The sequence below is a fragment of the Salvia miltiorrhiza genome, chromosome 8 (assembly GCF_028751815.1).
Source record: "Salvia miltiorrhiza cultivar Shanhuang (shh) chromosome 8, IMPLAD_Smil_shh, whole genome shotgun sequence".
Taxonomy (NCBI): Eukaryota; Viridiplantae; Streptophyta; class Magnoliopsida; order Lamiales; family Lamiaceae; genus Salvia; species Salvia miltiorrhiza.
Window position 1 is genome coordinate 2,941,458 of NC_080394.1, and position 135,623 is coordinate 3,077,080.

Genomic DNA, 135,623 nt, shown 5'->3' on the forward strand with positions numbered 1-135,623 from the left:
GATTGGGTCGGCCCAAAACTAAATTTGGTGGAACTGTATAGTTCTCAGCCCAGCCCATTGGGGAATCAGACCAATTTGACCATAATTCCATATTATTACAGTGTCCCATATTAACTCAAATAAAAGTGTCATATAATTTCGTATGTTCAAATTTATTTTTAAATACCAAAATATAATTATGTTCATTCATTTATAAATTCATAACTCCAACCCTGAATAGATTACTCTGTAGTGTTATGAATCCCCATACAAATATGAAGATGTTATTTTGTTTAACACAAACAAATACACCAAAATTCAGACACATATGTAACAAAAAAAAATGTAAAAACTTATGGTCACATATGTTATTGACAATATGGAGAAAATTTCAATTGATAATGCAAAATGAGTTAAAAATTGAGAATTCGTCTAAATAATTGTGAACAAGTCATTTAATTTTGCTGGACATGTCAATATTCTTTATGAACAAGCGTTTTGGTCTGGGGTTCAAATCAAGAAGGTGACGAGATTTTTAAAAAATCAACATCAATTATATTAGTATGTTCGAAGGATTTATTGATTCTGTTCATTATTTTTTTTTTTTACGAAAAAATCAAATTCTCAATAGAACCTAATCATATATATTATTTCTACTAAAAAACTATATATATATATATATATATATATATTCAAAATAAATAATCGAAATCAATAATTATCACAGAGAAAAAAATAAGATATGGTCTTTTTTTTTTTTTGAGAGAGAGAATGGGTTCGAAAGGATACATTCGGTCTTTATTCATTCTATAGTACTTTTCACAATAGTCGTGTAATTATTCATTCTTTTTATTGCTTACGTTTGAGCCACGATAGGCATGCCATCCATCAATAAAATTCAACCAGCAACGAATGTCATATACGTCACCAAAAATAATTAAATATGACAACTAACCAACTTCCAACAACGTACTTCAATTTAGTACAATACTTTTAATGCCACTAATTTTAAAAAAATATTAGATGAATATATTATAAAAAAAGTTATAATTTATTGTGAGTAAAGTGGTGGATTATGAATATTTTTTTTAGTTAATAGTGTTTCACATTCTAAACTTTCAATATTTTCCGTAAACTGTTTTGAAATTTCATTTTTTTTCTAAAGTATTTTAAGTTCCAAACTTTTACTAGTAATATTTTTGTCTTAAAATGTCATGCTATACGAGATATGATGACAGAAAGATGATTCTTCTCAAACTGATTATAGTCAAGTTATAAATCCTACACCATCAAATTGAATAATTGATAATTCAATATTTATTCGGATTGTCACAGAATTTTATGTAGCGGAATATTTTATGAAGCTAGAATATTTAAAGTTTACTGTTTTTAATAGTAAACGAAAATTTGAGACATTTGATGAAAAACGCTAAAAATTTAGGACACAAAATACTATTAACCTATTTTTTGTGAACAAATTGAGAAAATCATATTTAAAAAAATAAGGGATTTATGATAGTTAGTCCAAAAATGAATGTTTTTGTGGAACGAGCATTTATTGCCCTTTTATTGGTAACATAAACTCCTGATTTATTTTTATTTTTTAATTGTATACGGATATTAGTTTGAAAAGTCAGACTACCAATTTGAACAAAAAAAATAAAAGAATATGTAAATAAATTCGAAAACCAAAGGACATAGAGGTATTTGTAGTAATATGATAATATCCACCCCTTCGAAGGAGTAGCTTTTTTTCTCTTTGTTGCTATCTTGAAAGTGATAGGCTGATAGCTTTGGTTTTAGCAGAATATATGTGAAGAAGCAAACATGTATGTATGTTATGAATATTGCATCATAATTTAGATTAATGATTATCATAATAGAGCAAATGTGATATTCGAGTAATTAATCCGATTTGATTCAAAACAAACGAAAAATAGATTGGTAATTTGGTCCAAATATTAACAAAAAAAATACAAATTCGATTGCCACACATTAGTTGTTTTATAATTATAACACCTCAATATTATATTTGTTTCAATATATGAGACCCTTATAGATGGGATACATAATACAAATTTTAATTATATCATTTATAAATATGATAATAGGTTAAGCTAATATAATTTTACCTTTTTACTATATATAAATATATTAAATTATTAAAATTTCACTTTCATACCATAATTTATTTACAAAGTAAATAATTCAATATATCTAACTAAACATAATATTAATATCGCACACAATAAAAAAATATTGCAATAAAACAAATAAAGCCTTATCTCATAATGTTATGTTAAGCAAACGAAATTACGTATAATTTTATCATGAGGTGGTTTTGGGTACAATTGAGTGTTCTGTACAATCGAATTGCACCCATATCTAGATCCTGACTCGCACCTTGATCTAAATTTACATCCTGATCCGAGCTATATAAATAATAGTATTATTATGAGTACGAGTCATTGAGTCAATCCATTTATATGATACACCCAATTATATTCAAACGTACGGAGTGGCTACGAAGTTATTCATCGGACTTACTTCATCGGAGTGGCTACAATTCAATATACTATTATAATTTGTAATCCAAATGATAATGAACAAATACAATAACATGAAAAATCCAAATGTTTTTTTTTTTTTAATGAAAAACCCAAATGTTAGTTTCACATATACTATTTCCATGATTCCATCCATTAGTTCATCAATAAAAAAATATATAAAAAGAAGATACAAGAAAAATTGAAAACGTATGTAATAAAATCTGTGTGCTCATTCCAAATTCTTTTCCCATCCATTATTTGACTCTTTGACCGATCAATAAAATTAATCATCGAGCTAAATACTGGACTTATATCATTTGTCAATGCAAGTGACACCGAAACCGGCTGCATCTACTCAATTAATGATTTTAAAAATGAAATATTACATGAAACATAATATAGTATATCAACTTTATAGAGATTTGTGCATGTAAGTGTGATTGTGGAGATATAATAATAGTAAATAATTTGATCCATAATTCGCCTCCTTAGTTTACATCGTATAAATGACATTAATGCGGCACGAGTGGGGACACCCTTTTCTTTAAAATAAAAATTAAGACCTTCACGATTGGAGCAGTTTCCCAACGGAATCTTCTCGCATTCACACCGTGCTTTGAGATTTTTTAAAACTCAATTGCCTATATTGCCCCTCGTTTTACATCAATGTTTTTTTCGTAGAAATAAAAGTGGGATTAAAAAAAGTAGAAATAAAAGTGGGATTAGAATTTGGAATGGCACAATCACAATTTCCATCTTCCAATTAATTAATAAACAATTGACTCAGTTGGATTTGTGATTCAAAAAAGTTGAGATATGTGTTGTAAAAGTATGGATAGTATTACTCCCCTTGCCTTTTCAAAATAGTCATTGAAAGAAGTAGTAATACGTATTTTATTAAAAATAATTAAGTATATTATGAGTGGATAAATAATTTTATTTTAATAATTATTATTATTTGTATTATGAGTGAAAAATAATTATGGTAAAGTAGTAAATAAATTAATACTCCAAAAATTATTATTTTTATGGAATACTATATAAAAGGTAATATGTACATTGTCCATAAATAGAATAATTAAGTAGACCTTTCTAACTTTTTTTATTACCTTTTTATTTTTGGGTGTCCAAAAATAAATGCACATTTTACCTAATTATTCTGACTATTTTTACATAAATAGAATAAAAATAATTGTACATATTGCCTTTTTATTTTTGGGTGTCCAAAAATAAAAATTAAGACTATTTTTACATAACGAGGGGTGCATATTTTTACAATTTATTACAAATTATGTAGACCTTTCTATTTTTTTTATAAATTAATAGTATTAAATAAAGAAAATTAAAAGCTGCGCCATATGGAACTCGAACCCAAGATCTTTGGTCTTAGACGTTAACTCCTTACCGTTTGACCTTCCTAATTTTAGCACATGTTTAGGGTTGACATTTCGATACTCATCCAAAGTTCAAACATTAAATTGATAAAGGCGTTTCTCATTTGTTCTATTTTCCCTTTCGTATGGTCAAATTTTTCGTTGGATATATATTCGTAATTACAATTTTAAAATTTCATTTTAAATTATCCAATTATCAGATATTCCATGATAAAATTAATAATACATTTCAAACAATATTTTATGTATGTGTGATCAATTAAATTTAAAAATTCTAGAAAAACAAAATCAAATTTGTAATTATATTTTTTCTTTTATAACTTGAATAAGGGGAACAATAAATTTACACACTAAAACCTCCTTTATAAATAAAGAGATCTTCGCCGATTCAATGTCCCACATAAACATTTAAAGGCTATGTTACAATTATCTTAGATTTTTCCAAGGGTTAAGTATCAAATAAGTCCATATCATAGTGACCCTTATCATGTGTAGCTCTTTATAGTCGAAGTTGGGCCAACTAAACCCTCATACTACCTAAAATCGAACAATCGGGCCCTCTGCCCTAACGACGAGATGACGCCGTCCGTTTAATTTTTTTTATTATCATTTTAATCGGTGGGCCCCTACCATAATGAAATAAAATTATGGATACAGCTTGATTTTATCCTCTGCTGCAATCGACTTCTTGCAATGAGCAATCGCCGCTTGATTTTATAGTATTTCATTCGTCCTATTTTATTTGATTTATTGATTTTAGACATGATTATTTAGAAGATTAATTTGAAAAGAAAATTAAGCCAAGTGAAATAAAACAAATTTATTTCCATTAAACTATAATTGCAATTCATTGGATTTGATTTTCCTATATTGTTGGTCTAAGTCAAAATTAAAGGTCATTTGGGTCATTTACTATAAGCGATAATGATTCCAAAAAGTCCGTCTTCATGCCTTCCCGCTTCCACCCCCTGCATCACTCAATTTTACTAATTTTCTCACCTACCATTAAAACATCACCCGTCTATTTAGACCGATCCCAGCCGTCCATTTCAAAACACAACTCAAGCCTCACGATCACCCCGATCCAACGATCACAATTACATCTTCTGGAAACTTCTCTCTCTTCGCAGCCCCCCCTTATATCTTACTAGTATATATCACTCCCACACTCACAATCCTCAGCTCAGTGCTTGTGTTGTCCACGCTCTCTACCCATCGTTAGGGTTTATACAATTTCTCTCTCTACGTTTCAGGTACCTAGATTTCCTATCGCGATCTTCCATTTTTGGCTCCGATTTGTGCCTTTCCTTTTTCCTGCTTTTGACGACGTTGACTTTTCGTTGAGCGATTGCTTTGTGAACGGGATTTTTCCAGATTCATCAGTGTGTTGAAGCTGTGAAGCGATCATAATGTGTTTGCTTTTATTGGTGCGCTGATGATGTGAGATGTTTCTGATTTACAGAATCTGTGAAAATGGTGAAGAACTACCCAGCTGTGAGTGAGGAGTACTTGAAGGCTGTTGACAAATGCAAGAGGAAGCTCAGGGGTCTCATCGCTGAGAAGAATTGCGCTCCTATCATGCTCCGTCTTGCGTAAGTTTTATTTTTTTTATATATGAATTTTTATAGTTTTATTCTGTTTGTTTTTAGTATATGACATTTTGGTATCGCTGCCATTTGATTGCCGTATTTTTCCGATGTGTAAGTTCGGATTACGATTTGTGTTGATTTTGTATTGATTAGGTCTGCCTTAAGTAAATCATTTGTTTAGCTCGCGCGCTCTGCCATACACGATTGGTAAATAGATCTGTGGATAATCATAATTTAGGTTTTAGTGCACTAATTTTAGATATTGATTGTTTATTATCAATAATGCTATTTGAATAAAAAATATTAAAAATTAAAAATTTGCTAAAAAATTACAAGAAAAAAAAATTATAATGCCGAGGAAACAATAAAACCAACTAAATCCTTCTTAAATTTGAACCGAATTTTTTAAATAAATCAATTTTTAAAAGTATTTAATATTTTTTTATCCGAGCAAATTTTGTCCAACTAGCACTACTCTTTTTTTTTTTATACCTCTTTCAGTTATACTTTACTTACGATGACAAATCACCCCCTTACTTTTTTACTATCACTATTTTTCTTCCTTAGCAAATTTTGTTAAGTCCACTAAATATAATAGTATTTAAAGTTTCAATACGACCTAATTAAATGTTATCTTTTCCATACAACAAATATTATATTTTAAATATTATATTGAGTGGACTACTAGTGTAATAGGATTATATTATTATTATTATTATTATTATTATTAATCAAACAAGACAAGTATAACAATTAATCTCGAGTATCTGCTCTGCCAATACAGGATGGAATTTTTTAGTATCTGCTAAAATGTTCATAGAGTCTTTCTTCTGATAATGTAGTTAGCGATAGTGTTGAGTGTTTAGGTGGCACTTGTGGTTGGGAGTTTTTGATAGTTTGTTATATTTAGCTTTATTTTTTAATGATCTGCAATTCTGCATCATACATTCATACTCAGGAGTCCATATTACTATGATCGTTGTGCCTTCCTTTCTTTTGTTATCTATTTTTTTATAGCACTTTTGTGATGGGTATAAACTTGTTGCTCTATGTTGTAGATGGCACTCTGCTGGTACATTTGATCAGTGCTCAAAAACTGGAGGTCCTTTTGGAACCATGAGATTCGAAGAGGAGCTTGCGCATGCTGCCAACAGTGGTCTTGATATTGCTTTGAGGCTCTTGGAGCCCATCAGGAAGCAGTTCCCCACTCTCTCCTTTGCTGACTTCTACCAGGTACCCTTATCCTAAGTATATTTTTAAGTTTAAACGTTGAATCTTTAGAAAGAATTAACAATTGTCTCTCTATCGTACCAGTTGGCTGGAGTTGTGGCTGTTGAAGTTACTGGAGGACCTGATGTTCCATTCCACCCAGGAAGGCCGGTTAGTGAAATCTCCCTCACTTGCTAGACGTTTTCATGCATATTTGCAGTGATATATACCGGTGCTTACATTTTGATGAAACAGTGGGATATTCTCCTATAGGAATTGTTCGACTTAAATATACTTAAATCAATGATTTTTTGGACCTGTTTTTGATATATGGAAACACCATTTTCAATTCTTTAGTTGCATCACTAGTTTTACTGTGCAGTTCTGTTATGTAATTTTTTTAATGTGGTTGATGTTTAAAATCTCAGGACAAGGCTGAGCCACCTGTTGAAGGCCGCTTGCCCGATGCTACCAAGGGTAAGCTGAGCATATTCTCTTATGTACATTTCTCTAGTATTTAGTTTTTACTCAGAATTGTCAGTGTCACAACATTATTTATTGTCAAACTTACCATCTCCATTGTTTCAGGATCTGACCACCTGAGGGATGTCTTTACCAAACAAATGGGTCTGACCGATCAGGATATCGTTGCACTCTCTGGTGGCCACACTCTGGTTTGTATTTGCTACTTTCTTGTTTTACTTCCCCAGACATGGCATTGGCATGGAGAATTGTATTTGATGATTTTCTATTTGATGCTCTCAGGGAAGATGCCACAAGGAGCGATCTGGATTTGAGGGACCATGGACTTTCAACCCCCTCATCTTCGACAACTCTTACTTCACGTATGTCAGCACCACCGTTGAATACACACTAGTTTATCGTATCATAATATGTCGCTAACTTGTAATTTGGTAACAACAGGAAGCTTCTGTCTGGAGAGAAAGAGGGGCTTCTGCAGTTGCCAACAGACAAGACTCTTCTCACCGACCCTTGCTTCCGCCCATTCGTTGAGAAATATGCTGCGGTTTGTGCATTCTAATCCTTACTTCTCTGCATTCATACATTGCGTGTTGGGAAATCAGTTCCCCATCCAAACTTGGTAGAAGCAAGAAATAAGAATAAAAATAGACACAATTTAACAACACAAGAATTTAACGTGGAAACTCCAAATCCGGAGAAAAACCACGACCCACTGAAAAATTACTATATGATAAATTTCTACAATCACACAGTATTTCTCACCCTCTCGACTCACAACCACTACACTCTTACAAGCCTTTGAAAACCTCTCACCCCTCTAAAACAAAGAGCAAGGAATTTCAAACTAGAAGTAATCACAAGACTAAAGGTAGTGATTGGTGCAATTGTATCAAAGACCTTGGAACTCCTTAAATAACCTAAGGGTCTCCACCTACTTTGATAACAAAACCAATGTGGGACAAAAATCCCCACTTTCATTTTTAACACAATTCCAACAATCTCCACCTTGTTAAAAATAAAAGAAAAAACGCCATTGTCTTCACCGACAATTATGATTCTTATCACAAAGAACCATCATCCTCAAAAGAGAATAAACCTACTCCACCAAATGAGTAGAACACTTAGAATAAACCATTCTAAGAATTTTACTTCGGCACATGTCGAAAAAACCTTGCTGAAATTTTGGTGCAACCTTCTAGCTTTTGGCCCTCCTAGAAGTCATCAGCCATCGACATACTTTTCACCACACACCTGCATCCATGCCAAAAAACCATGCACATGTGGTCCAACTAACATCGTCACATCCTCTATCATGGCCATTGGACATGCCATAAGGATATTCATGTCCTCAAAGGACATCATCAAACACGATGTTAGCTGATTGTTCGGAGCTTTCTGCCGAATCCGCTCCACCTTGACGAGCTCCACCTGGACAGTTTCGCTTCGTATGGCCGGGTTTTCCGCACCTCCAACAAACAACGCCCTTGGAGTCTTTCTTTCTCCCTCTGCTAAAGGCCACCATTGCTGAATTTTCCGATGAAGTACGTCCTTCACTCATCAGCCTTCTTTCTTCCAAAAGAAGTTTGCCCGTGACTTCAGCAAAGACCAGAGTTTCCTTCCCATAAACTAATATTGGCTTCATGTGTTCATAGGAACGTGGAAGAGACAAGATGAGTCTCAACGCCTTATCCTCATCTTCAATTTCCGCTCCAATACTCTCCAGTTCAGAGATAATGCCATTGAGAATACTCAAGTGATCTGAAATCTTCACACCTTCATCCATCCGTAAGGTATGAAATTGTTCCTTCAAATACAACCGATTCGAGATGCCTTTTGCTTGGTACAGAGCTTCCAGCTTTTCCCAAAGCTCCTTCGCACTCGAAATCCCATGTACATTTGCAAGTACATTCTTGGCCAAGCAGAGACGAATTGTGCTTGCCGCCTTCAGATCCAGATCCTCCCAATCTTCATCACTCATACCGGACTTGTTGTTTGCGTCATCATCTGCACCGGACTTTTTGACTGCACCCGGACTTCCTTTCAGGGCCTTGTGTAACCCAGATTGTATCAGCACATCCTTGACTTGCACTTGCCACAAGCCAAAATTTATTATTCCATCGAATTTCTCCACGTCGAACTTCATTTGGACTTGAAGTTGACTTGACGTACCGCTTCTCCACCAAAATGAACAGTCGTCTCGCAAGAGACACCCCGCCCGGATCTTTCTCAAGAAATCCTTTCTGATGTGGAAGATCAGACAATGCTGCAACCACAGAGCATACTTGGAATATCAAGAGACCTCAGCCAGACTCTGATACCAATTGTTGGGAAATCAGTTCCCCATCCAAACTTGGTAGAAGCAAGAAATAAGAATAAAAATAGACACAATTTAACAACACAAGAATTTAACGTGGAAACTCCAAATCCGGAGAAAAACCACGACCCACTGAAAAATTACTATATGATATATTTCTACAATCACACAGTATTTCTCACCCTCTCGACTCACAACCACTACACTCTTACAAGCCTTTGAAAACCTCTCACCCCTCTAAAACAAAGAGCAAGGAATTTCAAACTAGAAGTAATCACAAGACTAAAGGTAGTGATTGGTGCAATTGTATCAAAGACCTTGGAACTCCTTAAATAACCTAAGGGTCTCCACCTACTTTGATAACAAAACCAATGTGGGACAAAAATCCCCACTTTCATTTTTAACACAATTCCAACATTGCGCTCTGTGCTGATCGTAGTTTCGTTCTCTCTCCGATGATAGGACGAGGATGCATTTTTTGCGGACTACGCTGAGGCTCACATGAAGCTCTCTGAGCTGGGGTGAAACCCTTTTCCTTGGTTTGGCTTTGTAATTGAGACTAGACTTTGATTTTTAAGGATATTTACCTTTTTCTATTGATTGCTGCAGATTCGCTGATGCCTAAGCTACTCCGTGGAGTGATGACCTATTTTGCTCAGATTTATCTTGTGCTCGAATTTATGTTAATAATTCTGGGAAAAACATGTTGGATCTGTTTTGTGCTTGTTTCAGTGAACGTATTGGTTTTTGTCATGGATAAATGATATACGGTCATCTCCCTCCTTTAGAGAATATTATCATGTGTCAATCCTTCAACATGCCTTTTGTAGTTCGTTTGAATTTATTTCGAGATCATTCACTTTAGTCGTTTTTTAATGTCACAGAAAAATGTGGAATAAAGCATTACACAGCTCACATGATACGTTTCGTATGTGTATGGTATACTTACTAATATAGAAATGAATATTTATTTTATGGACCGATCAGAAAAGAAATATTATGAGTATTTATTTGGTGGAAAAATGAATAAAAAAAGAAATATGAGTATTTATTTGATGGACGAAAGAAATATTAGATTTATTGATAGTCGAAAGTTAAGTATAAAAGATTTAGTTATTTATAATAACCATATCTTTGCGGACCTCTTGAAAGTAGAAATAATCAAATTAGGGTAAAATATAAAATAAAGATCCAAAGTATATATTTAAATTAAAAAATATCTTAAACTATTAATAATAGTATCAATTAAAGGTTAAATAAAAAGTATCCTGTATGGCTGTATGATTCTCCCCCTCGCTCCCGAGATCTTTAAATAAATGTTTCCACTTCGCCCAAAATCTGGTAAGCAAAACAAAAAAAGAGAAATTAATAAATGAAAAAATATTTGGTTAATAATACAGTCGTGGTGTTTATTTTAATTACTAAGCATAAAAATATCATCGAGTTTATTTTATAAATTTCAAAATCCAACTCATCAAATTAAAGAACAATTAACTAATCTAATGAAAATGAGAGCTTACTGCAAGTTATCATCAATTACACAACTGAAGTGGTGTGCGGAAAATGATGATTTAGCTATATTCGCTTTGGATTTAGAAAACCTTTGTAACCCTTTGTATATTAAAGACTTTAATTTTTCTTAAAGACTCATGACTTTGAGTCCCTCCCACCTGAGTTGTATCGGTTGTCTCCCTCTTGATATGCTCAAAAAGATAGTTTGTAATTTATTCGTTTTGATTTTTTTTAATAAATGTATTTTTCATCAAAAAAGAGAGAAAAAGAGTACACAATATGCTTATGAGTATGCGATGAAAAGTGCGTTGAACATAGTTTTTTTTTTTTTTTTTTTTTTTTTTTTGTGAAGAAGTGTTGAGGTCCTTGAGGATAGTTAATAACACATGTAAATATAGAATTTAAAGCACACATAATTTAATGTGATTTGGAAAAACACCTCTCTCACATTCGCGTATTCAATCAGATAAATTCACTTAATTTTAGGATTCCTTATCTTATAGCTGCAAATCAATATTTAGTTTGTAACTTTAATTGAACCATTGTTTTTAGTTGTGACAGAGTTCTAACCTCCACTTTCAAACATCTAGAATTGTAAACAAATTGAGCTAAGCCAAGTGCGGCTCTTAATTAGTACGGATGCATATCCGAACATACCCAAGTGTGGCTCTTAATTATTATTTTTAGGTCACCTAATTCAAATAATTCAGTCGTTATATAGGTCTTAAATCACCTAATTCTTGATATATATATATATATATATATATATATATATATATATATATGCTTCTTTCATCAGACTTTGCTTTTACATATACTGCGTAATGAATTCTTCTATAGTTGGTGATTATTCAAACTTGAAGCATCTACACCTACTTTATTCTACTTGGAAAAGAAGAGGTCCATAGACATGTTACTATATGTTGCCAATTGATCTTTCATGTATAGCATATATAGTGCTTTCTCGCAAAAAAGATTCGATTAAAATTAGTATTTTGAGAATATATAAAACAATTAGTCCTAAAAAAAATGACACGAGTTTCAATAAAAATAGTTGAATGTATTATGAGTGGAAAATGAGATTACAATTAAAAAGTAGTGTTAGTAATGATAATTAATTGTATTGTAAATAGAAAAAGAGGCCACCATGTGATAGAAAATTTTCAAAAATGAAGAGGGATTAATTTTTGTGAACATTGCAAAATGACAAAAGATGACTATTTTTTGTGGACGAAGAGAATATATAACAAGTGAGCCTAAGTAGTTTTTGTATTTACATGTTGAAGAAAAAGTTTTGATACTCATTTGGGCATGCAAAAGACTAACCTTATTGGTTATTGTTGTTCCTAATTCAGTTTATCAATTCTTGTAGTTAATTTGGTAGTATAGTAGTAAAAAGCTACCAATCTCAATCCCCCAACTAATCCATATCACATTCTGTGTTGCACAAATTTCTAGACTAATTAACAAAATATATAAAACAAGTGAGGGAGAAAGGAAACAAAGAAGAAAAATAATTTTGGACTTTAGACTTCTAATTAAAGAATATTGAAATAATCATTTTATTACCAGAAACAGAAACATTTTTTTTTATATAAACCCCTCAAACTGCTTCCCTCAAAAAAAAAAAAAAAAAAAAAACCCTCAAACTGCAGAAAGTTGCCACACACCAAAAATAAAAATAAAAAATTAAGAAAAAGCGGCTTTGCAACTAATATGGCATCTTTGCATGCTAGTGTGAACAACACTTCATCACTCTCCGGTAACAGAGAAGCACCGCCGCACTCCGCCGTCGAGGCGGCTGGATGACCACCCCCTTCATCATAGGTCTGTCGCCCCCCACCCCCCACCCCCCACACACACACACGCTGCAGTAGTAAATATTATTTCCTCCGCTTACGTAAAAGAGACCCGTTTAAAGGTGGACTTTTAATAAAATTGTTAAAGTTGTTGTAACTTGTAAGTAGAATTAGGGCTGGCAAATCGTGCGGGTCGGATCGCTATCGGGTCGACCTGATATCAACCCGACCTGATAAGGCTAAACTCGAACCCGACCTGATAAGGGAATGCTAGAACCCAACCCAAACCCAACCTGATACACCTAAACCCGAACCCAACCCGAACCCGACACGAACCCGATAACAACCCGATTTGAATCGGGTTGACACGACCCGATAGCGACACGATCTGATTACGACCTGATAACAACCCGATTTGAATCGGGTTGACACAACACGATAGCGACACGATCTGATTACGACCTGATAACAACACAAATTTGATTTGATTCATTCACATTAATAATAATATTAAAAAAAATACAAAATTCATCACATATGCTCAACAATCAACATATCCAATAAATCAACAATTCAACATATACCAAACTAAAAATCCAATCAATATAAAGCATTAAACCAATAAGTTTAACAAAATATAATAAGCTCAAATGAAAATAACAATGCATCAACCAAGAGTCGTCAATCCCTAACATAACTACAACATAATCCAAGTGAGCTTAACAAATCAAAACATAACTAGACTAAGTGACAGCCTTCATGCAACAGCAATAGTGGAGACCGAAGAAGATTCGGTTTGAGGTTCATCATCGCCATGTAGAAAGTCTTCGGCTAACTTAGATGTTGGTACTTCGCTTTTGAAGGCTTTGAACGAAAAAAAATATGAATTAATATTAAATATATATCAATAATATAAAATGTTAACATTAATAACACAAAAAACTCATACCTTTTTCTCCAAACAACCAATCTCTAGTGCAAATAATTGATTGAAATTTGAAATGAATGAAACCCTAAGGCCTAAACTAAGAAATCAAAAATTTAAAAATTAAAATAAATATTTAATAAAAATAATAATATCACTATCGGGTTACCTGAATCCGACCCGAACCCAACCCAACCCGACCCGAAATTATCAGGTCCTTATCAGGTCGACCCGATAAGGACCCGAACCTTATCGTGCGTGTTACTAACCCATTAATTTCGTGCGGTTTCGTGTCGTGTTTTCGTGTCGTGTTGAAAATTGCCAGCCCTAAGTAGAATGAATGAACAACTTGTAGTTGTAGGGATAGTGTTAATATAAAAATATAGAATAAAAGGTACATATTGGTAATTAAAAAATGAAATAAAAACATAATTTATAATTAAATATAAAAGAGAATGTATGATGTGATGGTTCAAAAAGTATAATTAGACACTTTTTTCGTGGACAAAAAAAGTTTTGTAAGTAGGAGTCTTTTTCGTCGACAGAAGGAGTAATTATTAATATGCATTTGTACTAAATTGTGGTTGTGATGTCATTTTAAAAATAAAATATAAATTATATGATGGCATTCGGCGAGTCACATAATTTTTTTATTGAAATCTAACAGTTTGGAGTTTTTAAAAATATTTGTTATAGTTCAGAATATTTTTATAAATAAGGTAAAATTTAAGATTTAATATGATATTTACTCTCACTAATTAAAATTATATGACCTTTTATGAAAATTTATTTATATATATTTGAAATATTCGAAAAAAGAATATACATTTATATAATTGGGACGCAGGGAGCATGTAAAACAAGCGAGGGAGAATGGAAAAAGAGGAAAAATATTTTAAGACTTTAGGCTTCTAATCAAAGAATATTAAAATAATCATTTCATCACCCGATGTTGAATCATTAAAAAAATAAAATAATAACCCGACCTTTTCCACCAACTATATAAACAACCCCTCAAACTGCAGAAAGTTGCCACAAAAAAAACAAAAAAAAACAGCTGCTTTGCAACAAACATGGCATCTTTGCATGCTAGTGTCGACAACAACACTTCACTCTCCGGTGACAGAGAAGCACCGCCGCCCACCGCCGCACCCCGCCGTCGAGGCGGCTGGATCACCACCCCCTTCATCATAGGTCTCTCTCTCTCCCCACCCCCTGCTGTAGTAAATTATTAATTTTTTTTTGATAAATTAACAGTATTAAATAAAGAAATTTAAAGGTCACGCTTACTGCTTGGCCAACACACACGTATATTGCTAATATTGTAATGAATTGTGGTTGTGAGCAGCAACCGTGTTCGGGCTGACGGTGGCGGCCGGCGGCTGGTCGGGAAACCTTATAGTCTTCCTGATCAACGAGTTCAACATCAAACGCATCGACGCCGCCCAAATCAGCAACGTCGTCAACGGCTGCGTCAACTTCTTCCCTCTCCTCGCCGCCGTCGCCGCCGATTCCCTCTTCGGCTGCTTCTCCGTCATTTGGATTTCCTCTCTCATCTCTCTACTGGTACACACATTGCTATTTTTGTTTTAAATTCTATTTTTTGACATCATTAATTTTAGAGTTTATCATGGCTTTGAGCGTTTTACACAAAATATTTTCCAACTAATTTCATTTTTTCTTTCAAAATCCCCTAGTTAACTTTTAATGTTTTCTACGAGATGTCCTTAACTTTCATAATTTCTTAAAACATATCCCGTTACACAAAATTTAACAACATAATAACGAGTCATTTCACCAGATTCTTAGATAAAACAATGTTATTATTTTAGCCAGTGAGATGAAAAAAAAAAAAAACATTTCACCCAAAAACTCGGTGAAGCGACTCATCATTCCGTCGCTCGATACTATATAGCAGAATATTTTTTGAAAAAAATGGTAAAAAGTTGAAGGTAATTTAATATAAAATCAAGATTAAAGATATTTTCTAAAATACACTAAATTGTGTATATTTTATAGAAAAATTTGAAAATTGAGTTTTTTTTTATAAAAACAAGTTATACTTTCTGAAAACACTGAAATTGTGAGTATTTTATAGAAAAAGATTAAAAAAAATGAAAGTTTTTAAGGAAAAATGAAAATTAAGGAGTATTTTATAAAAAAAAAACGTTGAAAGTTGAGGACATAAAACATGATTAACGCTTACTAGTAGCATGGGATCAAGATTAAAGATATTCTAAAATACACTAAATTGTGGATATTTTATAGAAAAAGTTGAAAATTGAGCTAGTTTTTTTTAAACAAAAGTTATATTTTCTGAAAACACCGAAATTGTTAGTATTTTATAGAAAAAAAAAGAGAAGGATTTTAAGGAAAAAATGAAAATAAAGGAGTATTTTATAAAAAAACGTTGAAAGTTGAGAACACAAAACATGATTAACGCAGGGGATCTTCCTCCTCCTTCTCACGGTGGCGGCGGACGGGTTGAAGCCGGCTCCTTCGGAGCCGGCGTCGAGAATCCAATACGCAGTGTTGTATTCCGGCATGGCTCTGGCCTCGATCGGCATGGGCGGCACGAGATTCACCTTAGCAACAATGGGAGCCAACCAGATCAAGCACAAGGCCACTTTCTTCAACTGGTATTTCTTCAGCTTGTATAGTGCTTCCTTCATATCAGCCACGGCCATTGTGTATGTGGAAGACAATGTGGGGTGGCGCTGGGGTTTTGGAATCGCCATCGCCGCCAACGCCCTCGCATTAGCCCTCTTCCTCGTCGGGGCTCCTTACTATAGCCGCGACGAGCCACGCGCCAGCCCCTTCACCGCCTTGCTGCGCGTGGCTGTCGCGGCCTTTAGGAAGAGGAAGGCCGTCGCCGGAGTTACTAATGTAGATTATTACTACGGAGATGATGGAGTTAAAGGGGATGCCCCGACAAACTGGTTCAGGTAAATCTCGTAAGCTCCTTCAAAGTGTTTGACAAAATAAATTTCTATAATTTATAAAATATAAAAATAAGTTTCTCGACTCAAACTTATTTTTTCATATATATTATATATATATATACCCATATAATAATAATAATAATAATAATAATAATAATAATAATAATAATAATAATAATAATAATAATAATAATAATAATTACTCCTTCCGTTCCGCGAAGCTTGAGCAATTTCTTTTCGGCATGAGTTTTAAAAAGTTAGTATTTTGTGTTAAGTGTGGTGAGTGAAAATATGAATAAAAAAAAAAAAAAACTTTTGTCATATAAGGAAAGTGCTCAGATTTCACGGGACAACTCGAATAGGAATACTGCTCAAGCTTCATGGGGGACGAAGGAAGTATTTTATAAAATTGATTCAATTGTAATTTATTATTTCTATATATATACATATACATTCAAGAAGTTCATATATATCATTTTGATTTTCTCTCTAACTTATAAGCTCAATTATTTAAATATTATAAAAGTTTATATACTCTTGAAAACTTATAAAAAATTTAAAATAAACTCAGCCAAATACTTCCTTAGACTTGTGTCAAAATCGAAGATGATCATCACATTTCTGCATATACTTTGCTTATACGTAGTGCATAATTTATTACTCTGCTCTGTATCAAAATTAATTGTTTTGACTTCACGCTTCCGACACTGAATTATTTGCACTAAATTATAGTATTACATTATGGAAGAAATCTGGTCCAGCACTAAGGTTTTTTCAACCTTTATTAATTGTATACATTACTTTATATACGATAAAGTTATAAATTGACTATTACTTCAAAATTGTCCATACATGTACATCATGGTTCCATCATTATCCGGAGCCACAACCAATTTTTCTTACACATACATGACATAATATTTAATTTTAGCCTTTCTTTTTTTCCTAGAAAAAACATTATTTATATAGATAAAACTACGAAAATAATAAGTATTTTTAATATTACGTGCTTATACGATATTTTTAATGTAACTAAAATTCATGTGTTATTTATAAATAACAATGGTACTCCACTTTACATGAAATTTTTTGTATGATCGTCAAATTTTTCGTGTAAGGGTATTAAAGTAAAAATGAGTAATATTTCCTTATTTTTATCTATACAACTATAATTTTCTATTTTCTCTGTCCACGAAAAAGTTGACACAATTTTTTTTTCGGTCTGATCATACAAAATTTATCACTTTCAATTCATTTATAGAGTAGAGTCCACACAACTACACAACTATTTTAAATGGGGGCCTTATTCTTTCAACAACTTAACTCATTTTTTAATTAAACTCGCGTCGTTCACAATACGACAATTCGTTTATGAATGGAATAAGTATATAGTTTTTTATGGTTTTTAAAATGGAATTCTAATTTCACAGTTTCAATCACAACTCCACTAACATTTTATTAAAATCCGTATCATCCAATGCAGCCAACTAAACCGTGCAGCGGTGAAGCTCGACGGCGACATCCTACCAAACGGCGTCGTGGCGGCGCCGTGGAGGCTCTGCACAGTCCAACAAGTGGAAGACCTGAAAACCCTAATGCGAATCCTCCCCTTATGGTCTTCCAGCATCTTCCTCGGCACCCCCATCGGCGTCCAGCTCAGCCTCACCGTCCTCCAATCCCTCGCCTCCGACCGCCGCCTCAGCGCCGGCTTCACCTTCCCGGCCGGCTCCATCATCGTCTTCTCCTTCGTCTCCACCGCCGTGGGCGTGATCCTCATCGACCGCTGCTTCAGGCCGAGCTGGAGGAGAATGGTGGGCGGCAAGGAGCTCACGCCCTTGCAGCAAATAGGGATCGGCCACGTGTTCAACGTGGCCAGCATGGCGGTGTCGGCCCTCGTGGAGTCGAGGAGGCGGCGCCGCCTCATGTCGGTGATGTGGCTGGTGCCGCAGATGGTGGTGGTCGGGGTCGGGGAGGCGTTCCATTTTCCGGGGCAGGTGGGGTTGTATTATCAAGAATTTCCGGCGAGCTTGAAGGGGGTGGCGACTGCGATGGTGGCGATGCTTGTTGGTGTGGCTTTCTACTTGAGCACGGCGGTGGTTGATTTTATTAGGAGGGTTACACATTGGTTGCCGGATGATATTGATCATGGGAGGCTTGATTATGTGTATTGGGTGATGGTGGTGATTGGGATTGCTAATTTTGGGTATTTTCTTGTGATTGCATGCTTGTATCACTACAAGAATGAGGAGGTTGTGATCAAGAAGGATGAGAAAGCATAGAGAGTGAGAGTTAGATGAGTTTTTAGGACAATAATTTAGACTGATTTGAAAATTTTCGGATTTGCAAAAGTAGGACATGTACTATTCAATAAGTAATGCACCCGCAGGATAATTTTCTGCCCAATTTTAAGAGTTTCGGACTTTACTTTGAATGTGGTAGGCACAGTCATGTGCTCGGTCCGTGCAAGCAAGCTCGAAACTCTTGAAATTGATCGAGAATTGTCCTGTGGATGCATTAGTTATTAATTAGTGTACTATTTCTGAAATTTCGAATTTTTTTGTCCTAGGTCTAAATTATTGTTTTAATTAAAAAACCCTTCTAACTTTGGGTGGAGAGAATGTTTTGTGTGTGTTGTTTGTAGGGCTTATTTATGAACTAAGTTTGATCTCTAGCTTCTTAATGTGAGTTTAGCTTGTGTTTGAGATATATGTCCATGTTTGTAATTAATTAATGTGTTGAGTGGAGAAATGGATCCACTATTTTTAGGTGTGATGTTAAGGGATAAAATTGTAAAGAGATGTGTGGGGTCATATCCCAAAACAAATGTGATGATATATGTTTAAGGGACATATGAAAATGAAAAAAATGATACACTTTTCAACGACGAAGGGAATATTATTTAGAATTTTCACACCAATATTTTCACTTTTTTTTAACTAATACTATGGAATTATTACTTATTAGATAAAGTAAAATTTACATAACACATGAAAATCATGGTCATTCATTTATTCATTTCTTTGAAGTTAAGGTGGGGGGGGGGGGGGATAAATTGATTTATATAATATGTGAATTAATTTGATGATCTCAACAATAATTTATTAAGAAATAAACTAAAAAATAAGTATATAGAATAGAACATGCTTATGTGAGAATCACGTGTACCAAGATCATCCAAAGTGAGAAAATATATACAAGTGATCATATCAAATCAACAATTAAATGATTGATTTAAATCAATCATCAATTTAATTGAGTCACAATTGGATTTGATAATTATTGCAGCAAAAAATTTAATTATTAGCATGCAATCAATATATGCATGATATGGTGTCGCTGCAGTGGGTAAACTTTAGGATATGATTACAAAAGGTAGTAGTTGAAGGAGGGTCATGTATATAGTGAGAGAAGCACTAGAATATAGATGTGTCGTCCACATCATTCTTGATCACTACAAATTCTTTCAACCCACCTTTTCATTGAAATATAAATCAAGAAAATTAGTTTAAATGATTGAAATAATCAAGATTATTACGACATTTCAAAGTTCTAATCTATCTAAGCAAACAAGAAATTAATTTTATTATTTTTATATATCAAGATTAATGCTCATAAGTAAACGGATCCTTATAATATTAAGTACTTATTTTATAATTATACCCAACACACACTTGAGTTTTTGCATCTCTTATCCCATTTGGGATCATCTATATAACCTTTTGGTGTTCCAATATTTGTGTATCTGTTTTTTTTAGTTTTATTCTCCATTCTTATCTTCAATTTCAATTGGTTGTGTTTTAATTTAATTTTATAGTTATCTAGTAATTATTCTTTAGCATTTACTTTTATGTTTTGTAAAAACTGATTATTCAGACTGATTATTACATAATTAGAGTATATAATTTTTAAGGTTCAATTTTAAATATTAATTAGAGTTCAATTTATTATAATAGTTTTTTTAATAAAATAATGAATTTCATAGTCGGTCATTAATTAATACTGGAACAATTTATCCAAACTGATTCAGTAGTAATTTCTTGATTCCCTTTGCAAATTATTGGTTGGTGGTAGTTTCTTTGACAGTCGCATCGTTTTCTTTCTCTAGTTATTTTATACATGGAATAAAATTTAATTCTCTTTTAATTTCTCTTTACTTTTTCTGGCTGGTGCTTGTTAAAAAGTACAATTCTTCGAGCTTGGTTGACATCAATCATTTTTTTACCATCGAATAATTCTCTTTTCTCTTTTATTTTTTTGGTTGGTGCTCGTTCGAAACTCGTGATATTAATTGCATTGTTGAGATCAATCAATTTTAGGATGGAACAAAAGCTGTTGTTGTTGTTGTTGTAATAAAGTACTAGATTATAGATAAATAGGAAAGAGATCAATAGAGAATGTTAAATGTAGAGAGAAAGAGAAATGCGATCTGAATAAATCAATAAATTTACTAAATACGCTAAAAAATTTATTGAACATAATGAATTTACTGAAGCCCGCCCGTGGTTCAAATCCTGAAGGTGGCGTTTTTATGAATAAATGTATATTCATGCAGTCTCTTGATATATTCGGTAGAGTTATTGATAGAATTCTTCATCGATCCTAATCTTAGATAAATAAATAAAATTATAAAAGTAATATTATCCAAATCATGTGTGAGATAGTGCACAAAAATATATTAACGCACTTATGAGGTGATGTTGAGAAGTCTATTAAGAATATTCACACATGCATGTCGGATCCACTTTCTTTGAAGTGGTAATAGTCGCATGCATTAATTGTTACTATTAGTAAGCATATCAACTGCTCCCACTCCATTAACTTGTGAGAGCTTGATTTTCACATTTTATATGTTCTGTCAGTTCTTCTTCTTCTTTTATAAAGTCAAAAATAAATAATGCAAACATTGCACTGAAGAAATTTAGAAGATTTCTTCTTATACTAAAAGTTTACAATTATGAAAAGTTCAAAAGTTGAGATACAAATTATATTTATACTATTTATTAATATTCAATCAAGTTCCTTTTGCCTTTTTGTTGAAATCATTCAATCAAGTTCTCTAAAATCACGCTTATGACTGCTAAAAGTGATATATTTTTAGGGCTCATTTGGTAGATTTGAAACAAGTTCAAATCTACCGTGATGCAGTCTTTAAGTTTAATGTTGATTTACAAAAAAGGAGAAGCATCAATGGAAAATAAAACATAATTACTTAGATTTTACTCCCTCACGGTTATTTAAGAGAGTTAATTAAATTATTAAATAGTATGGTGTAGATCTAAAAAGGAAATGTGAACCCTAAAGATTTTCACTTTTGAGCTTAATTTTTTCTAAAAAAAGAAACAAGACACTTAAAATGAGACAACTCAAAACGGAAAACAAGACAATTGAAGTGATACGGAAGGAGTATATCGTAAGATCAACATTATCCATATGAGTTGAATCCCTATTCACCAAAAGATTCAGCCTTGTTGCTCAAATATTTTTCTAATATTAAGAGCATCACATAGCATTCTCTATTATAGTAGTATTTCATCTCATATTATTCATGATTTCATGTACATTATAAAACAACATTAATATACACCATATACATATACTTTTATAACCTAGCTAATTGAGAAAAATCATAATTCAACTAGTTAGAGTGTTTGGAAATGTCAATTCTTAAAGGAAATAAGATATATTATGTCAGTTGTTGATGATGGCAATCTCTTTAACAGCTCTAAGCTCCACAATGTTGTATCATTCTCTGGAAAGTAAAATTCTGCATCATATTATATATAATTCATTCAAATTGAAAATTGGAAATAATTCAACATAGGCAGTATAGTCAGGATCAAGATCACATGACAACCGAAATTACCTAACCTTTCAATATGGGAGTTGAATAAAACATTGCTACAAAGCAAACAGAAATTGTTTTGTTAGATAACGTGTAACATCACGCTCATATAAGCGATTTATTTCTTCGTGAAGAAAGAAATTTTGGTAATCAACTGGCCTACAATGTTTCTAGATCAGCAACTAGACTAGCAATCACAAATTTGAATTCCTGGCTAACCTTATCATTTAGTTAAGTCGGATGCTGCAGTGAATTTCTTCGTGCAGTCAAATGGTCCAATCTGATTGTTTTTCTTTTTTACCTGAAAAGTTATCATACATGATTCAGGAGTGGTGAAAAACAGAAACCAAAGAAAACAAGATCATATGTCAAGTAATTTTGTGCTATGTTAATTTCATCTCTGGCAGAAGCAGCTTGTTGATGGTTAAACGATTCATTTTCACGATGGAAATAACTAGACATAACAGATTGAGAGTGGACTGAAGAAGGATACTTCATAAAGCTGTTATCTTTAAGAAAGAAAACCCTGATTTTAACTCGTTAATCAAACACGACACACTAGAAATCTTGGCCTCAACAGACCACATTTATCTCTCATGTTCTTGATTTTCCTACCATTTTGAAAATATGTGCATGTTCAGAATATTGACATATATCATTAGCTATATAAGATCGCATAACATCCAGAGAGGAGATAAAAATCAATGAAATACCGGTGACCATGGGCTTGGCTCAGGTAGAGATTTGTCAGGAGGTGAATTTTGAACAGCCCCACTCTTCATTGTGAGAATATCCTGTCAATGGTTCCATAATTGAAATTTTTAAATACAAGAGGTATGTAATTGATAGAACTAACGACAGAAACTCCATTAACAAACATCAAGAAAATGAATTTAAGCAACGGCAGGTAGAATTATCAAACCAACTAACCAACTATCTGAGCATCCACAATCTTTAAGTTACCAATATTCATCTTGTTTCTTTCAGCAAATACTACACCCCGTACAAACCGTTTGTCTAGATTGGAAGATTATGTTCACAATTATGGAATATCTAATGCACTTTTCTTCTTTACAAGAGAAAAAACAGGTTCCATTCATAATCTTTCTGGGTGCCATTGCACTGATGAAGCATGAACTTACCTCTCCCGCTGCTTCCATGGCAGCCAACCATTCATCAGAAAATGGGATAGCATTTGGAGGAATAACAAGCAAGAGGCTTTTCTTTTCTTCAAGACCATCCTCATGCTTATTGCTGTCAAGCAGATAAACACACATATTTGGATCCAGGACGATTTGGTATGGAAGATATAAAACTAAGCAAGACTAAAAGAAGTGATAACACTTACTTTGGCAGCAATGTGGTTTCAACCTTGTCATGGTTCAACTTAGGATGAAGAGAACCGAGAGAATTACTAGTGTCTTCAGAAACTTCAACCTTAATGGTGTCAGAGAAAGGTTCAACTTCTGAAGGATCCGTTGTTGCATCTGCAGTACTACCACCCCCTGTTTCATATTCATCATTACAAGTTTCAAGTTTTAAAGGCGATTCCTTTGCAGGAGTGGAGCTTCTTGAAATGCTTTTCAATATTTCATTTTGACTTGTAATAGAATCTTTCACACCCCCTACAGCATTAACTGCAGAGCAATCATCAGTATGCACAAGATTCCCCGCAACAAATTCATCAACGGCTAATGCCAAGCATTCTGATTGTTGAAAGCAGCGGTTATCCAGCATATTGCTTTCTGACGACTGCCTCAGCAGAGCCCATGTGTCCTTTGTACCACTATGGCTATCGATTTCAGATTCACTACTCGTTAGTGACATTGTTGTGGTCAGCTCATTGTTCGCATAACTAACTTGTAAACATGGGACTTCCTCTGTCTTTTTATCAGTATCCTCTGGAGACAATTGGTGTGTTGTACTTCGAGGAAGTGGACTGTCATGACTTCCTTTGTTCGGAGTGTCCTGATGAAGACTGATTGGACTTTTGCAGCTTTCGGATGAAAAGGAAATATCAAAATAATCACACTCCACCATTCTGAGAGGTTGTGCTATAGCTGTCTCTTCACCTAGGTTGCTTTTTTGTCTATTATCCAGAGATAAAGACAACAGAATCTCGGTGCCATCTTTTCTGTCTGAGACTACAGGCAGAAGTTCATCAACATTTTCTTCTTGCTTTGAGTTCTGAAGAGACAGTTGTCTCTCAGTCAACAACCTGTCTCTTATATTCAACTTGCCAATTTGTTTCGACTCCGTTTCAGTTTGATGAAAATCTTGAACCTCTGAACTTTCATTGGGTTGGCTGAAGTCATTACCAATCTCGGACATTAAATTGGTATCATTCTTACAGCCCTCAACAGTCAAAAGACTCAAAACTAATACAGAATTCTGCATATGGGGTTCTGCTGCAGGTAAATTATCCGGCAATACCTTAATAGCATTTAGCGGCTTGGACACAAAATATGGACTTTCAGCGATGGTCTCCCCCTGTTCCAAAGGTATCATGCTTTCACTGCAGTAAATTCCCTGCTGGGACACATCCATTTGCTCACTCACTCTTTCCTTTTCATTAGAAATGTTCTTACCAGTTCTTTCATTCTCTCCAAGAGAATATTTAAGTGGATCAGTTTTCTCCAAGTGAGCTTCATGACAATCTTGCTTGCTGCTATTTCTCCAATCACTATGCATAGCCGGAATATTTTGCACTCTGTCATCAAATCCATCTGTGCATTGTGTAGAATCATGATCCAAGACTAAAAGGTTGCATTTATTTTTTGTTCCATATTGTTCATCAATTGCACTTGACGTCTGAGATTCCAAAATAGCACAATTCTGTTTAGATCCTAGCTCTGCATTTCTGCATTCACTTCCACATGTTTCACTTTTTACTGGGCAATCACCTATAGCATTCTTTAGAAAATTATCCATTGCTTGTTCACAACTTCTATTTTGTGAAGGAACTTCAATGCCGATCTTCTGCAATTCAGCATCCTCATGAGGCACCCTCACAGTCATTTTTTTCTTGTGAGGACCTTGAATCTGTCCAAAAACATTAATGCTGTCTTAAAAAATCTTATCACCAATGGGATGAGAATTAAAAACATCAGAAATGACATTCAATCCCACCTCATACATGAGATTCTGTTCCAAGTTTAGCTTCACTAAATCAGAGCCACTGACATGAGATGCTGCAGTAGACTCTGATCGGGAGCATATGGCCTTACTGTTGCTGATTATGCTATCTGGGATCTTATCATACGACTTAGTTGTTCTGCTCAAGCTGTCTTGCAACCTCAAACTTCCAGGGTTTCGGGACCCATTGAAATATGAGTCTGTATCTCGCAATGGCAAATTCCGGAATATAGAAGGTTTTGGCTGCATTAGAGGATTAGCATTACCAAAGGAAGCATATAATACTTCTTTATTCTATTTTTAAGCTCTACTTGATAACCAAAAGTTACACTACCTGACTGAAGAATGACAAAGATGGTGATGGCATTCTCAGACCTGATGGTCTCATCGTTTGATTTTGCGAAGGATGCAAAATTTTACCATTAGTATGGGCATTTTGAGAAAGAGTAGCTGAATCATATTGCTGACTCTCACGTGAGTTCTCTGGCCTGATTTGAGTCACATTAACTGGAGTCGTCTTTGGACCAGAAGTATAAGCTTTGTCAACTGTCATTGGACTTGTATTGATGGATAGATGCCTATTGAATGATGAGCACCCCTGCAAGATTAATATTTACTAAACTTTGAGAGAAGTAATCCAGAAAAAAGCCAATGATTCTAGGTTTTTAGCTGAATGCAATGAACTAGTTGAAACAGTTTTGCACTTGGTATCTCGAGTTCCTAAATACAGCAGTCAGGTTCTTACCAAATGTCCATCTGAATGCCGGGCTGATTGGGGAGTATTAGCTCTTGATGCATTTTGAGTGTTATTACAAATTTTAGAGGAGCTCTTTGGTTCCACGTCTCTCTGTATGCTAAAATCTGCACGAGAGAAATAGAAATGAGATTCTGACTGTGCACCATAATTCTAAATACAAGTATTTATCAATAACTTGAAAGCTCTGAACGACCAAACCAAATGGTCCAGTATTCAAGAGCATACACAGGCTGAAGACGAACACAACCGTTCTAGAATTAAAAGAAATTAAATAAACAACAGTGAGATTCAATATGCAGATACCTGGTTGAGTTATCCGATTGTGCTTCACATGGCTCCCTCTGGGTATAGTACTTCTAATTGTAGAGCAATTTGGACTGAGGTTTGGCCTTAAGCCAGGAGCTTTAGGCAGCTTTAATTCCTTGCTTGTAGTTTTTCCCACATTTACATTTGCTCGCCTTTTCAATGTACATAATTATTAAGGATAATCAAGTTGAAACTTTTGTCAGGAAATGAGTGGAAAGTAAGAAAAATCCCAGATTAATTCTGCACTATAATCAAAGGATATGATGGTGAAGGTAAAGGTCGAGGATAGTCGTAACATTTTGACCCAAGTTTGCTGCCAGCGCTAGTTGGGACTTTCTGTAAAGCCTGAAAGACCAATAGATTTAGAAAGCCGAGTTCCTACCATTAGAAAGAGAAACACAACCTGGTAAAAACTGACCAGAGAAGTCGATGTCATGTGTTTCGAGGAAGAGAAATCAAGCATTGGGGATGACTGATTATTTTCCTTATATTTACGGAAATCTTCATCTTGGCCGGAACTAACAGGAGTGTCTTCAATTATGAAAGGCAATCCTCCTCTACAAGATACGCCACTTATGGCAGAGAGTTCTAGGGGATCCAAAACACCTGAGGATAGAACAAATGAATCATAATTATTACCTCATTCGTAACAGATGCAAAATTATCTAATAATATAAGAACAGTATTCTGTGGAAAATTAGATAGATACATAAAATAACTGCTCACCTTCTTCAGTAGAAAAGGCTCTATCCCATGCTAGGCTTTTCCGCAAATTATATTTCCCACCCTTTTTCCTCTTTTTCATCTGTTGTGGCTCCAAACAAAGGCCTGAGGCTCCAGATTTGTTTATATTGATATTCTCCTTGAAGCAGCTCTTCTCTTTAGATGCACAACAAGGGCTTGCTAAATCCGGAGCCTTTTCTAAAGCATCTGCTAGATGGAAGAAAAAGCAATGAATCAATAAACAAGCAGACAACATGCCAGATTAAGAAACATACACCTGCTCGAATCCACACATTGAATACAAATGATCACATTCCATTACCATGTTATGAGTGATTATTTAGGCAACACAACTACAAAATTTCATCCTAAAACTGAAGCTAAAAATGAAAAATCAACTCAAAGTCTCAATTATCTCACTCGATGTGACAGGAACACCACCAATCCAGAACGACGCAATCAGCAACTCTCATAAACGGAAAATACATAAATTGAAACCCTAACAGTTAGAACTTACTATTGCATCGGAATCAAAATTGGAAAAATTCACATCGGGAAACGAGAATAAAACGGCGGAAAAAAGGTACACAAAACGGAAATCTGACCGGCGGAGGGAGCACGCGGCGCGGAGCTGACGGTGATTCGTTTTCTGGAATCCGAACGCATCTCTCCCCCACTTCCTGCGGCGCGTCGACGGAGAGAAACTGATAAGTTAAGAGAAGATTCATAAAAGGTAAGGTTGAAATTCCGGAATTGAAGATGGAGAAGAAGGGGGCGATTTTCAGATCCCGGTGCAGATTCCGAACTCTGCGAACTGATTTTCAAAATGAAGGCGGGCGGGAATCTAAACGGTGAAGCGCGTGGTGTTACTCGCATAGGATTCGCTAGCTTTTAACCTTGTCGTACCGTTGCTCTGCGATGTAATCTGAAGAGAAAAAGAATAAATAAATAAATTATTTGAATGTTTTATGAAAGGCATTACACAATAATTAGGTGCTGAAATTTTTGAAAAAATATGAGATAATTACAAAAGTACTCCCTCTACATTTAATAAAAAGAAATTATTTTAATAAATTATGAGTGTAAAATTATACTAATTCATCTCATTTTATTGCAATAATTATTATTTTAATATATTTTTGAATTTAATTATTGAATAACTTTTGAAAATTATAATATTATAAAACTCATAAAATTGAAATACTCATCTACATTTAATATAAAAAATTACTTTTAATTAATTAAACATAACCTAATTTTGTTGTCATTAGATAAACGGTAAAAAGAAAAGACGATTAATATGAGATTCATGTTTATTTTCTATGTATCATTTTTACATAATTAATTTTAATTCCAAGAATTATAGCAAAATTAAACTTCTAATAAAACTGTTAAATACATAATTTGTAGAGTGGATTTTGAAAATAGCCACTTTTATATAGTAAAAATAAATTTTACCCACTAATATAAAAACTTAAAAAAATACCCACAGTTACCATTTTACCCTTACATATAAAATTTTTACAAATATCCACGAATTCACAACCAGTGAATTCACAACCAAAATAAATTTTGGTTGTGAATTCAAGCTTTAAAACTCGAATTCACAACTGAATAACAAGTATTGGTTGTGAATTCAAGTTTTAAAGTTTGAATTCACAACTATAAATAGTGTTAGTTGTGAATTCGCGTGAATTCACAACCCACACTATTTCAAGTTATGAATTCACAACCGATAAAAACTTGAATTCACAATCAACACTATTTCAATTGTGAATTCACAACCAACGCCGATAATTCAGTTGTGAATTCATAAACTTGGTTGTGAATTCAAGAACATTTGCACAAAATTGAGCGATTTTCATCAATTTCTTCAATCTGTGATCCAATATACTTAGTATTCAATCAAAACAAAACTTATACAGAAAATTTATTACATTTCATTTCTTGAAACGAAATACATCGCTTGTAAACATAAAAAATCCCCAAAATAAGAAAATTTTTAAAAAGCCCTAGTGAGAGAAAATAGAGAAAATAGAGAGAGCAGCATAGAAGAAACTCTGTTCATCGCAATCCACTTCTGCTATCTCCTCGCAATCCACTCTGTTCATCGAAATTTATTTCCACACACTAGCTATGCTCATCGCAATCCACTTCTGCTATCTCCTCAAATTCATGCCTCGCCACTCTTATTTCTAGTGAGAGAAAATAGAGAGAGCAGCATAGAAGAAACTCTGTTGCACGCAAAAATCCGAGCACTTCCGCCTGCAGCGCGAATCCGGTAGGGAAGAATTTGAGTTTGAGATCAGTAGCTCCGAGCTTCATGTCATCCGCCCGGCGACAACCTCTGCCGCGCGCTCGCCGCTCGCCCGGCGACGACGACGAATTCGACGCCTTGAAGTTCAGATCCGCCGCCCAGCGCAGATCTGCGGCGGTGCTTCCTAGTACGACGACGGATGCGACGGCTACCGGGGTTGGTAGCTCTGCTTCTGGCCTCGTCGTGGGCGACGGAGTTGGCGGTGGCCGTGGGAGCGTGCGGCGGCGCCGCTTGGAAAAGAGAAATCCAGAGAAAGAGAAGAAGAGAGAGAGAGAGAGAGAGAGAGAGAGAGGAGAGAGCGTGCTGAGAGAGAGAAGAGAGAGAAAAAAATGAGAAAATGAGGGTTTGCCCATTTATATAGGAGGGCAATTTAGTCTTTTAACACAAAAAGTGGGTATTTTTTTATGTTTTTATTTGAGTGGGTAAAATTTATTTTTACTATATAAAAGTGGCTACTCTTATATATTAACACTAATTTGTATTGTAATTCTAAATTATTATATTTACAAAATAAAAAGCCCTTATGTGAATGAAGAAATTAATTAAGCATCACCTAATTTTTTGTCGCAAGAAAAAAATACGATAAAAAAGTGAAGAAAATTGATATGAAATTTATGTTTATTTTCTAGCTTTTCATCTTTACATAGTTAATTTTAATTCCAATGATTCTAGAAAAAAAAAATTATTTCTAATAAAATTATTAAATAAATAATTTGTATTGTAATTCTTAATTAAAATTTATAGAATGAAAAATACTAACATATGTGGATGAAGATTTTAATAGATACTACTACTTAAATAATTATTAAAATATGAAACATAAATCATAATATATTTTTAGATTTATTACATGCATAATATACTAATTTACACAATTAATTTTATATACGTGGAGTCCCTATGTAACTCAAATGTTTTGATTTTGTTGTACATATTGGTATCTTTCATTGCTTTGTTACCGAATTCTAAAGTACTTTGTTAAAGCCTTAAAGGTATCATATTTATATATACCGAATTCTAAAAAGAAGAATGCTCAATTTTACCGGTTTATAAAGGTATCATATCTATATATTTTAATACTTTTACCACATTTGAAATGTTAACTATATTTACCAATTTTTTATATTAATCATAACCGGTACCACCATATCAATAATGTAACTAAAGTAATAAAAAAGGTGTCGGCCAAGATTGAAATATTACTAACATAAAATGAAAAAGAAAACATGTCTAGAGTGAAAGCCTGTAAAGTTTAAACTCTTCAGCTTGCACCACTCGTCCAATTCTATTCCTTAGCGCTCTCTCTCACTCACACACACACACACACACTCAATTTCTCTCTCTAAGTTATCAGCACAATTAAAGAATGGAAGGAGAAGCTGCTGCCGCCGTCCTTCAAGCTCTAGTTCAAAACCTCATCGACCTCTCCAAGAAAGAGATATCTCAAATCCGAGATCTCGACAAAGATGCAGCAAAGCTAGCAGGGAATCTCGACATGATCAAAAATTTCTTGTACGATGCCGAGATGCGTAGCATCAGCAGCAAAGCTGTCAAGAGCTGGTTGAAGAAGCTTGAAGATGTGGCGTTCGATGCTGACAATGTTTTGGATGAAATCAACTATCATATTCTCTCCAAACAAATCAAGCCCGCCGAACCCAAGAAGTCAAAGGTACCATCATGCTTCTCATGCTTCAAGCATATTTCACGTTCTCGAAATATGGCTCTTAAAATCAAAGAAATCAATGAGAATTTGGAGTCCATTAACAAAGAGGCCGCCGATCTTGGTCTCAAAGGGGAGCTCGATAATGAGCCCACTTTGGTTATTGCTACTTTGGAAACTATTTCATTCACTCTTGATCCAATTTTTGTTGGAAGAGATGATGTTGCGTCGGAAATAGTTGAGATGCTTACCAATAGCATCACAACTGATGAACGCGCAGTTTCCATCCTTCCCATTGTCGGGATGGGGGATTGGGGAAGACGACATTGACTAGGAAAGTCTTCAATCGTCTCAAGGATGAGAATCGGTTTGGATCACATATTTGGGTGCATGTTTCTCCAAATTTTGATCCAATCATTCTTTACAAGAAAATTCTCGAAGAATTGACTTCTGATAAAGGTGAAAATGAGAGTACGCAAGCTATTCTTTCAAAGCTTCAAAATGCTTTGAAAGACAAAACTTATCTTCTTGTACTCGATGATGTATGGAATGAAGATCGTTCCAAATGGGAATATTTTATCAATTCTTTGTTGGGAGTTAGTTCTGTCAAAGGAAATGCCATTGTTGTTACCACGAGAAGTACGCAGGTTGCTTCAATTGTGAATCCACTACATACACATGAGTTGAAAGGTTTATCAAAGGAAGATTGTTGGTCGATAATCAAAGCTAAAACCTTTGGAGAAGAAAATGTTCCTTCAGAATTCGAGGACATTGGGAAAAAAATTGCAAGCAAATGTCAAGGTTTGCCGTTAGCTGCCAACGTAGTTGGGGGTGTTCTGCACAATAAATCTGAGGACAAATGGCGTTCAATCGAGGAGAAATGGCTTTCAGCCGATGAAGGAGGAGATTATATCTCAAAAATATTGAGATTGAGCTTTGATAATTTGTCTCCGCCACTACTTAAGAAATGCTTTGCGTACTGTTCGATGTTTCCTAAAGGCTCCGGAATCATCAAACAGAGACTGATTGAGTTGTGGATGGCAGAAGGTTTTCTTCAAGCTGATGGAAGGGATGAGATGGAGTCCGTGGGCGAAAATTTTATCAACGTTCTTCTGCACAACTCTTTATTGCAAGTTTCAAAGAGAGATGCTTCTGGAAATGTAGAAAGTTGTGGCATGCATGATCTTGTGCATGATCTGGCTTGTTCTGTTTCAAGTTCCTCTAACAATACGGGTGGTAGCAGCCGAGTTCGATACATGACTCTCGAAAGAGAAGAATCAAGTCGTATCTCAAAAGAAATGGCAAAATATTTGCGTACATTATTAATATCATATGGATGTTATAGTTCTGGTATCAACTTCTCAGACTTCGAAAGTCTGCATGTTTTACGTCTTGACAATGGAGTTGAAGAGTTGTCAAGTTCGATTCGAAAGTTGATACATTTGAGACATTTTGACATTTCAGAGACAAGAATTGAACATTTTCCGGATTGGATTGGTGAATTCTTTCACTTGCAGACGTTGAGAGTAGACTCAATATGGTTGAAGAAACTGCCAAGTACGATTAAGTACTTGATTAACTTGAGGCATCTTTATATTACTGAGAAGGTAGAGTTGCCTGCGGGAATCGGGCGATTAACTTCTCTCCAAACGCTGAAGTACTTTCCAGTGGGGGACGAGAGTGGTTGCAAAATTGAAGAGCTGGGAAGTTTGAATAATCTTAATGGAGGGCTACGGATTCGCAATCTGGAAAGGGTTCATGACAAGGAAGATGCTCGGAAAGCCAATTTATTCCAAAAGTCAAAAATATTGAAGTTGCGTTTGGTATGGGGTGATGAGAGAGAAGGTGAAAGAAATGATGAGAATGTATTGGAAGGCCTGCAGCCTCACTCAAATTTGAAGAAGTTAAAGATTTCTGGATACAAAGGCAGTAGGTTTCCATTATGGACTCAGAAGATGGCAGTTGGAGATGTGGTACTTAACAAGTTAATGTCGTTATCACTCTCTTGGTGCGAAGAATGTGAAGAGATCCCAATGTTGGGGCACTTGCCCAATCTCAAGTCCCTTGTGTTGTGGGGATTGAGCAATTTGAAGTGTATAAATTCTTCATTCTACGGAATGGTGAACAAGGACACACGCATTGTTTTTCCAGCTCTTGAGAGGTTGGAATTGCGTCTAATGCCTAAGTTGGTAGAGTGGGCAGAAATAGAAGTTTCGGGTGGAAGTGAAGTGAAGCTATTTCCTCGCCTCCAACATTTGGAAATTTGGTGGTGCGAGCAATTGATGAGTGTTCCAAGTCATGTCTCGTCATGCCTTCAACATTTGACAATTCGTTGGACCGGTCTGGAATGTCTCCCAGCTGATTGGTTATTCAGTAACAACCAGACTCTCTCTCATTTGTCTATAAGTCACTGCCCCAATTTGAGAGAATTAGGGGATAGAGATAGCGGCGGAGAACAATCACAAGGAAGCTTCACATCCCTTTGCCGTCTCCAGATTGATGAATGCGAAGCATTGGAGTACTTGCCATGTGAAATGCTGGGATTCTCTCTCGAGAAGATGTCGTTGAAGAGTTTAAGCTGCCTAAAGAATCTAGGAAGGGTAATTGAGTGCCTCCCAAGATTGCCTCGTCTAACAAATTTGACAATCGAACGCGTTCCTAAATTTATGGCCACTGGTTGTCTTAAGATTTCGCCTATTCCCAGCTTGAGACAGGTGCGTATGGATGTTAGTATGGGGGTGGAGACTGTGGATGCCATATTGCAAGGATGTTGCCACTCACTTCATTGGTTATCTCTGGAGGGGATGGAAAGTTGGGAATGCCTACCTGAATCAATTCAACTTCTCACTGCTCTTTCTCTCCTAATGTTAAAGAATTTTGGAATGGAAGAGTTACCTGAATGGTTTGGGAACCTCTCATCCCTAAAGGAGTTGTGGTTAGAGAACTGCAAAAGGCTAAGGCGTCTACCCTCTATGGATGCAATGCAGCGCCTCACAACATTAAAAAAACTATCTATTTGGTATTGCTCGGAATTAGTGATTAAAAGGGAGGCAGCTGATTCTGAATGGCCCAAGGTTTCCCACATCCCCTCCATCACCATTGACAATGAGGGTGAGTATCAATATATTTTCTTGTTTACTTTTATATATATAGAAACATTTACATGTGTATTTTATTTGAAAAAAAAATTTATCAGAAATTGAGGTACCGTATCTTACTTTATGGAGTTTAATTCCAATTCAGTTGCTATTCGTTTGGTGCTCCACTTCATCTCGATATGCTTAAACAATATGAGATTAATTATTTTGAGTTTGTTTACTACAGATTTACAGTGAATCATCATTTGTCATTGAGGTGATTCTAACAAATTAGGAGGTGAAGCAATGGATCAATGAAGAAGGATTGAGTGAGTGTCCATTTTGATTTGAACTTTTGTTGATAGGATTATAATGCCGAAAGTTGAAGAGGATGCATGTGGATATCAATTTGTTGCAGACAGTCAAAGCATCTCCACTTCTACTCATGTTTTTATATTTATGTTATATGTGATTTTGTGTTATGTCTTCCTCTACCTTATTTTGATTAGGACTGTAAATTGCAAACTAATTTCCCCATTCTGGTTTAGCATAAAGTGTTGAAGATTTGAAATAACTTTTCATCTTGAACAATCATTACAGGCTGGTTTCAAAAAAAAAAAAAAACAATCATTACATGCCATGAAAATACTTTAATGAGTCTAGATATATATAGCAAACATGTTTAACCTTATTTCCTTGTTAGCTTAGATAGTTATTGCGTTAGGCCCGGAATTAAGCAAGGCCCATTTCTAAATTATTGTTCCTTTTTAGATACCAATTTTAAACTTTAACGGGGTGTTTACTTAGGATGATTAACTTTGATAGATAAAAATAGTAAAGTTAATCATTTGTTCACTTTGATGGATTGGAACTTTGGAATATTCCAAGGCCTTGATTTTTTCTATCATTCCAGCTAGTTTTGTTTGATTCTTGTCTCATTAAAAAAATGTGATTGGAGCAATACTCTTGAGAATAAAAATACTCAATCATGCATTTTATCAATTATGCAAAATAAATGCTTTCTAGTGCTTCAAATTAAGTTATGGAAAGATAAAATTACCCTCAAGAAACTCCAAAATTACCATCTATCTACCCGTTCTTGAATCTCTTCAATGGTGTTGGGCGTTGGCGTCGATGGTGGAGGAAGTGGCGGTGCCAGAAAGGGGAGAGCTCTTTCTTTATTTGTTACCATTCATCAAAGCTACCATGTTTGAATTAGCTCTACTAAGCTTATCTAGAAACTGAGTTGAAATGGGCCTTGGTGATTCAAGGCCATTAAGATTGTTTGTACTTCCTCCGTCCACAAAAAAACTTCCTAAGAGAGAGTGGCACGCGTTTTAAGAAAAAAATTGTTAGGTGTATTGAGAGTGTGAAAAAATTTGTTGAGTGTATTGGAAGTAGTGAAAATGTGTTATATTAATATTGAGAGTTGTGAAAAAGTTAAAGTAAAAGTAATTATAAATGGATGGGTATAGTCCAAAAATAAGTAGGAAATTTAGATAAAAAGTTCTTTCATGGACGGATGAAGTATTTATCTCGGAATTCAGTTGAAATGGGCCTTGACGACTCAAGCTTATATTCAAGTGATGCAGAACTAGTCATGAGCGGATGGATCGAAATAGGGGCTCCACATTAATCTGAACTCGAAATTAGCTTCGTTTTAAATATTTAAAAATCTAAAGAAAAAAAAAGTTTAATTATTTATAATAATTCTCATGTTCTCATGAAAAATGTAGTTTTTACTGCATATAACCATACTCTAAGTATACATCTATTATTAATTAAATTCTATTTTACTGATTCATTTTTTTCCAATCATTAAATTACATAAAAAAAATTATTTTATTTTTAATTTATTCGAAGGTATATGGAAAATGAACAAATCAAGTTTTTATTTTATATAATTTTTAAAATGAATGATATCAACGATACCTACCGTCTAAAGGGAGTTAATTTTTCTACAAAATAGTGGGAACTAAATTTTGCTCTAAATAAATATAGGACAAATCTAAAGCTAGTCATGAACAAAGTTAGATACAGTTGGTAGCTCCGATTTGAAAGCTAGTTAGTTATTGCCACAAAATATGTAAATAACTTTGATACTCATTTACACATATAGAATAGCAGTATTGAAATTATTCAAATCCCACACATTTTACATATAGTAACATAACAAGGGAAATATTTCAAGTAGAAATAGGGAAATGAGAGGTTTAGCTAATGCTGCATTCTCTTGGGTTCTCTCCATCTTCTGCAGGATCACCATCTGAGAATCCTAAGAGGTAACCCTCCTCCCTATCATCATCATCATCGTCCCCGTCGCTTCCGGAATCTTCTCTGTTGTATCGTCTCTCGACGTACACATGTGCTTGCCTCCGGTGGAGTCGCAGAACATGCATGATCACGTCGGGGGTGAAGGACACCCGGGAATGGTCCTCCCTGCCTTGCCTGTTACCTTCCATTATCTGCAGCTCGAAAATAGGAAACATGTCGAAATTGAAATTTCAGAGTAAAGAAACGGAGAAACGCGTAAAGGTGCAATACTACTACCTCTTGAACATTGTCAGGCACAGGGGTGATATCATTTGAAGAGGGGGACCAAAGCTTTACATTCTTCTCTATTCCACAGGTAGCAAGCATTGGGATGAGCGGATGGGATTCGAGCTGGTTCACGACGTGCCTGTCGCCAACCATCATACGGACGACCTCACAGCACTTCTTCTTCCAGATAAATATATGGCCACAGTCAGACCCGCTGATGACGTATTCATCATTTGGGCCAAAGAAGTTGACTCCCTTGACTGTTCGGAAGTTCCTGTGCCCCGAGAAAACTTGTGCTTCCGACGGTCTGGGCGAGTCTTCTGACGGTGAAGGTGCGAATTTCGGACCCAAACCCATGTTCCTCTGAAACAGATATATGAGATCATCGTTGTACGAGACGAGCAGCTCGCTCGTGTTGGAGTAAGCTAATGCTGTAATGCGAACATCGTCTTTCCCAATAAGGTGATGAGGGCAGAAGTAGTTGGCAGGGCTTCCTTCTTTAGTTGATGCATTGACTTGGTATTTTCTGATGTCATACAAACGTGCGTAAACATCACTACCTCCTACAGAAAAATAGTTGGGATTTCTTGGGTCAATAACCATGGCATTCAGCCCGACACTTGAAGACCGGCTGTTTTCTGCGAATGAAGAGCAATAGAAAAGCTTGGTAGCAGAGCAACTTCGTAGATCATACTGCAAAAGAAATAAGGAGTTGGGCGTAATGAAGGATTTAATGGAAACTCGCTATGGATATCAGCACTTAGAAAGCCTACGTGTTGGACAAAACCATACAGACCAAGGCGCTGTATCAGAGCCTGCATCAAGCAAAAAAGAAGCCTCTGACATGATTCATTGTCTATATCAGAGTTTTCATAACCAGACTGGAAAGTGAACCGGTGATGCTACCTTTAGTGGTTAGACCTGGTTTGGATACGTTGAACTGTTGTCCAAGCAGTATACCAAAATCAAATACATTATACATTACTATACAAAAAAAACAATACATGTTTATTATTTAGATGGGAAGCAATAATGAGTCATAGAGATCCATTTAATAAAGCATTAAATACATTTAGAAATTAGAAATATACATTACATGTATATGTGTATGCATTCACAGTATATATTGTTAAGGAACATCCTAAATCCTGATGAAAATGTGCAAGAACCGGAAAGACTATGATGGAAATGTGCAAGAACCCGAAAGACTAAAGTGAGCAAAAAAAAAAAAAACTGAAGACACCGCATGTAGAACATACATTGCCGAGGAACTGTTTCAGAATTTTTTTGCATAGTCAGGCAATGATGGTAGCCTCCGGAAAAGGAAACTGATATTGGTTTTATGAGAAAACTGGAAAATAGCTTATTATTTTGGTGGGAAAAATTGAGTTGAGCGCATCTGGGTACATTGACTTACAGATGCCATTCTATTCTAGTCATCAGGGCTGAGGTTTAATGTCTGCAGCTAGGAACATCCTCCTTTATGATAGAAAAAGCAAGTAGTGCCATTTCCAACAGCAGAATTCTAAACCGGTGAGTGCCCACATGCTGCATACGCCATCATGGCACTCCAAATGGCTATCATAAAGTCTTCTGTTATGTAAAGCCCTACTTTACATATAGAATGTCTGTATTTCCCGGCTACCAAGACAAGATAGGGAGGATCCACCAGATTTTTAACCTTCCCCTGTTATGTTCAGGGTAAGGTTTCCCTCCAACTATAGTTGGAAAGAGAGAAAATGGCGGACACCTTTTGTTTGCAGATTGCAAAATGGCAATCTGTTGACTTCTACTCCTTGGATGAAAGTAGGCCACATATTTTGTTCAGTGAAATGGCATATTTTCATGTAGTCTTATCCACTTTCCTCTTCAGTTGATTTCCACAAATAAAAATCATAAAAATTTAGACGGCCAATTGAAGCTGCCCATGTCTCCATGTACAGAAAGCACAGCCGGACATCAACAAAATTGAATGCAAGACGGTTTGCTACAACTATCGGGCAGAACTCATCCCAAAAGCTAGCTTGTAGGTAAAGGGTTCCAAATAGGCTGTATAAATTAACCGAGCTAAATCTCATACTTCAGCACGGTTAAAATATTTACTAAATACTTATATTTACAGTTTTTTTATATTAATCAGACCCGGTCCCACCATATCAATAATGAGCTAACTAAAGTATTAAAAAAGGTGTCGGCAAAGATTGAAATATTACTAATATAAAATATAAAATGAAAAAGATAGAAAACCATGTCTCTAGAATGAAAGCCTGTTAAGTTTAATCTCTTCAGCTTGCACCCACTCATCCAATTCTATTCCTTTAAACACCTGATAAGAATTATCAAGGGTTTGGCTACTTCGAGCGAGCCTACTCCAGACAAAAAGAGAAAACAACAAGGGAAATATTCTTCATTGATTGAAAGTGAAACAAACTCTGAAACTTAAAAGGCCAAAAAGCTAACACAACGGCTTCTGCTACCACCCGCAGATCCTAACAACTAGTGGGGACCAAGGTAACAGGTGCTCTCCTCCTTAGTTCAGGATAAAATCATCGTAGCGGGCCGGCATCTTTTTCTCGCGATTGGGCCTGCCTTCTCTTAATGGGCTCACCTTCGTTTCTTCTTCAGTAACATTTTCCACAGTGGGCCCATTAAGCTCTGGGGCAGCAGGCGTATCAACTCTCACCCCTTCAGAAACAACCTTGTCCTCAAGGTTCAGATTTGGAAAAGAAAGTCGAACCTCGTCTTTGTTCTCCCATGTCGCGCACTCTGGTGGTTCACCGTTCCATTGCACCAAAACTTGATCCTGTGGCCCTGTAGTAGTGAGGACACAACGCTCACCGCAGATTGCAAGGGGCACAGTGGTGGGTCTTGAATCTCTCGAATCCTCCGGAAGCACACAGACCGGGGGCATGGTGGATCCCTTATAAGGCCGCAGCTTCGAAACATGGAACACTGGATGGATTCGGCTTGTGGGTGGAAGGTCCAAACGATAAGCGACCCGACCAATCTTCTCCACAACGTGAAACGGCCCATAATAGCGTTGAGCGAGCTTTGGCGATTGCCGACCTCGGACCGAAATTTGTCGATAAGGTTGGAGACGAACTAGAACTTGCTCCCCTTCCTGGAACTCGAGATCACGGCGGTGTCGGTTAGCTTGCAACTTCATCCGTGCTTGTGACTGTCGAAGAATCTCCTTAAGTTGATGGAGGAGGGTGTCTCTCTCTTGAAGAAGCTCATCCAACGCTTGTACTTTGGTCGCCCCTACTGTATACCGTGAGATCATTTGAGCTTGCCGTCCATAAAGCGCCTCAAATGGGGTCATTCTAATGCTGCTACAATAGGAAGTATTGTGTGAATATTCTGCCCACCCGAGATAAGAAGTCCACGTTGCCGGTTTAGCAAGAGCAAACGCCCTTAGATATTGCTCCACAGTGCGATTAACCACTTCCGTCTGCCCGTCCGTTTGAGGATGGTACGCTGTACTGTGGTGGAGAGTGGTGCCACTTAACTTGAATAAATGTTGCCAGAATGCACTCATAAAAACAGGATCGCGATCAGAGGTGATGGTTGACGGGAACCCATGCAATCGGACCACCATGTCGGCAAACAAAGTGGCAGTAGTGGCAGCAGTAAAGGATGCAGGAAGAGGTCCGAAATGAGCATATTTGGAGAGGCGATCGACCACTACTAGAATCACAGTATAACCGCGGCTCGGGGGTAGGCCAGTAATGAAATCCATGGTGATTTCATCCCAAACTTTGGTTGGTATCGGCAGCGGTTGAAGTAACCCGGCAGGGGGTTGAGTGGAGTATTTAGTTTGTTGGCAAACAAGGCACGACGCCACAAATTTTTTCACGGACAACTGCATATTAGGCCAGTAGAATGCAGAGGCGAGGCGCATAAGAGTGCGTTTCACACCTCCGTGTCCAGCCATGGGAGTCGCATGCGCCTCTAGCAGCAACTTAGGTATGAGCTCAGAGGACTTGCTGATGTAGAACCGTTGCTTAAAGGTAAGAATGCCATCCACAACCGCATAATCGGCCCCCAACTCTTTAGCCTCGAATTGCCTATGCAGCTGTTGGAGATCCCCACAGGCGAGATTCTCTTGCTGAAGAAGGGTGAGTAATTCCGACACCGGAGAGCTTCGAGCAAGGAGGACGTGGTTGGCCTCTCGAGTTTCCTCTGTTCCCACTGCCTGCTCGGGACGGCGAGACAAAGCATCGGCAGCTAAATTGGAGGCACCAGCCTTGTAATCAATTCGGAAATTAAATCCAAGGAGCTTCCAAACATACTTTTGCTGCTCCGGAGTTTGTATGGTCTGTTGTAGGAGCTCACGAATGCTCTTGTGATCAGTGCGGATGACAAAGAAGCGCCCCAGTAGGTATTGCCGCCATTTATGCACAGCCTCCACGATCTGCGGGTGGACGATGCCGATAACCACCGGAGGAGCCCGAAGTCTGTAATTCGGCAAAGCGGAGATCAACAGAGGACATAAATTGCTGGAGCGTGGAGCTAGTAGCCACCAATTGACCTTCCAAAGCTTTGATGGCAGCGAGCACGTCTGAATCAGTCATGGAGAAAGAGGAGAAACTCTCAATGAAAGCACCAATTGATAAGAATTATCAAGGGTTTGGCTACTTCGAGCGAGCCTACTCCAGACAAAAAGAGAAAACAACAAGGGAAATATTCTTCATTGATTGAAAGTGAAACAAACTCTGAAACTTAAAAGGCCAAAAAGCTAACACAACGGCTTCTGCTACCACCCGCAGATCCTAACAACTAGTGGGGACCAAGGTAACAGGTGCTCTCCTCCTTAGTTCAGGATAAAATCATCGTAGCGGGCCGGCATCTTTTTCTCGCGATTGGGCCTGCCTTCTCTTAATGGGCTCACCTTCGTTTCTTCTTCAGTAACATTTTCCACAGTGGGCCCATTAAGCTCTGGGGCAGCAGGCGTATCAACACCCCCCCCTCCGCCCCCCCCCCCCCTCTCTCTCTCACACACACACACACTCAATTTCTCTCTCTCTCTTTACAAGAAAATTCTCGAAGAATTGACTTCTGATAAAGGTGAAAATGAGAGTACGCAAGCTATTCTTTCAAAGCTTCAAAATGCTTTGAAAGACAAAACTTATCTTCTTGTACTTGATGATGTATGGAATGAAGATCGTTCCAAATGGGAATATTTTATCAATTCTTTGTTGGGAGTTAGTTCTGTCAAAGGAAATGCCATTCTTGTTACCACGAGAAGTAAGGAGGTTGCTTCAATTGTGAATCCACTACATATACATGAGTTGAAAGGTTTATCAAAGGAAGATTGTTGGTCGATAATCAAAGCTAAAACCTTCAGAGAAGAAAATGTTCCTTCAGAATTCGAGGACATTGGGAAAAAGATTGTTAATGTCGTTATCACTCTATGACTGCAGAGAATGTGAAGAGATCCCAATGTTGGGGCAGTTGCCCAATCTCAAGTCCCTTGTGTTGTTGGAATTGAGCAATTTGAAGTGTATAAATTCTTCATTCTACGGAATGGTGAACAAGGACACACGCATTGTTTTTCCAGCTCTCGAAAAGCTCGAATTGATTGACATGCCTAAGCTGACAAAGTGGGTAGAAATAGAAGTTTCGGGTGGAAGTGAAGTGAAGCTATTTCCTCGCCTCCAACATTTGGAAATTAAGCGGTGCTCGCAATTGATGAGTGTTCCAGGTTTGGGGCAGTTACCCAATCTCAAGTCCCTTGAGTTGAGTGAATTGAGCAATTTGGAGTGTATAAATTCATCATTCTACGGAATGGTGAACAACGACACGCGCATTGTTTTTCCATCTCTCGAAAAGCTCGAATTGCATCGCATGCCTAAGCTGGCAGAGTGGGCAGAAATAGAAGTTTCGGGTGGAAGTGAAGTGAAGCTATTTCCTCGCCTCCAACATCTGAAAATTAGTCGTTGCGAGCAATTGATGAGTGTTCCAAGTCATGTCTCGTCATGCCTTCAACATTTGACAATTCGTTGGACCGGTCTGGAATTTCTCCCAGCTGATTGGTTATTCAGTAACAACCAGACTCTCTCTCATTTGGAAATAAGTTACTGCTCCAATTTGACAGAATTAGGAGATAGCCGCGGAGAACAATCACAAGGAAGCTTCACATCCCTTCGCGTTCTCAGGATTGATGAATGCGAAGCATTGGAGTATTTGCCATGTGAAATGCTAGGATTCTCTCTTGAGGAGCTGTCATTGGCGAATTTAAGTAGCCTAAAGAATCTAGGAAGGGTAAATGACTGCCTCCCAAGATTGGCTCGTCTAACACATTTGTCAGTCTATGGCGTTCCTGAATTTATGGCCACTGGTTGTCTTAAGATTTCACCTTTTCCCATCTTGAGAAAGGTGGATATCGATGTTAGTATGGGGGTGGAGACTGTGGATGCCATATTGCAAGGATGCTGCCACTCGCTTTATAGCTTGTCTTTGAAGGGGATGGAAAGTTGGGAATGCCTACAGGAATCAATTCAACTTCTCACAGCTCTTTCTCAGTTAAGGTTATTTGATTTTGGAATGGAAGAGTTACCTGAATGGTTTGGAAACCTCTCATCCCTAAAGGAGTTGTGGTTATTGAACTGCAAAAGACTAAGGCGTCTACCCTCTATGGATGCAATGCAGCGCCTCACAACATTAGAAGTACTAGATATTTATGGTTGCCCGGAATTAGTGATTAAAAGGGAGGCAGCTGATTCTGAATGGCCCAAGGTTTCCCATATCCCCCTCATCCAAATTGACGATGACGGTGAGTATCAATATCTTTTCTTGTTTACTTTTATATATACAGAAACAATTACATGTGTATTTTATTTCAATTTTTTTTTTATCAGAAATTGAGGTACCGTATCTTACTTTATGGAGTTTAATTCCAATTAAGTTGCTATTGGTTTGGTGCTCCACTTCATCTCGATATGCTTAAACGATATGAGATTAATTGTTTTGAGTTTGTTTACTACAGAATTACGGTGAATCGTCATTTGTCATTGAGGTGATTCTAACAAATTAGGAGGTGAAGCAATGGATCAATGAAGAAGGATTGAGTGAGTGTCCATTTTGATTTGAACTTTTGTTGATGGGATTATAATGCCGAAAGTTGAAGAGGATGCATGCGGATATCAATTTGTTGCAGACAGACAAAGCATCTCCACTTCTACTCATGTTTTTATATTTATGTTATATGTGATTTTGTGTTATGTCTTCCTCTACCTTATTTTGATTGAGACTGTAAATTGCAAACTAATTTCCCCATTCTGGTTTAGCATAAAGTGTTGAAGATTTGAAATAATTTTTAATTTTGCATGGAGTATCATCTTTAACAATCATTACAGGCTGGTTTCAAAAAAAAAAAAAAAAAACAATCATTACAGGCCATGAAAATACTTTAATGAGTCTAGATATATATAGCAAACATGTTTGGCCTTATTTCCTTGTTAGCTTAGATAGTTATTGCTTAAGGCCCGGAATTAAGCAAGGCCCATTTCTAAATTATTGTTCCTCTTTAGATGCCAATTTTAAACTTTAATGGGGTGTTTGCTTAGGATGATTAACTTTGATAGATAAAAATAGTAAGGTTAATCATTTATTTACTTTGATGGATTGAAACTTTGGAATATTCCAAGGCTTTGATATTTTCTATCATTCCAGCTAATTTTGTTTTATTCTTGTCCCATTCAAAGAGTGTGATTGGAGCAATACTCTTGAGAATAAAAATACACAATCATGCATTTTATCAATTATGCAAAATAAATGCTTTCTAGTGCTTCAAATTAAGTTATGGAAAGATAAAATTACCCTCAAGATACTCCAAAATTACCATCTATCTACCCGTTCTTGAATCTCTTCAATGGTGTTAGGCGTTGGCGTCGAAGGTGGAGGAAGTGGTGGTGGCAGAAAGGGAAGAGCTCTTTCTTCATTTGCTACCATTCATCAAAGCTACCATGTTTGAATTAGCTCTACTAAGCTTATCTAGAAACTGAGTTGAAATGGGCCTTGGTGATTCAAGCCCATTAAGATTGTTTGTACTCCCTCCGTCCACGAAAAAACTTCCTAGGAGAGAGTGACACTTGTTTTAAGGAAAAAATTGTTAGGTGTATTAAGAGTGTGAAAAAATTTGTTGAGTGTATTGGGAGTAGTGAAAATGTATTATATTAATATTAAGAGTTGTGAAAAAGTGAAATAAGAGTAATTATAAGTGGATGAGTATAGTCCAAAAATAGATAGGAAATGTTTTTGTGACCGTCCCAAAAAAGAAAAATAGAAAATTCTTTCATGGACGGAGGGAGTATTTATCTCGGAATTGAGTTGAAATGGGCCTTGACGACTCAAACTTATATTCAAGTGATGCAGAACTAGTCATGAGCGGATGGATCAAAATAGGGGCTCCACATTAATCTCAACTCGAAATTAGCCTCGTTTAAAATATTTAAAAATCTAAAGAAAAAAAAGTTTAATTATTTATAATAATTCTCATGTTCTCATGAAAAATGTAGTTTTTACTACATAAAACCATACTCTAAGTATACATCTATTATTAATTAAATTCTATTTTACTGATTCATTTTTCTCCAATCATTAAATTACATAAAAAAAAAACAAATTTATTTTATTTTTAATTTATTTGAAGGTATATGGAAAATGAACAAATCAAGTTTTTATTTTATATAATTTTTAAAATGAATGATATCTACGATACCAACCGTCTAAAGGGAGTTAATTTTTCTACAAAATAGTGGGAACTAAATTTTGCTCTAAATAAATATATAGGACAATTCTAAAGCTAGTCATGAACAAAGTTAGATACAGTTAGTAGCTCCGATTTGAAAGCTAGTTAGTTATTGCCACAAAATATGTAAATAACTTTGATACTCATTTACACATATAGAATAGCAGTATTGAAATTATTCAAATCCCACACATTTTACACATAGTAACATAAGGTAAATATTTCAAGTAGAAATAGGGCAATGAAGAGGTTTAGCTAATGCTGCATTCTCTTGGGTTCTCTCCATCTTCTGCAGGATCACCATCTGAGAATCCTAAGAGGTAACCCTCCTCCCTATCATCGTCATCATCCCCGTCGCTTCCGGAATCTTCTCTGTTGTATCTTCTCTGAAACATATATATGAGGTCATCGTTGTACGAGATGAGATGAGCAGCTCGCTCGTGTTGGAGTAAGCTAATGCTGTAATGCGAACATCGTCTTTCCCGATAAGGTGATGAGGGCAGAAGTAGTTGGCAGGGCTTCCTTCTTTAGTTGATGCATTGACTTGGTATTTTCTGATGTCATACAAACGTGCGTAAACATCACTACCTCCTACACAAAAATAGTTAGGATTTCTTGGGTCAATAACCATGGCATTCAGCCCGACGCTTGAAGACCGGCTGTTTTCTGCGAATGAAGAGCAATAGAAAAGCTTGGTAGCAGAGCAACTTCGTAGATCATACTGCAAAAGAAATAAGGAGTTAGACCTGGTTTGGATACGTTGAGCTGTTGTCCAAGCAGTATACCAAAATCAAATACATTATACATTATTATAAAAAAAAACAATACATGTTTATTATTTAGATGGGAAACAATAATGAGTCATAGAGATCCATTTAATAAAGCATTAAATACATTTAGAAATTAGAAATATACATTACATGTATATGTGTATGCATTCACAGTTGATGTGTGTGATTTAGTTATCTATTTTTGTGTCGTTTGCCGTTGGATTTGCTTTGATATTACCCAAGTTGTTGGTATTTGGCGCAGGCATTAGATGGATTGGAGATGGATGCTAGTAGATGTCGAGGGATGGAAGAAATCTAAAGAAGTCCGAGAATTTGCATGAATTTGATGAAGATGGCGTGATTCTGAAGATGTTAATTTGGAGTTTGGGCTTGAAATTAATTATTTAGAATTTAATTAGCCCAAATACTCATGTTTATTTAATTTGAATGAGTGTTTCAAAATTGTTATAATTTGAATGAGTGATTCAAAATTTTATTAATTAGAATGGTTGGCTGTTGGGCGTTTATAGTTTTTGTATAATTCTTCATTTTAATTGTATGAATATGTATTTAATTATTATTTTTATATTATTATTTATTAATAATTTAATTTTCTGATTTTAAACAATTTAGTATTGTAATTGAATGAAATTTGTTTGAATCATTGAATTTGTAATTTAAACATAAGAAAATTGAGATGAATATCGCACAATTAATCAAAATATGATATATGTCGATTAATATTCTAAATTATTATTTTCATATGCAAATATAGATTTTTATGTATTGATTACATAAAAAAAAAGACTATCATACTACTTAACAAATTAAGTATTTTTACGATTATCATGTTAATTGATGTCAAATGGTTAGTTTTATTGAAGCTATACAAGTTATTTTTTCTAATATGAAATGGTTAAACAAAATTGTTTATCAATGAGTTTGTCTATTTTTCATAAAAGTTGACAAACTCATTGATGAAAAAATTTGTTGTATACCAATTTATAATATCTTAAGATTATAGTTATAAAGTTTATTATCAATTGTTAATAATATTATAATTTTGTTTTCTCTTTTGATAAAATGTATAGAATTAATCTCTACAAAGATTTTTAGTGCATATTATACATCGAGTAATTCAATAGCGTTATATTAAATATGCTTATTTTGCACAAAAAACATAATCTTAAATAAGGGTTGTTGATTTAATAAGAATTGAGCTTTAATTTGTTTCGGCATTTTAACTCCAATTATTTCAAGGAAATAATTTCTTTATGGCTCCAATAACTCCTCCAACAAAAGCCAAATATATGAAATATTGGTTTTATATTCATATAAAAAATATGGATGATCGAATATTATGCATTAATAACATACTTCAACAATATGGGACTCAATTTTACCGGTTTACAAAGGTATTATGCTTATATAGTATTTTAATACTTTTATCACGGTTAAAATATTTACTAAATACTTATATTTACAGTTTTTTTATATTAATCAGACCCGGTCCCACCATATCAATAATGAGCTAACTAAAGTATTAAAAAAGGTGTCGGCAAAGACTGAAATATTACTAATATAAAATATATAAAATGAAAAAGATAGAAAACCATGTCTAGAATGAAATCCTGTAAAGTTTAATCTCTTCAGCTTGCACCCAATCAGTCACCTAACCAGACTTTTTAGCTAGGCGGCCAAATACTCTCTTCGTCCCAACTAATTTAATCAATATTCATTTTTGGGACCATCCCAGCTAAATTTATTTTAATTTTCTAATATGGAATAAATATAAGCAAAAAACATCTAATCACTTATTCATTTTATTACCAAATACACTTATTTTGATGGGAAAACGGAGAAAAAATATATTTTCATCAATTTTTCACCATTTTCACATGTTTATTATGATGGAAAATTTTCTCTGGCCAGTGTGAAATATTTTATCGGGCATTCCCTTTTCACTCATTTTATCTCAAATATTAGATAATATTATTCTAAAGTATGGGTGTGAAAATATTTTTCAACATTTTATCATCTTTTCATCTCTAGCAAAACATATGATAAAAAAAAGCAGAAAAAATATTTTCTCACCTTTTCTTATCTATCATTTTTCAATAATTTTTTTTTTCAGCCAAATTAAACGCACCCTTAAAACACTAGTTTTACAATCGTTCAATAGCTTATCTCCTACACATAAAGAAAAATTGGGATTATTACTAAAATAAGAATATTTATGTATTTATTTAATATTAAATATAAAATTACTAAAATACCCCTAGTGTTTTTTAAAATTTCTAGGGGGCCCAGTGCCCCCACTGCCCCCTCTGGCTACGTCAATGCACCCACTCATCCAATTCTATTCCTTAACACCCCCCTATCTGTCTCACACACACGCACTCAATTTCTCTCTCTCTCTCTCTCTAAGTTATCAGCACAAAGAATGGAAGGAGAAGCTGCTGCCAGAGCCGGCCCTTGTGTGTATCAAGTGGGGCAATGGCCTAGGGCCCCAAATTTTTGGGGGCCCCAAAATACAGATCCAATACTAATGTTATACCTTAATTACAAAAAAAAAAAAAAAAAAAAAAATCTTTCACTACCTATAATCAGCAATCATCAACAAGATAAAAAAAAAATTATATTCCAAATTCCTAACCCTAAATGGTAACAGAACATAGAACGACTCTCTATTGCATAAATTTATATTTCTAATCATAAGATGCTAATTTTATTGGATGCATGAGAAACGTTGCATAAATGTTGTGTTAACTTTAAGATGTCTCGAAACATAATGATAAATTTGACATTGATGCTCAAGATTTATTTTCTGAATTACAAGTGTTACAAATATGTTTACCACAAATGAAGTTCAAAGTTCTTGAGTGTGTTAAACTTTCATATTGTTTTTATAATGTTTCTATTGCATATAGAATATTGTTTGACTATATCGATTATTGTAGCTTCAGCTGAAATAAGTTTTTCAAAGTTAAAATTGATAAAATCATACTCCCTCTGTCCCGCGAAGTTTGAGCAGTCTTCCTTTTCGAGTTGTCCTGTGAAACTTCAACACTTTTATTATATGAAAACTTTTTCTCTTTATTCATATTTTCACTTTTTGACCTACCACACTTAACACTTAAAATACTGACTCTTTAAAACTCATGCCGAAAAGAAATTGATCAAGCTTTACGGGACGTAGGGGGTATTTAACTAGGGCCCATTTTTTTGTTTTCGCCTAGGGCCCCCGAAATGTCAGGGCCGGCCCTGGCTGCTGCCGCCGTCCTTCAAGCTCTAGTTCAAAACCTCATCGACCTTTCCAAGAAAGAGATCTCTATCCGACATCTCCACAAAGATGCAGCAAAGCTAGCAGGGAATCTCGACATGATCAAAAATTTCTTGTACGATGCCGAGATGCGTAGCATCACCAGCAAAGCTGTCAAGAGCTGGTTGAAGAAGCTTGAAGATGTGGCGTTCGATGCTGACAATGTTTTGGATGAAATCAACTATCATATTCTCTCCAAACAAATCAAGCCCAAGAAGACAAAGGTACCATCGTGCTTCTCATGCTTCAACCATATTTCACGTTCTCGAAATATGGCTCTTAAAATCAAAGAAATCAATGAGAATTTGGAGTCCATTAACAAAGAGGCCGCCGAGCTTGGCCTCGTAGAGAAACTTGCCAATGAGCCCACTTTGGTTAATGCTACTTTGGAAACTAATTCATTCACTCTTGATCCAATTTTTATTGGAAGAGATGATGTTGCGTCGGAAATAGTTGAGATGCTTACCAGTAGCATCACGACTGATGAACGCGCAGTTTTCATCCTTCCCATTGTCGGGATGGGGGGATTGGGGAAGACGACATTGACTAGGAGAGTCTTCAATCGTCTCAAGGATGAGAATCGGCTTGGATCACATATTTGGGTGCATGTTTCTCCAAATTTTGATCCAATCATTCTTTTTAAGAAAATTTTCAAAGGGTTGACTTCGGTTGAAGTTGAAGTTGAGAGTACGGAAGATATTCTTTCAAAGCTTCAAAATGCTTTGAAAGACAAAACTTATCTTCTTGTACTCGATGATGCATGGAATGAAGATCGTTCCAAATGGGAATATTTTATCAATTCTTTGTTGGGAGTTAGTTCTGTCAAAGGAAATGCCATTCAGTTGCTTCAATTTTGAATCCACTACATACACATGAGTTGAAAGGCTTATCACAAGAAGATTGTTGGTCGATAATCAAAGTTAAAACCTTTGGAGAAGAAAACGTTCCTTCAGAATTTGAGGACATTGGGAAAAAGATTGCAAGTAGATGTCAAGGTTTGCCGTTAGCTGCCAACGTAGTTGGGGGTGTTCTGCACAATAAATCTGAGGAGAAATGGCGTTCAATCGAGGAGAAATGGCTTTCAGCCGATGAAGGAGGAGATTATATCACAAAAATATTGAGATTGAGCTATGATAATTTGTCTCCGCCACTACTTAAGAAATGCTTTGCGCACTGTTCGATGTTTCCTAAAGGATTTGAAATCAATAAACATAAATTGATTGAGTTTTGGATGGCAGAAGGTTTTCTCCAAGCTGATGGAAGGGATGACATGGAGTCGGTGGGCGAAAAATTTATCAACGTTCTTCTGCACAACTCTTTACTGCAAGTTTCAAAGAGAGATGGTGATGGGAATGTAGAAAGTTGTGGCATGCATGATCTTTTGCATGATCTGGCTTGTTCTGTTTCAAATTCCTCTAACAATACGGGTGGTAGCAGCCGAGTTCGATACATGATTCTCGAAAAAGAAGAATCAAGTCGTATCTCAAAAGAAATGGTAAAATATTTGCGTACATTATTAATATCATATGGATGTGATAGTTCTGGTATCAACTTCTCAGACTTCGAAAGTCTGCATGTTTTACGTCTTGAGTATGGAGTTAAAGAGTTGTCAAGTTCGATTCAAAAGTTGATACATTTGAGATATTTTGACATTTCGAAGACAAGAATTGAATATTTGCCGGATTGGATTGGTGAATTCTTTCACTTGCAGACGTTGAGAGTAGTCTCAGAATATTTGAAGAAACTGCCAAGTACGATTAAGTACTTGATTAACTTGAGGCATCTTTATATTACTGAGAAGGTAGAGTTGCCTGCGGGAATCGGGAGATTAACGTCTCTTCAAACGCTGAAGTACTTCCCAGTGGGGGACGATAATGGGTGCAAAATTGAAGAGCTCGGAAGTTTGAATAATCTTAAAGGAGGGCTACGGATTCGCAATCTCGAAAGGGTTCATGACAAGGAAGAGGCTCGGAAAGCCAATTTATTCCAAAAGTCAAAAATATTGAAGTTGCGTTTGGTATGGGGTGATGAGAGAGAAGGTGAAAGAAATGACGAGAATGTATTGGAAGGCCTGCAGCCTCACTCAGATTTGAAGAAGTTAAAGATTTCTGGATACAAAGGCAGTAGGTTTCCATTATGGACTCAGAAGATGGCAGTTGGAGATGTGGTACTTAACAAGTTAATGTCGTTATCACTCTATAACTGCAAAGAATGTGAAGGGATCCCAATGTTGGGGCACTTGCCCAATCTCAAGTCCATTGTGTTGAATGGATTGAGCAATTTGAAGTGTATAAATTCTTCATTCTACGGAATGGTGAACAAGGACACACGCATTGTTTTTCCATCTCTCGAAAAGCTCAGATTGGAACACATGCCTAACCTGGCAGAGTGGGCAGAAATAGAAGTTTCGGGTGGAAGTGAAGTGAAGCTATTTCCTCGCCTCCAACATTTGGAAATTGACGATTGCGAGCAGTTGATGAGTGTTCCAAGTCATGTCTCGTCATGCCTTCAACATTTGACAATTCGTTGGACCGGTCTGGAATGTCTCCCAGCTGATTGGTTATTCAGTAACAACCAGACTCTCTCTTATTTGTCTATAAGTTACTGCCCCAATTTGAGAGAATTAGGGGATAGAGATAGCGGCGGAGAACAATCCCAACGAAGCTTCGCATCCCTTCGCCGTCTCCTGATTTGTGAATGCGAAGCATTGGAGTATTTGCCATGTGAAATGCTAGGATTCTCTCTTGAGGGTCTCTACTTGGAGAGTTTAAGTAGCCTAAAGAATCTAGGAAGGGTAATTGAGTGTCTCCCAAGATTGCCTCGTCTAACACAATTGAAAATCGAAAGGGTTCCTAAATTTATGGCCACTTGTGGTCTTGAGATTTCGCCTTTTCCCAGCTTGAGACAGGTGTGTATCAATGCTGGTATGGGGGTGGAGACTGTGGATGGCATATTGCAAGGATGTTGCCACTCACTTGATAAGTTAACTCTGGTGGGGATGAAAAGTTGGAAATGCCTACCGGAATCGATTCAACTTCTCACTGCTCTTTCTCAGTTATGGTTGGAGGATTTTGATATAGAAGAGTTACCTGAATGGTTTGGGAACCTCTCATCTCTAAATATGTTGTATTTATGTAACTTCAAAAGGCTAAGGCGTCTACCCTCTATGGATGCAATGCATCGCCTCACAACATTAAAACAACTAGAAATTTGGGATTGCCCGGAATTAGTGATTAAAAGGGAGGCAGCTGATTCTGAATGGCCCAAGGTTTCCCATATCCCCCGCATCAGAATTGACGGTGACGGTGAGTATCAATATCTTTTCTTGTTTATTTTTATATATATAGAAACAATTACATGTGTATTTTATTTCAAAAAAAAAAAAACTGATTATACCGTATCTTACTTTATGGAGTTTAATTCCAATTCAGTTGCTATTGGTTTGGTGCTCCACTTCATCTCGATATGCTTAAACAATATGAGATTAATTATTTTGAGTTTGTTTACTACAGAATTGTTGGAAATATGGTTTTGGACCATATCTGGAATTAATTATTTAATTAAATATTTATTATTTAATTGAAATAATTATTTGATGTTAATCTTCGTCTCGAGTAGATGAACGTGGTATACTTGAAGTCTCAAAACCGATTTCCGGTGAGTGAGATATTGTATATCAAAGTTGGGGTGTTAAGAAGGGAAATAACACTTGTAATGTGTTATTGTCCCACATTGGAAAACAAGAGAAGAACTCTCTTGTATAAGAATAGCAATGCACATGGAGCTAATAACTTGTGGGCTTGCTATGGGCTTGGATGAAGGCCTTGGCCTCGCGCACACACACACGCGCGCCGCCGCCGACGATCGATCGGACGGACGACGCCGCCGCCGGGCGGGTCGGGTACGGGCCGCGGCCAAGGACTTGGATCTTGGCAATTGGTGCTTTGGGTGGTGTTTGGGTCCAAACTATATAATTTTTTGGACAAAATACTTTTGGGCTTCTTTTGGATTTTAAATCTTGGCCCAACTGTATTTATTTGCGGCCCAACTAAAGCCCACTTAACTGAAGCCCATCGGCCCGCCCAAATTCTTCGAAACTGAAGGGCTGCATCAGTTTTCGAAACTGCTTGACCATTTGAATTCTGGAATTGATTTTGTAACTTCAAAATTCAAAACAATGTAACATCCCGGCAGTTTATGGTGGAATAATTCCCATAAAGTAGTGTTTAATTCCCCCCTTGGTGAATAGCCTATAAATAGGAGGCTAGCTGCATGGCATATTTTTCCATACGAAAATTCTGCATTCCTCACTCTCTCATACTGCATTCTGCTCACTTCTCGATCCCGTTCAGTTCGCCGGAGCTCGCCGGATTTGTGGTGCTACATCCGACGAGACGTTCGTCGTTTTACCTTTGGGGAAGATACGCCTACACCGTGAGCACTACCGGGGCGTTTATCTTCTTGCGGGAAGAGTTCCACCTCGACTCGACGCATTCATCTAGTTTGTTTTATTTACTTTGTAATTCTGTTTCCACTCACGTTGTTATCTTTTAATTCTTCTTCTTTGTTAGTTCAGTCTCTAGCTTCGACTGTTTAGCTTTCAATTGTAAAAGTTCACTCGTTCCAGTACCCGGTTATTTTACAATCGCAAGAAGATAAAACCTGCCGCTGCCGCACGTTCGAGTGTGAACTTTAATTTACACTAAAACTTTCGAAACCCTAAACATTTGCTAAGGAAAATGGCGTCCACCGTCCCTGCTGCCGGCACCGCCACCAATGGCTCCACCGCCTCCGCCACCGTTGGCTCCACCGCCTCCGCCACTATCGGCACCACCGCCTCCACCTTCTTTGGGTCATCTTTTGGCTCAACGGGTGGTTCCACTTCCACCATGGCCCCGCTGCAAACGTCGAGGACGTTGGGTCTTGCCGAGAAACCCTCTATTTTCTCGGGCAAGAACTTCAAGTATTGGCAAGAGAAGATGCTGTTCTACCTCACTACCGTGGGGTTTGCCGGATTCTTGACGGAGGATGCGCCTCCGACCCCGAGTGAAGGGGAGACGAGCTTCGAGGTTCGTTCGGGGTATGCGAATTGGTGTCAAGGCGATTACTTGTGCCGTAACACCGTTCTCATGTCCTTGGACGAACGCCTCTACAACGTCTTCAAAGTCCATAAGACCTCGAAAGAGGTGTGGGGAGCGCTTGATCTCAAATATCAAGTGGACAAGACGAATACTACAAAGTATGTCGTCGCCAAGTGGTTGGACTACAAGATGGTCGACTCCCGCTCCGTGATGGATCAAGTGGAAGAGTTCCAAACTCTTTCACACGAAGTTCAAGCCGAAGGGATGCCCTTGGCGGATGCGCTACTTGTAGCGATCATCATTGAGAAGTTGCCTCCAAGTTGGAGGAGCTTTCAAAACCTTTTGAAGCATGAGCGCTCGGAGATGTCCGTGGCGAACTTGGTGTCCAAGCTTCAAATGGAGGATCACGTGAGGAGTCGTGATCAAAAGGGCAAAGGGCCAATGGATGCAAAGGCCAATCTCACCGAGAAAGGCGGTCCTTCCAACAAGCGTGGCCGCCCTAACCCCAACAACAAGGGCAAAGGGAAGCAAGGTGGTGGCCAACCATCAAAGTTTGATGGTGTTTGTTTCAACTGTGACAAGCATGGTCACATGGCTAAGGATTGCCGCAAGCCAAAGCGGAAGAAGGCGAAGAACAACGTCAACAACGTCGAGAAGGACTTCGGCGATTGGGACCAAGACGACTTTGCGGCCATGATCTCCGAGGTGAATCATGTTGATAGCCCCAATGCTTGGTTCGTGGACACCGGCGCTACCGTCCACATTTGCATCAATCGTGAGTTGTTCCACAACTACAAAGAAGTGGAAAACAAGACGATTATGGAGGCTAGCGAGCGGACTTCTCAAGTCCTTGGCATGGGAGATGTGGTTCTTCAACTCACTTCGGGCGTGGAGATCACCTTGAAGGATGTGCTACATGTTCCCACTGTCCGAAAGAATTTAATTTCGGGCATTAAGCTCACTAAGAAAGACTTTGAGTTGTTTTTCAAAGCCGACTATGTTGTAATTCGCAAGTGGGGAAAGTTCCTTGGGAAAGGCTATGCCTCCGAAGGGCTTTTCAAACTTGGTGTAAGAGCTTGTAAGCCTGCCAAGGCAACTATCAATAAGAAAGAATCTACTTCTTCTGCTTACTTGATTGAGTGTTCTGATTTATGGCATTGTAGACTTGGACATGTTAATCTAAATGCTATAAAAAGATTAGTAAAAATGAATTTACTAAAAATTGATGAATTTAACTCACAAGAGAAATGTGAAGTTTGTGTAGAAGCCAAAATGGCTAAGTTACCATTTAAATCGGTTGAAAGGAGCACTAAACCATTAGAACTCATTCACACCGATGTTTGTGATTTAAAGCTTGTGCAAACTAGAGGTGGTAAGAAGTACTTTATCACTTTTATAGACGATTGCACAAGATATTGTTACCTTTACTTATTAAGAAGTAAAGATGAGGCTATTGAAGCTTTTAAAAACTTCAAGAATGAAGCCGAGAATCAACTTGGATGTCAAATTAAGATGGTTCGAAGTGATAGAGGTGGAGAGTATGTAGCTCCGTTTGCTGAATTATGCAACGAAAGTGGTATAATCCATCAAACGACGGCTCCTTATTCACCACAATCTAACGGCGTTGCTGAACGCAAGAATCGAACTCTTAAGGAGATGATGAATGCCTTGTTGATTAGTTCAGGATTACCCCAGAACATGTGGGGGGAAGCTGTCTTAACTGCTAACTATATCTTGAACAAGATTCCACTCAAAGGGAAAGACGTAACTCCCTATGAGCTATGGAAAGGAAGGAAACCTTCGTATAAATACCTCAAAGTGTGGGGGTGTTTAGCTAAGGTAGAAGTGCCTTTACCAAAGCAAGTTACAATTGGACCTAAAACGGTGGATTGTACCTTCATTGGTTATGCACTTAATAGCAGTGCCTATCGCTTCATAGTACACAAATCAGAGATACCCGACATACATGTTGGGACAACGATAGAATCAAGGAATGCTATATTCTTTGAGAATATCTATCCCAATAAGGATAAAGGTGTGTCTAACTCAAACGATAGAGTTGAGAGTGAAGCTACGAGTTCTAAACCTCTAGACGTAGCTAGTAGTTCTACACAAGTAGATGATACCACGAGTTCTAATCCTGTACCACCTAATAGGAAAAGACCAAGGTCTAAACCTGTGGATGTAGAACCAAGACGTGGGGAACGGGTTAGAAAAGCTAAGGTTTATGGACCGGATTATGTTGTCTTAATGTTAGACGGCGAACCGGTGACGATCAAAGAAGCTTTATCTGGCTCGGATGCAGCTCTATGGAAAGAAGCCATAGATATTGAAATCGATTCTATTATGCAGAATCATACTTGGGTGTTAGTGGATCTACCACCTGGAAGTAAAGCTTTAGGATGCAAATGGATCCTAAAGAAGAAGTACAAATCTGATGGTACTATAGATAAGTACAAAGCCCGACTTGTCGTTCAAGGTTTCAGGCAGAAAGAAGGGTATGATTTCTTCGATACCTATTCGCCTGTGACTAGGTTGACATCTATTAGGATGCTTCTCGCTATTGCTGCTTTGCACAATCTCGAGATACACCAAATGGATGTGAAAACTGCATTCCTATACGGCGAGTTGGAAGTGAAATATATATGAAGCAACCTGAGGGGTTTGTAGTACCTGGGCAAGAGCACAAAGTATGCAAACTCCAACGGTCTTTATATGGATTGAAGCAAGCACCGCTTCAATGGCATTTAAAATTTGACGGCGTAATGTTGTCAAATGGATTTAAAATCAATGAGTGTGACAAGTGCGTCTACATTAATAATTCTAATAACGGCTATGTTATTGTTTGTCTTTATGTAGATGACATGCTCATCATGGGGAGTAATTCCCGAGTGATTCAAGAAACGAAAAATATGCTAAGTAAAAACTTTAGCATGAAAGATATGGGCTTAGCTGATGTAATTCTTGGAATTAAAATTCTAAGAAGGCCTGATGGAATTGCTATAACACAATCTCACTATGTTGAGAAAGTGTTAAAGAAGTTCAATGCTTTTGACAAGCCAATAGCTAAGACTCCATGGGAACCTAGTGTACATTTGAATGTACATAAGGGAGAACCTGTTGATGCGATAGAATATGCTAAGATTATTGGGAGCTTGATGTATCTAACAAATTGCACTCGTCCCGATATAGCATGCTCGGTCAACAAGTTAAGCAGCTTTACAGCCAATCCTAGTAATGAACATTGGAAAGCTCTTGAAAGAGTCTTGAGATATTTGAAATATACTCAGAACTATGCGATTCATTATACTAGAGAGCCCCCTGTACTTGAAGGGTACTGTGATGCAAATTGGATATCTGATGCCAAAGACTCGTTCTCAACGAGCGGTTATGTATTCACTGTGGGGGGTGGTGCTGTGTCTTGGAAATCCAAGAAGCAAACCTGCATTGCTAGATCGACCATGGAATCCGAATTCATAGCTTTGGATAAAGCTGGTGAAGAAGCCGAGTGGCTTAGAAATTTCCTCGAGGATATTCCATGTTGGTCGAAACCTGTGTCGTCCGTGATAATTCATTGTGATAGTCAAGCTGCTATTGGACGAGCACAAAATAATTTGTATAACGGTAAGTCGAGACATATTCGTCGACGCCATAATACCGTGAGACATTTAATCACGAGTGGTGTTATCACAATTGATTATATAAGATCAATTGACAATATAGCCGATCCGTTGACTAAAAGTATCCATCGAGATCAAATGTATAAACTGTTAGGGGGAATGGGTTTGAAATCCACATCTTAAAGATGAACATAGTGGATACCCAACCATGATGACTGGAGGATCCCAAGAACTTGGTTCAATGGGACAACTAAGCTATGTGAATCTGTGTGTTGAAACACTCAAGTTGCCTATTCCTTGTAGAACAGTGAGTGTTCGGGAACCTGCATGTGGTGAGGTTAAGTCTTTGACTTTTAATAACTCTAGAATTCCTCAATGAGAACAAGTATAGCAGGATACTTGAGTTAAGAGTTACCTATATAAGTGTGAAGTGTGGCCGCTTCTATTGAAACACTTATGAATCCAAAGGGGTGTTCCAAGGCCTGTAATGGACACAAACGTAAGAACGAATGAGGATTGAAGCAATATTGTGTCAATATTGTTGACTCAGTATACACCGAGGATGACTAGTTCAAGGAACCATATCCACTAGGCCGCCGGTATACTCGATAAGATTGACTATGGTAGGTTCAAAGCCACAAGCTACCTTTCCAAATACAATGTTGTTTCTTAAGAGGACTGAGCTAAGTGTCTGCATACATCTGCATACGGCTTTCTCACTCATGTGGGGGATTGTTGGAAATATGGTTTTGGACCATATCTGGAATTAATTATTTAATTAAATATTTATTATTTAATTGAAATAATTATTTGATGTTAATCTTCGTCTCGAGTAGATGAACGTGGTATACTTGAAGTCTCAAAACCGATTTCCGGTGAGTGAGATATTGTATATCAAAGTTGGGGTGTTAAGAAGGGAAATAACACTTGTAATGTGTTATTGTCCCACATTGGAAAACAAGAGAAGAACTCTCTTGTATAAGAATAGCAATGCACATGGAGCTAATAACTTGTGGGCTTGCTATGGGCTTGGATGAAGGCCTTGGCCTCGCGCACACACACACGCGCGCCGCCGCCGACGATCGATCGGACGGACGGACGACGCCGCCGCCGGGCGGGTCGGGTCGGGTACGGGCCGCGGCCAAGGACTTGGATCTTGGCAATTGGTGCTTTGGGTGGTGTTTGGGTCCAAACTATATAATTTTTTGGACAAAATACTTTTGGGCTTCTTTTGGATTTTAAATCTTGGCCCAACTGTATTTATTTGCGGCCCAACTAAAGCCCACTTAACTGAAGCCCATCGGCCCGCCCAAATTCTTCGAAACTGAAGGGCTGCATCAGTTTTCGAAACTGCTTGACCATTTGAATTCTGGAATTGATTTTGTAACTTCAAAATTCAAAACAATGTAACATCCCAGCAGTTTATGGTGGAATAATTCCCATAAAGTAGTGTTTAATTCCCCCCTTGGTGAATAGCCTATAAATAGGAGGCTAGCTGCATGGCATATTTTTCCATACGAAAATTCTGCATTCCTCACTCTCTCATACTGCATTCTGCTCACTTCTCGATCCCGTTCAGTTCGCCGGAGCTCGCCGGATTTGTGGTGCTACATCCGACGAGACGTTCGTCGTTTTACCTTTGGGGAAGATACGCCTACACCGTGAGCACTACCGGGGCGTTTATCTTCTTGCGGGAAGAGTTCCACCTCGACTCGACGCATTCATCTAGTTTGTTTTATTTACTTTGTAATTCTGTTTCCACTCACGTTGTTATCTTTTAATTCTTCTTCTTTGTTAGTTCAGTCTCTAGCTTCGACTGTTTAGCTTTCAATTGTAAAAGTTCACTCGTTCCAGTACCCGGTTATTTTACAAGAATTACAGTGAATGGTCATTTGTTATTGAGGTGACTCTAATGAATTAGGAGGTGAAGTAATGGATCAATGAAGAAGGATTGAGTGAGTGTCCATTTTCTCCATGATGATGACTTGCTCAATCTCTTTTCATAATTTTGTTTTGCTAAGAATCGTCACATTGTAATTTCCCATATATTCTTTGTTTGAACTTTTGTTGATAGGATTATTATGCCGAAAGTTGAAGAGGATGCATGTGAATATCAATTTGCAGACAGACAAAGCATCTCCACTTCTACTCATGTTTTTATATTTATGTTATACTATGTGACTTTTTGTTATGTCTCCCTCTACCTTTTGATTGTGACTGTAAATGATTTCCCCATTCTGTTTTAGCATGAAGTGTTGACGATTTGAAACAACTTTTCATTTTGCATGGACTATCATTGTGAACAATTATTACAGGTCTTGAAAATAAGTTTAGATAGCAAACATGTTTGCCTTTTATTTCCTTGTTTGGTAGATGAGATAGTCTCACTAAAGTCTTAATAGAGTAGCTTCCATTGATTTATGGTTGACGACCGTAGGTTCGGCCTTTGGCCGTGCTCTTATAGCTCGATTCAAGTCAGACCAACGTCAATAAGGAATTTGTTGCGCGCCGCACGCCCATTGGCCTCAAGGTCACGTTGAATCTCACTTCCAGCATCCCATTTCAAGCTGATCAGATAGTTATCGTGTTAGGCCTGAAATTAAGCAAGGCCGATTCCTAAATTATTAAATGTTCCTCTTTATCTATCTACCAATTCTTGAATTTCTTCAATGGTGTAATTAGGTGTTGGCTTCGGCGGTGGAGGAAGTGGTGGTTGTGGCATAGAGGGGAGAGCTCTCTTTTTTATTTGCTACCATTCATCAAGCTACCATGTTTCAATTAACTCCAGGAATATTCAAGTGATGAGAAGTAGCCATGAGCGGATGGATCGAAAATAGGGGCTCCACATTAATCTCAACTCGAAATTAGCCTCGTTTAAAATGTTTGAAAATTTAAAGGAAAAAAAAAGCTTAAACCTAAACCAAATCAAACCAAAATATTTTGATTACATTTAATTTGACGTGCCAATTCCGTAGTACATGTCATGTATTACGGCCTCTACGTCAACAATAAATAGAGTTTTTCTTTCGCAGTGTAAAAAAAAAAAAACGTTAAGTTCGTGTATTTATAGGCAGAAAATAAGTCATATTAAATTTCAGAAAGTTTAAAAAATTTGTGTATTTATAGGCTAATAACCTTAATTTATTTGAAGTTGTATGGAAAATAAACAAATCAAGTTTTGATTTTTATATCTATACTAATAGAAAAAGAGCCTAAGGCATCAAGACACAACTTGTGGATTGCTTATTTTACCCATATTATATTATTTTAAGGTTATTTTACATATTATATAATTATAAGAATATATATATTAATTAATTAGATATACACTAAATCTATGTGATATATATCTATAGCTATTGATAAGCTTATAGATAAATATATCCATTCAATAAGTTATCTAATAAAAGTAATGAATTAATAAATTTTCTAAAATAATATATTATCAAATAAAATAACATTAATTACATGTACAACATACGTTCTTTCTGCTAATAATTCTTAAAATTAATGATATTAATGATACCAACCGTATAAAGGGAGTTAAATATTCTACAAAAATAATGGGAACTAAATTATACTCTAAATAAATGTAGGACAATTCTAGAGCTAGTCACGAACAGTATGAGACTTAAGTAACATAACAAGGTAGTATTTCAAGTAGAAATAGGGAAATGAGAGGTTTAGCTAATGCTGCATTCTCTTGGGTTCTCTCCATCTTCTGCAGGATCACCATCTGAGAATCCTAAGAGGCAACCCTCCTCCCTATCATCATCATCGTCCCCGTCGCTTCCGGAATCTTCTCTGTTGTTTCGTCTCTCGACGTACACATGTGCTTGCCTCATGTTACCTTCCATTATCTGCAGCTCGAAAATGGGAAACATGTCGAACTGAAAACTCAACCCCAAGAGGCCCAACCCATTACTATGTTGTGCATGTGGCCATGTAGGGGAAGAGCCAAGCCTAGCCCAAAGTCGTCCGCGTAGAGAAATCCGAAGGCCCACACGATATACTGCTTAAATGGGCTGCTATTTCTTTGCTTAGCTATTTTGTTGGGCCGTGCTTAAGCCCATAAGATCAAGTTTAATTTCCTTCCTTCCAAGATAAGTTTCATCTTGCTCTCTCATATATATAAGGATAGAAAAATTGTAATTTTCATTTGGCTTGTTCTTGCGTGATCGTAAGAATTTGAAAGAGTTTCACGTTCTCTTAACGTGATAATTAATAGGAGTCGTATTACGACTTGACAGCTCTTCTTCTTCCAGATAAATATATGCCCAACACTTGAAGACCGGCTGTTTTCTGCGAATGAAGAGCAATAGAAAAGCTTGGTAGCAGACCACAGCTATAAAATACGTATGGACTGCCTCATTTTAATCCTCCATAATCCAAAATCGTTCTTACCCGTAAAACTTCTCGGTATCATACTTCGTAATCGCCATATCTGCTCAGATCTGATTTCCTCCGCCTTCCTCGATTCCCACAGAAGGCGCCGCCGCCAAATGTTAATTTTTGAACCAAACACACCAAGAAATTGTAGCAATCGATCCGATAGAACTCATCAATGCAATCGACAAACAAGAGCAAAAGGGTTTACGTGGTTTAGCCCTAAGGCTTACATCTAGGACAGTAAATGAATAGAGCTACTCGCAAGCTATTCGAGCTCGATTAATATGATAGAGTCATCCAAAATATGCTGCTAAGATGTAATCCAAAAAATAAAATAGTAAAAAAAAAATCAATGTTTTATCAAATTTCTTTAAAATATAATGATGATTATAGGATTTACATTTCTTAAAAATTTGACTGTTATTCGAATGGATAAAAAGAAAAAAAAAAGCTTATTCCTCTATTGTGAATTACATGCTGTGTTAGACTTGTAAATGGGCCAAACAGCTTGATTTTATTTGTAATTAAGCTATGAGTACACTGTACACATCTATTATTAAATTTTACTAGGTCGTTTTTTTTTCTTTCTAATTATTAAATTACATAAAAATCAAGATTATTTTGTTTTTTTATTTATTTATTTGAAGTTATAGAAAAATGAACAAACCAAGCTTTGAATTTTATGTATTTTGTAAAATTAATGATATTAATTGTTTAGATATTAAAAATCAAAATAAATAATGTTAATATGAACTAAACGAGAGTGATGTTCATGATTATTATTCATATAAATGTAACATTAACATTCCTCTATATATAATATATATCATTTTACTTTAAGCTTTGTTTTATAATAGCAACTATAAGTCAACGATACCAATTGTCTTAAAGGGAATTAATTATTCCATAAAAATCTTGGGAACTAATTTAAATATAGATCAATCTAAATTTCACTGTAAATAAAAATAGGCCAAATTCTAAAGCTAGTCATGAACAAAGTTAGATATATATTAGCAGCTCCGATTTGAAACCTAGTTATTGCCACAAAATATGTAAAATAACTTTTGATACTCATTTGCAGATAGGGTGCGTTATCTTTGATTGTAAATTTATCATGGGGAAATGAAGGATAAATTTTTTTTCACACTTTAAATTCTTCATTTCTTTTCCCCACATTTCCTACTCGATCGTTACTCATCCCTCATTTTTAGTGTAAATGAGGGATGAGTAAGGGTGAGTAGAAAATGTGGGAAAAGAAATAAGAGATTTAAATAGTGAAATTTTATTTATCCTTTATTTTCCCTGATAAATTTACAACCAAAGAGAACGCTCCCATATAGAATAGCAGTATTGAAATTATTTAAATCCCACGCATTATACATTAAGGCTGCATTTACTTTGATGGATAAATTTATCCATGGAAAATGATGGATAACACAAATTTATGCATTTAAATGTCTCCTTCGTTTGACACAAAAGAGATGCTCGCCATTTTCCCTTTATTCAAGGATGGATAATATTATCACACTATTTCCTTTATTTCATCGTCGTCCCCGTCGCTTCTGGAATCTTCTCTGTTGTATCTTCTTTCGACGTACACATGTGCTTGCCTCCGGTGGAGTCGCGCGCATGCAGAACATGCATGATCACGTCGTGGGTAAAGAAACTCTTGTTTATAGATCAGTTTGCACCAACACTCTCTCTCACACACACATAGCAGAAAGAATCTCTCTCCCACACACACAAAGAGCCGAAACAATGGAAGGAGAAGCTGCTGTCCTTCAATTTCTAGTTCAAAACCTCATCGACCTCTCCAAGAAAGAGTTCTCGACAAAGATGCAGCAAAGCTAGATGGGAATCTTGAATGATCTAACTAGTCAAAGTCAAAGTATTCAGAACTTTTTATACTATTAATCCTACCCAACCAAATCATTCGTGACCTAACTAGTCATAGTCAAAGTATTAAAAAAAATGTCGGCAAAGATTAATTGAAATATAAAAAATGAAAAAAGAAAATCATATCTAGAATGAAAGGCTGTAAACTCTTCAGCTTGCACCACTCATCCAATTCTATTCCTTAGCTCTCTCTCTCTCACTCAATTTCTCTCTTTCTCTCTCTAAGTTATCTGCACAAAGAATGGAAGGAGAAGCTGCTGCCGCTGTCCTTCAAGCTCTAGTTCAAAACCTCATCGACCTTTCCAAGAAAGAGATCTCTCAAATCCGAGATCTCGACAAAGATGCAGCAAAGCTAGCAGGGAATCTCGACATGATCAAAAATTTCTTGTACGATGCCGAGATGCGTAGCATCACCAGCAAAGCTGTCAAGAGCTGGTTGAAGAAGCTTGAAGATGTGGCGTTCGATGCTGACAATGTTTTGGATGAACTCAACTATCATATTCTCACCAAACAAATCAAGCCCAAGAAGACAAAGGTACCATCGTGCTTCTCATGCTTCAACCATATTTCACGTTCTCGAAATATGGCTCTTAAAATCAAAGAAATAAATGAGAATTTGGAGTCCATTAACAAAGAGGCCGCCGATCTTGGTCTCAAAGGGGAGCTTGCAAATGAGCCCACTTTGGTTATTGCTACTTTGGAAACTAATTCATTCACTGTTGATCCAATTTTTGTTGGAAGAGATGATGTTGCGTCGGAAATAGTTGAGATGCTTACCAATAGCATCACAACTGATGAACGCGCAGTTTCCATCCTTCCCATTGTCGGGATGGGGGGATTGGGGAAGACGACATTGACTAGGAAAGTCTTCAATCGTCTCAAGGATGAGAATCGGTTTGGATCACATATTTGGGTGCATGTTTCTCCAAATTTTGATCCAATCATTCTTTACAAGAAAATTCTCGAAGAATTGACTTCTGATAAAGGTGAAAATGAGAGTACGCAAGCTATTCTTTCAAAGCTTCAAAATGCTTTGAAAGACAAAACTTATCTTCTTGTACTCGATGATGTATGGAATGAAGATCGTTCCAAATGGGAATATTTTATCAATTCTTTGTTGGGAGTTAGTTCTGTCAAAGGAAATGCCATTGTTGTTACCACGAGAAGTACGGAGGTTGCTTCAATTGTGAATCCACTACATAGACATGAGTTGAAAGGTTTATCGGTGGAAGATTGTTGGTCGATAATCAAAGCTAAAACCTTTGGAGAAGAAAATGTTCCTTCTGAATTCGAGGACATTGGGAAAAAAATTGCAAGCAAATGTCAAGGTTTGCCGTTAGCTGCCAACGTAGTTGGGGGTGTTCTGCACAATAAATCTGAGGACAAATGGCGTTCAATCGAGGAGAAATGGCTTTCAGCCGATGAAGGAGGAGATTATATCTCAAAAATATTGAGATTGAGCTTTGATAATTTGTCTCCGCCACTACTTAAGAAATGCTTTGCGTACTGTTCGATGTTTCCTAAAGGCTCCGGAATCATCAAACAGAGACTGATTGAGTTGTGGATGGCAGAAGGTTTTCTTCAAGCTGATGGAAGGGATGAGATGGAGTCCGTGGGCGAAAAATTTATCAATGTTCTTCTACACAACTCTTTACTGCAAGTTTCAAAGAGAGATTTCTACGGAAATGTAAAAGAGTGTGGCATGCATGATCTTGTGCATGATCTGGCTTGTTCTGTTTCAAGTTCCTCTAACAATACGGGTGGTAGCAGCCGAGTTCGATACATGACTCTCAAAACAGAAGAATCAAGTCGTATCTCAAAAGAAATGGCAAAATATTTGCGTACATTATTAATATCATATAGATGTGATAGTTCTGGTATCAACTTCTCAGACTTCGAAAGTCTGCATGTTTTACGTCTTGACAATGGAGTTGAAGAGTTGTCAAGTTCGATTCGAAAGTTGATACATTTGAGACATTTTGACATTTCAAAGACAAGAATTGAATATTTGCCGGATTGGATTGGTGAATTCTTTCACTTGCAGACGTTGAGAGTAGACTCAAGATGGTTGAAGAAACTGCCAAGTACGATTAAGTACTTGATTAACTTGAGGCATCTTTATATTACTGAGAAGGTAGAGTTGCCTGCGGGAATCGGGCGATTAACGTCTCTTCAAACGCTAACGCATTTTCCAGTGGGCGATGAGAATGGGTGCAAAATTGAAGAGCTCGGAAGTTTGAATAATCTTAAAGGAGGGCTACGGATTCGCAATCTCGAAAGGGTTCATGACAAGGAAGAGGCTCGGAAAGCCAATTTATTCCAAAAGTCAAAAATATTGAAGTTGCGTTTGAAATGGGGTGATGAGAGAGAAGGTGAAAGAAATGATGAGAATGTATTGGAAGGCCTGCAGCCTCACTCAGATTTGAAGAAGTTAAAGATTTCTGGATACAAAGGCAGTAGGTTTCCATTATGGAGTCTGAAGATGGCAGTTGGAGATGTGGGACTTAACAAGTTAATGTCGTTATCACTCTATAACTGCGAAGAATGTGAAGAGATCCCAATGTTGGGGCACTTGCCCAATCTCAAGTCCCTTGAGTTGTATGGATGGAGCAATTTGAAGTGTATAAATTCATCATTCTACGGAATGGTGAACAAAGATACACACATTGTTTTTCCAGCTCTCGAGAGGTTCACATTGAAATACATGCCTAAGCTGGAAGTGTGGGCAGAAATAGAAGTTTCGGGTGGAAGTGAAGTGAAGCTATTTCCTCGCCTCCAACATTTGGAAATTAATTTGTGCTTGCAATTGATGAGTGTTCCAAGTCATGTCTCGTCATGCCTTCAACATTTGAAAATCATTGTAATTGGTGTGGAATGTCTCCCAGCTGATTGGTTATTCAGTAACAACCAGACTCTCTCTCATTTGGAAATAAGTTACTGCTCCAATTTGAGAGAATTAGGAGATAGCGGTGGAGAACAATCACAAGGAAGCTTCACATCCCTTCGCGAAATCTGGATTAGTGGATGCAAAGCATTGGAGCATTTGCCATGTGAAATGCTAGGATTCTCTCTTGAGAAGCTGTCATTGGTGGAATTAAGTAGCCTAAAAAATCTACCAAGGCTAATTGACTGCCTCCCAAAATTACCTCGTCTAACAGAATTGAGAGTCGAAGGAGTTCCTAAATTTATGGCCACTTGTGGTCTTGAGATTTCGCCTTTTCCCAGCTTGAGACGAATAAGTATCGATGTTAGTATGGGGGTGGAGACTGTGGATGCCATATTGCAAGGATGCTGCCACTCGCTTTATAGCTTGACTTTGACGGGGATGGAAAGTCGAGAATGCCTACTGGAATCAATTCAACTTCTCACTGCTCTTTCTAGGCTAAAGTTAAATAATTTTGGAATGAAAGAGTTACCTGAATGGTTTGGGAACCTCTCATCCCTAAAGGAGTTGTGGTTATGTAACTGCAAAAGGCTAAGGCGTCTACCCTCTATGGATGCAATGCATCGCCTCACAACATTAAAAAAACTATATATTATGGGTTCCCCGGAATTAGTGATTAAAAGTGATGCAGCTGATTCTGAATGGCCCAAGGTTTCCCATATCCCCAACATCAACATTGACCGTCAAAGTGAGTATCAATATATTTTCTTTTTTATTTTTATATATATAGAAACAATTACATGTGTATTTAATTTATTTGAAAAAAAAATTATCAGAAATTGAGGTACCGTATCTTACTTTATGGAGTTTAATTCCAATTCAGTTGTTATTCGTTTGGTGCTCCACTTCATCTCGATATGCTTAAACGATATGAGATTAATTGTTTTGAGTTTGTTTACTACAGAATTACGGTGAATCGTCATTTGTCATTGAGGTGATTCTAACAAATTAGGAGGTGAAGCAATGGATCAATGAAGAAGGATTGAGTGAGTGTCCATTTTGATTTGAACTTTTGTTGATAGGATTATAATGCCGAAAGTTGAAGAGGATGCATGTGGATATCAATTTGTTGCAGACAGACAAAGCATCTCCACTTCTACTCATGTTTTTATATTTATGTTATATGTGATTTTGTGTTATGTCTTCCTCTACCTTATTTTGATTGAGACTGTAAATTGCAAACTAATTTCCCCATTCTGGTTTAGCATAAAGTGTTGAAGATTTGAAATAACTTTTCATTTTGCATGGAGTATCATCTTTAACGATCATTACAGGCTGGTTTCTAAAAAAAAAAAACAATCATTACAGGCCATGAAAATACTTTAATGAGTCTAGATATATATAGCAAACATGTTTGGCCTTATTTCCTTGTTAGCTTATGTAGTTATTGCGTTAGGCCCGGAATTAAGCAAGGCCCATTTCTAAATTATTGTTCCTCTTTAGATACTCCCAATTTTAAACTTTAATGGGGTGTTTACTTAGGATAATTAACTTTGATAGATAAAAATAGTAAGGTTAATTATTTGTTTACTTTGATGGATTGGGATTTTGAAATATTCCAAGGCCTTGATTTTTTTCTATCATTCAAGCTAGTTTTGTTTGATTCTTGTCCCATTCAAAGAGTGTAATTGGAGCAATATTCTTGAGAATAAAAATACTCAATCATGTGTTTTATCAATTATGCAAAATAAATGATTTCTAATGCTTCAAATTAAGTTATGGAAAGATAAAATTACCCTCAAGAAACTCCAAAATTACCATCTATCTACCCGTTCTTGAATCTCTTCAATGGTGTTAGCCATTGGCGTCGATGGCGAAGGAAGTGGTGGTGGCAGAAAGGGGAGAGCTCTTTCTTTATTTGTTACCATTCATCAAAGCTACCATGTTTGAATTAGCTCTACTAAGCTTATCTAGAAACTGAGTTGAAATGGGCCTTGGTGATTCAAGCCCATTAAGATTGTTTGTACTCCCTCCGTCCACGAAAAAATTTCCTAGGAGAGAGTGACACGCGTTTTAAGAAAAAAATTGTTAGGTGTATTGAGAGTGTGAAAAAATTTGTTGAGTATATTGGGAGTAGTGAAAATGTGTTATATTAATATTGAGAGTTATGAAAAAGTAAAAGTAAATGTAATTATAAGTGGATGGGTATAGTCCAAAAATAGGTAGGAAATTTTTTTGTGGACGTCCCAAAAAAGAAAAATAGAAAATTCTTCCATGAACAGAGGGAGCATTTATCTCGGAATTGAGTTGAAATGGGCCTTGACGACTCAAGCTTATATTCAATTGATGCAGAACTAGTCATGAGCGTATGGATCGAAATAGGGGCTCCACATTAATCTCAACTCGAAATTAGCCTCGTTTAAAATATTTGAAAGCTAGTTAGTTATTGCCACAAAATATGTAAATAACTTTGATACTCATTTACACATAGAATAGCAGTATAGAAATTATCAAAAAAAATTGGTGCCTTATCGTTCTATAATATTTACTTTCCTTATCAAAAAAAAAAAAAAAAAAAAAAAGCAGTATAGAAATTATTCAAATCCCACACATTTTACATATAGTAACATAACAAGGGAAATATTTCAAGTGGAAACAGGGAAATGAGAGGTTTAGCTAATGCTGCATTCTCTTGGGTTCTCTCCATCTTCTGCAGGATCACCATCTGAGAATCCTAAGAGGTAACCCTCCTCCCTATCATCATCATCATCCCCGTCGCTTCCGGAATCTTCTCTGTTGTACCTTCTCTCGACGTACACATGTGCTTGCCTCCGGTGGAGTCGCAGAACATGCATGATCAAGTCGGGGGTGAAGGACACCCGGGAATGGTCCTCCCGGCCTTGCCGGTTACCTTCCATTATCTGCAGCTCGAAAATGGGAAAAATGTCGAAATTGAAATTTCAGAGTAAAGAAACGGAGAAACACGTAAAAGTGCAATACTACTACCTCTTGAACATTTTCAGGCACAGGGGTGACATCATTTGAAGAGGGGGACCAAAGCTTTACATTCTTCTCTATTCCACAGGTAGCAAGCACTGGGATGAGTGGATGGGATTCGAGCTGGTTCACGACGTGCCTGTCGCCAACCATCATACGGACGACCTCACAGCTCTTCTTCTTCCAGATAAATATATGGCCACAGTCAGACCCGCTGATGACGTATTCATCATTTGGGCCAAAGAAGTTGACTCCCTTGACTGTTCGGAAGTTCCTGTGCCCCGAGAAAACTTGTGCTTCCGACGGTCTGGGCGAGTCTTCTGACGGTGAAGGTGTGAATTTCGGACCCAAACCCATGTTCCTCTGAAACAGATATATGAGATCATCGTTGTACGAGACGAGCAGCTCGCTCGTGTTGGAGTAAGCTAATGCTGTAATGCGAACATCGTCTTTCCCGATAAGGTGATGAGGGCAGAAGTAGTTGGCAGGGCTTCCTTCTTTAGTTGATGCATTGACTTGGTATTTTCTGATGTCATACAAACGTGCGTAAACATCACTACTTCCTACAGAAAAATAGTTAGGATTTCTTGGGTCAATAACCATGGCATTCAGCCCGACACTTGAAGACCGGCTGTTTTCTGCGAATGAAGAGCAATAGAAAAGCTTGGTAGCAGAGCAACTTCGTAGATCATACTGCAAAAGAAATAAGGAGTTGGGCGTAATGAAGGATTTAATGGAAACTAGCTATGGATATCAGCACTTAGAAAGCCTACGTGTTGGACAAAACCATCCTCCCCACAGCTGTAAAATACGTATGGACTGCCTGGTTCCAAATAGGCTGTATAAACCTGAGCTCAATCTCATACTTCAGCAATATGGGACTCAATTTTACCGGTTTATAAAGGTATTATACTTATATAGTATTTTAATACTTTTATCACGGTTAAAATATATTTACTAAATACTTATATTTACAATTTTTTTATATTAATCATACCCGGTACCACCATATCAATAATGAGCTAACTAAAGTATTCAAAAAGGTGTCGGCAAAGATTGAAATATTACTAATATAAAATGAAAAAGATAGAAAACCATGTCTAGAATGAAAGCCTGTAAAGTTTAATCTCTTCAGCTTGCACCCACTCATCCAATTCTATTCCTTAAGTTATCAGCACAAAGAATGGAAGGAGAAGCTGCTGCCGCCGTCCTTCAAGCTCTAGTTCAAAACCTCATCGACCTCTCCAAGAAAGAGATCTCTCAAATCCGAGATCTCGACAAAGATGCAGCAAAGCTAGCAGGGAATCTCGACATGATCAAAAATTTCTTGTACGATGCCGAGATGCGTAGCATCACCAGCAAAGCTGTCAAGAGTTGGCTGAAGAAGCTTGAAGACGTGGCGTTCGATGCTGACAATGTTTTGGATGAAATCAACTATCATATTCTCTCCAAACAAATCAAGCCCGCCGAACCCAAGAAGGCAAAGGTACCATCATGCTTCTCATGCTTCAACCATATTTCACGTTCTCGAAATATGGCTCTTAAAATCAAAGAAATTAATGAGAATTTGGAGTCCATTAACAAAGAGGCCGCCGAGCTTGGTCTCAAAGGGGAGCTTGCTAATGAGCCCACTTTGGTTATTGCAACTTTGGAAACTAATTCATTCACTCTTGATCCAATTTTTGTTGGAAGAGATGATGTTGCGTCGGAAATAGTTGAGATGCTTACCAGTAGCATCACAACTGATGAACGCGCAGTTTCCATCCTTCCCATTGTTGGGATGGGAGGATTGGGGAAGACCACATTGACTAGGAAAGTCTTCAATCGTCTCAAGGATGAGAAGTTTGGATCACATATTTGGGTGCATGTTTCTCCAAATTTTGATCCAATCATTCTTTACAAGAAAATTCTCGAAGAATTGACTTCTGATAAAGGTGAAAATGAGAGTGCGCAAGCTATTCTTTCAAAGCTTCAAAATGCTTTGAAAGACAAAACTTATCTTCTTGTACTCGATGATGTATGGAATGAAGATCGTTCCAAATGGGAATATTTTATCAATTCTTTGTTGGGAGTTAGTTCTGTCAAAGGAAATGCCATTCTTGTTACCACGAGAAGTAAGGAGGTTGCTTCAATTGTGAATCCACTACATAGACATGAGTTGAAAGGTTTATCAGAGGTAGATTGTTGGTCGATAATCAAAGCTAAAACCTTTGGAGAAGAAAATGTTCCTTCAGAATTCGAGGACATTGGGAAAAAGATTGCAAGCAAATGTCAAGGTTTGCCGTTAGCTGCCAACGTAGTTGGGGGTGTTCTGCACAATAAATCTGAGGAGAAATGGCGTTCAATCGAGGAGAAATGGCTTTCAGCCGATGAAGGAGGAGATTATATCACAAAAATATTGAGATTGAGCTTTGATAATTTGTCTCCGCCACTACTTAAGAAGTGCTTTGCGTACTGTTCGATGTTTCCTAAAGGCTCCAGAATCATCAAACAGAGACTGATTGAGTTGTGGATGGCAGAAGGTTTTCTTCAAGCTGATGGAAGGGATGGCATGGAGTCCGTGGGCGAAAAATTTATCAACGTTCTTCTGCACAACTCTTTACTGCAAGTTTCGAACAGAGATGGTTACGGAGATGTAAAAGAGTGTGGCATGCACGATCTTGTGCACGATCTCGCCTGTTCTGCTTCAAGATCCTCTAACAATACGGGTGGTAGCAGCCGAGTTCGATACATGACTCTCGAAGAAGAAGAATCAAGTCCAATCTCAAAAGAAATGGCAAAATATTTGCGTACATTATTAATATCATATGGATGTGATAGTTCTGGTATCAACTTCTTAGACTTGGAAAGTCTGCATGTTTTACGTCTTGAGTATGGAGTTAAAGAGTTGTCAAGTTCGATTCGAAAGTTGATACATTTGAGACATTTTGACATTTCATATACAAAAATTGAATATTTGCCGGATTGGATTGGTGAATTCTTTCACTTGCAGACGTTGAGAGCAAACTCAGAATATTTGACAAAACTGCCAAGTACGATTAAGTACTTGATTAACTTGAGGCATCTTTATATTCACGAGTTTGTAGAGTTGCCAATGGGAATTGGGGGATTAACGTCTCTCCAAACGCTAACGCACTTTCCAGTGGGCGATGAGAATGGGTGCAAAATTGAAGAGCTGGGAAGTTTGAATGATCTTAAAGGAGAGTTATATATTTGCAATCTCGAAAGGGTTCATGACAAGGAAAAGGCTCGGAAAGCCAATTTATTCCAAAACTCAAAAATATTGAAGTTGGGTTTGGAATGGGGTGATGAGAGAGAAGGTGAAAGAAATGATGAGAATGTATTGGAAGGCCTGCAGCCTCACTCAGATCTCAGGGAGTTTGATATTTCTGGATACAAAGGCAGTAGGTTTCCATTATGGACTCAGAAGATGGCAGTTGGAGATGTGGGACTTAACAAGTTAATGTCGTTATCACTCATTGACTGCAAAGAATGTGAAGGGATCCCAATGTTGGGGCAGTTGCCCAATCTCAAGTCCCTTAAGTTGGAAGGATGGAGCAATTTAAAGTGTATAAATTCTTCATTCTACGGAATGGTGAACAAGGACACGCGCATTGTTTTTCCAGCTCTCGAAAAGCTCGAATTGATTGACATGCCTAAGCTGACAGAGTGGGTAGAAATAGAAGTTTCGGGTGGAAGTGAAGTGAAGCTATTTCATCGCCTCCAACATTTGGAAATTAAGTGGTGCGAGCAATTGATGAGTGTTCCAGGTTTGGGGCAGTTGCCCAATCTCAAGTCCCTTAAGTTGGAAGGATGGAGCAATTTGAAGTGTATAAATTCATCATTCTATGGAATGGTGAACAACGACACACGCATTGTTTTTCCATCTCTCGAAGAGCTCATATTGGAACACATGCCTAAGCTGGCAGAGTGGGCAGAAATAGAAGTTTCGGGTGGAAGTGAAGTGAAGCTATTTCCTCGCCTCCAACATTTGGAAATTCAGTGGTGCGAGCAATTGATGAGTGTTCCAAGTCATGTCTCGTCATGCCTTGAATATCTGTGGATTCATCGTACTGCTCTGGAATGTCTCCCAGCTGATTGGTTATTCAGTAACAACCAGACTCTCTCTGAATTGAATATATGGGGCTGCCCCAATTTAAGAGAATTAGGGGATAGAGATAGCAGCGGAGAACAATCACAAGGAAGCTTCACATCCCTTCGCAAAATCAGGATTAGTGGATGCAAAGCATTGGAGCATTTGTCATGTGAAATGCTAGGATTCTCTCTTGAGAATCTGTCTTTGACGGATTTAAGTAGCTTAAAGAATCTAGCAAGGGTAATTGACTGCCTCCCAAAATTGCCTCGTCTAACAGAATTGGAAATTGGAGGCGTTCCTAAATTTATGGCCACTGGTTGTCTTAAGAGTTCGCCTTTTCCCAGCTTGAGACAGGTGGGTATGGATGTTAGTATGGGGGTGGAGACTGTGGATGCCATATTGCAAGGATGTTGCCACTCACTTGATCAGTTAACTTTGAAGGGGATGGAAAGTTGGGAATGCCTACCGGAATCAATTCAACTTCTCACTGCTCTTTCGCAGCTAGAGTTAAAGAATTTTGGAATGGAAGAGTTACCTGAATGGTTTGGGAACCTCTCATCCCTAAAGGAGTTGTATTTATGGAACTGCAAAAGGCTAAGGCGTCTACCCTCTATGGAAGCAACGCAGCGCCTCACAACATTAAAAAAACTATCTATTTGGGATTGCCCGGAATTAGTGATTAAAAGGGAGGCAGCTGATTCTGAATGGCCCAAGGTTTCCCACATCCCCTCCATCACCATTTGACGATCACAGTGAGTATCAATATATTTTCTTGTTTATTTTATAAATATATATATATATATATATATATATATAGAAACAATTACATGTGTATTTTATTTGAAAAAAAAAATTGATTATCAGAAATTGAAGTACCGTATCTTACTTTATGAAGTTTAATTCCAATTCAGTTGCTATTCGTTTGGTGCTCCACTTCATCTCGATATGCTTAAACAATATGAGATTAATTATTTTGAGTTTGTTTACTACAGATTTACAGTGAATCATCATTTGTCATTGAGGTGATTCTAACAAATTAGGAGGTGAAGCAATGGATCAATGAAGAAGGATTGAGTGAGTATCCATTTTTGTTGATAGGATTATAATGCCGAAAGTTGAAGACGATGCATGTGGATATCAATTTGTTGCAGACAGACAAAGCATCTCCACTTCTACTCATGTTTTCATATTTATGTTATATGTGATTTTGTGTTATGTCTTCCTCTACCTTATTTTGATTGAGACTATAAATTGCAAACTAATTTTTCCCATTCTGGTTTAGCATAAAGTGTTGAAGATTTGAAATAACGTTTCATTTTGCATGGAGTATCATCTTTAACAATCATTACAGGCTGGAATCAAAAAAAAAAAAAAAAAAAAAAACAATCATTACAGGCCATGAAAATACTTTAATGAGTCTAGATATATATAGCAAACATGTTTGCCCTTATTTGTTTGTTAGCTTAGATAGTTATTGCGTTAGGCCTGGAATTAAGCAAGGCCCATTTCTAAATTATTGTTCCTCTTTGGATACTCCCAATTTTAAACTTTAATGGGGTGTTTACTTAGCACGAAAAAACTTTCTATGAGAGAGTGACGTGTTTTAAGAAAAAAATTGTTAGGTGTATTGAGAGTGTGGAAAAAGTTGTTGAGTATATTGGGAGTAGTGAAAATGTGTTATATTAATATTGGGAGTTGTGAAAAAGTGAAAGTAAAAGTAATTATAAGTGGTGATGTATAGTCCAAAAATAGGTATGAATTTTTTTTCTAGACGTCCCAAAAAAAAAAAGATAAGAAGTTCTTTCATGGACGGAGGGAATATTTATCTCGGAATTGAGTTGAAATGGACCTCGACGACTCAAGCTCATTAAGATTGTATGTATTAGCCAACCGTAAATATATTTTATATTCAAGTGATGTAGAACTAGTCATGAGCGGATGGATCGAAATAGGTGCTCCACATTAATCTCAACTCGAAATTAGCCTCGTTTAAAATATTTAAAAATCTAAAGAAAAAAAAGTTTAAATATTTATAATAATTCTCATGGTCTCGTAAAAAATGTAGTTTTTACTACATATAACCATACTTTAAGTATACATCTATTATTAATTAAATTCTATATTACTGATTCATTTTTCTCCAATCATTAAATTACATAAAAAAACAAATTTATTTTATTTTTAATTTATTTGAAGGTACATGGAAAATGAACAAATCAAGTTTTTATTTTATATAATTTTTAAAATGAATGATATCAACGATACCTACCGTCTAAAGGGAGTTAATTTTTCTACAAAATAGTGGGAACTAAATTTTGCTCTAAATAAATATAGGACAATTCTAAAGCTAGTCATGAACAAAGTTAGATACAGTTAGTAGCTCCGATTTGAAAGCTAGTTAGTTATTGCCACAAAATATGCAAATAACTTTGATACTCATTTACACATATAGAATAGCAGTATTGAAATTATTCAAATCCCACACATTTTACATATAGTAACATAACAAGGGAAATATTAAGTATAGAAATATGGAAATGAGAGGGGTTTAGCTAATGCTGCATTCTCTTGGGTTCTCTCCATCTTCTGCAGGATCACCATCTGAGAATCCTAAGAGGTAACCCTCCTCCCTATCATCATCATCGTCCCCATCGCTTCCGGAATCTTCTCTGTTGTACCTTCTCTCGACGTACACATGTGCTTGCCTCCGGTGGAGTCGCAGAACATGCATGATCACGTCGGGGGTGAAGGACACCCGGGAATGGTCCTCCCGGCCTTGCCGGTTACCTTCCATTATCTGCAGCTCGAAAATGGGAAAAATGTCGAAATTGAAATTTCAGAGTAAAGAAACGGAGAAACACGTAAAAGTGCAATACTACTACCTCTTGAACATTGTCAGGCACAGGGGTGACATCATTTGAAGAGGGGGACCAAAGCTTTACATTCTTCTCTATTCCACAGGTAGCAAGCATTGGGATGAGCGGATGGGATTCGAGCTGGTTCACGACGTGCCTGTCGCCAACCATCATACGGACGACCTCACAGCTCTTCTTCTTCCAGATAAATATATGGCCACAGTCAGACCCGCTGATGACGTATTCATCATTTGGGCCAAAGAAGTTGACTCCCTTGACTGTTCGGAAGTTCCTGTGCCCCGAGAAAACTTGTGCTTCCGACGGTCTGGGCGAGTCTTCTGACGGTGAAGGTGCGAATTTCGGACCCAAACCCATGTTCCTCTGAAACAGATATATGAGATCATCGTTGTACGAGACGAGCAGCTCGCTCGTGTTGGAGTAAGCTAATGCTGTAATGCGAACATCGTCTTTCCCAATAAGGTGATGAGGGCAGAAGTAGTTGGCAGGGCTTCCTTCTTTAGTTGATGCATTGACTTGGTATTTTCTGATGTCATACAAACGTGCGTAAACATCACTACCTCCTACAGAAAAATAGTTGGGATTTCTTGGGTCAATAACCATGGCATTCAGCCCGACGCTTGAAGACCGGCTGTTTTCTGCGAATGAAGAGCAATAGAAAAGCTTGGTAGCAGAGCAACTTCGTAGATCATACTGCAAAAGAAATAAGGAGTTGGGCATAATGCAGGATTTAATGGAAACTCGCTATGGATATCAGCACTTAGAAAGCCTACGTGTTGGACAAAACCATCCTCCCCACAGCTGTAAAATACGTATGGACTGCCTGGTTCGATAGCCAAGCTGTGAACGCGTCCTTGGTGCTTAGACAATTTCTTAGTTTCTACTGAACCATTCTCCTGTATCAGGCCAAGCCTGACCTGCAACAGGAAATTTATGTCTTATTGCTCAGAGAACATATTTCTGATGTTACCGTCTTATTGCATTAGAGAGTTTTATCACTGTTCATACTCTAATCTTATTACCAATTCTCAAGAATTGCTCGTAGAACATATCAAAAGTGGTTAAATGTACTCGTTGGTAAAATTACCTGGCAATCAGCAGAGGATGATATTATTTTGCTATCATCAGTGAACGGCATAAACTTTGCCTGGAAAACGTTGTCCGTATGGCCAGATTGATATGACAACTTAAGTTTCTCTGCTGCCCAGTCCCAGAGCATAATTTGTCGGTCATCAGAACCTGATGCAATCAGCTCGCCGGTGGAGTTGAATGAAATTGCATTTACACATCCCTGATGACCATTCAGTTGCCCATACAGACCAAGGCGCTGTATCAGAGCCTGCATCAAGCAAAAAAGAAGCCTCTGACATGATTCATTGTCTATATTTCATAAACAGACTGGAAAGTGAACTGGTGATGCTACCTTTAGTGGTTAGACCTGGTTTGGATACATTGAACTGTTGTCCAAGCAGTATACCAAAATCAAATACATTATGCATTATTATAAAAAAAAAACAATACATGTTTATTATTTAGATGGGAAACAATAATGAGTCATAGAGATCCATTTAATAAAGCATTAAATACATTTAGAAATTAGAAATATACATTACATGTATATGTGTATGCATTCACAGCATATATTTTTAAGGAACATCCTAAATCCTGATGAAAATGTGCAAGAACCGGAAAGACTATGATGGAAATGTGAAAGAACCCAAAAGACTAAAGTGAGCAAAAAAAAATAACTGAAGACACCGCATGTAGAACATACATTGCCGAGGAACTGTTTCAGAATTTTTTTGCATAGTCAGCCAATGATGGTAGCCTCCGGAAAAGGAAACTGATATTGGTTTTATGAGAAAACTGGAAAATAGCTTATTATTTTGGTGGGAAAAATTGAGTTGAGCACATCTGGGTACATTGACTTACAGATGCCATTCTATTCTAGTCATCAGGGCTGAGGTTTAATGTCTGCAGCTAGGAACATCCTCCTTTATGATAGAAAAAGCAAGTAGTGCCATTTCCAACAGCGGAATTCTAAACCAGTGAGTGCCCACATGCTGCATATGCCAGTCAATCACATCACGGCACTCCAAATGGCTATCATAAAGTCTTCTGTTATGTAAAGCCCTACTTTACATATAGAATGTCTCTATTTCCCGGCTACCAAGACAAGATAGGGAGGATCCACCAGATTTTTAACCTTCCCCTGTTATGTTCAGGGTAAGGTTTCCCTCCAACTATAGTTGGAAAGAGAAAATGGCGGACACCTGTTGTTTGCAGATTGCAAAATGGCAATCTGTTGACTTCTACTCCTTGGATGAAAGTAGGCCACATATTTTGTTCAGTGAAATGGCATATTTTCATGTAGTCTTATCCACTTTCCTCTTCAGTTGATTTCCACAAATAAAAATCATAAAAATTTAGACGGCCAATTGAAGCTGCCCATGTCTCCATGTACAGAAAGCACAGCCGGACATCTACAAAATTGAATGCAAGACGGTTTGCTACAACTATTGGGCAGAACTCATCCCAAAAGCTAGCTTACTTCAGCAATATGGGACTCAAGTAGGATCATAACAACGCTATGGCGAATACAAACCCTAAGGCCTTCCAGGCTTACTTCACTTAGCTTTTAATAATTGAAGAGAACACCTCACTTTACAGAACAAATATGCAGCTTCTGAGTTGCAGAAGTTGGCAAGAACTTCAATACCGATAAGAGTTACGAACCAAGCTCTACTAGCATCGACATAGTCAAACATCATAATATTCCTGTTTCCAATCCAAAATCAAACTCCCTCAGCCATATTCCCATAGATCATTCCCATCAACACACAAAAACATGATCAAGCACCAGAAAATGTAAAAACAACAATCTCAGCAAAAATAAGCAACAGATCACTAACACGCAGTAAGTAATTCACTAATCCAAACAATACTTCTCAATCCACCATCAAATTTTACTCATCAACACACACACAAGCATCAACAGATTACAGAACTGAGCGACACGCACATTCAGATAGAAGCGTGAGCGAGAGCGAACCTGTGAAGCCGAGAGGCGGCGAGAGCAAATCCTGGGCGGGAACAAAGCCGTCTCTCTCTTGTAAAGCTCATTCAACCAATTATCAGAATTCGTGTACCGCCTCTCCATATCAACTCAATTTCCAGCTTCCGGACCCGTAAAAGGATAGATCAAACAACCAGTTGCTATCAAATTTACAGATTTTTTTCCTTTTTCACACTAAAAAACACAGTGAAAGGAGAAGAGAACAGGCAGAGTGAAGTGAATTGTGAATGATGAAGCGCGTGGCATCCGAAGCATGTACGGAAGCGTGCGCCACCATACGCATAGCATATGCAAACACGCAGTGGGGATTTAGAGAGGGAGAGAGAGGAAGATGATGAGGAATTTGAGTGGAGGTTTCAGGAAATGAGTAGATTGATTGATCATTGATCCAAAGGGTTTTGGTTTTTAGTTTTTTTAAGATTTCATGTCATTGTCAGCCCCTTAAACTATAGATATATAAATGCGCGTCTTTGGGCTTCCATAGCTTAATGTTTTTGCGCTCATTTACCGAATTTCGGTGTTTCCTTTCACTAATTTGCAATTTATGGCAAAAACTAGTGGCAATTATTATGCAAAAATACGATGATTCAGAATTTCCTTACACATTTGATTAAATAATATAATAATTTAGCCATCATTCAATATTTCTTCTAATTTTGAAAATAACTATCGCCTTTACAATTCTCATATATTTACACACATTGTCGATAATGGACTCATTACTTTTAAAAATAACTCACTAACTATTAATATTTCTTCTAATGTGTGGGCTCATTTTCCACTAATCAAATATACAACTAATTTTTCTTAAAACTTGTATCACTTCCTATTAGGAAGATGTTTCATAGATGAATGGAGTAGTAAGTTTGGCATTGTCACATACAGTGTAATAATGTACATTTTGTGCGCGTGTTGTGTGTGTCATAGAGAGAGAGTCCCGCAAAGCTTGAGCAGTATTCATTTTCGGTTGTCCTACGAAGCTTAAGCACTTTTTTTATATGGCAAAAGTTTTTCTCTTTAGTCATCTTTTCACTTTTTCACTCACACTTAACACACAAAATACTATTCTATCCGTCCGTCCCAATAATAGTGTCCCACTTTTCTTTTTGGGTCGTCCCAATAGTAGTGTCTCATTCCCTTTTTGGCAATATATTTTCTCTCTATACCTAATATTTAAATAATTTTCACCAATCCATTTTATCTACTTTTTGCACACTCTTTAATCCCATTGTCCAAAAATAATGGGATGCTATTAATATGACAGAGGGAGTAACTTCTTAAAATTCTTGCCAAAAAGAAATTTCTCAAGCTTAACGAGACGGAGGGAGTATAAGAGATAGTATAATTAAGTGTATCACGCATAAGAAGTTATTTATGGCAAAACGTTACTTCTGGATACAAGTTACAAGAGAATCCTCAAAATTATTCTTTCTCGTGAACTCTAAATACAACCAACAAGAAAAAGCAGACAACAAAAGAACTTTGAAGAAGGTTTGAAGAAGTCAAGACCAGAAAGAAATATTTAATAAGAGCAAAAGAAATTAAATAAAAATGGTGTGGTTTCATAGCCTACAAGTGTTTGAGCAATAGTTCTGTATAAGAAGTTGTACAAATATGGGTGTCGCTAAGAACAAAAAAAAAGGCTGAGAATCTACGTATATAGAAGGTCCCTCTTTACAACTCCAGGTTTTGCTTCTAAAGAATTTTCGAGTCAAGGCTTACAATTAGAAGTCTAATATAAACTAGTATCATGTTAAAAAATAACGAGTAAACGACTCTCCTCATCCATACTTTCATCATCATGATCGTGCGTCGCGACTGCAAAATTTCTTCTTCTTCCTGCTGCCTCCAAAATTCTCAAAAATAGAAAAAAGGGAAGAAAAGGACTAGTCATCTTCATCTGTTAGCGAGGCGAAGGAAAAGGGCTTGAACTTATATCCATCCCCACTGTAAAACTTAGTTTGGAATTCCACCCAGTGTAGACGCAAGGCGTGGAGGAACGCGCTCAGAGTTTCCATCATGAGTAGTACGAATGCTGTTGCAAATGCAAAAACTGCCAGCCCGATTAGACGTATCATGAAATTGTTGTACCTGCATCATTTACATTATCCTCAGTAAATTTTAGAAGGAAAATATTCGAGATGAAGCATAGTATGTTATCCTAGCAAGTTAATCTTGTGGAGTAATCTGGTCAGAAAGTTATACATAATTTCTAACCATGAGATTATATGACATAAATTTGAGCAAAGTGAAACCGGGCAAGAACAAATGATTTCAAAGATCGCATAACGGTACTTGAGATCTTTGGCCTCAGGCATTAACCACACTACCACTAGACCAACACACACACACACACACACACACACACACACACACAATTTTTTTGTTGTTGCATAACTCAAAGAGTAGTTATGCAACTTGTTCAATTTATACTATGCAGAAACTTACCCCCAGGCGAGCAGGAGGACTTTCTCGTAAAAAACAGTTGATAATTCTGAGTGGGCCAAACTGTAACAAGACAAGGATTACAGTCACAAAATGAAATTAAGCCATTGATGAATGATAAGCACAACAGCATGTTAAAACCAGTCTACCTTAGTGCCCACAACCGAAGATATGATGCAGTATTAGAAACTGCACCCAGTACAAACTCAATCGAATGTATCATTTGATGAACAAAGACCTCACTAAAGTTGAACTCCTCCTCACCATGAGGATGTCTCGCAGAATCAGGCTCATCATCACTATACATGTCAGAGGTCCCAAGAATTCCGTATGCCCGGCCTTGGAATCTCTTAGATAAGCATAAGAAAATGGCAAAGTAAGTCAATCATAAAGGTTCCAAGATGTTCAGGAACTACAATAAGCCTGGTTGAATGTAAGATGAACTAAGCCTACATGGTTGAGTTTAGACTGAGATTATGTTCAGAAGTTCAAAGTAAGTTCAGCGCTATGATTTAGTACTACATATCAAGTTGCTGGTTCTCTGAAGAATTGTAAGTTGTAACATGCGAATCGTGCATTTTCTTGTGAAGAAACTAGTGCTAATGCATAAAAGTTGCATATTTCATGGAGAAAAGGGTGAAGAGATATTAAGAAAGAGAATACAATAATGAAGAGTAACTGCAAACAAAAAACTACAGGTTTCAAAGGAAAGAGTTTACAACCTTTACCAGGATGGGTAAGGTAAGTTATGAAAAGCAGTTTGAAGGGAAAGAACAGAAACAATGAGTGCATAGGATACCTCAGTATGAAGTCTCTTTAAAATAAAGGGTTTCGGAAAGAGCATCCACGGGACAGCAATAACAGCTACGAGCAACAATATAACCTGTTAAATTTATCAATGATCTACATCAGTTAAACTTTGCATTATTGTGTTTACATACATAGCAAAATCAAAGGAAGATTCAATATTGATCATGCCTGAAGCACGCCCTGACCCCAGAACAGCTTATTTTCCCCCAATTCTTCAAAAGGGCTCAAGAACATGTAGATCATCACATGATACAAATCTGCTTGAGAACCGGTGCACCATTTGATAATAATGAGAAGTGAAAGATATCCAAAAAGGCTGTTAAGGAAGATCATCTGAGGCACAAATTGGTACCTGGTAGCAAAGCAGAACATTTAACATCTATAATCCAGTAGATCATTCACAACTTGTAGTCATGTAGGGCAGGGGGAGAGAGAGAGAGAGTGATCATACTTAATATCAATTGAGTTGTTGAAGAAGCGTGCATTGAAGTAACTTATTAAAATTCCTAAATTCATCTGTGACACACCAAACAAAATAGACATTTTCATCTTGAGAGAGTTTAAGAAAGGCAACTCAGAACGACTTCCACGCCAACTTGGGTCCACGCCAAATGGATATGTATCTCCAACTTTGATTAAACCGATTGTACGTGCTTCACTGTTAAGACATAACAGGGAGCAAGAGAATGAGATTTACAAATTTAAGTACAAAGATCAACATGACTTATCAAAAAGGAATAATACATTGATGATTGTGAAAGTAAATGGCAGAGATCCCAGAGGCATGGAAATATCAGAAAGAGCTATGGAAATTTCCAATTAAATTAACAGAGTCTGATGGGATCTAGCAAACAAAAGTTCAGCTAAGGAAGTGTATTAACTATTCAGCTCTCTATATGTCAATCTCAATCTTTTCTCAGAGAAATGACAATGATTCATCCCGAACCCCCCCCCCCCCCCGTTCCTATTTATTCTCTTTATAGAACACTAGAAGTACATAGCAGGGAGGAAAGAAGACAAAAGACTTTAATTCTAGCCAATAATTGAAAGAAAAGAAACCACCTCAATGACCAGAGAAATTGCTGACTCGTACCTGCATGTAGCATCTCTGCATTTGTAGGCAGAACTACCGAATATGTGAAAAGGAACGGAAAAGAATTCATTGTATATAACACCACAGTAAATTGAAAACAGAGACATCAGAAGGAGGACATATCGACCGCCAAATAGCATTTCCATAAAGCTGCCGAGTTTCTGGTAAAAACAAACAATTAGGAAGAAGCAAAGCAAAAAAAAAATAGCCACATGTAAGACAATGAAGCAGCATATGCGTATATGAAGAAATAAAGCAGAAGAAAAATAGCTGAGGATAACTTTGTCTCACCATCGTAAATAACTAAAACTTGTGGTGGGTCAATCTTCCTTATTACTTATACTCGTTCTATTCTTGCAAGGACCTTTGCCTTCTTTAGCATTGTACTTATTCAACCCTCACCATAAGCATCAAATGGCAAATCACCAAATTCAGATTAAAACAACTACATGTCTATACCTAGGATGCTCTGTTACATTTATTTATTTGCCTCCTTGATAAATTAACATGGTTTATGCAGAGCTTTTCCAAGTTTCATCTATAACTTTCCTTTCAGTTGAACACATACCTAATAGTGTATCAGACCAAGAAATTTTTTAGGCATGTCACATATTTTTTGACTTCACTTAAAAAGGGGACAACTTGAATCTTAATAATATTGCATCCACAATCTTTGTATGTACATATATAAACAGAAAATACATCCTTTAAAAGAGAAAAGGATGTTATAACATACCTGTGAACCTAATCTTTTCTCGCGTGCTATAAGGACTAAAGCTCCCAACAGTAAGCATATACCATGACCCCAATCCCCAAACATCACAGCAAAAAGAAATGGAAATGTAATTACAGCATAAACTGCAGGATTTGCCTCTTGATATTTCGCAACTCTGCAATGTAAAGTACTTTTATCAGTGCCTTTCCATTTTACAGTTAAGACATACATGGAGAGAGTTAAATATCATTACACATTAAGCATTGAGTTCCTGAAAATTACTAAAACAAAGAGCAATAAATATTAAGCCAAAATCAGTCAACATCAAAATAGTTTATCGTTGAAAACCCTCAGCTATCAGCTATAAGTTATTTTCTCCTAAACAGAACCTGTAACCTCTCCTCACAGGTTTGCATAAGTGGAGAACATCTGAGAGTATTATATTTTCTAATCTCGTCGTATAAAGTACAATTGTAAACTAAGATACTTGCACAGAGCATTCTTCACATCTTTGTTTTCATCAAAACATGACCACCAAAGCCTCAAACCAGCCTCATGCCATGTTGTATGTTGAGAACCAATATCCAGTCATGAAGGCGCAAAGATGAATACAATAATCATTGCTAACAAATGGGTTTCAAAGACTGAATTGTGATGCACCTCCAATGCACTCAGCATTCTTATTTAGTGAACAGTCATCAGTCGAGAGTGATACTAAAAGCAGAAGCACCTAGTTACCTACATGGCAAGCCCATATGTTGAAGCAGTCTTTGGGTTGTCATGTTACAGGGACTTTTTTTTGTTGTCTATTTTCAGTGCCTCAGGGCTAGAACATAGAGCACCTTGAGCTAACGCATGATATAAAATAAAAACTAGATTGAATAAGAAACGATTGAAGAGGATGTTGGTCGACAACTTTATTGAGAAAAAAATATATCAATTCTAATATCACTTTCAAAACATGATTCATCCGTAGTGAAATTTGGTGCTCACTTTTTGAATTCAAATATTAGTTTTTACTCGATTACAAATTTTCCAACAACTTCACAAACATGATTTGATATCCATAATCAAACTTCTCTCCCAAAATTGTAAAAAAAAAAATGCTAACATTAACCATCGAATCAATTCTCCCAAAACTAGTTCTCTCAATTCCTGAAGTCCCAACTCTCCAAAATCTCAAACAAACAGCCTCTTATACAAACACATTTACTTTAATACATTGATGAGAACATAACAAATAGAGTACAAAGATGCCAGAGAAAGTTTTTACATCCAGAAAAATATGATTACGCATGACTTACCCATATGCATCAACAATTTCTTGATATGCATTTGTAAAATGGTTGGTTCTGAAGAATGTAGGAGGTGATTCGATTGAGTCCATCACATGAAATATTATACCCACTTGTGAATTACTATCAAAAGTTGCACGTTGCAGAGCATCTTGAATCTGCAATATTATGGAATAAGTCCCTTTCACTTTTTTTATGAAACAAAATAGTTACTCTAGGTTTATCTCAAATTTGTAACATACTACAGTATAAATATTACCATAGTTTTTGCAAATATTGGACACCAACCCTCACCGACCAGGCACTTCTTTGTGACATCAAAGTTCAGCATATTCAATGTGTCATAAATAGCCTTTTCCCTTCTTACCTAGAAAGTAAGTCAAGTAAATGGTGTTGAGTCAAATGAGTTTCATAAGAAGAATAATCAAAGAAATCTGACCATATTCATCCACTTTGTAAGCTGAAACCCAATAGAGGTCAGAGCCGCATCTCGATGTCGAAGGCCAGCCTCTAAGGTTGTTTCCAACTCAGACAAGCGTGACAAAACCTGAAAATGAAAAAATAGTAAGAATAGGTCCACTTCTTTTCTAATGCCATAAATAAAACTGAACACGAGCAGTAGAATCCACTTAAGAAAGTGACGTCAGTGCGCACAACTTCACGACTAGGATTTAATCAACTGACTTCAATAAAACATTAACCAACTTCAATACATTGACTACAAGGATAAAACTCCAAATTCTTCCTCAATTTTCAACTAAAACAATGCATCAATTGTTGCATTATATCAATTTGGAAACAAAAAAATTCCCCATATATCTTATCACAACATAATACACTACCGGAGGCATTTGGTTTGGTGGATGAGATAGATAAGATTGATAGTATAGAGTAGGATTAGAAGATGATTAAATAATCAACCCAACTTTGGGGGATAAATAATCATTGCAGAGTCTACAGACTGAGCTATCCATCACTGGTCGAATCATGCAAATCAAACATCTGATTAAGATGGATTATTTTTTCAATCATGCCGTATCACTCGAACCAAACGCCTCCTAAGGATCAAACATGGATAATGTATTCTCAAAATGCAACAACAACAGCAATCTATTTGGCAACATACATCTCTAGTTATTTGCCTCCGCTTGATTGAGTCTTCAGGAACTGGGTAGCAGTTTGCTCCAAATGCTTCACAAATTTTGTGGATTTTTTTCCTTGCTTGCTCGCCTGAGAAGAATACCATAAAAACTGTGTTCTCAACCTGCAGATGCAGAGGAACACGTCATTATTCAAAACATGTAATGCCTCATCAACAAAAGTGACCCCAATTCCCAAATATCACAATATCCCGACATTGAAAAAGTGCAGAAGTAATTTTAATTCTAAAATAAATAGAACCAATTAGTTTAGAATACATGTGCTTGGTCATGGGAAATAGATAGTACATTTTTTAACTCTTGGAGTGGCATTTCAGCTTCTTCTGATTGCTTAATAATTGAACTCAGTATTCAAATAAGAAAAGGTAGATATTATTAAGGGGGGGAAAATAGTGACCATTTCATTTGATGCAGGATCCACAATTGGGTCATCCGCTGGTGCCTGATTGAAAAGCATATTTCCCCTGGTTGTACGAAACAACATCCTTTCGAATCTCAATGCTTTAGATTTACAAATTACACCACTTACAAACTTCACACCAGACTGATCTGATATTCCAGGTTGCATCTCCTGCAATTAGAAAACCTACATGAATACAACACTGGAGCAGTTGGCTAATCATAAAAGTAGTTAAGCAGCAACTCATCAGATTACAAAATACCTGTTCCAGCAGTGATGCTGAATCGGCATAACCATTGTTTATATGAACATTTTCATCTAATTCTGTCTCTTGTGCTGCGGAATGATTCCCATCGGGCATAAGAAAGTCACCTGCCTGGAATCACCCATTAAATGCTTATACGTAATGATAACACTAACTAAAAAACAGAAGATTTAGAGATACTAGCTCAACTGCTTCTGATAGTTCCTGCTACAAGATCGTGAAACCATGAAACTGCTCCCCAGAAAAAGAGGATTGGATTCAATAAGCTAATCTAGTTACACTATGTGGTTCAAACAGCAAGAGGAATGCTCTGGTAATCTGTTTTCCTCATTTAGCTTAGCCACATGTCACAGATTAATTATATAGTTTTAGCTCTTTGTTGAAGGTTGTGGATGAACTCATGATCTGCAAACTGTAGAAAGTATTAGGTTGGTCTAAAATTTTCCAACTGGAGAGAGTCGAGAGACTACCGTGGAACATCATCAATTCTGAATTACTTCAGAAGCAAAGTGATACTTTTCTTGATAAGCATAAAAGTATTAACAGTTCAGAGATTTATGTAGTCTTAGATCCTATCCATGTACATTTATTTATCAAGTTTTTACCTTAAAAGAAAGCTCTTCTGCTTACAAAGAGAAAAGGAAAAGGAAGACATCGACTGTTTGCCAGTATACCTTCTGTAGGACCATCTTGAACTCAAGCAACTCATTATATGTTTGCTGCAGCTTCTCACTGTTATGATTCATTTCAATTAACTCGTGCTCATGCTCAGCAAGTCCAGCCTAAAGTCAAAGAGTTTAAAAATAGTTGGAAGTAATGAGCATGGGAAGAGAAAGGGAAAAATTTGTGGAGTTTTGTAGCTTAGATAATTTAAAAGTAACAAATAGTAATTGCGATAATTACAATAATATTAACAATGATAATAACAAGAGGTATGAAAATGGATAGAAAGAAGCAGACCTCCAATTCTTCTAATTCAATATCAGTTTCGGAAGCTGGATGTGGAGATAGCCCTAGACCAGCTTTATGTATCTGATCTTTGAAAAAACGTAACTTTCTGGACATCTCAGCACATCTTTTAACCTATATCCAATTATCGAAAATAAATTTCAACAAGTAAAGAGAAACAACTCAGATAATGAAAGCAATCACCTCAGGTCTTTTCTGATTAAATTCAAGAAAATAATTCAGAGAGGACTAGAAGGTCTCCCCAAGTTTTTTCATCACTCTTTCCTTTTTATTTAAAGAAGAACTACTAAGACATCTAGAATGTGCCAGTAAGAGGAGAATAATCCCAAGGACTGAATATGAGTGTAATAGGATGTACCTATTCACTTTCAATTCAATGAAGGCTAGATGAGTTTAGTAGTAGTCCAAAAAAATTGTTATGGGAAAACGTGAATAACTAGTCTTTGTCATATTATATTGCAAGTAAAATCAGAACTATCATACATGAGTAGATTACTGGTTGCTTATCTGAACTATCATACATGAGCATTATTCTCCAGAAAATGGGCCTTAGGAGAGTACAAACACCTAATGAGACTCAACCACCTCTAACCCCAACCCGAAAGGTAGACCATTATAGGCTTCTAGCAGTGAAAAACGGGTGATCAACTCTTCAAGCAACAGATTATGAGAAAGAGAAAGATGTGTGGTGCATATTAAGGATGATAATACATGAACAAATACAGTAAAAAATACTGAAAGCAGTCTCCAGAACCCTCAAGCAACAATGCTCTTCTAACATGCTTCAGGCAACATATGTTAAGAGTGTGTTCTTTCCTCTACCAATTGTTAGAGAGCATAATTACCATGGAGTTGAACTGTCTCCTATATTATTTAATGGAGAAAGCATTTAACATTCGGAAAACAGAATGCCATTGCCTGACTTATCTTATATCCAAATGTATTTGTCAAAACTAGAGAGAGAGTGGGGAGCATGGATATCTTAAAAGTTAAAACAAGTAATCAACCAATAGGAATTCGTGAATGTCACCTGGTTAACAAACGTTCTCTGGAAAGGGCTTTTATCATCATTTAACTGCCAATTAAATAACACGGGTGAGTGGATTTATAGTAACAATCAAAACATAAAATAACCAAGATCGAATTTAGCGAGGACTTTAATCAATTAAGTTAAAATAATCCCGAGTAGTTGTCCAATTACATCCTAACTATCATGATTCAAGTAAGAATACCAGTATCTATGCCTTTTAAGAAATAAAATGCCTGTTAACTGCCGCAAGAATAGAACAGACCATCAGTAGTGTCTTTTACATTATCCTGAGCATAACAATATTTCCATTAAACCATGTCCTATTAAAACACCTCAAGAAATCCAGCTATGTGCAGATTTTATTTTGCTAACACAATGTTAAACAACAAAACAAATCGAAACAAGGTGAATGGAATTCACGGTGAATTTCCGCATTGTGCATCTCTAGATCACATCATCAATTAATTATTCATTGGTCTAAACCCTTCACTGTCATCAACCGTTCCCAGGCGACTAACTTGATAAGCATACCACCGGAATCAGCGGTGCATATATTGGGCGCAAAGCATATTGTTAGAAGCGCAACTTAATTATAGAAAAAACCAATCCTAACAAGCCAGACATCAGTGGCAACACTAGATCATTCCTCACTGAACCTACATAAAACAGCGGATCCAGAAACTAAAAATCACCAACAACAAAGAGGCGGAAACCAACTAATTACCAGTATAAACAGAAAATCAGAGGGCAAACAGTGAAACAAAAGGATCTGAGCTCACATCGCGGAATTGGAGGAGACCTAGTTGGCCGAGATAGGAGACGGCGCGGTGAGCCGACTCGACGGGTATAATCAGCTGAGCCAGCATCATCTTCTCGGAGCGCATCAGATCCATGCTCGGCAATCTGTCGATGTACTCCATTCTCCGACCACCTCCAGGCGCCGCTTTGGTCGATACTGTTCGGATCACAATTGGTCGCTCTCACGCCTCGTTCAGATCTGAATTCGATCAAATTAACGTAACAGAGAGAGACAGGCTCGGTTGCGTGTGAGTGTGTGTGAGCGAGAAAGTTGGCGAGGCGGGAGATTTGAGTTATACGTATATGTGTATGTATAGGTTGGAAGTGAATTTGATGGCAGTGGAGATGGTGGTGGAGAAGGCAACTGCCATGGGAGAATTTCTGGTGTCGTTTTCCGTTTTAATGGGTTGGGGTGAAGTCGTGAAGATGAGTAAATTGGAAGATTGAAATACTGTTCACGCTACGCTGCTGCATCACTTTTTTGAAGTCGTCAAAACGTGGAAATTCCAAGGGATAATTTATTTATAATAAAAGATTTTCAATAAAAGTTTTTTTTTCCTTTTTTAAAAAAACAAGTTTTGTAAATAAGGGATTAATTGTCTGCAAATATACTAAGTATATTTAAATTTTATTTTTTTATTGAATTAATTTCTTTTATCAAATTACATAATTAAAAAAAAATCTAATTTAACTTGAGTTCAAAATCCGTTAGTCAATAACTTGATGTTTGAAGTTCGATTGATAATCTGAATAGTGTTAATAGGGGAAACTACCCACCCCATAATATGTCTATGAAAAATACTCACCCCTTACCATCTGAATATACCATTAGAAATATGTTGACGGAAAGTGGATGAAAAATAGCATAAAAGTTGATGTTATGAAGCTCTATATTTTTGTTTTTTTCAACTATTTTTAGTGACTAAAATTCAACAATATGAACATCATGAGAGCTATAATAAAAAAGTATCCAACGATACATTTTAATTGTCAATCAAACTCCAAACAACCAAGTTATTGGCCAATAAATTTTGGGCTCGTGTCAAATTCTAAAAAATTGAAAATTTATATATTTATTCACCTCAACAAATAGATTTTTGTTAAAAATCAAATTTTTGATATGATTCGTGTATTTATAAGAAAATTAACCGTCGAATTAAGTGTTTTAATTGGGGTTTTAATATAAGAAATTAAATACTTTGATCTTCGAAATAGTTTGGGCACATTTTGCTTAAAATATAAAATTTCAATTTCTAAAATTTCCTTACATTTAAAATTTGATACGAATTTGATTAATCTTATTGTAATAAAAATTTATATATGGTGTAATTATATTTTATATAAGGTAAAAACTTAGGTGAGACAGGTCGAGGACTGGGATGCGGATCAGGACGAGACTGGACGCGAAATTGGGAAATAGATGAATTTCTGTTGTTTCTTTTTAATTTTCTTCATAATACAATTTGCATGCACGTGGGTAAATATACAGTCTTGTTAAAATACGACCTATTTCTTTCATTTGTTTCCAAAATAATTTTAGCACGAAATTTCTATTATAAAATCATTCAAATGATCCCATAAATGACTCGAGCTGAAAAAATAAAGTAAGAGGATTTTAAGGGAAAAACAAAAAAACAAAAAATAAATAGGAATAGATAACGTTGTTGCCTTGTTGGCAACCACTCAAATGAATTTATGCTCTAATTGATTCCCATACAGCAACCACAATATGTTTATACCACTCAGCTTTTCCAATATAATCGAAGATTATGCATTGCTTATATGTGTGTATAATTTTAGGATCATGCGAGAATGATTATTTTTAAGTAAGAATTAATAATATATGTACATTGGTCCGTACGTACCATACCTCCAATTTATTTAATTAATATTAAAAAAAATCTCAATATTAATGTTTTTTTAATTATTGTACCCTATTTCTCTTTTTCTTTTTTCACTACACTAAAGTTAGATAGAGATTGAATTAGAGTAAAAGTATTTTTTTTCCCTCTTCGTCGCTCTTCGACTCTTCAATCTCATCGCAATTCATTATTCGAGTTCACGATTTGTTTTGCGTTCTGCCTCGAGCTCTTCTATTTAATACGTATGAGTTTAAAATTGAACAATATTATAAAGCATATTAATTTCAGTATTAACTATTTTTTACGTTTATATCTATATTATTATTTGTCGCCCTCCAAATTCAAATTCTTGGTTTCACCAATAACATAAAATTCATGAACAACATATAATTAGATTGAACTAATAGATAGACACATGCACATGATAGACAAAATCATGTAGTTGTTGAACCCACTAGGCTTAAGCAATTAAGCAAGAAGATAAAAAATTCATATCGATTATCATACTCTCTCAAATTAATTTAGAAATGAGAGTTTCATAAGGTTAAAAAATAGACAAAATACCTATTTCGAAAAGAAAACAGCCCCTTTTAATGCATACATCATGGTTTAGTAACCTTTTATGAAATTAACCCCTTTTTTTCTTATACCCACATTAGTTTCTTTCAATGAAATTCAAATTCTCAAGAGAATAAACAACATAAAACGTAATCACGCCTATTAAGAAAATACATAAAAACGCGTTCCTCAAAACCATATAACTGCTTACCAGATCTTCAGCCACGGCAGTTTCTTTTCCACCACCACAGACACCATGAGAAACAACATTGAGCTGCGCTACTGAGAGAAAAATGGCGCTCGCGACTCCTCATCCTTGGCCGCGTCTATTTTCCGTCGTCGATTACTGAATTCGCCTCCCGGAGATACCTCGCTTCTCGTGACGGCGTGCCTTTCTCGCTGCTTCTTCCTCTTTCTCTCACCTATTCCTTTTATTTTGCTCAATTAACTAGTTGTCTATCGCGCTTTTCAGCACAGTTGCTCCAGAAGACTACAAAGTGATCGAAATTATTGCTCTCCGCTTCCTGTAAGAATTCGTCTCGTTACTGCAAATTAATTTTATTTCCTTCAAGCAACGTGACTGCCACCATTTTGCTCTACTTCATCGGTTTGGCGTGATAGTGTAGTGTTTTTTCTACTAGAGAATTTGTCGTCATATTTTCTGGTTTTAGCTTGAATTTGAGGTAGATATCATGTTGCCCCTGCTAATTGTTGTGAGATCTCCTGTTGGTGATTGTATTTATGTGATCATTCCGTTTTGAACGCAATATGTTCGGAAAATTGTCTCGCAGAGATGTTAGTGCTACTGTGTGGTCCTGTTCTGTTAATTACATTTGCTAGGATGCACTGTAAGTCTACAACACAATCAATTTCAGTATATTTTGAAATTTTCCCTTCTTCTCATGAATTGGAATGTGAAAATAATGTTGTATTCAGTGAAATTGAAAGTATTCATCAAACTCATTTGAGGAATTTCAAGCATCTAGTGAACTACACTAAACATCATAAATACCTTAGACTTGCTTATACACACGGATTTGTTTATTATTGACTTATTGTGTGTTAATGGATGGTTGATTTAGTGTGCATTTCACAGGATGTATAAGCCAAATTTCAATTCTATAGCTGATGTTGCTCAGAGCATTTACAGTTGAAGCATTGCTATTATCTTGCAGCTCAATAAATAGATTATTATTATTCGAGTTAACTTTGGCTCTAGGTCTGGCAGCAACAATATTTTGATCAAATAAATGCTAGAGATTTCATCTAGGATCTTAGTTTATAATATATCGGTGTTCCATAATATTTATACGGGCATACAGACCTACGACACTAACTTGAAACTTTAGGATATTGCATTCTAAATTATAATAAGAAATTTGTGGAACAGGGCATCAGAGCTGACATTAACCTGAGCAAAGCTACACAATACTTGCTTTTTACTTCCCAGTTCCCACAGATCTTATTTCCATAAGTTAGGTTTTTTGATAGCCTTTTCCGTGACCTTTTTGACAGCATATTTTTCATCTATAATGTTATAAAAAGCTTGTACTTGCATTTCACCTAATTGTCTGTGATGAGAGTTGATATATTTGTTGCTTCATTAAGGGATAACTTTTTGGTTCATGAGGAGATAAAAAAGTGATTGATTCAAATGACACAGCTATCTGCTGCACTTGTATAAACATCTAGTAGTTGAACTACTCATTCTGTCATTCATGTCCATAAATTGAAACAGACTGCAAAGTGGCAGCTTGCATAAATGACAAAATTGCTATGTTGATGGTCTGCTGTTTTTTGTTAGGCCCAAATACAGGGACGAACACAAAGATTTCTAGAACAGTAAATGTTCTCTTTTGTCTGTGCAAAATTCTAACATTGGATTTTACTTCAAATAGTGATCAAATTTTTTTAATTATAATTCATTCAGAGTGTTGTTCTTGTATGGAAAACTTACTGTTTTCCTTTCAGGTGTGAAACATCTCTTGAAAATGGAGAAAGAAAAGCCCAATGACAAAATACTCAGCTACAACGATGTTGTTCTGAGGCGATCAGATCTCGACATTCTGAGTGGCCGGTATTTTCTCAATGATCGCATAATTGAATTCTACTTTAGCTACCTCACATCCTGCTATCCGTCTGAGGATATCCTCCTGGTGCCGCCTTCAATTTCTTTCTGGATCAAAGAGTGCCCCGACAGTGCCAGCCTCAAAGATTTCGTGGAACCCCTTCATCTGTCCACAAAAAAGCTGATAATATTCCCAATCAATGACAACGAAGACGTGACTAGGGCAGAAGGCGGGAGTCACTGGAGCTTACTCGTGTTTGAGAGAGACACTAATGCTTTTGTGCATCACGACAGCAGCAAATCAAGCTTCAATACTGCAGACGCTAAGAGGGTGTACAAAGCTGTAGCTTCTTACACATCATCCCGTGCCACTTATCTTGACTGCCCGAGTTCCCCAAAGCAGGTGAACGGATATGACTGTGGCCTGTACGTTACAGCCATTTCAAGATCAATCTGCGAGTGGTACTTCAGCGAGGCACCAAAGGATGTGGAGGATCTGTGGTTTCCCACAATCACAGAGCAGGTAACTCCGTCTCTCGTCTCCAACATGCGACGTGAAATCCTTGAACTTGTGCGGAGCCTTATGGGTATGCCGTAAAATCTGTGTTTGCATCTATCTTTTGCATCGTTTTTACTCTTTTCCGATGGATTAGCTGCCTTTAAAACCATGGCATTTAGCCCGCATCACAACATGACACTGTAAAAGTTTAGAATCTCATCACCACCTTTCGTGATTTTGCAATTGCAACACCTCTAAACTTTCATCTGCCTAAATTTGTTCGACATGTCATTGAATATTTCTATGTGTACACTCCATGTTTGCAACTATGATTTGATTGACCATGTCGGAGATGGAGAAGAAGATCAAAAATTTGGTCGATATTTTAGAAATTATATTAGTGTGTGCTCGTGGAAATTTGGTTAGACATGAACTTAGGAGGCTGTTATTGGAAAATTATTAGTAAATCACAATTTGTCCAACTCAGATATATTTTTTAGAGATTGCAAAATCAATTTAGAGGGTGTTTGGCTGAGCTTATTAGCTCTTTAAAATAACTTATAATGTGTTTAGGAGCTTAGAAGTTCATTGAAAGTATTTGGCAAAATAAGCTCTTAAATACCTTATAAGTTGTGAAAATAAGCTCATCAAAAAATAAGTTCTTCTACTCCAATTTATTTTTTTCATAATCTTATATGCTACGAACATTTTACAAATATTCTTTAATTACGGTTTGTTATTTATTTAATATATCATTTCAAGTTTATATCTCTTCAGTTTTCTCTTTCTAGCTTTTAAGTTCAATTATTGAAATATTTTGACAACTTATAAACTCTTAAAATATTTTATAAGTTGTTGGAGCTTATAAGTTCTTTAAAATAAGCTTAGCCAAACATCCTTTAGTAGCATACACAATAAACTAGCAATGTTTTTCTTGTTTTCCAATGAAAACAATGTTGAGCTTTCGATTTAATTTTTCCTTTTGAAGCATATTTAGTATACATGAAACTCAATAAAATTAGGATGTGATATTTAATTTAGTCTCCCCGTTGTAGACTTTCCTAAATATCGAAACTGCGAGATGTGATGTGACGTGACGCCAATACACCATATTTGTGATAAATGATAATAACAGAAAATTTTGGTAACATATCTTAGGATGATTTGTTGTCTGATTGAATCAGCCCAACCAACTTGGGCCGTTTAATATGACGTCTGCAGATGGGCCGCTCTCCACTCCGCCCACCATTCCACTTCTCTCCATAATGCATGCACACAATTAGACATCTCTCAATTCTCATGTGTGTGTGCTTAAATAGTAAATAAAAATATTAAAATATATTACTACTCCCTCCGTCCACTAATTCAAGGCCTTCTTTCCTTTTTGGGACGTCCACCAACTCAAGGCCTATCCATTTTTAGTAAGTTTTTATTTATATTTAATTGGTGGGTCCCAAAACAATACACTTTTTCTCCACTCAACTAATAAACAATACATTAATTGTGAGTCCTTTTCTCCACTCAACTAATAAAAATACATTTTTTCTTAAAATCCGTGTTTTGCTCCTTAGGTCATGAATTAGTGGACGGAGGGAGTATGAGACAAAATGTTTGTTTTTGTTCTGTTCTCTTTTAACTTCATTCACACAAGACACTCTGCCGAATGCAGTAATTTTTTTATGCTACATTCACACTTGATATGAAACAGTGCACAAAACAAGATGTATCATACTTCAATTAAAAGACAAAAAATTACTTTCATTTTTATTAATCATCTAGCAAAATTAGGGGGTTCGCCCTCCGGCTCCCCGAGCCCACCAAGCTAGAGGTTGAAACAGAGTCGGGTCTGGTCGGATCGGGTCACAAAAATCCGACCCAGCCACATACGGGCTGAACTGGTCCATCCCATTTTCATTTATTCAATTTATAATAAATTTAAAAGTAAATTTTGAAAAATGATGTTCAAGATTTCAAATTCAAGACCTTTAATTTGTTAAACTAAAAGCATAATCACTACACTATAGTAAATGATTAAAACATTTCATTTAAGTCAAACATTATATTCTCTTGGTCTCAATTCAATTTTCTTATTTCTTTTTAGCACAGTAATTTAGGGCGAAATTAATTAAATTATTAAGCGGTACTGTGTAAATTTAAAAAGAGATGGGCCCTACAAATTCCTACCTTATTAATCAAATCAAATATAATACTCCCTCCGTCCACCAAAGATATGCCACAATTTCCTTTTTCGTCCGTCCACAAAAAATATGCCACATCCATTTTTAGTAGTAGGGTCTACACCATTCCACTCATATTTAAAGTTGGACCCTTACTCCACTACCAACTTCACTCACATTTTATTAAAATCCGTGCCGAAAGTAAAGTGACATATCTTTAGTGGACGGAGGGAGTAGGTGACAAGCATGCATTAAATCTAATTTTTACCTAAAATGGAATAGGATACTAGACAACTAAAAAATAGTAAGACGCTAGAAGTAAGACCCAAAGAGTAGAAAATATCCCCAAAATCTATTAGACTTTTTCTTTTGAAAAGTCAGAAAATATATTAAAGAGTGAGTACATGGGGTACTCAAACCCTTACAACGAAAGATAAACAAAAAGATCACCCGAATTAAGACGAAAAACAAGCAAGTGGGTGAGAGCACTAATCATGAACCGAGTATGCAAAAGAAGAGGAAAAATAAGATCGGATCCACTTCCATGATCGAAGCTTGATTCCTTCCACAATTTTATCCACATCCGGTGAAACTTCATTAGAGATTAACTGAAAGCCTATTTGAGCTTACTTTTTCAAACCTTTATTTTTACAGTCCAATCTGATACATCAAACCAGTTTAATTTTGCCAGCTCCAATGGACTGCATGTAACCTGCGATTTATGTATTTACATCCTCCAAATTTCCTATTGCAAATATATCAATGAAAATTTCTAGTTCTTTTTAAGGTGATCAAGGTTTATAATTTGAACCTCGAAGTAGTAGTTGAGTTTGTAAAGCTTGTGATCAAAGAACATGAGTTCAATTTTATTTTTTCTAGCACTTTTCAAAATTGTGTATCCAACACAAGATTTACCTTTAAACAATTTATATAGCTAGCGAATTGATGACCTAAAACAAAATGGCAATCAAAGAGTTATACTTCTTCTATTCCATAGGAGCATGAAATTTTTGTCATTTTAATTCTTTCGAAGAAAATATGTACTTACTTTTTATTTCTAAATATTACTTCATTACAATTTTTTTATTTTATACCTTATTTTATCAATTTCTTTACAATTTTATCACACATGATCGATTATATATATTTTTGCCTCCTCATTATCGGAACACTAAAGTGATGTATGAGTGGAAGGGTATACTCCCTCCGTCCCTAAAATAACTTCCTCTTTTTCCATTTTGGGACGTCCCCCAAATAACTTCCTCTTTCTTTCTTTCCATTTTTGGAAACATACCCCACCACTAATAATACTTTATTTATTCTTACTTTTCACTTTTCACCACTCCCAATACTAATTATAACACTTTTCACAACTTCCAATAATAATTATATCACTTTTTCTCCACTATCAATACACTTTACAACTTTTTATTAAAACCCGTGCCGTCCCCAAAGAGGAAGCCATTTCAGGGACGGAGGGAGTAATATTTATTTATTTTAAAATTAATAAATGGATGCTTTCTTTCACAAGGGATAAAAAGAGTACATAATATAAACAGAAAAGGGGCCCCCCACCCACTACGGGATTGATTTGGACAGCGTAGTTTCCTCGTAAAACTCAAATATTCGTTTGCTTCGAATGCCACGTCATTTGGCATCATCTTGTGGGCCCAACTAGCGCCGACCTTTCATTTGATGTGGGCCAGTCTTGCATTGCTTGCTTCAACTCGACCCTTTTCCTATTGGGCACTCCCGTACAGTACTGTATAACTGATTTTCAAGTATTATTTGTATGTTGAAGTAGTGTCATTTAAAAATATTCAAGACTCATTTTTCAAATGAAATAGTATCATTTTGAAAATCAGTTGCACGATGCAACCGATTGCACATGAATATTTGTGATTTTTTATATATGTAAAGTACTAGTGATATTTTTTTGTAATCTTTTTTCCACAAAACATGACTTATAAAAATAATAGAACCATAATCTTATAATACAAAAAATTACAAAACCTACCTAGCAAAAATATCCAGTCGCACTAAGACAAATTAACAATGATAATTCAGGAACCTAAAAATATCAATTTAGTCGGATAATCTATAATCGAATAGCTCGCAATCTGATGGAGTTATTCGACAATAGACCGAATCTAATAGGAGTGACCCAAAAATAGTTGATTGGTCCGATCAACTGAGCTTTTACTTATTACTTTGATTTTCGAATTTCATTTCTAACTTTTAAAAGTAAGTAAAAATGAGATTTTTTTTCCTGGAATGTGTATCGATATTAAAATATTCGAAAGTTATACTCATCATTTCATTCTCTACGTTTTTATTCTAATGCTTATATTAAAATGCTTAAATGTAAAAATTAGAAAATGATAATCATTTAAAAAATATATATATTTTTTATATTTTTAAGGATTACCGATTGATTATTAAGTCGGTGTTGAAATGAAATTCATATAATGTGGGTATTCATTTGTTACAATTATAGAATTGTTAAGATAAATATATTTATTAATTTTTTATATAAATTTTCGAGTCCGGTTAATTCGATGGGTAGCCCAAAACTCGAAAGATTAGGATCATGGTAAAAAAATTCAAACCCAAAAAATTACTACAACTCAAATAAGTCGCAACCGAATACTCGTTAATGTGTTTGGACAATTTATAAACTGCTACATTAAATTACCAACATGACCTTCACTTAATTAGTAGTATAATTTGAGTCGATTATGTTTTGTAATTTTCAGTATATTTTTAGCGAGATAATTTTCAGTTTGTTTGCTCTTTACATATATATTAATTAAGTTCTCTAATTCACAATCACAAAAAAAAATCTGCAGATTGGATAATTCGATCACCAAAACAAATTTACAGAGGAAATTTAGCTAGATGGAATATTTAATTGGCCGCATTTTATTTTTTTCAGCATAAAAGTTACTGCTCAAAGGCTAGTTTGACATAAAAAAAAATACCCCATCAAAATAATTTTATATATAGATAGTCATTGTAAAATCAAAATCTAAAAAAAAAGAGTACAAGTTGAAGGAATTATCATTTTTAAAATTAACTTGAACATTTATTTTTATATATCCGAAAGGACAATTAATGAAATTGCAACTGAGATTGAACAGATAATGTATTTAATTTGTAAAAAATAAGCTTAATTAATGAGAAAACTTCTTCGAATGCAATTTGCTCAGTACACACTATTTACTTAAAATAAATATTGACGAGCTCTTTAAATTAATGTTGCATGTCGTATATATTGAATATATATAATTAGGTATAATATGCATTAATTGATTATTTTCATAAAAATACACATATATGTCAGTTGCAACATGCAGTCCACCAAAACGGTAAATATATAGGACCGAAAGGGAATTTTCTAGTTTCTTATAAACTTTATTTTCCTCTATTGCTTATTATAATATATAGTGTTTTTTAAATAAATAAAAAAACAATTACTATATAGTGTTATCAATGGAAGGGTCTTACCTACACCTTGGGCAATGCCCATTGTTGCTAGGATTATGACACATGGCATCCTTCAAAATCCCCTTTTTTCATTAATAACAAATCAACCCCTTATATTTTTTTCAAAATAACAAATACCCCACTTACAGTTTCAGTATAGACAGAATAATTCTTAAATCATGCAATTAAACAAAATATGGCCCAACATGCTTCCGTACAACTTCAAATAAATCTAGACATAGATCAAAATTATACCTTCGTTGACTGGTCTTCTTCAGGAGTCAGTTCTCGTCGCGTTTTACGGACCGTCCGCCCTCCAGGCTTCGTCCAACCACGCACTCGCAAGAGATGGTTGCAACCTTCCTCCTTCACTAAGTGCCAACGTCGAATACTTTTTTGAAAAATGAAAGATAAATTTTACTAAACCGGAAATTGGGCAAAATTAAAAGCGTTAAAAGAGGAATTATAAAATATTTATTTTATTTCATAATAATCTCCCTAAGGGAGGAGACTAACTTGTTTTAGCTACTCATTGGTAGCTAATACTTGTATACATAAAAATAAAAGAAACTAAAACTTTAAAAAAAAACTTTGAAAACAAAATTTAAAATACAAAGATAGTTTCTGAAGAGAGAGTGTGTTGTGTGAGAAGTGTGGAGAATTTTCGATAATCTCTTCTCTTCAGCACTTGTGTTTATATAGAGGTTTGATCCCCTCTATAATTGCTTGGTTGTTGGCCTCGGATTCCATCCTTGTGGCCAGCTTGCTTGAATATGACATCCACCTTCTTTTGTCGGCCTTGATTGCCGACACTTGTTAGTGGCATCACATGGTGCTGGACCCTTGCTTTATCGTCTTGTGATAATGCTGGTAGGGGCCGGCTGCTTTTCTCTCCACTCACTTTTGTCCTGGAGCGTTTGGTGAGTGGTCCTCCTGTTCATCCACCCACTTTTGTCGTTTCTTTTGTGGGTGCGATCCTTGCTGTGAATCACATGATTCACTCTGCTCTGTCGGCCACCTTACTTTTTTTGGTGCCCGAGGGGTCCTCTCTTTTGGAGTCTGATGCTTATCGTGTTCATCAGACCGGAACCTCCTTCTGTCTGGTTTCGGGAAGAAACCTTTGCCGAATTCTGGTTCCTTCTGCGACGAACATTGATCGCAGATTTTCTCGATCCATTGGCCCGAATGAGCCATGTTACAGAATTTGCGACGAGTTTCTTTGCTCCCCGCCATCTTGTTGTCCCATATAGTTTGCCTCTTTTTCTCGAAAGATTTCTCGGCAAACTCGGTTGTTGTTCCTGTCATTGTATTTACCAGGAACGTTCCCAGATCTGAACTCTGAAAGAATTTAAATCTGGACTTCATTTTGTCCATCTCTGTGAGACAGACCCAAAGACCCCATGCTCGTCTCGTGGAGATTTGATCCTCCGTAAATGTTGAGGCGATTGGGACTTGAAAATCAGGAACTTTGATCCGGTTCAAGGCTCCTGTATCCGGTCTCCGAAGCTTAATGAAATGAAAAGCTTCATAGACTCCTTTTCCGACAGGTTCTGGTGCTGCACTGAAGAAGTATAGTTCCAGAACATCTCCCCGTTTAAGGGACTCGTTGTTCTCCCAGGCTTCAAACACTGTTTTTTGGATCCACTTGGGTAGACCCTTGATTTCGTTGAAGGCTGGAGCAGTGGTATAAACTGAGGCCAAAGCCCCAAACTCATACCATTCTTTGATGTGATTTGGATTGGCTCCCGGAGTTGTCCAAATCCTGGGGTATCTCCCTGCAACATCAACCCGGCAATTTCCCGGATTAATGCCCTTTCTCGTGATGAGTTTCTCCCATCTGTCCTGATAAATCTGCCAAGAAGGAGAAATATCAACAAACTTAGTATCAATCTTAAGTTGGCCTGTCATCGGCCTAAGATTGATCTCTCCCTCTTTTACCCCAGAGGTGGTGGGTTGACATGTTGGTTCAGGGTGTGACCCCTTAACAACATCTTTTCCTCGAGCGTCCGGCTGTGAAGCCATTCTCTCAGGACTTGTGCTAGGGGTACTTGAATCCCCTGCTACAGGTAATCCGCCCTGTACGGAAAGCATTGCTTTAGCCCGGTTTTCACGGACAACGCGCAAGAGCGGCTTGTTGAGTGCTTCCTGAAGATTGAACATCTTCATGAAACAATCATCGATTTGGTTGGATACTTGGGCTTCGTCAGCCGCTTGTATCTTTCCAGCTTGTTTAGTGTGTAGTACACACTTCTGCCATTCTTGTTGTAGCAACTCTAGACTTGCAAAGAGCTGTCCCTGTATTGCCTCGATGGCCTCCACTTCAGGGAGCTCCATCCCTTGTGAGGAAATCTGCAAGAACATTCTGATCAGATTTCAAAACGACAATATCATAATCATAATATTGGCATTCTGCTTGCCATCTAATTAATCTAGCCTTTTCAGGTTTAGATTCAATCTTTTTAGTTAAGAAAGCTTTAACGTTAGTGTTATCTACTTTCAAAACAAATTTTTTAGCAAGTAAGAATAGCGGCCATTTTTTGAACGCCTTCCTGACTGCAAAAAACTCTTTCTCGTTTATGTGCCATCGCACAGCTTCGTCGTTGGAGAAAAGACCGCTACAGTATCTGCAAGGTTCTTCTCCAAAAGGGGTGATCTTTGTGAGCACTGCTGCCCACCATGAATCACTCGCGTCGGTGTAGAGGACCAAATCATCCTCGTCCTGGGGTATTGAAAGTTTCGGGAGATTTTTGCAGATCTCTTTCAACTTCTTCATACCCTCTCGATGTTCCTTCTTCCAAATGAATGGAACATCTTTCTTCAGTAGTGGACTGAAGATCTTTCTGTGTTCTGCAAGGTTTTTGATAAACATCCCTGCAAAATTGACAACCCCGAGAAAACTTTGGAGCTGCTTCTTTTCTTTGAGATCCTCCGGGAAACCCTGGACTTTTTCCACAATATGATCTTGTAGAATAATCCCAGATTCATCGATCTTGATCCCCAGAAATTCCATCTTCTGGGTGGCTATGACTGCCTTCTTTTCAGACAGCACCAGTCCTTCTTGTTGACAAACATCCGCAAAGATCTCCAGATGTCTGACATGTTCATGAATGTTTTTTGATGCAATGAGAATGTCATCAATATAAACAAACATAAACGAAGAATAATCTTTGAAGAGATTATCCATCTTCCTTTGGAATATCTGAGGCGCGTTGGCTAGCCCCATATGCATGACATTCCAGACATAATGTCCTTGAGGAGTTGAGAAGGCTGTGAACTTCTTACTTCCTTCCTCCATGCGAATCTGGTAAAAACCTGATTTGCAATCGAACTTTGAGAATACCCTTGCACTTCTGATGCAATTAATAAGGTGTTCTCTGCTTGGGATGAAATATCCATCGAACTCAAGAATGTCATTAATCCCTTTATAATTAATGACCAATCTTGGCTTTCCTCGCTTGATCTCCCCATGATTTCTCACCAGAAATCCTGGACTACTATAGGGTGATCTTCCTCCTTCGATTAGTTTCAAATCAAGGTGTTCCTTGATTATACTCGTCATATCCTGTTGATCTTGTGGGTTCATCAGGATAGGTTTGTACCTTACGAACTCATGCTCCTTTCCAGTTTTAACTTTCAAGGTTGCTCTGAGCTGGTTCTTGTCCCACCATGCCAAAGGATTCTCATGGTAACACTTCTGAATCCTTCTTTTGACGTCGGCAATAGACACCTGTTCATCTTCCTTGATATCTTTGTGTGATATCAGGGATACTTTGAGGATTTGAGTTTCTTCCTCAGAGAGATTTGGGAATCCCTCAGTTCTGCATTTGAGCAAAACTTCTCCGAATCTCCTTTGATCCTTCATTTGGGGTCGCCGGAGTCTGCCATCATCACCACGCTTGCTGCGAAATTTGATTGGCATTGAGCGATGAAAAGCTCCATTGAGCCTTTGTACAATGATCTTGTGATCACAATTAGTTGTGAACACTAGCCTCCTGGCTTCATTGTCCTGTATATACCTCTTGAAGCTTTGCAGAAAATTATTTCCGAACAATATATCTGCTCCGGTATCATGGAAATATATTGGTGGAGTCTTGACCTTGTACCAAGGTGTCTGTCCTGCACCGCCGATTAATATTTCCGTCTGTTTTACTCCTTTTGATAGGAGTAAAATCTTTTTGGAGAAATCCCTTCCCGCAATTCGAGGTAGATCTTCTTCCACTTCTGCTGGAAAGACGCCTCGTTTTGCTGTACAGATTCCTGCTCCTGAATCCACATAAGCAGCAAAATATTCTGCTTTGTATTCCTCGTATAACATCCCAATAGAGATGTATATCGAGAATGGGCTGGTCATTGGATCATCATTCTTTGGCGTCCAATGGTGATCTCCATTCCTCCTGATTTCCATGACCATGGTTTATATTTGTCAAGGAAATCTCGTCCTAGGATCAGGACATCTGCTTCTTGTCCGGCTTGGCCTTCGGTTTGGATTTCAAAACCTCCAACCTCCAGAGTTCCGATGTATCGGTTGTCTCCTGGATTTGCCAAATAATACAACGAACTGCAAGGAAACCTGTTTTCCTTACTTGTTGTATCAAATCTTGTGGAAACTTGCCTCCATCCTTCGGGACATTTGAGCTTGACTTTCATGTCCGGAACTGGGGTTTCCTGAATCGCCCTTCTCTCATATGTTTGAGAGAAACTTCTTGTAATAGGCCCTGAAGTTAGCCTATTTCCTTGGAATGATAGCCTTGGTGCTCCTAGTCTGAGACTTTGGGTATGGCTAAGCACCGTCTTGTCTCCAATATCGATGTTGATTTCTCCGATCTGAGGAATCTCCACTCGGTTTGGTTTGACTGCCTTGGCTACCTCCTTAAATATTTCTGGAATTTCAATGAACTCTTTTCCCAGAAATAATTCTGTGTGATGGGAATTTGATAAGGCATACGAGACTTGATAAGTCAGTGAGTATGGCCTATTCCCTTCTGTCATAAGCTCCTTCTTTTTGTAGTCCTGATAGAGGGTCAGGGCTCGGCTGAAGGATGAATCCTGTAGATTATAAGCGATCTATGGATAGAACTCGGTTATAATCCTCTTGGCATAGAGATTGCCCGAAAAGGCTCCCAGAACTGATGCTCTAGTATCTCTGATTCTTTTGTCGCAAAGTGCGACGTCAATCGGTTGGTCTGTCCCTGGGGAGAGGGATGATTTGATTACCAACTGAATTGCTCCGATATGAATCCATTTCATCGTGCTTGCGACCTCTGGCTTCATTTTCTTAAGATCCTGCCTAATATCTTCAGCAGGAACCAGCTGGATTTCCACCTGATTACTTGTAATCTCCATTGGAAGCGCCATTTCTCGGTTTGTGACACCAAAATAGACATGATGCTTCCTCTTGGATGGAATCAAGCTATGAAAAACTCGATTCAATCTTCCATTGGAAAACCCTTGGTATGTTTGTACCTCTCCAGTTTCCCTATTGAGTTTCTTCACGAGCTTTTTCACCACTTCTTCCTGTGGAATCAGAAAATGGCTAGTGAATTCATTCTGATCCTCCTTCTGGATGTGGTGGACCTCGTTTTCCTCTTTAGTCTGACTCGTCTCCGGTTGATCCATCGGACATCTCCGTATCTTCAGAACTAAAGACCTCTTCTTGCTCATATATACTCTCATCAGAGGATATATCTTCGAATTGATACACGGGTATCAATTTCTGGTAATAGAGAGCATCTTCGATATCCTGCGTGGATTCGAATTTCTTTATCCCTCTTTTCTCGTTATCGGGGCAATTGGTAGAGATATGCCCTTTTGCACCGCACGTCCAGCAGTTACAATCTTTGAAACTTTCATTAATTTTTGCCTGAGTGCGCCTGAAAGTTTTCCTCGCCGGGATTCTCTTTTGATTTGAGAATCGGTTTCTTGATGGTCCGCTCCGTTGGCCTGACTTGTAGGAGCGTGCCTTCTGTTTAGTCCACATAGTTCTTGGCTTCCAAGAACTTCTTCTGAACTTTCTTTCATAGGGTTGATACCTATGCTTTTTTCGGCTCCTCCTTTGATACAGCAACTCAGCACCGATCTCTGTTGGAAGATCAATGTTGTCACACATCAATGGAGACTTCTTGTTGAGTCTCCTCAATCTCTTGAGATTCCTCTGGTTTGCTGCCTTCTGGCACCATTCGGACAACTTTTTGTGTACATAAGACATCCTTCTTGATACACTATCCAGGGGATATTCTCCCGGTGAAACGTACTCGTTGATGAGCATCTCCCTCCATGGACTTGGAAACTTTGTGAAAAAGAGGTCCTTGGCAGTTTGATCATCAACCACCCCCATATGAACATATAGGGTATAGAGGCGTAAAAATTCATCAAGAGCTTTTGGCTCTAGCACCATTAATCTTAGATTGTAGAGTGCCTGATGATATTTCTTGCGCTTCTCTTCTGCGGATCCTTCGAAAAAACCCATTCCCAAGAAATGGATTTTAATCTGTTTAGTAGCCTCCTTAATGGTATCATAAGGTTTCGTACTAGTAAACAGCTCTTCCCTTGCTGAGACTTCGATTTTATCCCAGTATTGTTTTGCCATTCCTGCCAGACTTGCTTCGAAGATTCTGGCAAACTCCTTTTTGTCGTAATCTATTGTGGAGATTACGATATTTAATGATGAAGCCCATTCGTCGATAAGATCCTCCCAATCTTTGAATCTGGCTTCGTCGAGGTTGAGAATCAATCCATATGGATGGATTGGTTCAAGTGTGGCCTTTCCTACAGGAGTATCCCGCATCAGTGGCCTGCGTCTTCTGGTTCGTTGGTAATGGCTTGCATCATCTGATGCCCCACCTCTTTTTGACGAACTTTCTTCTTGGTGCTCGGGTTTGGGCACCTCATCTCCTTGGTTCATCTTTAGATCAACCATGTTGAGGTTAGCAAATGATTCTGCTAATTCCTGTAGATCTTCTAATCCGATTCTGTCAAGGCTATTCATAATATTTGCCTTTCATGATTCGGATTATGTCCTTCGGCTGCAACTCCTTGGGTGCTGCATCAAATAGAGATTGATTCGTCGGGTCTTTGGACCATTGATTCCGAATTTTCCCGGAACATGGTTTTCGCCGTTCGATCTCCTCCATTCTTTTCTGGATATCACGTAAGAGGGATAAGATTTCCTCTTGTTTTAGTGATATTCTGCTCATTTCCATCGGTAGCTCATACAGCTTGTTGCCGTAGTATTCCACCGTTTTCTGAATCTCCCGCAAGTTGACGTTGTCGGAAGAGTCTGGCTCGATCTTGTGGTAGCTTGGATAAGCTACTCCCGCCTTGTCTTTTTGTTCCATCAATCGTGGGATTGATGGGCCTCGTACATGCGTTGTTCAATCCTTGATCTGGCTTCCGCCATTCTCATGAGGTGCTCATGATAGAATTGAATACTCGCGATAATATCGCGAATTAGCTCGATTTCTCCTCCTCGTCGTAAGTTGGTAACGAGGACTCGATTGTTCCATTTGAGGTCGCTTATGAAGTGACCTGTTTCAATCTCCAAATTTTGGAGAGAGTTCCTGTAGTGTACACATCTCGGACATTCGTCCGGATCCATAAACTTAAATGGAGTCTCCTCCCATAAAGGTTAATCCCAAAGGTAAAATCATAAAATAAAATAAATATAATATAATTCCTCAATTAAAACCCGCTCTGATACCATTTTAGGCGAAGCGCGGGGATGCATGAAATTATTGGAGTTATTCTGATTTTTGTGCAAAGTATGTGGGGTTTTTATGCAATAAAACATTTTTAAGAGGTCAACATACAATTTGTTTGGGACTTGGAAAAGAAACCAATTAAAGCCTTCCACTTGTCATAATCCCAACGTAGAAGTGTATTGCCCAAAGTGTAGGTAAGATATTTCCGTTATCAATGAACCCACTATCCATGTGTCGCATGCTTATACTAGAACAATCTTAGTAAAAGCAACACTGCAAACAGACAAATAAATGAGAATTTTAAGTTTAGGCACATATTTATTAAACAGCCAAATTAAATAAAAATGATAAATTAAAAAATTTCAGTCAAATGTCCCCCCACCACTCTCACACGTCTATTCTAACTATAACCTATGATAAAGAAATATTCGAATAAACTGGTACTTGTGTCACACATTTCAGGTTTTCTTAATTAAATGTTTAAATAATATTTTTATAATTCATATATACAAGAAATAACTATATATAGAAAGGGATATCTTAACTTCTTAACTATATTTGCATGCTTTCTTTGTTTTATCTCATAATATGTTTCACAACACTAACTTATCACGCATGAATTATTACTCAAGATAGGTTACAATAGTGATAATATTGAGAAATATAGATCATATAAATAGATTGTCTTTGTAGCAAATATTCAAAAGAGAACTAAAAAAAATGTAAATAGATTGTCTACTTAAGAAAGATTGGTTAAAATTGGTTATAATTAGGCTATATTGTCATGTTTTAGAAGGAAAGCTTTTGAGTGAAAAATGTGGGGCATAATGTTTTGATACTTAGGAATTAGAATGTCATTACCTTCTTTAGATCTTATACAATAACCATTAACAAAAATCAAGATCAATCAAACTCTTTCAAGAGTCACAAATCATATATAGATTTGAATGTTTTGATATGTAAATTATGTAATGATACTTGATGTCCACTGCCCTTCTACTAAATAGTATATTTTATATGAAGAAGTATTTTGAAATTTATAATATAATTCGATGTTTTTCATCTTTTATTATGTTTTAGTTTTGCATAAATTAAATACATAAAACCACGTTATTTAACCTCCTTTCTCGACAAATTTTCGCCAATGTCATTGCATTAATGGCCATAAGTGGAATAATGGAGTACATGATCGATCATTAATAACTATTTTGAAAATTAAGCCATAAATTAACTTATTATTATTATTATTATTATTCAAAGACATGCTGCACACTTTTCGATTTCAACCTCTCTTTTTCACTTTGCCCCTCAATGTTTTTATTATTTTTGACTGAAAAATTAATCTTGACCAGTCAACCATTTTCGATTGATGCTGATAGCCCAATACGACCATGGTCCAACATATGGACCCACCGAATTATTTGCACATTATTATTATTAAATAAGGGTAATTTCATTTATTTAGTTTTTTCTTAATATATTTCAAATTTTCTCAAAATGCAATGCTCTACAATATTCCTTTATTACTCCATATAAAGTGACAGGGTATGAATCTCAATTTCTTAATTCATATTAAAAAAAATCCTTAAAGTAAATCATCTCAAACTAAATAAACAAGTCTAATTGAAATATTAGCACAAAATCGAACAAACTAAATGCCTTTTTCATAAATATAGTTCGGCTTAATCAAATTAACAGAAAATCGAATAAAAAATAGTAGTTCTTCTGGTTTGGATTATCAAATTCAAGGGTGATTGGATTTAGTTGGACTATGAAAATTTCAAATTCAAATTGTTCCCTTTAATTCGAAGAATAGCTAAAAGTGAACCAACAAATCAAGTATTATTATTTTGTAGTATTTAGAAATATATAGTAATTGGAAGGGGGCAAAAGCAAATAGTGATGGGATAATGAAGAGATGAGTGGAATCAATGATTGTCCGTTTATGATATGTACCAATCTTGACATGCTAGAATATTTGTTGTGGTCACATTGATTTTCACACCTTCTCAAGAATCTTGCCTACTTTAATTCTGAGGAATTGGGAATGAGAAAAGAAGAAATTGGTAGCTAAAGTAATGGGGGCTATGTGGGGTTTTGATGTTGGCTATTCATTGCAAATTATTTTATTATATTTTATAGTATAATGTACATGGATAAGTACAAAATCATAAATTTAGAAGACATTCGATTGTTGGAGATCGAATTATTATTAGATTATTTCAAATTAAATTGGTTTGAAATTATTTTTGTCACAGGAATAGTCTAAGACTCATAATCATAAGCCATGACTAAACCTACAATACCATATATACCCAACAGAACATAATATTTCAAAATTAATCCTATCCAATCCTACAAATCTAACACCGTGGGCGTTTAAGATTATGAATATTATAAAGGAAAAGGTGAAATATAAACTAATTATGGTGAGAGGATATGAACTAATTTGGGTTATTGGGGTTACATGATTTTTATAGCACCAATCACTAGTTGTATTTTTTTATGATTATATGATATGATGATTAAGGACCAATAATGTAAATTTTAATTTGGATTAGTAGAAAGTAGAAGATGCTTTCAAAAATGCAATTAAGACACACAAGATACTCCATATGTTTATTTTGTGTCCGTAGTATTCTAATCTCTATATATGTTTATTTAATTTTAGTAAAATAAGAATGTAAATTAATTAGTAAATAAATATTGCAAGAAAATAAGAGGATTGGAAATTGAAGTGGTTTTTAATTGATCACCAAATATTTTTAGCCAAAATAAATGCTGATATATAGTGAGAAATGAGAATCATGTTGTTGTGGATTTCATATCTTAGTGGATAAGGAAATTGATCTAATCATTTTGTTAAGATAAATTTATCAAATAGATTCTTTTGGTACTTTATATATAGTGACAACAATTAAGGGACAACTTAAATGATAGCCAAAACTACTAAACAAATTAAAAAGAGACCAAAAAAGTATTAAGAAATCTGTGTTAATGTCAAAATAGCCAGGCTAGGTAATAGGAGCCTATATATGCGATACAACTTTGAAAATATATATTCATTTTAAATCTATTTAATGATTCATCACTGCATGTCTCTTTTGATTGATTAAGGTATAAAGTCATGCTAGTCTCAACTAATTTTCTAAATTTTATTTTAACTATTTTTTTGTACAAAAACAATTTGAATAATAAATTGTAGTACTTCATATTCATTTTATAAAGGGATGGTAGTATTTATTTCGGTACTCTAAGTACTTTAAAAAATTTAATTCATTTTTCTATATTTTTTTATCTTTAATGGTATATTTTAAGTTAATTTAAAGTGACCAAACAATTGTAACAATTCCAGTCTAGCCCTTGAATGAAAAATGCGATTAAGCATTAACATAAAATCATTGCATTACTATAGCAAAAAAAAAATCATTTCATTACTATTTATAGACATATATCAACTTGAAAGTTGTCGTATTATATATTGTCGATGTATATTGGTCTAGCGAATTTCTATCTCCATTTTAATACTACATAAATTTATTGATTTGATTGCTTAGATTTTAATATAATTCATATTTATAATTAGTGAAAATAGAAAATTTAAAATGGAAGTATAATATTAAATTCCTTTGTATGCTCAAAATTTCCATTAATTAAAAACACATGAGATCCTATATTCTACTTTTGGTGTCTCACCTCATGTTTCAATTTACTGTTCTATTTATAGTTTTAAAATCATTTACTCCTTCTCTTTTAAATTTTTATGTTTTAGTAGAATTAATATTTTAAGGTTATCCCTAAAAAGGTATTTTAAGATTATTATATAGGGTTCACTAATTCAAATTAGAGTTTATCAATATCTTTTAAAATTTTCAAATTTTTAATAAATAATTGATTTTTATAGTTGGTTAATACGTAATTATATTATATATAATTTATAAAAATATTTTTAATGATAAATGTTAATGATGACTCATTATATAATATATAATATATTTTTTAATAAATATTTATAAAATAGTAAAATTAATATTAACACGACGAGATACCACAAAATATAGAACAAAGTATAATATATAAAAAAAATTCAATTCGCATGACATCAGTGATACTTAACCATTAACTCTTATAAAAATAAATTTGGGTGCCTTCCTCAAGTAATACCAAAAAATGAAAAAACGTCTATATACATGTTATTGTTAGTAGACTATGTGGGTCCCATCTTTAGTTGCATTCTCATATCATAGTTTTGGCACTAGCGAGAGATTTTTGTTTACGGTGGAAAAATAACAGCACACAAACAAAATTATTATTCACACAAAAATGAAAAAGCTATATACCGTATTAAACCGATGACCTTTTACAAAGAAAAGACTTTGAATGCCTCAAATTTTATATGGACGTATATAGTACACTCATCTTTTACATAATACTCCTCCTTTGCTCTAAAACATAGGTGTAATTTATCATTTTTACAAATCTCTAAAAAAAATATTCACTTTTTATTTTTAAACACCACTAAATTCACGATAAAATGAGATACTCCCTCCGTCCGCCAAGATTATGTAAAAATTACTATATTTGTCGTCCGCCAAGATTATGTCACTTTCCTTTTATGGCAATGGTCCCACCATCCTCTTTAATATTTTATCCTTACTAACACTCTTTATTTACAAAAAAACCCACTCAAAATTCAATCTCAACCACACATCTCATAAAGTGGTGGGACCCTTTCTCCACTACATCAAAATCATCATCAATTTTATTAAATCTCGTGTCCAAGCAATTTTACATAATTTTGGCGGACGGAGGGAGTAGTATTTTTCACTCACCCACCCACCTAGATAGACCTCTATGAAATCTAAACACAAAATTCTTGTCTACTCTATTTTCCCTCTAGAAATTAAAACAAATGATTATTTTTAGAGATCTGAATTAATTAAATATTTTATTTTTCCACTAAATAAGTATTCATATTTTTTGATCCGTTAATTAAACAAATATATATATATATATATTTTTATATAAATGTACCCCACATACACACTTATAACAAAAATAGGACCATTATTTCACTCTACACATTCAATCAATTTTTTTTTAAATTAGTGTCAGCTGGATACTCATTTAATGGAAGAAGGGAGTAATAATTATGTTATTACACACAATACCAAATATCCAAATAAAAACAATTTAACATCCACACAAAATATATAACAATTCACACGATGCCAATAAGACTTGAATCAATACCAATTTAGAATAAATACTCTCTTCAAATGTCTCAATTATTATATTGGGACGTCCCGTTATTAATGTGTCATATTATTTTTAATAAAAAATTAATTATTTAAAATGTTATTAATAGTGGGCTCAATTCACTTTATACATCAACTTACTTGAAATAATTTTTAAATATTTTTCATCAATTTAATTTATATATATATATATATATATATTAATCTTTATATAAACTTAGTAATATTTTGATGAGTAGAGTTTATCGCTTGAGCTAATTGAGATTGGTTTAGTTGTGGTGTGCCAAATCCTCGCGTATGCAAACTACGCAGACATACACAGACACGCATCCCCAGTTGTAATCATCACTTTCTCTCTCTAAAATATCAACCCCACTTCTCTCTCTGTATATATATGTGTATGTGTTTTGGGCTGCGCATCAGCTTCTGCCATTCACACACACAGTGGGGAGATAAAGAAGAAAGCTTTGCATTTGCATGAGTCTCTCTCTCACATAATCAACTCATCTTCTTCTAACACAGTATTTCTCTCACCTCTCTTCACCAACGCTGCCTGCTTTTCTCAACAACAACAAAAAATACATAAAATAGAAACAAATTGTTGGATACAATTTCAAAGTGAGGCCATATCTGTTGCATGGCTATGGATTCTGCAAGTGGACAATCTCATCACCACCAGGTACCTTCACTTTCAATGTGATTTGTAAATTTCATGGTAAAAAAATGAGAGATATATATATTTTTATCTGTTATTGATTTTTTTTTTTTTTTTTTATCCTTCATTTTCTGTAGTGGTTTAAATACACTAACTTTATGGATAATTTTATGGATAATCTGATCTTGCGCATGAACTTTTAAAGGAGTAAAAATTATGTGAACTCTACAAAAAATCCTACGATTTTCAAGGTAATTTAGTATTTTATAAATCTCTCAAAGCGACGTAGTTTTTTAAAACATTCGATGGGTATACGTCACCAACTTTAATTTGAGCAAAAAATTAAATTTATGGTAAAATTCTACATCATTGAAGTTCGTATATTTTTTTTACTCTTTTTAAAGTTCATGTGAACCAATTTACCTCAAAATTGATGTATTTAGATGATAATGACCATTTTCTATATATATAAAAAAATCATCATTTACTTTTCAAGAACTAGTGTACATATATATTTTATTTTATTTCACAGTTTCATGTATACTCCCTCCGTCCACGATGTCGTTTCCACATTATGAACGACGCGAGTTTTAAAAAAGTGGTGAATAATGGAGTTTGGGTTCCATTATTATTGTTAATGGAAGTTTGTGGACCCTAATTCTACAAATGGAAGTGGAAATGATATCGCGGACGAACCGAAATGACAAATGTGAAAACGATATCGCGGACAGAGGAATTATTTGTTCCGTAAATATGTTTGGAAAGGATAAATAAAAACAAACACCAAAACAGCAGAAAATAGATGATTTGTCGTTTGTCATTCTCCCATCTCCATTAGCCAAAACATGCAGTAGTAATTAAATAGAGTTAATTTATTAAGTATTATTATATTTCAAAAAAATAATCACTTGATAATCATTTCTTCTTCACCGGAATTTTACATGCAATTCTCATTATCTAAAGCAAAACAAAACATAATTTTGGTTCAATCATATTCAGGAAGCTGGATCACAAACGCTAGAAAGCATGGTGGCGAGCACAAAGGCGGCGCAGCCGGAGAAGAAGCCCCGGCCGGCGGAGCAATCCCTAAAATGCCCTCGCTGCGATTCCAGCAACACCAAATTCTGCTACTACAACAACTACAGCCTCTCCCAGCCCCGATACTTCTGCAAATCGTGCCGGAGGTACTGGACCAAAGGCGGCACCCTCCGCAACGTCCCCGTCGGCGGCGGCTGCCGCAAGAACAAGCGCTCCTCCTCCTCCTCCTCCCGCCGGAGTCACGACCGCCCCAACCCTTCCCCCTACGATCCCCTCCCGAAGCCGTCGCCTGTGTACCTCGACATTCCGAGAGGCTTTCACAATCCGTACGGCGGCGCCGCCGCCGGCGAGGGCGGTTTCGGAGTGGAATGCGATCCCCAATTCGGGATGGGATTGGGGATTAGGGCTTTGAATCAGGAGATTGGATTCGAGGAGTTTTGCAGCGGTGGGGCGGAGTGGGGATTGAACACGTGGCAGAATTTTGGCGGGGAAATCGGGAGCTGGAATGGGATCGGGTCGTCCACGTGGCACGGGCTTCTAAATAGCCCTCTCATGTAACCGGGCCGGGCCGGGCCGAGGATGTGATGAAGGAGAAGAAGATGCATCTTAATTTCTTGATTTGGTTGTGTTTTGATGTTTTGAGGGAAAATTTACAAAATTTAAACTATTTTGGGGGTATAAGTTTTATGAATTTTTACATATATAGTTATGTAGCGAGTATAATTATCTTGTCACATGCTTACTTGGAGTCGACCAAATCTATATAAGTAGAAATTTTCTTCTTCTCATGTCCTTGAAATTTGCCTTGGTTTAATGTTGAGATTTTCTTTGTTTTCCTGTCTTTTGTGTGTGTAATTTAGAGTAACCAAATTTGACAAAAAAAATAGTTTATGTTTAATCCTAGTTTAATTCTTTTTTTATTATTATTATTTTAAATTTGAAAGATGATCAATAATGGTTCCCTATTTCTCCTTTTGGTGACTCAAACCATGCGACTTATTAGTTGGAGGAGAAACGTCTTATCAACTGAGCCGTGTTTCATTGTATTAATTCTAGTTTAATTTATTCCCTTTGCTCTTTAGAAAATAAAGATAATTTAGAATCATTTATAAAGTATTGTTGGCTATTCCTTGTTAATTAAAACACAAAATGAACCGAAAGTTTAAATTCAGTTAATTCAGCAATATTTGTGCGTGGCTCAATTAATTAGTTAGGGTTGTATAAGTAATATTGTATCTTTTTTATAAATCTTAGCACCACTTCTTTTTCTTCTTCTTTTTTTTTGGTTTGTAGGAGAAATAGATATTTGCACCACTTTGTTTGTTGGTTATAAGGATTATTTATTATGTACATAATGTAATGGAGTTTTGGCAAATAAAATTATGAATTATTTAAAAACTGTAATTTTATCGTAATTTTTGAAATGTGATGAATTAAATCATCACCTATTCTATTTTTGTAATTTATCCCCCTAATTCTTTTTCTGGTATTCGATTAACGAGTTGGAACTTATTGGGTTAGCAAAGACGATATCATTTTTGTAAAGCTTAAACGACGTCCTTTTCGTGTAATTTTAATTATTATTATTTCTCAAAATATAAAAGGATTGTATCATGTATCTGCACCCTAGTTTCTAACTTTGAACGACATCATAACATGAATATTATGTGACAAACTAATTCATGTAAGCTCCAATTCAACAATTCGACGACCATAAATAATTAATGAGACAAAATTAAAAAAATTAAAAAATGATGATTTAATTTGTCACATTTCAAAATTTATATTAAAATTATAATTTTGAAATTACTTGTGATTTTTTTCGCCAAACTCCAACTTATTGGGAGTGGATTTAATGATTTATACAATCATTTTTGTTCGACTTTTTTTTAAAAAAATCTCTATTTTATGATGTACACAATACATAATTTGATTGAATTTAAGACCCACAAACTAGCATCAAAATAGGCCCCTATTTCCACATATTATTTAATAGTGATGAATGTTGGTCTAGAGTCTTGTTTGGCTATTCACAGAAGTCTGGAAAGAAGAAAATGACATGTGCAGTGAATTTCTTACAAGAGAGTATCAATATCTTGACAGTGTTAAATTTTTGGTGTCATGTTATTACCACAAATAGTAATGTCTCCAAATATCTAAATATTAGGGTATCAATATAATTATGATTATTATCAGTATTTTTTGAGTGTAATACTTTCTTCACTCTTAATACATTCAATCATTTTTATTAAAATTCATCTAGAATTAATTTTTGTGAACGAATAGAATAATATTTTCGGGAGACCGAATCATGCCAAAAATTTGCTGAGATTCAAGGTTAAGACACTACTCTTCTTTCTTCTCTTTCTTGCCCTCATTCTTTATGTTTATTTTTATATTCTGTACGTAATATAGAAAATTGGGTTTATGTTTGATTTAAAATGACCAAGGGTGTTTCTGCAAATGCTAATAATAATATATAATAATAATAATAAGGGTGTATTTTTTTTTGTTATAAATTTATCATGAGAAAATGATGGATAAAAAAAGATGAGAAAAATCTATCATAGTTATTCTTTAATGTTGAAAATATAGTTTATCATATCAATACCTCAAGAAAAATATTATCACATCAATCCCCCATGATAATATTATTATGAATTGAAGTAAAAATGAGAAAAAATAGGCTGCCCGAAAAAAATTGTTCTTCTTACAAAATATATTAAAATAATAAAAAAATACGAAAATATATATTTTTCACTCTTTTCCATCAAAAAAGAATGCACTCTAAAAGAAAAGATCAATTCGATTATAAGCAATTTACATTGTTGGTATTCGAAAATATTAACCTGAATATATTATCAAAATGTAAATTTAGTCGATTCAGGCCCAGACCAAGTTGCTAGGCCCAAACAACCATCAACAATATATTCATTAAAATACTCCCTCCGTCCACGAAATGAGTATCCATATTTCTTTTTTCGTCCGTCCACGAAATGAGTACCCATTTCCCTTTTTGGCAAGTGTACCCCACACATCTCTTTAATTAATACACTCAAAAAGTGGGACCCTTAAACTATTCACACTACACTCCATACATTTCTTAAAACCCGTGCCGTCCACAAATGGGTACTCATTTCGTGGACGGAGGGAGTATCATTTATTTCTAGCAAAGTAGCCATGAACAGAAGTTCAAAATGTAAGCAACTATACAAAAATTTATGCGAGATTGTCCAGAGCTTACAGGTCAAGAACAAATTAGTTTTTTATTATATGCTAACTGCTAAAAACGCGACACATGCATGACGGAGAGCTTCCAAAATACACACAGAAGTAAAATCATAATAAATTTTTTGGATATTACAAACAAAAAAGCGCTTTTTTTTTTTTTTTTTAAGATTTCTCGAAGCTAATACTCCCTCCGTCCCTGAAATAAGTTCCTCATTTTCCATTTTGGGACGTCCCCCAAATAAATTCCTCTTTCTTTCTTTCTATTTTTGGACAACTACCCCACCACTAATAATACTTTATTTATTCTTACTTTTCACTTTTTCACCACTCCCAATACTAATTATAACACTTTTTCACATTTTCACCACTCTCAATACTAATTATAATATATTTTTCCCCACTATCAATACACTTTACCATTTTCCTTAAAACCCGTGCCATCCCCAAAGAGGAACTTATTTTGGGGACGGAGGGAGTATATTTTACATGCATACATTTGCGCACAAAAATATATATCATTACACATAAAAATGCATTGTATGTTGCGACAGATTATGTATTTCTCGCCGCCGCTGACCCCACCCACCCAATACCTCCCTCTTTGCTTATTAATTCTTTATATTTATTTAAAGTTAAAATTTTATTATATTTATAAATATAATAATTGAATTAGTACCAATTTTATATATAAAAAAATATAAAAATATTTTTCATATATTATACGGTGTAAATACTAATTGTCTATGAATTAAGAAATGATGACCAACTCCAGAAAGGCAAGCTACCACATGTTCACGCAAAAAATTGCCTCGATGAGATTGAAATCCATTAAAAAAGTAAACAAAGACTAGATCAAAAAATGAAAAATAAAGACTAGATCTAGATAGAAATTTTGTCAACTCTTTCGGAAACAGATGTTAATAGACATCTAGAAAATGTTTGCAGAAACATGATCTTCTTGAAAAAGCAGAGAAGATAAAGGAGTTGCAGCTAATTACTATCTTATGATGCTTAATTCAACACTTATTTTTTTTTTTTGGTCAGGAAAAAGATGATATTATTGCTCGGTACCAGAGGTACCAAAGAGAGAGAAATAACATAAAAAAATAGGAGAAAGAAAAACAACGGGGACAGAGGGGAAGAACATCTGCAAGAGGGGTCTCAAGATCAACCGAAAATATTTGGGTTCCTCAGCCATGAGTGGAAATCCGAGGACGAGATCTCCTTCTTATAAACTTTTGTCCAGCTCCATAGTCTCTGTTTAATCTCAAACACCATTTTATCTTTATTCCAGGAGCCTTGGTCGAATATGCACTCATTTCTAGCTTTCCATAAACTCCAAATCATGCAAATCCACACACTTGAGAGGAAAGATGTGGCCGCCTTATTCCCCAAACCCATGAAGGCAATAAAATGATTACTAACTTCTCTTTGTTGGACCGACTGTACTCCTAGCCACTGAATAATGGCCAGCCAAATTTCCACGGTCTGTGAACAGGTGATGAATAAATGGTTTATGTCCTCGGTGTGAGACTTACAGAAGATGCAATTTGTGGATGATGGAGGCAGTTGGATATGTCTTCTGAGAAGGTTTTCGGATGTCGCCACTTTCCCTTTGACTATCCTCCATGCTGTAATTTTCATCTTATGTGGTGCAGGAGCCCTCCAGATCATCTTAAATTCCTGTTTGTTCAGTCGAAGTCTGTTTGAAGCTCTATCTCCTCGGATAAGTTTGTACGCTGACTTAACTGTGTAGAAGCCGTTGGAATTGGGCTTCCATCTCCATTCATCCTTCTTTCCTGCACAAAGAGAATGTTTATTTAAAATGGAAAGTAGCTCGGAGAGCTGAAGCTCCTCGCGCTCCCTCAGATCTCGGTTCCAAAGAAACCTCCATTCCCAGCCATTATCTGTCCATTCCCCCATTTCTTTCAGCGTTCCCCCCTGATTTCTACTAAGCCGAAAGAGTCTTGGAAAGTGATCGCGAAGCCTTTTCTTGCCAGCCCAAAAGTGATGCCAGAAAAGAAAAGAATTCCCTTCCCCTATCTGTACCTCCAGATTTTCTCTTAGCCACCTTCCTTCCTCCCCCCAACTAAGTCTCAAAACCTTCTTCCACCATCCTCCTGTCGTCACTTTTTTTTTTTCAAAATTCAGGCCCTCTTCATCCCACTCCATCTCCCCCTTACAAGCTTTCACCACTCGAACCCATAAGGAGTTATCTTCCGACAAAAATCTCCATATCCATTTTGCCATTAATGCCTTATTGAAGCTTTCAAAATCTTTAATACCAAGCCCCCCCTCACCAGCTTCATCACAAAGCTCTTCCCATTTAACCCAGTGGATTTTCCTCGTCTCCGAAATCCCCCCACCCCAAAGAAAATTGGACATCACAGATCGAAGATCCGAGAGGACTTTCTTAGGTAAAATAGAGAAGGACAGTTGGTAGATCGGAGTAGAGAAGAGCATCGAACGAAGCAGCGTGACTCTACCTGCCAAAGAGAATTTTCTGTTCTGCCACTTGGAAATTTTCCGCTTCATTTTATCAACAAGATATCTCCAATCGTCGACCCGAGATAATCGAGTGCCAATCATAATTCCCAGATATTTGGTTGGGAGATTACCCTCTTTACAGTTGAGGATATTCGCCTGAAGGGCTCTGGTAGGACTTTGGGTACCAATTCCGAAGATGCAGCTCTTGTCAAAATTAACCTTGAGACCAGATAGAAGTTCAAAGAGCTTTAGAATGCTCTTAAGTGCCCAAACATTTTCACTCTTCCCCGGGGCTATGAACATTGTATCGTCGGCATATTGGAGGTGTGAAACTTTGATGCCGCCGTCACCAAGCTTTAAAGGTTTAAGCCGCCCAATCTGAATGGCTTTCTCAGTAAGCAGGTTGAGTCCCTCAGCAGCAATTAGAAAGAGGTAAGGAGATAAAGGATCTCCTTGTCGGAGTCCTCTTTCCAGTTGAAACTCACCCGAAGGACTTCCATTGACCAAGACATTGGCTGATGCTGAAGTAAGGCAGCCCGAGATCCATTTCCTCCACCTGTGACTGAAGTTCATCCTGTCAAGCATTTGATCCAAAAAAACCCAATCAACTGTGTCGAATGCCTTTTCAAAATCAACTTTGAAAAGAAACGTGTTTTTCTTCTTTTTTTTGACTTCTTCAATTATCTCATTCAGCATAATTACCCCATCCAAGATGTACCTCCCTTCAATGAAGGCACTTTGGCAGTCAGATATCACATGGTGAATCACTTGTTTTAATCTTGAGGCGAGTACTTTGGCGATCACTTTGTACAGGCTGTTAATAAGAGAGATTGGCCGGAACTCCTTCAACCTTGAGGCTTTCTCCTTTTTCGGGATAAGAGCGATGAATGAAGGATTGCAACCTCTTGTTAACTTCCCGTGAGTGTGAAACTCGTTCAAAGCTCCCAGAATTTCCCCTTTGATAGTATCCCAACAAGTCTTCATAAAATGGAAGTTAAATCCATCTGGCCCCGGGCTCTTCCCTCCTTCGCAGTTCCAAATCGCCGCCTTGACCTCTTCCTCTGTGAAAAGGTGTTCTAGACTTTCTCTAGACTCCCTCGATAGTTTTTTTTGAACGAAATCGTCCGGGAGAGAAAGTCTAAAGCCTCTTTGCTGCTTAAACTGACCTTCAAAGTGTTCACGAACAGCTTTTTTTACTTGAGAGGGCTCATCAACCCAACTGTCATTTAAAAGAAGTCCCGAAAGGCTGTTTTTTGCCCTTCTTCCTTTGATCATCCTGTGGAAATAGCTGCTGTTAACATCTCCATCGACCAACCATCTATCTCTCGCTTTTTGGGATAATAAGTTGTCTCTGTTTTTGAGCTGAAGAAGAAGGTTGGCTGCTGCTGCATTTCTTTTGATTGATTCAGATTCTTCTAGCCCCAAGGTATCATCCACCACGTCCCATTCCTCGATTTCGGTTCGGAGCTTGGCAATGTTCTCCTCAATCAAACCAAAGCAGTTTCTGTTCCAGCATTTGAGATCAGTTTTAAGTCTCTTCAGTTTTTCTTTATAAACGTAGCTGCTCCAGCCCGAAATTCCATCTTTGTTCCAAGATTCAGAGACGATTCTAGCAAAATCCGGATGACTAGTCCATGCATTAATAAACCGGAACGGTTTTGGTCCCCAATCCACAAATTTAGTTTCCATCAATAACGGACAATGATCCGACACCGTTCTTGGAAGCCCTCTCGCAAAAGAATGAGGCCAACTCTCCATCCATTGTTCGTTGACAAGAAATCTATCAAGTTTTGACTTACAGTTTCCTTGTGGTTGATACCACGTAAAACTTCTCCCTTGTAATCGGATGTCAAGCAATTCATTGTTTTTGATGAAATTATCAAAAACCTGTATATCTTTTGATATAAGTTGTTCCACCTTCCCAACTCTTTCGGAAGTATTTCTAACAGAATTGAAATCCCCTGCAATGCAAATACATCTGTCCTTGTTTTGGGCAATCACCAAACTAATTCTATCCCAGAGAACTTCTTTTTCTGACAAATTTTGTGGGGCATAAACATTAATTAGACAGCAGTTTATGTTACCTGACTCTGTTATCCAGTGACCATTGACGATCACCGCTCCCTGCAGATCCCAATGGCTTGAGCATGTGAACTTATTTGGATCCCATAAAGTTAGGATTCCTCCCGATCTCCCATCGGCATGTCTGACTGATCTTTCTCCCTTCTCTGATCCCCAAACTGAGAGCAGATCCCTGACCCCAAAACTTTCCATCTTTGTTTCTTGAATAAAGCAAACTGCGATTTCTTGCCTCTGGATCAACTCTCTAACCTCTCTCTTTTTTAATTTATTCCCCAGCCCTCTAATATTGTAGGAGATAATTTTCATTGATCACTATTGTACCTCACCTCCTCTGAATTTTCTTTTCTTTCTGGGTCTGTCAAAAGCTTTGCCATTTCCTCGTCGGGTAAGTTGCATCGAAGCCCAATCTCTTTTCCAAAATCCCAGATTTTAGCCCCTTCTTTGAATGCGGGTTGAATATCTTCAAAATTTCCTCCTGACCTTCTTCCAAACCAGGAATGGTTTGATTTTGAGTTGCAACTGTACTCCTTTCCAAAGCTTTGAGGCCATGCTCTGCTCCGACAACATTCTTTGAAGGTTGGGGTTTGTAAGAAAGGGGTTTTGCTTTTTTCTGGAGGAAACGATTGAGGCCAAATTTAAGAGGATATTCCACTCCGATCTTCTTTCTTTGAGAAAAATTCTTCCTGAACAGGCGGGTATTTTGACTACTCGCTTGAGGCTCCGTGCTTTGGCTCCCGTGAGATGATTGCCTCGAACAGCTAAGTGGGACTGGTGGGTTTTCTTTGATAATCTCTGGGTTTGGTACAGACGATAGGTTGCAATCCAAAATGGGCTGGGCTGGGGGCACTTCATTTTCTGAAACCGGGTTGGGCTCTGTAGTAACCTTTGGGCCTGGGGAAGCCCCTACTTTTGGGCTTGGTACGCAGATCTCCTTGGGGCTAGGCAAAGTTGGGACTGGCGTGCCCTTGTTCTCCGATTTTCCCAAAAACAGAGTAGCTTCTTGGTTCTGGGACCCAAATGATTGTAGTGAGACACCCCGCGTGCTATCGGTTTGGGGAACTGGAACGGCGGCTTCGGCTATTGGGGAGTTTGAAAAATACTGCTGCACCGATTGGGATCCTGAGCCACCTTTGTCTCCTTTGGTGTTTGCGTCGGAAACGTCTTCGACGTGAGCTTTTGCCGGAGACAAAATTGATCGCAGTTCATCGTCGTCGTCGGAGGAGGTCTCTTCCTCTGAATCTGAAGCCAGTTCTTGACACGAAAAATCCCCAATCCTCTGTTGATCGGCGACCTCTTCGATCCTGATTTTAAAATGAGCTCCGTTAATTCTGCTTTCAACAATTCGATTAAGAGAAGTGAAGCCGGTTGAAATCTGGATAAATGCGGCGTCCAGGCGATCTCTGTTCTTTGTAGCCTCATGAATTTTCAGGACCAGTCCCAAGCGTGATCCCATGGTGTGAAAGAACCTATGACTCCAAGCTTGAAGAGGTACCCCGTACCATTTTGTCCACACCACTCTTTGTGTGCTCACGTCGACGTAGGACCACGGGCGGACCCACTCGAACCAAAAAGTTTTCCATTCGTCAAGTTCTGTCATGATTTCTTGCACAGTCAGGTGGTTGGTGCTTTGTAAAAGGACAAGGTTTCCACCTAAAGAGGTAATCTTAAGATTTCCAATGCATTCATTTTTTATTTCTTCGCCAAACTCTTCCCATGCATATTCCGTCTTTATAAATCCTGTGAAAGATTTGTGTAGCCAATCTAGGTCCTCTGCAGCGGATTGATAACTTAGGACTTCATCTGCCGGAGGGGCTGCTTCATAATTTCGGCCTCCCAGCACTTCTGCAAAAGATATTCCTGTCTTGCGAACCGCGGTTGGTATGTTCTGGGTTTTTGAGTTGGGTTCCTCCAGTGGCTTCTTTCCCCATTCTGAATTTTTGGTGTTGCCTTCCCTCTTTCGATTTTGGTCATCCTTGACTGACCTCTCGAATCTTGGAATGAAACCTCTCATTTTGTAACTTCCAATCCAAATATTGTTAAGCTCGAACAGATACCTCTCTTTGTCTGAGGCATTCTCAAAACGCACAAAACCAAAAAGTTTACCTTTTAAATCTCTCTTTCGAGGGCAGAAAATATCGGTAACCCTTCCAATCTTATTGAAGATTCTCTCCAGGCATTGTATCCTTGTTCCTTCGGGAAAGTTGTTGAAAAAGAAAGTGGCTTCGTCTGCATGGGGTCTGCTATCTCTCCAAGATCTGTCAGGTTTGTGGTTATCTCTCCAAGATCTGTCTGGTCTGTGGTTAAGGCAGTTTCTGTGTTTGTAACTTAGGTCGTTTCTTGCCGGAAAGCTTTCTGGATGCTTTCTCCTTCTCACCTCTCTCCATTCCTCCATTATATTCTTCTAGTTTTACATACTGTGGCTTCCTTTTGCCTCCTAATTATTTGACAAAGTAATTCAACACTTATTAAACTGTCTTGTACAATAATGTATTCATACCTGCTGAAATAAAATTTTATTAAAGGAAAAGGAAGGAAGGAGAAAAGCCTAAAACGAACCCATCGAATACACAGAGAAGTAAACTGAGGGTCAGGCCTCATTAAAACCTTCCCGGAGAAAACCCCGTGGGAAATAATGTATTCATATATCATAGACTATATTATCTCTATTAATAACATTAATGAGCTCTCATTGGCTTAAAGCCTCTTACTTTGAACATTTCATTATACCAGCTAATGATGAGTCACCTAATCATTTTTAAACCTTATTATAGAGTTTTCCTCGTCGGAGTGGTTGAGAAATGGCCTGCCCTCACGTAGTAATAAGTATTTTTAATGTATATTCCCTTTGAATGAGTAGAATAATGAAGGATATTTTTTCTGTTTTTGATAAATTACAATTATTAAATAAAAAAAATTAAAGATAGCGCCACAATAGATTCGAGTCCAAGACCTTTGGTGTTAAGCATAACCACTCTATCGCTAGATCAAACACACTTACACAATTGTTGAATGAAGAAGAAGAAGAAAAAAATAAGGTTGAAACAAAACAAGTGGAATTTAATAAACATAATGTGCTTTCTCATAAGTTAAATTACTAGTACATTTTGTTCCCCACCTCCCAATATCTCTCTTTTTTGAGAGAACATTTCTCTGTTCCAAAATTCAATTTTTTCGCAAGCTCCATTGAAGAATTTGTACTCACGACGACAATCTCTTTATCCTTATTCCTCTCTATATACTTTCACCAGTAGAAAATCAATTTGACAAAAGAAATTTGAATTTAGAATTGTTGCAATGTAGAAGCAATAAGACTCCATTTTAGGATAAAATAGTATATTCTTTTTTTTTTTTTTTTGAGAGCCTTAATTATTATTTTAAATAAAGGACTATATTGAGTAAAACAGTGAATATTATTGAACCCCATAAGGCCATAAGTATAATCTTTTTTCACTATCTTTGGAAAGTTTGTAAAAATAAGTCAATTAATTTACATTTTTAGCTTTTGAGGACCATATTTGAACTGCCAAAATTTATTTTTGAAGATAAATTAGGGTACATAAGTAATTAAATTTTTTTAGTAACAAAGATCAATTAGATTTTGTTATATAGCAAATATTTATACAAGCTGGAATAAGCATGTCCTAGTTTTTGTTAGAAAGAGATTTCATTAACAGCAAGACTCTGTTTTCCCCTAAAAAAAAAACACCAAGTCTCTGTTTTCATATTGCTGCCTTGTTGTCTGTTGATATAAAATAAAATAATTGGTTTCATAACAAAATATTGTTATTTCAGAAATGATGACATTGGAATCTATTTAAAAAATGAAAAACAAAGACTAGATCGAAAAATGAAAAACAAAGTCTAGATCTAAATCCAAATTTTGTCAACTCTTGTTCATTTTGCACCAACTCATTCTCTCTCACACGCAGAGCAGAAATTAAGAAACTCACCCCCCCCCCAAACAAAGAGCAGAAACAATGGAAGATGCTGGTGCAGCCGTCCTTCAAGTTCTGGTTCAAAACCTCATCGACGTTTCCAAGAATGAAATCTCACTAATCCGAGGTCTCGACAAAGAAGCAGCAAAGCTAACTGGGAGTCTCCACACCATCCAGAAGTTCCTCAACGACGCGGAGGCGCGCACCATCCCTGGCGAGGCTGTCAAGAGCTGGCTGAAGAAGCTTGAAGATGTGGCGTTCGATGCTGACAATGTTTTGGATGAGCTCAACTATCATCTCCTTTCCAAACAAATTGAGCGCACCAAACCCATGAAGGCGAAGGTACTATCATGCTTCTCATCATCCTTCAATTCTATTGCGCGTCCGAGAAATATGGCTGTTAAAATCCAAGAAATCAATGAGAATTTGGACTCCCTTCACAAAGAGGGAGCGGGGCTTGGCCTCAATGAGAGGCTTGCTGCCGATGTGCCCACTTTGCTTGATGCTGCTATTTTTGAAACTGATTCATTCACTCTTGATCCAATTTTTATTGGAAGAGATGATGTTGCGTCGGAAATAGTTGAGATGCTTACCCCCAATAGCATCACAACTGATGAACGCACAATTTCCATCATTTCCATTGTCGGTATGGGGGGATTGGGGAAGACGACATTGACTAGAAAAGTCTTCAATCGTCTCAAGGATGAGACTCGGTTTGGATCACATATTTGGGTGCATGTTTCTCCTAATTTTGATCCAATCATTCTTTTCAAGAAAATTCTCCATGAGTTGACTTCTGACAAAGCTGAAAATACGAGTAGACAGGATATTCTTTCAAAGATTCAAAAAGCTTTGAAAGATAAATCCTATCTTCTTGTTCTTGATGATGTCTGGAATGAAGATGGTTCCAAATGGGAAGATTTTATGAATTCCTTATTGGGAGTTACTTCTGTCAAGAGAAATGCAATTGTTGTTACTACAAGAAGTATGGAGGTTGCTTCAATTGTGAATCCACTTTATACACATGAGTTGAAAAGCTTATCAGAGGAAGATTGTTGGTCCATAATCAAAGTTAAAGCCTTCGGTGAAGGAAATGTTCCTATGGAATTTGAGAGTATGGGAAAAAAGATTGCAAGAAGATGCCAAGGTTCGCCATTAGCGGCCAACGTGGTTGGGGGAGTGCTGCGCAATAAATCCCAAGAAAAATGGCGTTCAATCGAGGAGAAATGGCTTTCACAAGATGAAGGAGCTAATATCTCAAAAATATTGAGATTGAGCTTTGATAATTTGTCTCCGCCATTACTTAAGAAGTGCTTTGCGTACTGTGCGTTATTTCCTAAAGGCTGGAAAATTATGAAACAGGAAGTGATTGAGTTGTGGATGGCAGAAGGGTTTCTTCAAGGTGATGGAAGGGATGACATGGAGTCTTTGGGCGAAAACTTTATCAACGTTCTTCTGCACAACTCTTTACTGCAAGTTTCAGAGAGAGATGAGTACGGAGATGTAGAAAGTTGTAGCATACACGATCTTGTGCACGATCTCGCTTCTTCTGTTTCAAGTTCCTCTAACAATACTGGTGGTAGCAGCCGAGTTCGATACATGACTCTCGGAGATATAACAAATCCTATCCCAAAAGAAATGGCAAAATCTCTGCGTACATTATTATTGAATGGTGATATTTCTGGTATCAACTTCTCAGACTTGGAAAGTCTGCATGTTTTACGTCTGGAGTATGGAGTTGAAGAGTTGTCAAGTTCGATTCGAAAGTTGATACATTTGAGACATTTTGACATTTCAGAGACTCAATATTTGCCGGATTGGATTGGTGAATTCTTTCACTTGCAGACGTTGAGAGTAGACTCAAGATGGTTGAAGAAACTGCCAAGTACGATTAAGTACTTGATTAACTTGAGGCATCTTTATATTCACGAGGATGTAGAGTTGCCTGCGGGAATCGGGCGATTAACTTCTCTCCAAACGCTGAAGTACTTCCCAGTGGGGGACGAGAATGGGTGCAAAATTGAAGAGCTCGGAAGTTTGAATAATCTTAAAGGAGGGCTACGGATTCGCAATCTGGAAAGGGTTCATGACAAGGAAGAGGCTCGGAAAGCCAATTTATTCCAAAAGTCAAAAATATTGAAGTTGCGTTTGGAATGGGGTAATGAGAGAGAAGGTGAAAGAAATGATGAGAATGTATTGGAAGGCCTGCAGCCTCACTCAGATTTGAAGAAGTTAAAGATTTCTGGATATAAAGGTAGTAGGTTTCCATTATGGACTCAGAAGATGGCAGTTGGAGATGTGGTACTTAACAAGTTAATGTCGGTATCACTCTATAACTGCAAAGAATGTGAAGAGATCCCAATGTTGGGGCACTTGCCCAATCTCAAGTCCCTTGTGTTGGGGAGATTGGACAATGTGAAGTGTATAAATTCATCATTCTACGGAATGGTGAACAAGGACACACGCATTGTTTTTCCAGCTCTCGAACAACTCAAATTGTTGTTGATGCAAAATCTGACAGAGTGGGCAAAACTTGAAGTTTCAGGTGGAAGTGAAGTGAAGCTATTTCCTCGCCTCCAACATCTGGAAATTAGTCGTTGCGAGCAATTGATGAGTGTTCCAAGTCATGTCTCGTCATGCCTTCAACATTTGAAAATTGATGGAATTGGTGTGGAATGTCTCCCAGCTGATTGGTTATTCAGTAACAACCAGACTCTCTCTGAATTGTATATAAGGGAGTGCCCCAATTTGAGAGAATTACGGCATAGAGATAGCGGTGGAGAACAATCCCAACGAAGCTTCACATCCCTTCGCAAACTCTGTATTTATAGATGCGAAGCATTGGAATATTTGCCGTGTGAAATGCTAGGATTCTCTCTTGAGGAGATATCGTTGGAGGGTCTAAGTAGCCTAAAGAATCTACCAAAGGTATTTGGCAGCCTTTCAAAATCGCTTAGTCTGAAAAATTTATCAATCGTTGGCGTTCCTAAATTTATGGCCAATTGTTACGTTGAGACTCCACATTTTCCCAATTTGAGAGACGTAGAACTCGGTGTCAGTATGAGCTCGATGGAGGCTGTAGATGGCATATTACAAGAATGCTGCCACTCACTAAATAAGTTAATTCTGTTGGGGATGGAAAGTTGTGAATGCCTACCGGAATCAATTCAACTTCTCACTGCTCTTTCTGAGTTATGGTTATTTGATTTTGGAATGGAAGAGTTACCTGAATGGTTTGGGAACCTCTCATCTCTAAAGGAGTTGTATTTATATAACTGCAAAAGGCTAAGGCGTCTACCCTCTATGGATGCAATGCATCGCCTCACAACATTAAAACTACTATGGATTAGGGATTGCCCGGAATTAGTGATTAAAAGAGAGGCAGCTGATTCTGAATGGCCCAAGGTTTCCCATATCCCTGAAATCTACATTAATGGCCGCATATACATTGCCGGTGTCGGTAAGTATCAAATATATGTGTTTGTTTGTTTAATAGAAACAATTAGTATATGTGTTTTATTTGAAAAAAATTCTAATTATCATAAATTGAGATCACAGAGTTTCTAACTCGATTGCTGTTAATTTGGTGCTCCACTTCATCTCAATATGCTTAAAGATATAGGAGATTAATTATTTTGAGTTTGTTTACTAACAATTTTACAGCCAGTCCTCAATTTACCTTTTCCCATTAATTCTTTTTTTGTGTGGATACAGAAAGTGGTACGAAGAAACGGTTGCATTTGTGGTGCCTCTAAAGAATTAGGATGTGAAGCAAGGGATCAATGAAGAAGGAATGAGTGAGTATCCATTTTCTCCATCATTGACTTGCTCAACATAACTTTCGTCTTCTATTAAAAAATCCTCAACTTTCAACTTTTTATAAAAAAACGTTTCCGTTATACGAAATTCGACGACAGAATGATGAGTTATTTCACCAAATTATTACACGGAACAACATCATTTTATTAGGTGAGGTGAGAAAAACTTCATCCATGCAAGAATTCAACGAGGTGGATAGCGGGTGGGTCATTTTATTGAAAATACTAATAGTTGAGGATTTTTTATTTTTGTTTTTGTTCAAAGATATTGAAATTTGAGAATACAAAACATGATTAATTATTTTTATTTTAGTTGATAGAATACAAAAGTTGTTGATGCCATTGGTTTCTTTGATGATTTTAAGGTGGTTTACTTGTCTGGGCTTACATGCACAGCGTGTTGCTTCTGCTGAGGGAGTTTCTCTGATAGCCACACACACACTTCTCCTAGTGAGCCCTTTTTGTTTTGGATTGAATTCTATGTAGTATTAATGTTTGCTATATTTCACTTTGTGTGAGTATTGTTCTCAAGAATTTGTGGCAGAACGCTTTTTTGCTTTGTTTAATGTTTAGAAGGTATTCTCAGACACAATAAATGAACTCGTTTGAAAGATTCTTACATGCTCCTTGATCCTCGAGAGTTTCAAGTATCTGAGTTTTTAATTATAGTTGATGGCAGTTGAGATTCTTTTGTCGATTATGGGTTCATAAATTTATTGCATCTTTGGTTTTCTTAATGACTATGCATTGAAGGTGATTTGAATTTGGCACCAACTTGGATTGAAGATTTCTAAGTAGTGTAATGCATTATGATGAGAAGGACTAATTGCATAATGATGCTAATTTTTGAATGCGATGTAAATTTGGTTTAGGGATTTGATTTTTAATCTGTAATAGGGCGTTTACTTTGAAGGATTAGCTTTGATAGATAAAAATAGTCTAGTTAATGTCTTATTTACTTTAATGGATTGCAATTTTGAGATATTCAAATACATTTGATTATTTTTACCATTCAAATTAATTTTGCTTTATTCTTATCTCATTGAAAGGTAAACGCCCCCTAATTGTCTTGTAGAAGTAACGTTCGTCTGCACCCTCGTGTCGTCAACTACCGCAAGAAGTGTGGACACGCCAATCAGTTGAGGCCGAAGAAGAAGAAGTAGACTGCTGGATTGCTCGCTTATCTTGTTGCCATTTTGTCCCCTCTTCTTTACTAATTGACAATGAAAACTCTTTAGCTTGCACCAATCATATATCCTATTTAATAACAATAATTCATTTCCACTCAACAATTTATCTTAAAACTCGAGTTATTTTACATGTGATACATTTTTACAAGACGGATGGAATATATAATATCACTTTTCATTTATAATAATAATGATTGATAAATATAGAGGAAGTACATGTCCTCTATGAATCCTAATCATCTTTTAGATATATGCCAATTCGGAATTCCAACACGACAAAATCTATTGAAAAGAGGTGTGATTCGCGAGCTTGATGACAAGTGTCCTTTTTGCTCAACACAAAGTGAATATGTTGAACATTTATTTTTCTCCTGCTCGTTTGCATATAGAGTGTGGGTCGAGTGTTATAGTTGGTTTGGAATTTATTATGTCAAGCATGAGACTCCGTCTTGTCACTTTTTGCAACATTTGAGAATTACAAGGAAGAAAAGTTCGATGGAATGGTGGAAAACTCTATGGATTTGTGTCATATGGAACTTATGGATTCATCAAAACGCGATAGTATTCAAGAACTCGTCGAGCTGCTACGAGAACCGTATCAAGATGATTAAAGTGAAGTTTTGGTTTTGGGTATCTAATCTATTTCCTAGTGTTGCTTGTTATATTGTGTTAAGTTGTTGTAATTTGACTCTTTTTTTCGTGTAACTCTGGTTTTCACTTTTGGGTTGCACTCTTCGTGCGTGAATAAAATTTTCATTTACCAAAAAAAAAAATACGTCACTTCAGATTGAATTTAGAGGAAATGAGGTCAATGTTAAAAATCAAGTAAGCTATGATGCACGGATTCGCGCAAAAACAACACAGTGCAGTATCCGATACACGCGGGGGCGGGTGTGGGCGCGATTCGCGTGGGATTGGCAACTGGCGAATCCCCCAAAAAAATTAAAAAAAAAAAATTGGATTCGCGAATCGGGATTCTCACTCTCTTCTTCCTCACTAAATCCGGCGAGAGAGAGAGAGAGAGAGAATAGATGGCAGGGTGGCGGTGAGTTCTGCTGGACGTTGGCCAGGAGAGGCAGGAAAGCAGCGATGCTACTATGGTTACCGTGGCGGCGGCGGCAGTCCTTCGCCGTTGACCGTCTAGCCGAGAGAAAGAGAGGGAAAGTTAGGCGAATTTCAGAGGGTGAATTTCTGTGGGGGAGAGAGAGAGAGAGTGATGGAGCGGCTGAGTGAAATGAGAGAAGTTAGGCGGATTTCTGCGAGGGAGAGAAAGAGAGTGATGGAGCGGCTGAGTGAAATGAGGGAAGAAGAGAAATAAGGTTGGGTTTTGGGCCTTGGACTTGGGCTGGGCCGATTTAATTTATTTCAGATGAGGCCATATTATAATTTTATTAAGTGGGTTGTGCAGATTGTATTAAAATGATTTTCACTAAAGTCATAGTTTAATTAATTATTTTATAGAAGAATTTGCATAATAATATCATATTATTATTATGTACATATTTTAAATAAATTATTTATATATATAACACAGACGTATCATTCACGAATCGTACACTCTAATTTTTGAAAATTTGTATCCCCATACCCGAATCGTATCGCTCCCGCACCCGCCCCCTCACACTTGTGCAACATAGCAAGTAAGTATTGAAGTTCATGTATTTTAATAATAAAAAAAAAAGTTAATATTAAAATTTGAAATTATAGGAAAGTTGGTGTATTTAAACAATAATAACCCTTTATTTAATATTGAAGCTTTTATTTTGTATTAATTGTTCTGCACATAGGTCATG

General features: G+C 36.5%; 15 protein-coding genes across 24 annotated transcripts; 10 read left to right on the forward strand and 5 right to left on the reverse strand.

The window, feature by feature from the left end:
- Window positions 1–4,902: 4,902 nt before the first annotated feature.
- LOC131000004 (L-ascorbate peroxidase 1, cytosolic-like) lies at window positions 4,903–10,311 on the forward strand. Of its 2 annotated transcripts, XM_057925723.1 has the most exons (10): window positions 4,903–5,175; window positions 5,385–5,514; window positions 6,570–6,744; window positions 6,826–6,891; window positions 7,149–7,197; window positions 7,309–7,394; window positions 7,486–7,565; window positions 7,645–7,747; window positions 9,980–10,038; window positions 10,127–10,311. In XM_057925723.1, exons 2-10 carry the CDS (start codon window positions 5,396–5,398, stop codon window positions 10,140–10,142), a joined length of 753 nt encoding a protein of 250 aa, XP_057781706.1. In that variant the 5' UTR covers window positions 4,903–5,175; window positions 5,385–5,395; the 3' UTR covers window positions 10,143–10,311. The 2 variants fall into 2 exon arrangements, with proteins under 2 accessions (XP_057781706.1, XP_057781707.1); XM_057925724.1 differs by having other exon boundaries at window positions 7,645–7,783; window positions 9,932–10,142.
- A 4,465-nt stretch (window positions 10,312–14,776) lies between these two features.
- On the forward strand, window positions 14,777–19,588 carry LOC131000005 (protein NRT1/ PTR FAMILY 2.7-like). The gene is made up of 4 exons (XM_057925725.1): window positions 14,777–14,947; window positions 15,102–15,319; window positions 16,199–16,698; window positions 18,179–19,588. Exons 1-4 carry the CDS (start codon window positions 14,827–14,829, stop codon window positions 18,972–18,974), a joined length of 1,635 nt encoding a protein of 544 aa, XP_057781708.1. The 5' UTR covers window positions 14,777–14,826; the 3' UTR covers window positions 18,975–19,588.
- Window positions 19,589–22,174: 2,586 nt separating this feature from the next.
- On the reverse strand, window positions 22,175–28,378 carry LOC131000006 (uncharacterized). 7 transcript variants are annotated; one of them, XM_057925726.1, is made up of 14 exons: window positions 28,064–28,370; window positions 27,462–27,665; window positions 27,154–27,341; window positions 26,996–27,080; window positions 26,733–26,894; window positions 26,418–26,533; window positions 26,007–26,270; window positions 25,667–25,915; window positions 23,886–25,579; window positions 23,680–23,791; window positions 23,251–23,331; window positions 22,757–22,838; window positions 22,564–22,593; window positions 22,175–22,444 (listed from the first exon to the last, which is right to left on the reverse strand). In XM_057925726.1, the coding sequence occupies exons 1-12, from the start codon at window positions 28,332–28,334 to the stop codon at window positions 22,761–22,763; spliced, it is 3,504 nt and encodes a 1,167-aa protein (XP_057781709.1). In that variant the 5' UTR covers window positions 28,335–28,370; the 3' UTR covers window positions 22,175–22,444; window positions 22,564–22,593; window positions 22,757–22,760. The 7 variants fall into 7 exon arrangements, with proteins under 7 accessions (XP_057781709.1, XP_057781711.1, XP_057781712.1 ...); XM_057925728.1 differs by having other exon boundaries at window positions 22,175–22,459; XM_057925729.1 differs by having other exon boundaries at window positions 22,175–22,459; window positions 22,559–22,593.
- Window positions 28,379–31,141: 2,763 nt separating this feature from the next.
- LOC130997131 (disease resistance protein RGA2-like) lies at window positions 31,142–34,994 on the forward strand. Its single transcript, XM_057922392.1, has 3 exons — window positions 31,142–31,662; window positions 31,716–34,546; window positions 34,760–34,994. The coding sequence occupies exons 1-3, from the start codon at window positions 31,142–31,144 to the stop codon at window positions 34,768–34,770; spliced, it is 3,363 nt and encodes a 1,120-aa protein (XP_057778375.1). The 3' UTR covers window positions 34,771–34,994.
- Window positions 34,995–36,597: 1,603 nt separating this feature from the next.
- LOC131000011 (uncharacterized) lies at window positions 36,598–38,604 on the reverse strand. The gene is made up of 3 exons (XM_057925737.1): window positions 37,827–38,604; window positions 37,063–37,746; window positions 36,598–36,977 (listed from the first exon to the last, which is right to left on the reverse strand). The coding sequence occupies exons 1-3, from the start codon at window positions 37,872–37,874 to the stop codon at window positions 36,726–36,728; spliced, it is 984 nt and encodes a 327-aa protein (XP_057781720.1). The 5' UTR covers window positions 37,875–38,604; the 3' UTR covers window positions 36,598–36,725.
- A 3,846-nt stretch (window positions 38,605–42,450) lies between these two features.
- Window positions 42,451–44,017, forward strand: LOC131000010 (disease resistance-like protein DSC2). Its single transcript, XM_057925736.1, has one exon. The coding sequence runs from the start codon at window positions 42,451–42,453 to the stop codon at window positions 43,918–43,920; it is 1,470 nt and encodes a 489-aa protein (XP_057781719.1). The 3' UTR covers window positions 43,921–44,017.
- A 5,807-nt stretch (window positions 44,018–49,824) lies between these two features.
- LOC130997132 (disease resistance protein RGA2-like) lies at window positions 49,825–60,955 on the forward strand. Its single transcript, XM_057922393.1, has 3 exons — window positions 49,825–50,671; window positions 50,740–53,202; window positions 60,472–60,955. The coding sequence occupies exons 1-3, from the start codon at window positions 49,825–49,827 to the stop codon at window positions 60,480–60,482; spliced, it is 3,321 nt and encodes a 1,106-aa protein (XP_057778376.1). The 3' UTR covers window positions 60,483–60,955.
- Window positions 60,956–65,011: 4,056 nt separating this feature from the next.
- LOC131000009 (disease resistance protein RGA2-like) lies at window positions 65,012–69,058 on the forward strand. The gene is made up of 2 exons (XM_057925735.1): window positions 65,012–68,515; window positions 68,732–69,058. The coding sequence occupies exons 1-2, from the start codon at window positions 65,125–65,127 to the stop codon at window positions 68,740–68,742; spliced, it is 3,402 nt and encodes a 1,133-aa protein (XP_057781718.1). The 5' UTR covers window positions 65,012–65,124; the 3' UTR covers window positions 68,743–69,058.
- A 1,293-nt stretch (window positions 69,059–70,351) lies between these two features.
- On the reverse strand, window positions 70,352–71,591 carry LOC131000012 (uncharacterized). Its single transcript, XM_057925738.1, has 3 exons — window positions 71,538–71,591; window positions 70,774–71,457; window positions 70,352–70,688 (listed from the first exon to the last, which is right to left on the reverse strand). Exons 2-3 carry the CDS (start codon window positions 71,365–71,367, stop codon window positions 70,440–70,442), a joined length of 843 nt encoding a protein of 280 aa, XP_057781721.1. The 5' UTR covers window positions 71,368–71,457; window positions 71,538–71,591; the 3' UTR covers window positions 70,352–70,439.
- A 268-nt stretch (window positions 71,592–71,859) lies between these two features.
- Window positions 71,860–76,205, forward strand: LOC131000008 (putative disease resistance protein RGA3). The gene is made up of 2 exons (XM_057925734.1): window positions 71,860–75,612; window positions 75,853–76,205. The coding sequence occupies exon 1, from the start codon at window positions 71,948–71,950 to the stop codon at window positions 75,602–75,604; it is 3,657 nt and encodes a 1,218-aa protein (XP_057781717.1). The 5' UTR covers window positions 71,860–71,947; the 3' UTR covers window positions 75,605–75,612; window positions 75,853–76,205.
- Window positions 76,206–77,281: 1,076 nt separating this feature from the next.
- On the reverse strand, window positions 77,282–81,320 carry LOC131000013 (uncharacterized). Its single transcript, XM_057925739.1, has 5 exons — window positions 80,786–81,320; window positions 78,821–79,072; window positions 78,507–78,650; window positions 77,743–78,426; window positions 77,282–77,657 (listed from the first exon to the last, which is right to left on the reverse strand). The coding sequence occupies exons 1-5, from the start codon at window positions 80,891–80,893 to the stop codon at window positions 77,409–77,411; spliced, it is 1,437 nt and encodes a 478-aa protein (XP_057781722.1). The 5' UTR covers window positions 80,894–81,320; the 3' UTR covers window positions 77,282–77,408.
- A 1,030-nt stretch (window positions 81,321–82,350) lies between these two features.
- On the reverse strand, window positions 82,351–92,276 carry LOC131000014 (V-type proton ATPase subunit a1-like). 2 transcript variants are annotated; one of them, XM_057925740.1, is made up of 18 exons: window positions 91,771–92,276; window positions 90,992–91,036; window positions 89,953–90,075; window positions 89,667–89,774; window positions 88,990–89,103; window positions 88,725–88,898; window positions 88,294–88,431; window positions 87,607–87,714; window positions 87,427–87,534; window positions 87,177–87,325; window positions 85,894–86,047; window positions 85,158–85,318; window positions 84,516–84,722; window positions 84,233–84,416; window positions 84,054–84,137; window positions 83,404–83,603; window positions 83,258–83,317; window positions 82,351–82,900 (listed from the first exon to the last, which is right to left on the reverse strand). In XM_057925740.1, the coding sequence occupies exons 1-18, from the start codon at window positions 91,909–91,911 to the stop codon at window positions 82,696–82,698; spliced, it is 2,463 nt and encodes an 820-aa protein (XP_057781723.1). In that variant the 5' UTR covers window positions 91,912–92,276; the 3' UTR covers window positions 82,351–82,695. The 2 variants fall into 2 exon arrangements, with proteins under 2 accessions (XP_057781723.1, XP_057781724.1); XM_057925741.1 differs by lacking the exons at window positions 89,953–90,075; window positions 90,992–91,036; window positions 91,771–92,276 and having other exon boundaries at window positions 88,990–89,099; window positions 89,667–89,772.
- Window positions 92,277–94,275: 1,999 nt separating this feature from the next.
- Window positions 94,276–97,051, forward strand: LOC131000016 (NEDD8-specific protease 1). 2 transcript variants are annotated; one of them, XM_057925743.1, is made up of 3 exons: window positions 94,427–94,596; window positions 94,682–94,735; window positions 96,181–97,051. In XM_057925743.1, the coding sequence occupies exon 3, from the start codon at window positions 96,201–96,203 to the stop codon at window positions 96,873–96,875; it is 675 nt and encodes a 224-aa protein (XP_057781726.1). In that variant the 5' UTR covers window positions 94,427–94,596; window positions 94,682–94,735; window positions 96,181–96,200; the 3' UTR covers window positions 96,876–97,051. The 2 variants fall into 2 exon arrangements, with proteins under 2 accessions (XP_057781725.1, XP_057781726.1); XM_057925742.1 differs by having other exon boundaries at window positions 94,276–94,735.
- Window positions 97,052–115,623: 18,572 nt separating this feature from the next.
- On the forward strand, window positions 115,624–117,875 carry LOC131000017 (dof zinc finger protein DOF2.1-like). The gene is made up of 2 exons (XM_057925744.1): window positions 115,624–116,073; window positions 117,049–117,875. The coding sequence occupies exons 1-2, from the start codon at window positions 116,032–116,034 to the stop codon at window positions 117,643–117,645; spliced, it is 639 nt and encodes a 212-aa protein (XP_057781727.1). The 5' UTR covers window positions 115,624–116,031; the 3' UTR covers window positions 117,646–117,875.
- Window positions 117,876–128,702: 10,827 nt separating this feature from the next.
- On the forward strand, window positions 128,703–134,203 carry LOC131000020 (putative disease resistance protein RGA3). The gene is made up of 3 exons (XM_057925749.1): window positions 128,703–132,619; window positions 133,006–133,090; window positions 133,716–134,203. The coding sequence occupies exon 1, from the start codon at window positions 128,865–128,867 to the stop codon at window positions 132,387–132,389; it is 3,525 nt and encodes a 1,174-aa protein (XP_057781732.1). The 5' UTR covers window positions 128,703–128,864; the 3' UTR covers window positions 132,390–132,619; window positions 133,006–133,090; window positions 133,716–134,203.
- Window positions 134,204–135,623: the final 1,420 nt, after the last annotated feature.

What these genes read in the sequence shown, in the direction of transcription:
- LOC131000004 (XM_057925723.1), top strand. Translation starts at nt 5,396, where the DNA reads ATGGTGAAGAACTACCCAGCTGTGAGTGAGGAGTACTTGAAGGCTGTT. An exon ending in CATTCCACCCAGGAAGGCCG is followed by an intron (nt 6,892 to 7,148) that starts GTTAGTGAAATC and finishes TTAAAATCTCAG; the next exon opens with GACAAGGCTGAGCCACCTGT. An exon ending in TCGTTGAGAAATATGCTGCG is followed by an intron (nt 7,748 to 9,979) that starts GTTTGTGCATTC and finishes CTCCGATGATAG; the next exon opens with GACGAGGATGCATTTTTTGC.
- LOC131000005 (XM_057925725.1), top strand. Translation starts at nt 14,827, where the DNA reads ATGGCATCTTTGCATGCTAGTGTCGACAACAACACTTCACTCTCCGGT. An exon ending in CACCACCCCCTTCATCATAG is followed by an intron (nt 14,948 to 15,101) that starts GTCTCTCTCTCT and finishes GGTTGTGAGCAG; the next exon opens with CAACCGTGTTCGGGCTGACG. An exon ending in GCCCCGACAAACTGGTTCAG is followed by an intron (nt 16,699 to 18,178) that starts GTAAATCTCGTA and finishes CATCCAATGCAG; the next exon opens with CCAACTAAACCGTGCAGCGG.
- LOC131000006 (XM_057925727.1), bottom strand. Translation starts at nt 28,334, where the DNA reads ATGCGAGTAACACCACGCGCTTCACCGTTTAGATTCCCGCCCGCCTTC. An exon ending in CAATCGGATAACTCAACCAG is followed by an intron (nt 26,534 to 26,732) that starts GTATCTGCATAT and finishes TCTCTCGTGCAG; the next exon opens with ATTTTAGCATACAGAGAGAC. An exon ending in CCATGGAAGCAGCGGGAGAG is followed by an intron (nt 23,332 to 23,679) that starts GTAAGTTCATGC and finishes AACCATTGACAG; the next exon opens with GATATTCTCACAATGAAGAG.
- LOC130997131 (XM_057922392.1), top strand. Translation starts at nt 31,142, where the DNA reads ATGGAAGGAGAAGCTGCTGCCGCCGTCCTTCAAGCTCTAGTTCAAAAC. An exon ending in GTTGGAAGAGATGATGTTGC is followed by an intron (nt 31,663 to 31,715) that starts GTCGGAAATAGT and finishes ATGAACGCGCAG; the next exon opens with TTTCCATCCTTCCCATTGTC.
- LOC131000011 (XM_057925737.1), bottom strand. Translation starts at nt 37,874, where the DNA reads ATGCAGGCTCTGATACAGCGCCTTGGTCTGTATGGTTTTGTCCAACAC. An exon ending in TGTATGGTTTTGTCCAACAC is followed by an intron (nt 37,747 to 37,826) that starts GTAGGCTTTCTA and finishes TTTCTTTTGCAG; the next exon opens with TATGATCTACGAAGTTGCTC. An exon ending in TGCCTGACAATGTTCAAGAG is followed by an intron (nt 36,978 to 37,062) that starts GTAGTAGTATTG and finishes TTCGAGCTGCAG; the next exon opens with ATAATGGAAGGTAACAGGCA.
- LOC131000010 (XM_057925736.1), top strand. Translation starts at nt 42,451, where the DNA reads ATGTCGTTATCACTCTATGACTGCAGAGAATGTGAAGAGATCCCAATG.
- LOC130997132 (XM_057922393.1), top strand. Translation starts at nt 49,825, where the DNA reads ATGTCAGGGCCGGCCCTGGCTGCTGCCGCCGTCCTTCAAGCTCTAGTT. An exon ending in TGATGCATGGAATGAAGATC is followed by an intron (nt 50,672 to 50,739) that starts GTTCCAAATGGG and finishes AATGCCATTCAG; the next exon opens with TTGCTTCAATTTTGAATCCA.
- LOC131000009 (XM_057925735.1), top strand. Translation starts at nt 65,125, where the DNA reads ATGGAAGGAGAAGCTGCTGCCGCTGTCCTTCAAGCTCTAGTTCAAAAC.
- LOC131000012 (XM_057925738.1), bottom strand. Translation starts at nt 71,367, where the DNA reads ATGGTTATTGACCCAAGAAATCCTAACTATTTTTCTGTAGGAAGTAGT. An exon ending in TGCCTGAAAATGTTCAAGAG is followed by an intron (nt 70,689 to 70,773) that starts GTAGTAGTATTG and finishes TTCGAGCTGCAG; the next exon opens with ATAATGGAAGGTAACCGGCA.
- LOC131000008 (XM_057925734.1), top strand. Translation starts at nt 71,948, where the DNA reads ATGGAAGGAGAAGCTGCTGCCGCCGTCCTTCAAGCTCTAGTTCAAAAC.
- LOC131000013 (XM_057925739.1), bottom strand. Translation starts at nt 80,893, where the DNA reads ATGGAGAGGCGGTACACGAATTCTGATAATTGGTTGAATGAGCTTTAC. An exon ending in AGGATGGTTTTGTCCAACAC is followed by an intron (nt 78,427 to 78,506) that starts GTAGGCTTTCTA and finishes TTTCTTTTGCAG; the next exon opens with TATGATCTACGAAGTTGCTC. An exon ending in TGCCTGACAATGTTCAAGAG is followed by an intron (nt 77,658 to 77,742) that starts GTAGTAGTATTG and finishes TTCGAGCTGCAG; the next exon opens with ATAATGGAAGGTAACCGGCA.
- LOC131000014 (XM_057925740.1), bottom strand. Translation starts at nt 91,911, where the DNA reads ATGGAGTACATCGACAGATTGCCGAGCATGGATCTGATGCGCTCCGAG. An exon ending in CAGCATCACTGCTGGAACAG is followed by an intron (nt 88,899 to 88,989) that starts GTATTTTGTAAT and finishes TTCTAATTGCAG; the next exon opens with GAGATGCAACCTGGAATATC. An exon ending in TTACAAAGTGGATGAATATG is followed by an intron (nt 87,535 to 87,606) that starts GTCAGATTTCTT and finishes CTTACTTTCTAG; the next exon opens with GTAAGAAGGGAAAAGGCTAT.
- LOC131000016 (XM_057925742.1), top strand. Translation starts at nt 96,201, where the DNA reads ATGGAGAAAGAAAAGCCCAATGACAAAATACTCAGCTACAACGATGTT.
- LOC131000017 (XM_057925744.1), top strand. Translation starts at nt 116,032, where the DNA reads ATGGCTATGGATTCTGCAAGTGGACAATCTCATCACCACCAG. An exon ending in GACAATCTCATCACCACCAG is followed by an intron (nt 116,074 to 117,048) that starts GTACCTTCACTT and finishes AATCATATTCAG; the next exon opens with GAAGCTGGATCACAAACGCT.
- LOC131000020 (XM_057925749.1), top strand. Translation starts at nt 128,865, where the DNA reads ATGGAAGATGCTGGTGCAGCCGTCCTTCAAGTTCTGGTTCAAAACCTC.